The sequence below is a fragment of the Opisthocomus hoazin genome, chromosome 33 (genome assembly GCF_030867145.1).
Source record: "Opisthocomus hoazin isolate bOpiHoa1 chromosome 33, bOpiHoa1.hap1, whole genome shotgun sequence".
NCBI classification, from domain to species: Eukaryota; Metazoa; Chordata; class Aves; order Opisthocomiformes; family Opisthocomidae; genus Opisthocomus; species Opisthocomus hoazin.
Window position 1 is genome coordinate 1,745,028 of NC_134446.1, and position 139,390 is coordinate 1,884,417.

Below are 139,390 nucleotides of genomic sequence, written 5' to 3' on the forward strand. Positions count from 1 at the left end.
GGCAGATGAGGCTGAGCAACAGCTTTCCAGGCTAGCCCCTTCTGCCTGCCAGCTATCTGCAGACGTTCGCATTTCAAGAGCAGGGCTGCAAACGGAGCCTGGCACGGACACCAACTTTCCCAGGCTACGTTTGAAGTTTGAGGTGGCAAGACAAGCAAGCAGCCCCATTCTCTGTGCCTCTGTGCGAGCACTGCCATGGGCAGATGAGGCTGAGCAACAGCTTTCCAGGCTAGCCCCTTCTGCCTGCCAGCTATCTGCAGACGTTCGCATTTCAAGAGCAGGGCTGCAAACGGAGCCTGGCAGGGACACCAACTTTCAAAGGCTACGTTTGAAGTTTGAGGTGGCAAGACAAGCAAGCAGCCCCATTCTCTGTGCCTCTGTGCGAGCACTGCCATGGGCAGATGAGGCTGAGCAACAGCTTTCCAGGATAGCCTCTTCTGCCTGCCAGCTATCTGCAGACGTTCGCACTTTCGGAGCAGGGCTGCAAAAGGAGCCTGGCAGGGACACCACCATTCCCAGCATGCGTTTGAAGTTTCAAGTGGCAAGATAAGCAAGCAGCCCCATTCTCTGTGCCTCTATGCGAACAGTGCCATGGGCAGATGAGGCTGAGCAACAGCTTTCCAGGCTAGCCCCTTCTGGCTGCCAGCTATCTGCAGACGTTCGCATTTCAAGAGCAGGGCATCGAAAGGAGCCTAGCAGGTACACCATCTTTCCCAGGCTACTTTTGAAGTTTGAGGTGGCAAGACAAGCAAGCAGCCCCATTCTCTGTGCCTCTGTGCGAGCACTGCCATGGGCAGATGAGGCTGAGCAACAGCTTTCCAGGATAGCCCCTTCTGCCTGCCAGCTATCTGCAGACGTTCGCACTTTCGGAGCAGGGCTGCGAAAGGAGCCTGGCAGGGACACCACCATTCCCAGCATGCGTTTGAAGTTTCAAGTGGCAAGATAAGCAAGCAGCCCCATTCTCTGTGCCTCTATGCGAACAGTGCCATGGGCAGATGAGGCTGAGCAACAGCTTTCCAGGCTAGCCCCTTCTGGCTGCCAGCTATCTGCAGACGTTCGCATTTCAAGAGCAGAGCATCGAAAGGAGCCTAGCAGGTACACCATCTTTCCCAGGCTACTTTTGAAGTTTGAGGTGGCAAGACAAGCAAGCAGCCCCATTCTCTGTGCCTCTGTGCGAGCACTGCCATGGGCAGATGAGGCTGAGCAACAGCTTTCCAGGATAGCCCCTTCTGCCTGCCAGCTATCTGCAGACGTTCGCACTTTCGGAGCAGGGCTGCGAAAGGAGCCTGGCAGGGACACCACCATTCCCAGCATGCGTTTGAAGTTTCAAGTGGCAAGATAAGCAAGCAGCCCCATTCTCTGTGCCTCTATGCGAACAGTGCCATGGGCAGATGAGGCTGAGCAACAGCTTTCCAGGCTAGCCCCTTCTGGCTGCCAGCTATCTGCAGACGTTCGCATTTCAAGAGCAGGGCATCGAAAGGAGCCTAGCAGGTACACCATCTTTCCCAGGCTACTTTTGAAGTTTGAGGTGGCAAGACAAGCAAGCAGCCCCATTCTCTGTGCCTCTGTGCGAGCACTGCCATGGGCAGATGAGGCTGAGCAACAGCTTTCCAGGCTAGCCCCTTCTGCCTGCCAGCTATCTGCAGACGTTCGCATTTCAAGAGCAGGGCTGCAAACGGAGCCTGGCAGGGACACCAACTTTCCCAGGCTACGTTTGAAGTTTGAGGTGGCAAGACAAGCAAGCAGCCCCATTCTCTGTGCCTCTGTGCGAGCACTGCCATGGGCAGATGAGGCTGAGCAACAGCTTTCCAGGATAGCCTCTTCTGCCTGCCAGCTATCTGCAGACGTTCGCACTTTCGGAGCAGGGCTGCAAAAGGAGCCTGGCAGGGACACCACCATTCCCAGCATGCGTTTGAAGTTTCAAGTGGCAAGATAAGCAAGCAGCCCCATTCTCTGTGCCTCTATGCGAACAGTGCCATGGGCAGATGAGGCTGAGCAACAGCTTTCCAGGCTAGCCCCTTCTGGCTGCCAGCTATCTGCAGACGTTCGCATTTCAAGAGCAGGGCATCGAAAGGAGCCTAGCAGGTACACCATCTTTCCCAGGCTACGTTTGAAGTTTGAGGTGGCAAGACAAGCAAGCAGCCCCATTCTCTCTGCCACTGTGCGAGCACTGCCATGGGCAGATGAGGCTGAGCAACAGCTTTCCAGGATAGCCCCTTCTGCCTGCCAGCTATCTGCAGACGTTCGCACTTTCGGAGCAGGGCTGCAAAAGGAGCCTGGCAGGGACACCACCATTCCCAGCATGCGTTTGAAGTTTCAAGTGGCAAGATCAGCAAGCAGCCCCATTCTCTGTGCCTCTATGCGAACAGTGCCATGGGCAGATGAGGCTGAGCAACAGCTTTCCAGGATAGCCCCTTCTGGCTGCCAGCTATCTGCAGACGTTCGCATTTCAAGAGCAGGGCTGCGAAAGGAGCCTAGCAGGTACACTATCTTTCCCAGGCTACGTTTGAAGTTTGAGGTGGCAAGACAAGCAAGCAGCCCCATTCTCTGTGCCTCTGTGCGAGCACTGCCATGGGCAGATGAGGCTGAGCAACAGCTTTCCAGGATAGCCCCTTCTGCCTGCCAGCTATCTGCAGACGTTCGCACTTTCGGAGCAGGGCTGCGAAAGGAGCCTGGCAGGTACACCAACTTTCCCAGGCTACGTTTGAAGTTTGAGGTGGCAAGACAAGCAAGCAGCCCCATTCTCTGTGCCTCTGTGCGAGCACTGCCATGGGCAAATGAGGCTGAGCAACAGCTTTCCAGGCTAGCCCCTTCTGCCTGCCAGCTATCTGCAGACGTTCGCATTTCAAGAGCAGGGCTGCGAAAGCAGTCTAGCAGGTACACCATCTTTCCCAGGCTACGTTTGAAGTTTGAGGTGGCAAGACAAGCAAGCAGCCCCATTCTCTGTGCCTCTGTGCGAGCACTGCCATGGGCAGATGAGGCTGAGCAACAGCTTTCCAGGATAGCCTCTTCTGCCTGCCAGCTATCTGCAGACGTTCGCACTTTCGGAGCAGGGCTGCAAAAGGAGCCTGGCAGGGACACCACCATTCCCAGCATGCGTTTGAAGTTTCAAGTGGCAAGATAAGCAAGCAGCCCCATTCTCTGTGCCTCTATGCGAACAGTGCCATGGGCAGATGAGGCTGAGCAACAGCTTTCCAGGCTAGCCCCTTCTGGCTGCCAGCTATCTGCAGACGTTCGCATTTCAAGAGCAGGGCATCGAAAGGAGCCTAGCAGGTACACCATCTTTCCCAGGCTACTTTTGAAGTTTGAGGTGGCAAGACAAGCAAGCAGCCCCATTCTCTGTGCCTCTGTGCGAGCACTGCCATGGGCAGATGAGGCTGAGCAACAGCTTTCCAGGCTAGCCCCTTCTGCCTGCCAGCTATCTGCAGACGTTCGCATTTCAAGAGCAGGGCTGCAAACGGAGCCTGGCAGGGACACCAACTTTCCCAGGCTACGTTTGAAGTTTGAGGTGGCAAGACAAGCAAGCAGCCCCATTCTCTGTGCCTCTGTGCGAGCACTGCCATGGGCAGATGAGGCTGAGCAACAGCTTTCCAGGATAGCCTCTTCTGCCTGCCAGCTATCTGCAGACGTTCGCACTTTCGGAGCAGGGCTGCAAAAGGAGCCTGGCAGGGACACCACCATTCCCAGCATGCGTTTGAAGTTTCAAGTGGCAAGATAAGCAAGCAGCCCCATTCTCTGTGCCTCTATGCGAACAGTGCCATGGGCAGATGAGGCTGAGCAACAGCTTTCCAGGCTAGCCCCTTCTGGCTGCCAGCTATCTGCAGACGTTCGCATTTCAAGAGCAGGGCTGCGAAAGGAGCCTAGCAGGTACACCATCTTTCCCAGGCTACTTTTGAAGTTTGAGGTGGCAAGACAAGCAAGCAGCCCCATTCTCTGTGCCTCTGTGCGAGCACTGCCATGGGCAGATGAGGCTGAGCAACAGCTTTCCAGGCTAGCCCCTTCTGCCTGCCAGCTATCTGCAGACGTTCGCACTTTCGGAGCAGGGCTGCGAAAGGAGCCTGGCAGGGACACCAACTTTCCCAGGCTACGTTTGAAGTTTGACGTGGCAAGACAAGCAAGCAGCCCCATTCTCTGTGCCTCTGTGCGAGCACTGCCATGGGCAGATGAGGCTGAGCAACAGCTTTCCAGGCTAGCCCCTTCTGCCTGCCAGCTATCTGCAGACGTTCGCATTTCAAGAGCAGGGCTGCGAAAGCAGCCTAGCAGGTACACCATCTTTCCCAGGCTACGTTTGAAGTTTGAGGTGGCAAGACAAGCAAGCAGCCCCATTCTCTGTGCCTCTGTGCGAGCACTGCCATGGGCAGATGAGGCTGAGCAACAGCTTTCCAGGATAGCCCCTTCTGCCTGCCAGCTATCTGCAGACGTTCGCACTTTCGGAGCAGGGCTGCGAAAGGAGCCTGGCAGGGACACCAACTTTCCCAGCATGCGTTTGAAGTTTCAAGTGGCAAGACAAGCAAGCAGCCCCATTCTCTGTGCCTCTGTGCGAGCACTGCCATGGGCAGATGAGGCTGAGCAACAGCTTTCCAGGATAGCCCTTTCTGGCTGCCAGCTATCTGCAGACGTTCGCATTTCAAGAGCAGGACTGCGAAAGCAGCCTAGCAGGTACACCATCTTTCCCAGGCTACGTTTGAAGTTTGAGGTGGCAAGACAAGCAAGCAGCCCCATTCTCTGTGCCTCTGTGCGAGCACTGCCATGGGCAGATGAGGCTGAGCAACAGCTTTCCAGGCTAGCCCCTTCTGCCTGCCAGCTATCTGCAGACGTTCGCATTTCAAGAGCAGGGCTGCGAAAGCAGCCTAGCAGGTACACCATCTTTCCCAGGCTACGTTTGAAGTTTGAGGTGGCAAGACAAGCAAGCAGCCCCATTCTCTGTGCCTCTGTGCGAGCACTGCCATGGGCAGATGAGGCTGAGCAACAGCTTTCCAGGCTAGCCCCTTCTGGCTGCCAGCTATCTGCAGACGTTCGCACTTTCGGAGCAGGGCTGCGAAAGGAGCCTGGCAGGGACACCAACTTTCCAAGCATGCGTTTGAAGTTTGAGGTGGCAAGACAAGCAAGCAGCCCCATTCTCTGTGCCTCTGTGCGAGCACTGCCATGGGCAGATGAGGCTGAGCAACAGCTTTCCAGGATAGCCCCTTCTGCCTGCCAGCTATCTGCACACGTTCGCACTTTCGGAGCAGGGCTGCAAAAGGAGCCTGGCAGGGACACCAACTTTCCCAGGCTACGTTTGAAGTTTGAGGTGGCAAGACAAGCAAGCAGCCCCATTCTCTGTGCCTCTGTGCGAGCACTGCCATGGGCAGATGACGCTGAGCAACAGCTTTCCAGGATAGCCCCTTCTGCCTGCCAGCTATCTGCAGACGTTCGCACTTTCGGAGCAGGTCTGCAAAAGGAGCCTGGCAGGGACACCACCATTCCCAGCATGCGTTTGAAGTTTCAAGTGGCAAGATAAGCAAGCAGCCCCATTCTCTGTGCCTCTATGCGAACAGTGCCATGGGCAGATGAGGCTGAGCAACAGCTTTCCAGGCTAGCCCCTTCTGGCTGCCAGCTATCTGCAGACGTTCGCATTTCAAAAGCAGGGCTGCGAAAGGAGCCTAGCAGGTACACCATCTTTCCCAGGCTACTTTTGAAGTTTGAGGTGGCAAGACAAGCAAGCAGCCCCATTCTCTGTGCCTCTGTGCGAGCAGTGCCATGGGCAGATGAGGCTGAGCAACAGCTTTCCAGGATAGCCTCTTCTGCCTGCCAGCTATCTGCAGACGTTCGCACTTTCGGAGCAGGGCTGCAAAAGGAGCCTGGCAGGGACACCACCATTCCCAGCATGCGTTTGAAGTTTCAAGTGGCAAGATAAGCAAGCAGCCCCATTCTCTGTGCCTCTATGCGAACAGTGCCATGGGCAGATGAGGCTGAGCAACAGCTTTCCAGGCTAGCCCCTTCTGGCTGCCAGCTATCTGCAGACGTTCGCATTTCAAGAGCAGGGCATCGAAAGGAGCCTAGCAGGTACACCATCTTTCCCAGGCTACTTTTGAAGTTTGAGGTGGCAAGACAAGCAAGCAGCCCCATTCTCTGTGCCTCTGTGCGAGCACTGCCATGGGCAGATGAGGCTGAGCAACAGCTTTCCAGGCTAGCCCCTTCTGCCTGCCAGCTATCTGCAGACGTTCGCATTTCAAGAGCAGGGCTGCAAACGGAGCCTGGCAGGGACACCAACTTTCCCAGGCTACGTTTGAAGTTTGAGGTGGCAAGACAAGCAAGCAGCCCCATTCTCTGTGCCTCTGTGCGAGCACTGCCATGGGCAGATGAGGCTGAGCAACAGCTTTCCAGGATAGCCTCTTCTGCCTGCCAGCTATCTGCAGACGTTCGCACTTTCGGAGCAGGGCTGCAAAAGGAGCCTGGCAGGGACACCACCATTCCCAGCATGCGTTTGAAGTTTCAAGTGGCAAGATAAGCAAGCAGCCCCATTCTCTGTGCCTCTATGCGAACAGTGCCATGGGCAGATGAGGCTGAGCAACAGCTTTCCAGGCTAGCCCCTTCTGGCTGCCAGCTATCTGCAGACGTTCGCATTTCAAGAGCAGGGCATCGAAAGGAGCCTAGCAGGCACACCATCTTTCCCAGGCTACTTTTGAAGTTTGAGGTGGCAAGACAAGCAAGCAGCCCCATTCTCTGTGCCTCTGTGCGAGCACTGCCATGGGCAGATGAGGCTGAGCAACAGCTTTCCAGGATAGCCCCTTCTGGCTGCCAGCTATCTGCAGACGTTCGCACTTTCGGAGCAGGGCTGCGAAAGGAGCCTGGCAGGGACACCAACTTTCCCAGGCTACGTTTGAAGTTTCAAGTGGCAAGACAAGCAAGCAGCCCCATTCTCTGTGCCTCTGTGCGAGCACTGCCATGGGCAGATGAGGCTGAGCAACAGCTTTCCAGGATAGCCCCTTCTGCCTGCCAGCTATCTGCAGACGTTCGCACTTTCGGAGCAGGGCTGCAAAAGGAGCCTGGCAGGGACACCACCATTCCCAGGCTACGTTTGAAGTTTCAAGTGGCAAGATCAGCAAGCAGCCCCATTCTCTGTGCCTCTATGCGAACAGTGCCATGGGCAGATGAGGCTGAGCAACAGCTTTCCAGGATAGCCCCTTCTGGCTGCCAGCTATCTGCAGACGTTCGCATTTCAAGAGCAGAGCTGCGAAAGGAGCCTAGCAGGTACACTATCTTTCCCAGGCTACGTTTGAAGTTTGAGGTGGCAAGACAAGCAAGCAGCCCCATTCTCTGTGCCTCTGTGCGAGCACTGCCATGGGCAGATGAGGCTGAGCAACAGCTTTCCAGGATAGCCCCTTCTGCCTGCCAGCTATCTGCAGACGTTCGCACTTTCGGAGCAGGGCTGCGAAAGGAGCCTGGCAGGGACAACAACTTTCCCAGGCTACGTTTGAAGTTTGAGGTGGCAAGACAAGCAAGCAGCCCCATTCTCTGTGCCTCTGTGCGAGCACTGCCATGGGCAGATGAGGCTGAGCAACAGCTTTCCAGGCTAGCCCCTTCTGCCTGCCAGCTATCTGCAGACGTTCGCATTTCAAGAGCAGGGCTGCGAAAGCAGCCTAGCAGGTACACCATCTTTCCCAGGCTACGTTTGAAGTTTGAGGTGGCAAGACAAGCAAGCAGCCCCATTCTCTGTGCCTCTGTGCGAGCACTGCCATGGGCAGATGAGGCTGAGCAACAGCTTTCCAGGCTAGCCCCTTCTGGCTGCCAGCTATCTGCAGACGTTCGCACTTTCGGAGCAGGGCTGCGAAAGGAGCCTGGCAGGGACACCAACTTTCCCAGCATGCGTTTGAAGTTTGAGGTGGCAAGACAAGCAAGCAGCCCCATTCTCTGTGCCTCTGTGCGAGCACTGCCATGGGCAGATGAGGCTGAGCAACAGCTTTCCAGGATAGCCCTTTCTGGCTGCCAGCTATCTGCAGACGTTCGCATTTCAAGAGCAGGACTGCGAAAGCAGCCTAGCAGGTACACCATCTTTCCCAGGCTACGTTTGAAGTTTGAGGTGGCAAGACAAGCAAGCAGCCCCATTCTCTGTGCCTCTGTGCGAGCACTGCCATGGGCAGATGAGGCTGAGCAACAGCTTTCCAGGCTAGCCCCTTCTGCCTGCCAGCTATCTGCAGACGTTCGCATTTCAAGAGCAGGGCTGCGAAAGCCGCCTAGCAGGTACACCATCTTTCCCAGGCTACGTTTGAAGTTTGAGGTGGCAAGACAAGCAAGCAGCCCCATTCTCTGTGCCTCTGTGCGAGCACTGCCATGGGCAGATGAGGCTGAGCAACAGCTTTCCAGGCTAGCCCCTTCTGCCTGCCAGCTATCTGCAGACGTTCGCATTTCAAGAGCAGGGCTGCGAAAGCAGCCTAGCAGGGACACCACCATTCCCAGCATGCGTTTGAAGTTTCAAGTGGCAAGATAAGCAAGCAGCCCCATTCTCTGTGCCTCTATGCGAACAGTGCCATGGGCAGATGAGGCTGAGCAACAGCTTTCCAGGCTAGCCCCTTCTGGCTGCCAGCTATCTGCAGACGTTCGCATTTCAAGAGCAGGGCATCGAAAGGAGCCTAGCAGGTACACCATCTTTCCCAGGCTACTTTTGAAGTTTGAGGTGGCAAGACAAGCAAGCAGCCCCATTCTCTGTGCCTCTGTGCGAGCACTGCCATGGGCAGATGAGGCTGAGCAACAGCTTTCCAGGCTAGCCCCTTCTGCCTGCCAGCTATCTGCAGACGTTCGCATTTCAAGAGCAGGGCTGCAAACGGAGCCTGGCAGGGACACCAACTTTCCCAGGCTACGTTTGAAGTTTGAGGTGGCAAGACAAGCAAGCAGCCCCATTCTCTGTGCCTCTGTGCGAGCACTGCCATGGGCAGATGAGGCTGAGCAACAGCTTTCCAGGATAGCCTCTTCTGCCTGCCAGCTATCTGCAGACGTTCGCACTTTCGGAGCAGGGCTGCAAAAGGAGCCTGGCAGGGACACCACCATTCCCAGCATGCGTTTGAAGTTTCAAGTGGCAAGATAAGCAAGCAGCCCCATTCTCTGTGCCTCTATGCGAACAGTGCCATGGGCAGATGAGGCTGAGCAACAGCTTTCCAGGCTAGCCCCTTCTGGCTGCCAGCTATCTGCAGACGTTCGCATTTCAAGAGCAGGGCATCGAAAGGAGCCTAGCAGGTACACCATCTTTCCCAGGCTACTTTTGAAGTTTGAGGTGGCAAGACAAGCAAGCAGCCCCATTCTCTGTGCCTCTGTGCGAGCACTGCCATGGGCAGATGAGGCTGAGCAACAGCTTTCCAGGCTAGCCCCTTCTGCCTGCCAGCTATCTGCAGACGTTCGCACTTTCGGAGCAGGGCTGCGAAAGGAGCCTGGCAGGGACACCAACTTTCCCAGGCTACGTTTGAAGTTTGACGTGGCAAGACAAGCAAGCAGCCCCATTCTCTGTGCCTCTGTGCGAGCACTGCCATGGGCAGATGAGGCTGAGCAACAGCTTTCCAGGCTAGCCCCTTCTGCCTGCCAGCTATCTGCAGACGTTCGCATTTCAAGAGCAGGGCTGCGAAAGCAGCCTAGCAGGTACACCATCTTTCCCAGGCTACGTTTGAAGTTTGAGGTGGCAAGACAAGCAAGCAGCCCCATTCTCTGTGCCTCTGTGCGAGCACTGCCATGGGCAGATGAGGCTGAGCAACAGCTTTCCAGGCTAGCCCCTTCTGGCTGCCAGCTATCTGCAGACGTTCGCACTTTCGGAGCAGGGCTGCGAAAGGAGCCTGGCAGGGACACCAACTTTCCCAGCATGCGTTTGAAGTTTGAGGTGGCAAGACAAGCAAGCAGCCCCATTCTCTGTGCCTCTGTGCGAGCACTGCCATGGGCAGATGAGGCTGAGCAACAGCTTTCCAGGATAGCCCCTTCTGCCTGCCAGCTATCTGCACACGTTCGCACTTTCGGAGCAGGGCTGCAAAAGGAGCCTGGCAGGGACACCAACTTTCCCAGGCTACGTTTGAAGTTTGAGGTGGCAAGACAAGCAAGCAGCCCCATTCTCTGTGCCTCTGTGCGAGCACTGCCATGGGCAGATGACGCTGAGCAACAGCTTTCCAGGATAGCCTCTTCTGGCTGCCAGCTATCTGCAGACGTTCGCACTTTCGGAGCAGGTCTGCAAAAGGAGCCTGGCAGGGACACCACCATTCCCAGCATGCGTTTGAAGTTTCAAGTGGCAAGATAAGCAAGCAGCCCCATTCTCTGTGCCTCTATGCGAACAGTGCCATGGGCAGATGAGGCTGAGCAACAGCTTTCCAGGCTAGCCCCTTCTGGCTGCCAGCTATCTGCAGACGTTCGCATTTCAAAAGCAGGGCTGCGAAAGGAGCCTAGCAGGTACACCATCTTTCCCAGGCTACTTTTGAAGTTTGAGGTGGCAAGACAAGCAAGCAGCCCCATTCTCTGTGCCTCTGTGCGAGCACTGCCATGGGCAGATGAGGCTGAGCAACAGCTTTCCAGGATAGCCTCTTCTGCCTGCCAGCTATCTGCAGACGTTCGCACTTTCGGAGCAGGGCTGCAAAAGGAGCCTGGCAGGGACACCACCATTCCCAGCATGCGTTTGAAGTTTCAAGTGGCAAGATAAGCAAGCAGCCCCATTCTCTGTGCCTCTATGCGAACAGTGCCATGGGCAGATGAGGCTGAGCAACAGCTTTCCAGGCTAGCCCCTTCTGCCTGCCAGCTATCTGCAGACGTTCGCATTTCAAGAGCAGGGCTGCGAAAGGAGCCTAGCAGGTACACCATCTTTCCCAGGCTACTTTTGAAGTTTGAGGTGGCAAGACAAGCAAGCAGCCCCATTCTCTGTGCCTCTGTGCGAGCACTGCCATGGGCAGATGAGGCTGAGCAACAGCTTTCCAGGCTAGCCCCTTCTGCCTGCCAGCTATCTGCAGACGTTCGCATTTCAAGAGCAGGGCTGCAAACGGAGCCTGGCAGGGACACCAACTTTCCCAGGCTACGTTTGAAGTTTGAGGTGGCAAGACAAGCAAGCAGCCCCATTCTCTGTGCCTCTGTGCGAGCACTGCCATGGGCAGATGAGGCTGAGCAACAGCTTTCCAGGATAGCCTCTTCTGCCTGCCAGCTATCTGCAGACGTTCGCACTTTCGGAGCAGGGCTGTGATAGGAGCCTGGCAGGGACACCACCATTCCCAGCATGCGTTTGAAGTTTCAAGTGGCAAGATAAGCAAGCAGCCCCATTCTCTGTGCCTCTATGCGAACAGTGCCATGGGCAGATGAGGCTGAGCAACAGCTTTCCAGGCTAGCCCCTTCTGGCTGCCAGCTATCTGCAGACGTTCGCATTTCAAGAGCAGGGCATCGAAAGGAGCCTAGCAGGTACACCATCTTTCCCAGGCTACTTTTGAAGTTTGAGGTGGCAAGACAAGCAAGCAGCCCCATTCTCTGTGCCTCTGTGCGAGCACTGCCATGGGCAGATGAGGCTGAGCAACAGCTTTCCAGGATAGCCCCTTCTGGCTGCCAGCTATCTGCAGACGTTCGCACTTTCGGAGCAGGGCTGCGAAAGGAGCCTGGCAGGGACACCAACTTTCCCAGGCTACGTTTGAAGTTTCAAGTGGCAAGACAAGCAAGCAGCCCCATTCTCTGTGCCTCTGTGCGAGCACTGCCATGGGCAGATGAGGCTGAGCAACAGCTTTCCAGGATAGCCCCTTCTGGCTGCCAGCTATCTGCAGACGTTCGCATTTCAAAAGCAGGGCTGCGAAAGGAGCCTAGCAGGTACACCATCTTTCCCAGGCTACTTTTGAAGTTTGAGGTGGCAAGACAAGCAAGCAGCCCCATTCTCTGTGCCTCTGTGCGAGCACTGCCATGGGCAGATGAGGCTGAGCAACAGCTTTCCAGGATAGCCCCTTCTGGCTGCCAGCTATCTGCAGACGTTCGCACTTTCGGAGCAGGGCTGCGAAAGGAGCCTGGCAGGGACACCACCATTCCCAGCATGCGTTTGAAGTTTCAAGTGGCAAGATAAGCAAGCAGCCCCATTCTCTGTGCCTCTATGCGAACAGTGCCATGGGCAGATGAGGCTGAGCAACAGCTTTCCAGGCTAGCCCCTTCTGGCTGCCAGCTATCTGCAGACGTTCGCACTTTCGGAGCAGGGCTGCGAAAGGAGCCTTGCAGGTGCACTATCTTTCCCAGGCTACGTTTGAAGTTTGAGGTGGCAAGACAAGCAAGCAGCCCCATTCTCTATGCCTCTGTGCGAGCACTGCCATGGGCAGATGAGGCTGAGCAACAGCTTTCCAGGCTAGCCCCTTCTGGCTGCCAGCTATCTGCAGACGTTCGCATTTCAAAAGCAGGGCTGCGAAAGGAGCCTAGCAGGTACACCATCTTTCCCAGGCTACTTTTGAAGTTTGAGGTGGCAAGACAAGCAAGCAGCCCCATTCTCTGTGCCTCTGTGCGAGCACTGCCATGGGCAGATGAGGCTGAGCAACAGCTTTCCAGGATAGCCTCTTCTGCCTGCCAGCTATCTGCAGACGTTCGCACTTTCGGAGCAGGGCTGCAAAAGGAGCCTGGCAGGGACACCACCATTCCCAGCATGCGTTTGAAGTTTCAAGTGGCAAGATAAGCAAGCAGCCCCATTCTCTGTGCCTCTATGCGAACAGTGCCATGGGCAGATGAGGCTGAGCAACAGCTTTCCAGGCTAGCCCCTTCTGCCTGCCAGCTATCTGCAGACGTTCGCATTTCAAGAGCAGGGCTGCGAAAGGAGCCTAGCAGGTACACCATCTTTCCCAGGCTACTTTTGAAGTTTGAGGTGGCAAGACAAGCAAGCAGCCCCATTCTCTGTGCCTCTGTGCGAGCACTGCCATGGGCAGATGAGGCTGAGCAACAGCTTTCCAGGCTAGCCCCTTCTGCCTGCCAGCTATCTGCAGACGTTCGCATTTCAAGAGCAGGGCTGCAAACGGAGCCTGGCAGGGACACCAACTTTCCCAGGCTACGTTTGAAGTTTGAGGTGGCAAGACAAGCAAGCAGCCCCATTCTCTGTGCCTCTGTGCGAGCACTGCCATGGGCAGATGAGGCTGAGCAACAGCTTTCCAGGATAGCCTCTTCTGCCTGCCAGCTATCTGCAGACGTTCGCACTTTCGGAGCAGGGCTGTGATAGGAGCCTGGCAGGGACACCACCATTCCCAGCATGCGTTTGAAGTTTCAAGTGGCAAGATAAGCAAGCAGCCCCATTCTCTGTGCCTCTATGCGAACAGTGCCATGGGCAGATGAGGCTGAGCAACAGCTTTCCAGGCTAGCCCCTTCTGGCTGCCAGCTATCTGCAGACGTTCGCATTTCAAGAGCAGGGCATCGAAAGGAGCCTAGCAGGTACACCATCTTTCCCAGGCTACTTTTGAAGTTTGAGGTGGCAAGACAAGCAAGCAGCCCCATTCTCTGTGCCTCTGTGCGAGCACTGCCATGGGCAGATGAGGCTGAGCAACAGCTTTCCAGGATAGCCCCTTCTGGCTGCCAGCTATCTGCAGACGTTCGCACTTTCGGAGCAGGGCTGCGAAAGGAGCCTGGCAGGGACACCAACTTTCCCAGGCTACGTTTGAAGTTTCAAGTGGCAAGACAAGCAAGCAGCCCCATTCTCTGTGCCTCTGTGCGAGCACTGCCATGGGCAGATGAGGCTGAGCAACAGCTTTCCAGGATAGCCCCTTCTGCCTGCCAGCTATCTGCAGACGTTCGCACTTTCGGAGCAGGGCTGCAAAAGGAGCCTGGCAGGGACACCACCATTCCCAGGCTACGTTTGAAGTTTCAAGTGGCAAGATCAGCAAGCAGCCCCATTCTCTGTGCCTCTATGCGAACAGTGCCATGGGCAGATGAGGCTGAGCAACAGCTTTCCAGGATAGCCCCTTCTGGCTGCCAGCTATCTGCAGACGTTCGCATTTCAAGAGCAGAGCTGCGAAAGGAGCCTAGCAGGTACACTATCTTTCCCAGGCTACGTTTGAAGTTTGAGGTGGCAAGACAAGCAAGCAGCCCCATTCTCTGTGCCTCTGTGCGAGCACTGCCATGGGCAGATGAGGCTGAGCAACAGCTTTCCAGGATAGCCCCTTCTGCCTGCCAGCTATCTGCACACGTTCGCACTTTCGGAGCAGGGCTGCGAAAGGAGCCTGGCAGGGACAACAACTTTCCCAGGCTACGTTTGAAGTTTGAGGTGGCAAGACAAGCAAGCAGCCCCATTCTCTGTGCCTCTGTGCGAGCACTGCCATGGGCAGATGAGGCTGAGCAACAGCTTTCCAGGCTAGCCCCTTCTGCCTGCCAGCTATCTGCAGACGTTCGCATTTCAAGAGCAGGGCTGCGAAAGCAGCCTAGCAGGTACACCATCTTTCCCAGGCTACGTTTGAAGTTTGAGGTGGCAAGACAAGCAAGCAGCCCCATTCTCTGTGCCTCTGTGCGAGCACTGCCATGGGCAGATGAGGCTGAGCAACAGCTTTCCAGGCTAGCCCCTTCTGGCTGCCAGCTATCTGCAGACGTTCGCACTTTCGGAGCAGGGCTGCAAAAGGAGCCTGGCAGGGACACCAACTTTCCCAGCATGCGTTTGAAGTTTGAGGTGGCAAGACAAGCAAGCAGCCCCATTCTCTGTGCCTCTGTGCGAGCACTGCCATGGGCAGATGAGGCTGAGCAACAGCTTTCCAGGATAGCCCTTTCTGGCTGCCAGCTATCTGCAGACGTTCGCATTTCAAGAGCAGGACTGCGAAAGCAGCCTAGCAGGTACACCATCTTTCCCAGGCTACGTTTGAAGTTTGAGGTGGCAAGACAAGCAAGCAGCCCCATTCTCTGTGCCTCTGTGCGAGCACTGCCATGGGCAGATGAGGCTGAGCAACAGCTTTCCAGGCTAGCCCCTTCTGCCTGCCAGCTATCTGCAGACGTTCGCATTTCAAGAGCAGGGCTGCGAAAGCCGCCTAGCAGGTACACCATCTTTCCCAGGCTACGTTTGAAGTTTGAGGTGGCAAGACAAGCAAGCAGCCCCATTCTCTGTGCCTCTGTGCGAGCACTGCCATGGGCAGATGAGGCTGAGCAACAGCTTTCCAGGCTAGCCCCTTCTGGCTGCCAGCTATCTGCAGACGTTCGCACTTTCGGAGCAGGGCTGCGAAAGGAGCCTGGCAGGGACACCAACTTTCCCAGCATGCGTTTGAAGTTTGAGGTGGCAAGACAAGCAAGCAGCCCCATTCTCTGTGCCTCTGTGCGAGCACTGCCATGGGCAGATGAGGCTGAGCAACAGCTTTCCAGGATAGCCCCTTCTGCCTGCCAGCTATCTGCACACGTTCGCACTTTCGGAGCAGGGCTGCAAAAGGAGCCTGGCAGGGACACCAACTTTCCCAGGCTACGTTTGAAGTTTGAGGTGGCAAGACAAGCAAGCAGCCCCATTCTCTGTGCCTCTGTGCGAGCACTGCCATGGGCAGATGACGCTGAGCAACAGCTTTCCAGGATAGCCTCTTCTGCCTGCCAGCTATCTGCAGACGTTCGCACTTTCGGAGCAGGGCTGCAAAAGGAGCCTGGCAGGGACACCACCATTCCCAGCATGCGTTTGAAGTTTCAAGTGGCAAGATAAGCAAGCAGCCCCATTCTCTGTGCCTCTATGCGAACAGTGCCATGGGCAGATGAGGCTGAGCAACAGCTTTCCAGGCTAGCCCCTTCTGGCTGCCAGCTATCTGCAGACGTTCGCATTTCAAAAGCAGGGCTGCGAAAGGAGCCTAGCAGGTACACCATCTTTCCCAGGCTACTTTTGAAGTTTGAGGTGGCAAGACAAGCAAGCAGCCCCATTCTCTGTGCCTCTGTGCGAGCACTGCCATGGGCAGATGAGGCTGAGCAACAGCTTTCCAGGATAGCCCCTTCTGGCTGCCAGCTATCTGCAGACGTTCGCACTTTCGGAGCAGGGCTGCGAAAGGAGCCTGGCAGGGACACCACCATTCCCAGCATGCGTTTGAAGTTTCAAGTGGCAAGATAAGCAAGCAGCCCCATTCTCTGTGCCTCTATGCGAACAGTGCCATGGGCAGATGAGGCTGAGCAACAGCTTTCCAGGCTAGCCCCTTCTGGCTGCCAGCTATCTGCAGACGTTCGCACTTTCGGAGCAGGGCTGCGAAAGGAGCCTTGCAGGTGCACTATCTTTCCCAGGCTACGTTTGAAGTTTGAGGTGGCAAGACAAGCAAGCAGCCCCATTCTCTATGCCTCTGTGCGAGCACTGCCATGGGCAGATGAGGCTGAGCAACAGCTTTCCAGGATAGCCCCTTCTGGCTGCCAGCTATCTGCAGACGTTCGCACTTTCGGAGCAGGGCTGCGAAAGGGGCCTGGCAGGGACACCACCATTCCCAGCATGCGTTTGAAGTTTGAGGTGGCAAGACAAGCAAGCAGCCCCATTCTCTGTGCCTCTGTGCGAGCACTGCCATGGGCAGATGAGGCTGAGCAACAGCTTTCCAGGATAGCCCTTTCTGGCTGCCAGCTATCTGCAGACGTTCGCATTTCAAGAGCAGGACTGCGAAAGCAGCCTAGCAGGTACACCATCTTTCCCAGGCTACGTTTGAAGTTTGAGGTGGCAAGACAAGCAAGCAGCCCCATTCTCTGTGCCTCTGTGCGAGCACTGCCATGGGCAGATGAGGCTGAGCAACAGCTTTCCAGGCTAGCCCCTTCTGCCTGCCAGCTATCTGCAGACGTTCGCATTTCAAGAGCAGGGCTGCGAAAGCCGCCTAGCAGGTACACCATCTTTCCCAGGCTACGTTTGAAGTTTGAGGTGGCAAGACAAGCAAGCAGCCCCATTCTCTGTGCCTCTGTGCGAGCACTGCCATGGGCAGATGAGGCTGAGCAACAGCTTTCCAGGCTAGCCCCTTCTGGCTGCCAGCTATCTGCAGACGTTCGCACTTTCGGAGCAGGGCTGCGAAAGGAGCCTGGCAGGGACACCAACTTTCCCAGCATGCGTTTGAAGTTTGAGGTGGCAAGACAAGCAAGCAGCCCCATTCTCTGTGCCTCTGTGCGAGCACTGCCATGGGCAGATGAGGCTGAGCAACAGCTTTCCAGGATAGCCCTTTCTGGCTGCCAGCTATCTGCAGACGTTCGCATTTCAAGAGCAGGACTGCGAAAGCAGCCTAGCAGGTACACCATCTTTCCCAGGCTACGTTTGAAGTTTGAGGTGGCAAGACAAGCAAGCAGCCCCATTCTCTGTGCCTCTGTGCGAGCACTGCCATGGGCAGATGAGGCTGAGCAACAGCTTTCCAGGCTAGCCCCTTCTGCCTGCCAGCTATCTGCAGACGTTCGCATTTCAAGAGCAGGGCTGCGAAAGCCGCCTAGCAGGTACACCATCTTTCCCAGGCTACGTTTGAAGTTTGAGGTGGCAAGACAAGCAAGCAGCCCCATTCTCTGTGCCTCTGTGCGAGCACTGCCATGGGCAGATGAGGCTGAGCAACAGCTTTCCAGGCTAGCCCCTTCTGGCTGCCAGCTATCTGCAGACGTTCGCACTTTCGGAGCAGGGCTGCGAAAGGAGCCTGGCAGGGACACCAACTTTCCCAGCATGCATTTGAAGTTTGAGGTGGCAAGACAAGCAAGCAGCCCCATTCTCTGTGCCTCTGTGCGAGCACTGCCATGGGCAGATGAGGCTGAGCAACAGCTTTCCAGGATAGCCCCTTCTGCCTGCCAGCTATCTGCACACGTTCGCACTTTCGGAGCAGGGCTGCAAAAGGAGCCTGGCAGGGACACCAACTTTCCCAGGCTACGTTTGAAGTTTGAGGTGGCAAGACAAGCAAGCAGCCCCATTCTCTGTGCCTCTGTGCGAGCACTGCCATGGGCAGATGAGGCTGAGCAACAGCTTTCCAGGATAGCCTCTTCTGCCTGCCAGCTATCTGCAGACGTTCGCACTTTCGGAGCAGGGCTGCAAAAGGAGCCTGGCAGGGACACCACCATTCCCAGCATGCGTTTGAAGTTTGAAGTGGCAAGATAAGCAAGCAGCCCCATTCTCTGTGCCTCTATGCGAACAGTGCCATGGGCAGATGAGGCTGAGCAACAGCTTTCCAGGCTAGCCCCTTCTGGCTGCCAGCTATCTGCAGACGTTCGCATTTCAAAAGCAGGGCTGCGAAAGGAGCCTAGCAGGTACACCATCTTTCCCAGGCTACTTTTGAAGTTTGAGGTGGCAAGACAAGCAAGCAGCCCCATTCTCTGTGCCTCTGTGCGAGCACTGCCATGGGCAGATGAGGCTGAGCAACAGCTTTCCAGGATAGCCCCTTCTGGCTGCCAGCTATCTGCAGACGTTCGCACTTTCGGAGCAGGGCTGCGAAAGGAGCCTGGCAGGGACACCACCATTCCCAGCATGCGTTTGAAGTTTCAAGTGGCAAGATAAGCAAGCAGCCCCATTCTCTGTGCCTCTATGCGAACAGTGCCATGGGCAGATGAGGCTGAGCAACAGCTTTCCAGGCTAGCCCCTTCTGGCTGCCAGCTATCTGCAGACGTTCGCACTTTCGGAGCAGGGCTGCGAAAGGAGCCTAGCAGGTGCACTATCTTTCCCAGGCTACGTTTGAAGTTTGAGGTGGCAAGACAAGCAAGCAGCCCCATTCTCTATGCCTCTGTGCGAGCACTGCCATGGGCAGATGAGGCTGAGCAACAGCTTTCCAGGATAGCCCCTTCTGCCTGCCAGCTATCTGCAGACGTTCGCACTTTCGGAGCAGGGCTGCGAAAGGGGCCTGGCAGGGACACCAACTTTCCCAGGCTACGTTTGAAGTTTCAAGTGCAAGATAAGCAAGCAGCCCCATTCTCTGTGCCTCTATGCGAACAGTGCCATGGGCAGATGAGGCTGAGCAACAGCTTTCCAGGCTAGCCCCTTCTGCCTGCCAGCTATCTGCAGACGTTCGCATTTCAAGAGCAGGGCTGCGAAAGCAGCCTAGCAGGCACACCATCTTTCCCAGGCTACGTTTGAAGTTTGAGGTGGCAAGACAAGCAAGCAGCCCCATTCTCTGTGCCTCTGTGCGAGCACTGCCATGGGCAGATGAGGCTGAGCAACAGCTTTCCAGGCTAGCCCCTTCTGGCTGCCAGCTATCTGCAGACGTTCGCACTTTCGGAGCAGGGCTGCAAAAGGAGCCTGGCAGGGACACCAACTTTCCCAGGCTACGTTTGAAGTTTGAGGCGGCAAGACAAGCAAGCAGCCCCATTCTCTGTGCCTCTGTGCGAGCACTGCCATGGGCAGATGAGGCTGAGCAACAGCTTTCCAGGATAGCCGCTTCTGCCTGCCAGCTATCTGCAGACGTTCGCACTTTCGGAGCAGGGCTGCAAAAGGAGCCTGGCAGGGACACCACCATTAACAGCATGCGTTTGAAGTTTCAAGTGGCAAGATATGCAAGCAGCCCCATTCTCTGTGCCTCTATGCGAACAGTGCCATGGGCAGATGAGGCTGAGCAACAGCTTTCCAGGATAGCCCCTTCTGCCTGCCAGCTATCTGCAGACGTTCGCATTTCAAGAGCAGGGCTGCGAAAGGAGCCTAGCAGGTACACTATCTTTCCCAGGCTACGTTTGAAGTTTGAGGTGGCAAGACAAGCAAGCAGCCCCATTCTCTGTGCCTCTGTGCGAGCACTGCCATGGGCAGATGAGGCTGAGCAACAGCTTTCCAGGCTAGCCCCTTCTGGCTGCCAGCTATCTGCAGACGTTCGCACTTTCGGAGCAGGGCTGCGAAAGGAGCCTGGCAGGGACACCAACTTTCCCAGCATGCGTTTGAAGTTTGAGGTGGCAAGACAAGCAAGCAGCCCCATTCTCTGTGCCTCTGTGCGAGCACTGCCATGGACAGATGAGGCTGAGCAACAGCTTTCCAGGATAGCCCTTTCTGGCTGCCAGCTATCTGCAGACGTTCGCATTTCAAGAGCAGGACTGCGAAAGCAGCCTAGCAGGTACACCATCTTTCCCAGGCTACGTTTGAAGTTTGAGGTGGCAAGACAAGCAAGCAGCCCCATTCTCTGTGCCTCTGTGCGAGCACTGCCATGGGCAGATGAGGCTGAGCAACAGCTTTCCAGGCTAGCCCCTTCTGCCTGCCAGCTATCTGCAGATGTTCGCATTTCAAGAGCAGGGCTGCGAAAGCAGCCTAGCAGGTACACCATCTTTCCCAGGCTACGTTTGAAGTTTGAGGTGGCAAGACAAGCAAGCAGCCCCATTCTCTGTGCCTCTGTGCGAGCACTGCCATGGGCAGATGAGGCTGAGCAACAGCTTTCCAGGATAGCCCCTTCTGGCTGCCAGCTATCTGCAGACGTTCGCATTTCAAGAGCAGGGCATCGAAAGGAGCCTAGCAGGTACACCATCTTTCCCAGGCTACGTTTGAAGTTTGAGGTGGCAAGACAAGCAAGCAGCCCCATTCTCTGTGCCTCTGTGCGAGCACTGCCATGGGCAGATGAGGCTGAGCAACAGCTTTCCAGGCTAGCCCCTTCTGGCTGCCAGCTATCTGCAGACGTTCGCATTTCAAGAGCAGGGCTGCAAACGGAGCCTGGCAGGGACACCAACTTTCCCAGGCTACGTTTGAAGTTTGAGGTGGCAAGACAAGCAAGCAGCCCCATTCTCTGTGCCTCTGTGCGAGCACTGCCATGGGCAGATGAGGCTGAGCAACAGCTTTCCAGGATAGCCTCTTCTGCCTGCCAGCTATCTGCAGACGTTCGCACTTTCGGAGCAGGGCTGCAAAAGGAGCCTGGCAGGGACACCACCATTCCCAGCATGCGTTTGAAGTTTCAAGTGGCAAGATAAGCAAGCAGCCCCATTCTCTGTGCCTCTATGCGAACAGTGCCATGGGCAGATGAGGCTGAGCAACAGCTTTCCAGGCTAGCCCCTTCTGGCTGTCAGCTATCTGCAGACGTTCGCATTTCAAGAGCAGGGCATCGAAAGGAGCCTAGCAGGTACACCATCTTTCCCAGGCTACTTTTGAAGTTTGAGGTGGCAAGACAAGCAAGCAGCCCCATTCTCTGTGCCTCTGTGCGAGCACTGCCATGGGCAGATGAGGCTGAGCAACAGCTTTCCAGGCTAGCCCCTTCTGCCTGCCAGCTATCTGCAGACGTTCGCACTTTCGGAGCAGGGCTGCGAAAGGAGCCTTGCAGGGACACCAACTTTCCCAGGCTACGTTTGAAGTTTGACGTGGCAAGACAAGCAAGCAGCCCCATTCTCTGTGCCTCTGTGCGAGCACTGCCATGGGCAGATGAGGCTGAGCAACAGCTTTCCAGGATAGCCCCTTCTGCCTGCCAGCTATCTGCAGACGTTCGCACTTTCGGAGCAGGGCTGCAAAAGGAGCCTGGCAGGGACACCACCATTCCCAGGCTACGTTTGAAGTTTCAAGTGGCAAGATCAGCAAGCAGCCCCATTCTCTGTGCCTCTATGCGAACAGTGCCATGGGCAGATGAGGCTGAGCAACAGCTTTCCAGGATAGCCCCTTCTGGCTGCCAGCTATCTGCAGACGTTCGCATTTCAAGAGCAGGGCTGCGAAAGGAGCCTAGCAGGTACACTATATTTCCCAGGCTACGTTTGAAGTTTGAGGTGGCAAGACAAGCAAGCAGCCCCATTCTCTGTGCCTCTGTGCGAGCACTGCCATGGGCAGATGAGGCTGAGCAACAGCTTTCCAGGATAGCCCCTTCTGCCTGCCAGCTATCTGCAGACGTTCGCACTTTCGGAGCAGGGCTGCGAAAGGAGCCTGGCAGGGACACCAACTTTCCCAGCATGCGTTTGAAGTTTGAGGTGGCAAGACAAGCAAGCAGCCCCATTCTCTGTGCCTCTGTGCGAGCACTGCCATGGGCAGATGAGGCTGAGCAACAGCTTTCCAGGCTAGCCCCTTCTGCCTGCCAGCTATCTGCAGACGTTCGCATTTCAAGAGCAGGGCTGCGAAAGCAGCCTAGCAGGTACACCACCTTTCCCAGGCTACGTTTGAAGTTTGAGGTGGCAAGACAAGCAAGCAGCCCCATTCTCTGTGCCTCTGTGCGAGCACTGCCATGGGCAGATGAGGCTGAGCAACAGCTTTCCAGGCTAGCCCCTTCTGGCTGCCAGCTATCTGCAGACGTTCGCACTTTCGGAGCAGGGCTGCGAAAGGAGCCTGGCAGGGACACCAACTTTCCCAGCATGCGTTTGAAGTTTGAGGTGGCAAGACAAGCAAGCAGCCCCATTCTCTGTGCCTCTGTGCGAGCACTGCCATGGGCAGATGAGGCTGAGCAACAGCTTTCCAGGATAGCCCTTTCTGGCTGCCAGCTATCTGCAGACGTTCGCATTTCAAGAGCAGGACTGCGAAAGCAGCCTAGCAGGTACACCATCTTTCCCAGGCTACGTTTGAAGTTTGAGGTGGCAAGACAAGCAAGCAGCCCCATTCTCTGTGCCTCTGTGCGAGCACTGCCATGGGCAGATGAGGCTGAGCAACAGCTTTCCAGGCTAGCCCCTTCTGCCTGCCAGCTATCTGCAGATGTTCGCATTTCAAGAGCAGGGCTGCGAAAGCAGCCTAGCAGGTACACCATCTTTCCCAGGCTACGTTTGAAGTTTGAGGTGGCAAGACAAGCAAGCAGCCCCATTCTCTGTGCCTCTGTGCGAGCACTGCCATGGGCAGATGAGGCTGAGCAACAGCTTTCCAGGATAGCCCCTTCTGCCTGCCAGCTATCTGCAGACGTTCGCATTTCAAGAGCAGGGCATCGAAAGGAGCCTAGCAGGTACACCATCTTTCCCAGGCTACGTTTGAAGTTTGAGGTGGCAAGACAAGCAAGCAGCCCCATTCTCTGTGCCTCTGTGCGAGCACTGCCATGGGCAGATGAGGCTGAGCAACAGCTTTCCAGGCTAGCCCCTTCTGCCTGCCAGCTATCTGCAGACGTTCGCACTTTCGGAGCAGGGCTGCGAAAGGAGCCTGGCAGGGACACCAACTTTCCCAGGCTACGTTTGAAGTTTGAGGTGGCAAGACAAGCAAGCAGCCCCATTCTCTGTGCCTCTGTGCGAGCAGTGCCATGGGCAGATGAGGCTGAGCAACAGCTTTCCAGGATAGCCCCTTCTGCCTGCCAGCTATCTGCAGACGTTCGCACTTTCGGAGCAGGGCTGCAAAAGGAGCCTGGCAGGGACACCACCATTCCCAGCATGCGTTTGAAGTTTCAAGTGGCAAGATCAGCAAGCAGCCCCATTCTCTGTGCCTCTATGCGAACAGTGCCATGGGCAGATGAGGCTGAGCAACAGCTTTCCAGGATAGCCCCTTCTGGCTGCCAGCTATCTGCAGACGTTCGCATTTCAAGAGCAGAGCTGCGAAAGGAGCCTAGCAGGTACACTATATTTCCCAGGCTACGTTTGAAGTTTGAGGTGGCAAGACAAGCAAGCAGCCCCATTCTCTGTGCCTCTGTGCGAGCACTGCCATGGGCAGATGAGGCTGAGCAACAGCTTTCCAGGATAGCCCCTTCTGCCTGCCAGCTATCTGCAGACGTTCGCACTTTCGGAGCAGGGCTGCGAAAGGAGCCTGGCAGGGACACCAACTTTCCCAGGCTACGTTTGAAGTTTGAGGTGGCAAGACAAGCAAGCAGCCCCATTCTCTGTGCCTCTGTGCGAGCACTGCCATGGGCAGATGAGGCTGAGCAACAGCTTTCCAGGCTAGCCCCTTCTGGCTGCCAGCTATCTGCAGACGTTCGCACTTTCGGAGCAGGGCTGCGAAAGGAGCCTGGCAGGGACACCAACTTTCCCAGCATGCGTTTGAAGTTTGAGGTGGCAAGACAAGCAAGCAGCCCCATTCTCTGTGCCTCTGTGCGAGCACTGCCATGGGCAGATGAGGCTGAGCAACAGCTTTCCAGGATAGCCCTTTCTGGCTGCCAGCTATCTGCAGACGTTCGCATTTCAAGAGCAGGACTGCGAAAGCAGCCTAGCAGGTACACCATCTTTCCCAGGCTACGTTTGAAGTTTGAGGTGGCAAGACAAGCAAGCAGCCCCATTCTCTGTGCCTCTGTGCGAGCACTGCCATGGGCAGATGAGGCTGAGCAACAGCTTTCCAGGATAGCCCCTTCTGCCTGCCAGCTATCTGCAAATGTTCGCATTTCAAGAGCAGGGCTGCGAAAGCAGCCTAGCAGGTACACCATCTTTCCCAGGCTACGTTTGAAGTTTGAGGTGGCAAGACAAGCAAGCAGCCCCATTCTCTGTGCCTCTGTGCGAGCACTGCCATGGGCAGATGAGGCTGAGCAACAGCTTTCCAGGCTAGCCCTTTCTGGCTGCCAGCTATCTGCAGACGTTCGCACTTTCGGAGCAGGGCTGCGAAAGGAGCCTGGCAGGGACACCAACTTTCCCAGCATGCGTTTGAAGTTTGAGGTGGCAAGACAAGCAAGCAGCCCCATTCTCTGTGCCTCTGTGCGAGCACTGCCATGGGCAGATGAGGCTGAGCAACAGCTTTCCAGGATAGCCCCTTCTGCCTGCCAGCTATCTGCACACGTTCGCACTTTCGGAGCAGGGCTGCAAAAGGAGCCTGGCAGGGACACCAACTTTCCCAGGCTACGTTTGAAGTTTGAGGTGGCAAGACAAGCAAGCAGCCCCATTCTCTGTGCCTCTGTGCGAGCACTGCCATGGGCAGATGACGCTGAGCAACAGCTTTCCAGGATAGCCTCTTCTGCCTGCCAGCTATCTGCAGACGTTCGCACTTTCGGAGCAGGGCTGCAAAAGGAGCCTGGCAGGGACACCACCATTCCCAGCATGCGTTTGAAGTTTCAAGTGGCAAGATAAGCAAGCAGCCCCATTCTCTGTGCCTCTATGCGAACAGTGCCATGGGCAGATGAGGCTGAGCAACAGCTTTCCAGGCTAGCCCCTTCTGGCTGCCAGCTATATGCAGACGTTCGCATTTCAAAAGCAGGGCTGCGAAAGGAGCCTAGCAGGTACACCATCTTTCCCAGGCTACTTTTGAAGTTTGAGGTGGCAAGACAAGCAAGCAGCCCCATTCTCTGTGCCTCTGTGCGAGCACTGCCATGGGCAGATGAGGCTGAGCAACAGCTTTCCAGGATAGCCCCTTCTGGCTGCCAGCTATCTGCAGACGTTCGCACTTTCGGAGCAGGGCTGCGAAAGGAGCCTGGCAGGGACACCACCATTCCCAGCATGCGTTTGAAGTTTCAAGTGGCAAGATAAGCAAGCAGCCCCATTCTCTGTGCCTCTATGCGAACAGTGCCATGGGCAGATGAGGCTGAGCAACAGCTTTCCAGGCTAGCCCCTTCTGGCTGCCAGCTATCTGCAGACGTTCGCACTTTCGGAGCAGGGCTGCGAAAGGAGCCTAGCAGGTGCACTATCTTTCCCAGGCTACGTTTGAAGTTTGAGGTGGCAAGACAAGCAAGCAGCCCCATTCTCTGTGCCTCTGTGCGAGCACTGCCATGGGCAGATGAGGCTGAGCAACAGCTTTCCAGGATAGCCCCTTCTGCCTGCCAGCTATCTGCAGACGTTCGCACTTTCGGAGCAGGGCTGCGAAAGGGGCCTGGCAGGGACACCAACTTTCCCAGGCTACGTTTGAAGTTTCAAGTGCAAGATAAGCAAGCAGCCCCATTCTCTGTGCCTCTATGCGAACAGTGCCATGGGCAGATGAGGCTGAGCAACAGCTTTCCAGGCTAGCCCCTTCTGGCTGCCAGCTATCTGCAGACGTTCGCACTTTCGCAGCAGGGCTGCGAAAGGAGCCTGGCAGGGACACCAACTTTCCCAGGCTACGTTTGAAGTTTGAGGTGGCAAGACAAGCAAGCAGCCCCATTCTCTGTGCCTCTGTGCGAGCACTGCCATGGGCAGATGAGGCTGAGCAACAGCTTTCCAGGATAGCCCCTTCTGCCTGCCAGCTATCTGCAGACGTTCGCATTTCAAGAGCAGGGCTGCGAAAGCAGCCTAGCAGGTACACCATCTTTCCCAGGCTACGTTTGAAGTTTGAGGTGGCAAGACAAGCAAGCAGCCCCATTCTCTGTGCCTCTGTGCGAGCACTGCCATGGGCAGATGAGGCTGAGCAACAGCTTTCCAGGCTAGCCCCTTCTGGCTGCCAGCTATCTGCAGACGTTCGCACTTTCGGAGCAGGGCTGCAAAAGGAGCCTGGCAGGGACACCAACTTTCCCAGGCTACGTTTGAAGTTTGAGGTGGCAAGACAAGCAAGCAGCCCCATTCTCTGTGCCTCTGCGCGAGCACTGCCATGGGCAGATGAGGCTGAGCAACAGCTTTCCAGGATAGCCCCTTCTGCCTGCCAGCTATCTGCAGACGTTCGCACTTTCGGAGCAGGGCTGCAAAAGGAGCCTGGCAGGGACACCACCATTCCCAGCATGCGTTTGAAGTTTCAAGTGGCAAGATATGCAAGCAGCCCCATTCTCTGTGCCTCTATGCGAACAGTGCCATGGGCAGATGAGGCTGAGCAACAGCTTTCCAGGATAGCCCCTTCTGCCTGCCAGCTATCTGCACACGTTCGCATTTCAAGAGCAGGGCTGCGAAAGGAGCCTGGCAGGTACACCATCTTTCCAAGGCTACGTTTGAAGTTTGAGGTGGCAAGACAAGCAAGCAGCCCCATTCTCTGTGCCTCTGTGCGAGCACTGCCATGGGCAGATGAGGCTGAGCAACAGCTTTCCAGGATAGCCTCTTCTGCCTGCCAGCTATCTGCAGACGTTCGCACTTTCGCAGCAGGGCTGCAAAAGGAGCCTGGCAGGGACACCACCATTCCCAGCATGCGTTTGAAGTTTCAAGTGGCAAGATAAGCAAGCAGCCCCATTCTCTGTGCCTCCATGCGAACAGTGCCATGGGCAGATGAGGCTGAGCAACAGCTTTCCAGGCTAGCCCCTTCTGGCTGCCAGCTATCTGCAGACGTTCGCACTTTCGGAGCAGGGCTGCGAAAGGAGCCTGGCAGGGACACCAACTTTCCCAGGCTACGTTTGAAGTTTGAGGTGGCAAGACAAGCAAGCAGCCCCATTCTCTGTGCCTCTGTGCGAGCACTGCCATGGGCAGATGAGGCTGAGCATCAGCTTTCCAGGATAGCCCCTTCTGGCTGCCAGCTATCTGCAGACGTTCGCACTTTCGGAGCAGGGCTGCAAAAGGAGCCTGGCAGGGACACCACCATTCCCAGCATGCGTTTGAAGTTTCAAGTGGCAAGATAAGCAAGCAGCCCCATTCTCTGTGCCTCTATGCGAACAGTGCCATGGGCAGATGAGGCTGAGCAACAGCTTTCCAGGCTAGCCCCTTCTGGCTGCCAGCTATCTGCAGACGTTCGCATTTCAAAAGCAGGGCTGCGAAAGGAGCCTAGCAGGTACACCATCTTTCCCAGGCTACTTTTGAAGTTTGAGGTGGCAAGACAAGCAAGCAGCCCCATTCTCTGTGCCTCTGTGCGAGCACTGCCATGGGCAGATGAGGCTGAGCAACAGCTTTCCAGGATAGCCCCTTCTGGCTGCCAGCTATCTGCAGACGTTCGCACTTTCGGAGCAGGGCTGTGATAGGAGCATGGCAGGGACACCACCATTCCCAGCATGCGTTTGAAGTTTCAAGTGGCAAGATAAGCAAGCAGCCCCATTCTCTGTGCCTCTATGCGAACAGTGCCATGGGCAGATGAGGCTGAGCAACAGCTTTCCAGGCTAGCCCCTTCTGGCTGCCAGCTATCTGCAGACGTTCGCATTTCAAGAGCAGAGCTGCGAAAGGAGCCTAGCAGGTACACTATCTTTCCCAGGCTACGTTTGAAGTTTGAGGTGGCAAGACAAGCAAGCAGCCCCATTCTCTGTGCCTCTGTGCGAACAGTGCCATGGGCAGATGAGGCTGAGCAACAGCTTTCCAGGATAGCCCCTTCTGGCTGCCAGCTATCTGCAGACGTTCGCACTTTCGGAGCAGGGCTGCGAAAGGAGCCTGGCAGGAACACCAACTTTCCCAGGCTACGTTTGAAGTTTCAAGTGGCAAGATAAGCAAGCAGCCCCATTCTCTGTGCCTCTATGCGAACAGTGCCATGGGCAGATGAGGCTGAGCAACAGCTTTCCAGGCTAGCCCCTTCTGGCTGCCAGCTATCTGCAGACGTTCGCACTTTCGGAGCAGGGCTGCGAAAGGAGCCTGGCAGGGACACCAACTTTCCCAGGCTACGTTTGAAGTTTGAGGTGGCAAGACAAGCAAGCAGCCCGATTCTCTGTGCCTCTGTGCGAGCACTGCCATGGGCAGATGAGGCTGAGCAACAGCTTTCCAGGATAGCCCCTTCTGGCTGCCAGCTATCTGCAGATGTTCGCATTTCAAGAGCAGGGCTGCGAAAGCAGCCTAGCAGGTACACCATCTTTCCCAGGCTACGTTTGAAGTTTGAGGTGGCAAGACAAGCAAGCAGCCCCATTCTCTGTGCCTCTGTGCGAGCACTGCCATGGGCAGATGAGGCTGAGCAACAGCTTTCCAGGATAGCCCCTTCTGGCTGCCAGCTATCTGCAGACGTTCGCACTTTCGGAGCAGGGCTGCAAAAGGAGCCTGGCAGGGACACCAACTTTCCCAGGCTACGTTTGAAGTTTGAGGTGGCAAGACAAGCAAGCAGCCCCATTCTCTGTGCCTCTGTGCGAGCACTGCCATGGGCAGATGAGGCTGAGCAACAGCTTTCCAGGATAGCCTCTTCTGCCTGCCAGCTATCTGCAGACGTTCGCACTTTCGGAGCAGGGCTGTGATAGGAGCCTGGCAGGGACACCACCATTCCCAGCATGCGTTTGAAGTTTCAAGTGGCAAGATATGCAAGCAGCCCCATTCTCTGTGCCTCTATGCGAACAGTGCCATGGGCAGATGAGGCTGAGCAACAGCTTCCCAGGATAGCCCCTTCTGCCTGCCAGCTATCTGCACACGTTCGCATTTCAAGAGCAGGGCTGCGAAAGGAGCCTAGCAGGTACACCATCTTTCCCAGGCTACGTTTGAAGTTTGAGGTGGCAAGACAAGCAAGCAGCCCCATTCTCTGTGCCTCTGTGCGAGCACTGCCATGGGCAGATGACGCTGAGCAACAGCTTTCCAGGCTAGCCCCTTCTGCCTGCCAGCTATCTGCAGACGTTCGCACTTTCGGAGCAGGGCTGCAAAAGGAGCCTGGCAGTAACACCACCATTCCCAGCATGCGTTTGAAGTTTCAAGTGGCAAGATAAGCAAGCAGCCCCATTCTCTGTGCCTCTATGCGAACAGTGCCATGGGCAGATGAGGCTGAGCAACAGCTTTCCAGGCTAGCCCCTTCTGGCTGCCAGCTATCTACTGACGTTCGCACTTTCGGAGCAGGGCTGCGAAAGGAGCCTGGCATTGACACCAACTTTCCCAGGCTACGTTTGAAGTTTGAGGTGGCAAGACAAGCAAGCAGCCCCATTCTCTGTGCCTCTGTGCGAGCACTGCCATGGGCAGATGAGGCTGAGCAACAGCTTTCCAGGCTAGCCCCTTCTGGCTGCCAGCTATCTGCAGACGTTCGCATTTCAAGAGCAGGGCTGCGAAAGCAGCCTAGCAGGTACACCATCTTTCCCAGGCTACGTTTGAAGTTTGAGGTGGCAAGACAAGCAAGCAGCCCCATTCTCTGTGCCTCTGTGCGAGCACTGCCATGGGCAGATGAGGCTGAGCAACAGCTTTCCAGGCTAGCCCCTTCTGGCTGCCAGCTATCTGCAGACGTTCGCACTTTCGGAGCAGGGCTGCAAAAGGAGCCTGCCAGGGACACCAACTTTCCCAGGCTACGTTTGAAGTTTGAGGTGGCAAGACAAGCAAGCAGCCCCACTCTCTGTGCCTCTGTGCGAGCACTGCCATGGGCAGATGAGGCTGAGCAACAGCTTTCCAGGATAGCCTCTTCTGCCTGCCAGCTATCTGCAGACGTTCGCACTTTCGGAGCAGGGCTGCAAAAGGAGCCTGGCAGGGACACCACCATTCCCAGCATGCGTTTGAAGTTTCAAGTGGCAAGATATGCAAGCAGCCCCATTCTCTGTGCCTCTATGCGAACAGTGCCATGGGCAGATGAGGCTGAGCAACAGCTTCCCAGGATAGCCCCTTCTGCCTGCCAGCTATCTGCACACGTTCGCATTTCAAGAGCAGGGCTGCGAAAGGAGCCTGGCAGGTACACCATCTTTCCCAGGCTACGTTTGAAGTTTGAGGTGGCAAGACAAGCAAGCAGCCCCATTCTCTGTGCCTCTGTGCGAGCAGTGCCATGGGCAGATGACGCTGAGCAACAGCTTTCCAGGATAGCCCCTTCTGCCTGCCAGCTATCTGCAGACGTTCGCACTTTCGGAGCAGGGCTGCAAAAGGAGCCTGGCAGGGACACCAACTTTCCCAGGCTACGTTTGAAGTTTCAAGTGGCAAGACAAGCAAGCAGCCCCATTCTCTGTGCCTCTATGCGAACAGTGCCATGGGCAGATGAGGTTGAGCAACAGCTTTCCAGGCTAGCCCCTTCTGCCTGCCAGCTATCTGCAGACGTTCGCACTTTCGGAGCAGGGCTGCAAAAGGAGCCTGGCAGGGACACCACCATTCCCAGCATGCGTTTGAAGTTTCAAGTGGCAAGATAAGCAAGCAGCCCCATTCTCTGTGCCTCTATGCGAACAGTGCCATGGGCAGATGAGGCTGAGCAACAGCTTTCCAGGCTAGCCCCTTCTGGCTGCCAGCTATCTGCAGACGTTCGCAATTCAAGAGCAGGGCTGCGAAAGGAGCCTGGCAGGTACACCATCTTTCCCAGGATACGTTTGAAGTTTGAGGTGGAAGACAAGCAAGCAGTCCCATTCTCTGTGCCTCTGTGCGAGCACTGCCATGGGCAGATGAGGCTGAGCAACAGCTTTCCAGGCTAGCCCCTTCTGCCTGCCAGCTATCTGCAGACGTTCGCACTTTCGGAGCAGGGCTGCGAAAGGAGCCTGGCAGGGACACCAACATTCCCAGGCTACGTTTGAAGTTGGAGGTGGCAAGACAAGCAAGCAGCCCCATTCTCTGTGTCTCTGTTCGAGCCCTGCCATGGGCAGATGAGGCTGAGCAACAGCTTTCCAGGCTAGCCCCTTCTGGCTGCCAGCTATCTGCAGACGTTCGCATTTCAAGAGCAGGGCTGCGAAAGGAGCCTAGCAGGTACACCATCTTTCCCAGGCTACGTTTGAAGTTTGAGGTGGCAAGACAAGCAAGCAGCCCCATTCTCTGTGCCTCTGTGCGAGCACTGCCATGGGCAGATGAGGCTGAGCAACAGCTTTCCAGGATAGCCCCTTCTGCCTGCCAGCTATCTGCAGACGTTCGCACTTTCGGAGCAGGGCTGCAAAAGGAGCCTGGCAGGGACACCACCATTCCCAGCATGCGTTTGAAGTTTCAAGTGGCAAGATATGCAAGCAGCCCCATTCTCTGTGCCTCTATGCGAACAGTGCCATGGGCAGATGAGGCTGAGCAACAGCTTTCCAGGATAGCCCCTTCTGCCTGCCAGCTATCTGCACACGTTCGCATTTCAAGAGCAGGGCTGCGAAAGGAGCCTGGCAGGTACACCATCTTTCCAAGGCTACGTTTGAAGTTTGAGGTGGCAAGACAAGCAAGCAGCCCCATTCTCTGTGCCTCTGTGCGAGCACTGCCATGGGCAGATGAGGCTGAGCAACAGCTTTCCAGGATAGCCTCTTCTGCCTGCCAGCTATCTGCAGACGTTCGCACTTTCGCAGCAGGGCTGCAAAAGGAGCCTGGCAGGGACACCACCATTCCCAGCATGCGTTTGAAGTTTCAAGTGGCAAGATAAGCAAGCAGCCCCATTCTCTGTGCCTCCATGCGAACAGTGCCATGGGCAGATGAGGCTGAGCAACAGCTTTCCAGGCTAGCCCCTTCTGGCTGCCAGCTATCTGCAGACGTTCGCACTTTCGGAGCAGGGCTGCGAAAGGAGCCTGGCAGGGACACCAACTTTCCCAGGCTACGTTTGAAGTTTGAGGTGGCAAGACAAGCAAGCAGCCCCATTCTCTGTGCCTCTGTGCGAGCACTGCCATGGGCAGATGAGGCTGAGCATCAGCTTTCCAGGATAGCCCCTTCTGGCTGCCAGCTATCTGCAGACGTTCGCACTTTCGGAGCAGGGCTGCAAAAGGAGCCTGGCAGGGACACCACCATTCCCAGCATGCGTTTGAAGTTTCAAGTGGCAAGATAAGCAAGCAGCCCCATTCTCTGTGCCTCTATGCGAACAGTGCCATGGGCAGATGAGGCTGAGCAACAGCTTTCCAGGCTAGCCCCTTCTGGCTGCCAGCTATCTGCAGACGTTCGCATTTCAAAAGCAGGGCTGCGAAAGGAGCCTAGCAGGTACACCATCTTTCCCAGGCTACTTTTGAAGTTTGAGGTGGCAAGACAAGCAAGCAGCCCCATTCTCTGTGCCTCTGTGCGAGCACTGCCATGGGCAGATGAGGCTGAGCAACAGCTTTCCAGGATAGCCCCTTCTGGCTGCCAGCTATCTGCAGACGTTCGCACTTTCGGAGCAGGGCTGTGATAGGAGCATGGCAGGGACACCACCATTCCCAGCATGCGTTTGAAGTTTCAAGTGGCAAGATAAGCAAGCAGCCCCATTCTCTGTGCCTCTATGCGAACAGTGCCATGGGCAGATGAGGCTGAGCAACAGCTTTCCAGGCTAGCCCCTTCTGGCTGCCAGCTATCTGCAGACGTTCGCATTTCAAGAGCAGAGCTGCGAAAGGAGCCTAGCAGGTACACTATCTTTCCCAGGCTACGTTTGAAGTTTGAGGTGGCAAGACAAGCAAGCAGCCCCATTCTCTGTGCCTCTGTGCGAACAGTGCCATGGGCAGATGAGGCTGAGCAACAGCTTTCCAGGATAGCCCCTTCTGCCTGCCAGCTATCTGCAGACGTTCGCACTTTCGGAGCAGGGCTGCGAAAGGAGCCTGGCAGGAACACCAACTTTCCCAGGCTACGTTTGAAGTTTCAAGTGGCAAGATAAGCAAGCAGCCCCATTCTCTGTGCCTCTATGCGAACAGTGCCATGGGCAGATGAGGCTGAGCAACAGCTTTCCAGGCTAGCCCCTTCTGGCTGCCAGCTATCTGCAGACGTTCGCACTTTCGGAGCAGGGCTGCGAAAGGAGCCTGGCAGGGACACCAACTTTCCCAGGCTACGTTTGAAGTTTGAGGTGGCAAGACAAGCAAGCAGCCCGATTCTCTGTGCCTCTGTGCGAGCACTGCCATGGGCAGATGAGGCTGAGCAACAGCTTTCCAGGATAGCCCCTTCTGGCTGCCAGCTATCTGCAGATGTTCGCATTTCAAGAGCAGGGCTGCGAAAGCAGCCTAGCAGGGACACCAACTTTCCCAGGCTACGTTTGAAGTTTGAGGTGGCAAGACAAGCAAGCAGCCCCATTCTCTGTGCCTCTGTGCGAGCACTGCCATGGGCAGATGAGGCTGAGCAACAGCTTTCCAGGATAGCCTCTTCTGCCTGCCAGCTATCTGCAGACGTTCGCACTTTCGGAGCAGGGCTGTGATAGGAGCCTGGCAGGGACACCACCATTCCCAGCATGCGTTTGAAGTTTCAAGTGGCAAGATATGCAAGCAGCCCCATTCTCTGTGCCTCTATGCGAACAGTGCCATGGGCAGATGAGGCTGAGCAACAGCTTCCCAGGATAGCCCCTTCTGCCTGCCAGCTATCTGCACACGTTCGCATTTCAAGAGCAGGGCTGCGAAAGGAGCCTAGCAGGTACACCATCTTTCCCAGGCTACGTTTGAAGTTTGAGGTGGCAAGACAAGCAAGCAGCCCCATTCTCTGTGCCTCTGTGCGAGCACTGCCATGGGCAGATGACGCTGAGCAACAGCTTTCCAGGCTAGCCCCTTCTGCCTGCCAGCTATCTGCAGACGTTCGCACTTTCGGAGCAGGGCTGCAAAAGGAGCCTGGCAGTAACACCACCATTCCCAGCATGCGTTTGAAGTTTCAAGTGGCAAGATAAGCAAGCAGCCCCATTCTCTGTGCCTCTATGCGAACAGTGCCATGGGCAGATGAGGCTGAGCAACAGCTTTCCAGGCTAGCCCCTTCTGGCTGCCAGCTATCTACTGACGTTCGCACTTTCGGAGCAGGGCTGCGAAAGGAGCCTGGCATTGACACCAACTTTCCCAGGCTACGTTTGAAGTTTGAGGTGGCAAGACAAGCAAGCAGCCCCATTCTCTGTGCCTCTGTGCGAGCACTGCCATGGGCAGATGAGGCTGAGCAACAGCTTTCCAGGCTAGCCCCTTCTGGCTGCCAGCTATCTGCAGACGTTCGCATTTCAAGAGCAGGGCTGCGAAAGCAGCCTAGCAGGTACACCATCTTTCCCAGGCTACGTTTGAAGTTTGAGGTGGCAAGACAAGCAAGCAGCCCCATTCTCTGTGCCTCTGTGCGAGCACTGCCATGGGCAGATGAGGCTGAGCAACAGCTTTCCAGGCTAGCCCCTTCTGGCTGCCAGCTATCTGCAGACGTTCGCACTTTCGGAGCAGGGCTGCAAAAGGAGCCTGCCAGGGACACCAACTTTCCCAGGCTACGTTTGAAGTTTGAGGTGGCAAGACAAGCAAGCAGCCCCACTCTCTGTGCCTCTGTGCGAGCACTGCCATGGGCAGATGAGGCTGAGCAACAGCTTTCCAGGATAGCCTCTTCTGCCTGCCAGCTATCTGCAGACGTTCGCACTTTCGGAGCAGGGCTGCAAAAGGAGCCTGGCAGGGACACCACCATTCCCAGCATGCGTTTGAAGTTTCAAGTGGCAAGATATGCAAGCAGCCCCATTCTCTGTGCCTCTATGCGAACAGTGCCATGGGCAGATGAGGCTGAGCAACAGCTTCCCAGGATAGCCCCTTCTGCCTGCCAGCTATCTGCACACGTTCGCATTTCAAGAGCAGGGCTGCGAAAGGAGCCTGGCAGGTACACCATCTTTCCCAGGCTACGTTTGAAGTTTGAGGTGGCAAGACAAGCAAGCAGCCCCATTCTCTGTGCCTCTGTGCGAGCAGTGCCATGGGCAGATGACGCTGAGCAACAGCTTTCCAGGATAGCCCCTTCTGCCTGCCAGCTATCTGCAGACATTCGCACTTTCGGAGCAGGGCTGCAAAAGGAGCCTGGCAGGGACACCAACTTTCCCAGGCTACGTTTGAAGTTTCAAGTGGCAAGACAAGCAAGCAGCCCCATTCTCTGTGCCTCTATGCGAACAGTGCCATGGGCAGATGAGGTTGAGCAACAGCTTTCCAGGCTAGCCCCTTCTGCCTGCCAGCTATCTGCAGACGTTCGCACTTTCGGAGCAGGGCTGCAAAAGGAGCCTGGCAGGGACACCACCATTCCCAGCATGCGTTTGAAGTTTCAAGTGGCAAGATAAGCAAGCAGCCCCATTCTCTGTGCCTCTATGCGAACAGTGCCATGGGCAGATGAGGCTGAGCAACAGCTTTCCAGGCTAGCCCCTTCTGGCTGCCAGCTATCTGCAGACGTTCGCAATTCAAGAGCAGGGCTGCGAAAGGAGCCTGGCAGGTACACCATCTTTCCCAGGATACGTTTGAAGTTTGAGGTGGAAGACAAGCAAGCAGTCCCATTCTCTGTGCCTCTGTGCGAGCACTGCCATGGGCAGATGAGGCTGAGCAACAGCTTTCCAGGCTAGCCCCTTCTGCCTGCCAGCTATCTGCAGACGTTCGCACTTTCGGAGCAGGGCTGCGAAAGGAGCCTGGCAGGGACACCAACATTCCCAGGCTACGTTTGAAGTTGGAGGTGGCAAGACAAGCAAGCAGCCCCATTCTCTGTGTCTCTGTTCGAGCCCTGCCATGGGCAGATGAGGCTGAGCAACAGCTTTCCAGGCTAGCCCCTTCTGGCTGCCAGCTATCTGCAGACGTTCGCATTTCAAGAGCAGGGCTGCGAAAGGAGCCTAGCAGGTACACCATCTTTCCCAGGCTACGTTTGAAGTTTGAGGTGGCAAGACAAGCAAGCAGCCCCATTCTCTGTGCCTCTGTGCGAGCACTGCCATGGGCAGATGAGGCTGAGCAACAGCTTTCCAGGATAGCCCCTTCTGCCTGCCAGCTATCTGCAGACGTTCACATTTCAGGAGCAGGGCTGCGAAAGGAGCCTAGCAGGTACACCATCCTTCCCAGGCTACGTTTGAAGTTTGAGGTGGCAAGACAAGCAAGGAGCCTCATTCTCTGTGCCTCTGTGCAAGCAGTGCCATGGGCAGATGAGGCTGAGCAACAGCTTTCCAGGATAGCCCCTTCTGCCTGCCAGCTATCTGCAGATGTTCGCACATTCGGAGCAGGGCTGCAAAAGGAGCCTGGCAGGGACACCACCATTCCCAGCATGCGTTTGAAGTTTCAAGTGGCAAGATAAGCAAGCAGCCCCATTCTCTGTGCCTCTATGCGAACAGTGCCATGGGCAGATGAGGCTGAGCAACAGCTTTCCAGGCTAGCCCCTTCTGCCTGCCAGCTATCTGCAGACGTTCGCATTTCAAGAGCAAGGCTGCGAAAGGAGCCCAGCAGGTACACAATCTTTCCCAGGCTACGTTTGAAGTTTGAGGTGGCAAGACAAGCAAGCAGCCCCATTCTCTGTGCCTCTGTGCGAGCAGTGCCATGGGCAGATGACGCTGAGCAACAGCTTTCCAGGCTAGCCCCTTCTGGCTGCCAGCTATCTGCAGACGTTCGCACTTTCGGAGCAGGGCTGCGAAAGGAGCCTGGCAGGGACACCACCATTCCCAGCATGCGTTTGAAGTTTCAAGTGGCAAGATAAGCAAGCAGCCCCATTCTCTGTGCCTCTATGCGAACAGTGCCATGGGCAGATGAGGCGAAGCAACAGCTTTCCAGGATAGCCCCTTCTGCCTGCCAGCTATCTGCAGACGTTCGCACTTTCGGAGCAGGGCTGCAAAAGGAGCCTGGCAGGGACACCACCATTCCCAGCATGCGTTTGAAGTTTCAAGTGGCAAGATAAGCAAGCAGCCCCATTCTCTGTGCCTCTATGCGAACAGTGCCATGGGCAGATGAGGCTGAGCAACAGCTTTCCAGGCTAGCCCCTTCTGGCTGCCAGCTATCTGCAGACGTTCGCGCTTTCGGAGCAGGGCTGCGAAAGGAGCCTGGCAGGGACACCATCTTTCCCAGGCTACGTTTGAAGTTTGAGGTGGCAAGACAAGCAAGCAGCCCCATTCTCTGTGCCTCTGTGCGAGCACTGCCATGGGCAGATGAGGCTGAGCAATAGCTTTCCAGGATAGCCCCTTCTGGCTGCCAGCTATCTGCAGACGTTCGCACTTTCGGAGCAGGGCTGCGAAAGGAGCCTGGCAGGGACACCATCTTTCCCAGGCTACGTTTGAAGTTTGAGGTGGCAAGACAAGCAAGCAGCCCCATTCTCTGTGCCTCTGTGCGAGCACTGCCATGGGCAGATGACGCTGAGCAACAGCTTTCCAGGATAGCCCCTTCTGCCTGCCAGCTATCTGCAGACGTTCGCACTTTCGGAGCAGGGCTGCAAAAGGAGCCTGGCAGGGACACCACCATTCCCAGCATGCGTTTGAAGTTTCAAGTGGCAAGATAAGCAAGCAGCCCCATTCTCTGTGCCTCTATGCGAACAGTGCCATGGGCAGATGAGGCTGAGCAACAGCTTTCCAGGATAGCCCCTTCTGCCTGCCAGCTATCTTCAGACGTTCGCATTTCAAGAGCAGGGCTGCGAAAGGAGCCTAGCAGGTACACCATCTTTCCCAGGCTACGTTTGAAGTTTGAGGTGGCAAGACAAGCAAGCAGCCCCATTCTCTGTGCCTCTGTGCGAGCACTGCCATGGGCAGATGAGGCTGAGCAACAGCTTTCCAGGCTAGCCCCTTCTGCCTGCCAGCTATCTGCAGACGTTCGCATTTCAAGAGCAAGGCTGCGAAAGGAGCCCAGCAGGTACACCATCTTTCCCAGGCTACGTTTGAAGTTTCAAGTGGCAAGATAAGCAAGCAGCCCCATTCTCTGTGCCTCTATGCGAACAGTGCCATGGGCAGATGAGGCTGAGCAACAGCTTTCCAGGATAGCCCCTTCTGCCTGCCAGCTATCTGCAGACGTTCGCACTTTCGGAGCAGGGCTGCAAAAGGAGCCTGGCAGGGACACCAACGTTCCCAGGCTACGTTTGAAGTTTGAGGTGGCAAGACAAGCAAGCAGCCCCATTCTCTGTGCCTCTGTGCGAGCACTGCCATGGGCAGATGAGGCTGAGCAATAGCTTTCCAGGATAGCCCCTTCTGCCTGCCAGCTATCTGCAGACGTTCGCACTTTCGGAGCAGGGCTGTGATAGGAGCCTGGCAGGGACACCACCATTCCCAGCATGCGTTTGAAGTTTCAAGTGGCAAGATATGCAAGCAGCCCCATTCTCTGTGCCTCTATGCGAACAGTGCCATGGGCAGATGAGGCTGAGCAACAGCTTCCCAGGATAGCCCCTTCTGCCTGCCAGCTATCTGCACACGTTCGCATTTCAAGAGCAGGGCTGCGAAAGGAGCCTGGCAGGTACACCATCTTTCCCAGGCTACGTTTGAAGTTTGAGGTGGCAAGACAAGCAAGCAGCCCCATTCTCTGTGCCTCTGTGCGAGCACTGCCATGGGCAGATGACGCTGAGCAACAGCTTTCCAGGATAGCCCCTTCTGCCTGCCAGCTATCTGCAGACGTTCGCACTTTCGGAGCAGGGCTGCAAAAGGAGCCTGGCAGGAACACCACCATTCCCAGCATGCGTTTGAAGTTTCAAGTGGCAAGATAAGCAAGCAGCCCCATTCTCTGTGCCTCTATGCGAACAGTGCCATGGGCAGATGAGGCTGAGCAACAGCTTTCCAGGCTAGCCCCTTCTGGCTGCCAGCTATCTACTGACGTTCGCACTTTCGGAGCAGGGCTGCGAAAGGAGCCTGGCATTGACACCAACTTTCCGAGGCTACGTTTGAAGTTTGAGGTGGCAAGACAAGCAAGCAGCCCCATTCTCTGTGCCTCTGTGCGAGCACTGCCATGGGCAGATGAGGCTGAGCAACAGCTTTCCAGGATAGCCCCTTCTGCCTGCCAGCTATCTGCAGACGTTCGCATTTCAAGAGCAGGGCTGCGAAAGCAGCCTAGCAGGTACACCATCTTTCCCAGGCTACGTTTGAAGTTTGAGGTGGCAAGACAAGCAAGCAGCCCCATTCTCTGTGCCTCTGTGCGAGCACTGCCATGGGCAGATGAGGCTGAGCAACAGCTTTCCAGGATAGCCTCTTCTGCCTGCCAGCTATCTGCAGACGTTCGCACTTTCGGAGCAGGGCTGCAAAAGGAGCCTGGCAGGGACACCACCATTCCCAGCATGCGTTTGAAGTTTCAAGTGGCAAGATATGCAAGCAGCCCCATTCTCTGTGCCTCTATGCGAACAGTGCCATGGGCAGATGAGGCTGAGCAACAGCTTCCCAGGATAGCCCCTTCTGCCTGCCAGCTATCTGCACACGTTCGCATTTCAAGAGCAGGGCTGCGAAAGGAGCCTGGCAGGTACACCATCTTTCCCAGGCTACGTTTGAAGTTTGAGGTGGCAAGACAAGCAAGCAGCCCCATTCTCTGTGCCTCTGTGCGAGCAGTGCCATGGGCAGATGACGCTGAGCAACAGCTTTCCAGGATAGCCCCTTCTGCCTGCCAGCTATCTGCAGACGTTCGCACTTTCGGAGCAGGGCTGCAAAAGGAGCCTGGCAGGAACACCACCATTCCCAGCATGCGTTTGAAGTTTCAAGTGGCAAGATAAGCAAGCAGCCCCATTCTCTGTGCCTCTATGCGAACAGTGCCATGGGCAGATGACGCTGAGCAACAGCTTTCCAGGATAGCCCCTTCTGCCTGCCAGCTATCTGCAGACGTTCGCATTTCAAGAGCAGGGCTGCGAAAGGAGCCTGGCAGGTACACCATCTTTCCCAGGCTACGTTTGAAGTTTGAGGTGGCAAGACAAGCAAGCAGCCCCATTCTCTGTGCCTCTGTGCGAGCAGTGCCATGGGCAGATGACGCTGAGCAACAGCTTTCCAGGATAGCCCCTTCTGCCTGCCAGCTATCTGCAGACGTTCGCACTTTCGGAGCAGGGCTGCAAAAGGAGCCTGGCAGGAACACCACCATTCCCAGCATGCGTTTGAAGTTTCAAGTGGCAAGATAAGCAAGCAGCCCCATTCTCTGTGCCTCTATGCGAACAGTGCCATGGGCAGATGAGGCTGAGCAACAGCTTTCCAGGATAGCCCCTTCTGCCTGCCAGCTATCTGCAGACGTTCGCATTTCAAGAGCAGGGCTGCGAAAGGAGCCTGGCATTGACACCAACATTCCCAGGCTACGTTTGAAGTTTGAGGTGGCAAGACAAGCAAGCAGCCCCATTCTCTGTGCCTCTGTGCGAGCACTGCCATGGGCAGATGAGGCTGAGCAACAGCTTTCCAGGCTAGCCCCTTCTGGCTGCCAGCTATCTGCAGACGTTCACATTTCAAGAGCAGGGCTGCGAAAGGAGCCTAGCAGGTACACCATCCTTCCCAGGCTACGTTTGAAGTTTGAGGTGGCAAGACAAGCAAGGAGCCTCATTCTCTGTGCCTCTGTGCAAGCAGTGCCATGGGCAGATGAGGCTGAGCAGCAGCTTTCCAGGATAGCCCCTTCTGCCTGCCAGCTATCTGCAGATGTTCGCACATTCGGAGCAGGGCTGCAAAAGGAGCCTGGCAGGGACACCACCATTCCCAGCATGCGTTTGAAGTTTCAAGTGGCAAGATAAGCAAGCAGCCCCATTCTCTGTGCCTCTATGCGAACAGTGCCATGGGCAGATGAGGCTGAGCAACAGCTTTCCAGGCTAGCCCCTTCTGCCTGCCAGCTATCTGCAGACGTTCGCATTTCAAGAGCAAGGCTGCGAAAGGAGCCCAGCAGGTACACCATCTTTCCCAGGCTACGTTTGAAGTTTGAGGTGGCAAGACAAGCAAGCAGCCCCATTCTCTGTGCCTCTGTGCGAGCAGTGCCATGGGCAGATGACGCTGAGCAACAGCTTTCCAGGCTAGCCCCTTCTGGCTGCCAGCTATCTGCAGACGTTCGCACTTTCGGAGCAGGGCTGCGAAAGGAGCCTGGCAGGGACACCACCATTCCCAGCATGCGTTTGAAGTTTCAAGTGGCAAGATAAGCAAGCAGCCCCATTCTCTGTGCCTCTATGCGAACAGTGCCATGGGCAGATGAGGCTGAGCAACAGCTTTCCAGGCTAGCCCCTTCTGGCTGCCAGCTATCTGCAGACGTTCGCATTTCAAGAGCAGGGCTGCGAAAGGAGCCTAGCAGGTACACCATCTTTCCCAGGATACGTTTGAAGTTTGAGGTGGAAGACAAGCAAGCAGTCCCATTCTCTGTGCCTCTGTGCGAGCACTGCCATGGGCAGATGAGGCTGAGCAACAGCTTTCCAGGCTAGCCCCTTCTGCCTGCCAGCTATCTGCAGACGTTCGCACTTTCGGAGCAGGGCTGCGAAAGGAGCCTGGCAGGGACACCAACATTCCCAGGCTACGTTTGAAGTTGGAGGTGGCAAGACAAGCAAGCAGCCCCATTCTCTGTGTCTCTGTTCGAGCCCTGCCATGGGCAGATGAGGCTGAGCAACAGCTTTCCAGGCTAGCCCCTTCTGGCTGCCAGCTATCTGCAGACGTTCGCATTTCAAGAGCAGGGCTGCGAAAGGAGCCTAGCAGGTACACCATCTTTCCCAGGCTACGTTTGAAGTTTGAGGTGGCAAGACAAGCAAGCAGCCCCATTCTCTGTGCCTCTGTGCGAGCACTGCCATGGGCAGATGAGGCTGAGCAACAGCTTTCCAGGATAGCCCCTTCTGCCTGCCAGCTATCTGCAGACGTTCGCATTTCAGGAGCAGGGCTGCGAAAGGAGCCTAGCAGGTACACCATCCTTCCCAGGCTACGTTTGAAGTTTGAGGTGGCAAGACAAGCAAGGAGCCTCATTCTCTGTGCCTCTGTGCAAGCAGTGCCATGGGCAGATGAGGCTGAGCAGCAGCTTTCCAGGATAGCCCCTTCTGCCTGCCAGCTATCTGCAGATGTTCGCACATTCGGAGCAGGGCTGCAAAAGGAGCCTGGCAGGGACACCACCATTCCCAGCATGCGTTTGAAGTTTCAAGTGGCAAGATAAGCAAGCAGCCCCATTCTCTGTGCCTCTATGCGAACAGTGCCATGGGCAGATGAGGCTGAGCAACAGCTTTCCAGGCTAGCCCCTTCTGCCTGCCAGCTATCTGCAGACGTTCGCATTTCAAGAGCAAGGCTGCGAAAGGAGCCCAGCAGGTACACCATCTTTCCCAGGCTACGTTTGAAGTTTGAGGTGGCAAGACAAGCAAGCAGCCCCATTCTCTGTGCCTCTGTGCGAGCAGTGCCATGGGCAGATGACGCTGAGCAACAGCTTTCCAGGCTAGCCCCTTCTGGCTGCCAGCTATCTGCAGACGTTCGCACTTTCGGAGCAGGGCTGCGAAAGGAGCCTGGCAGGGACACCACCATTCCCAGCATGCGTTTGAAGTTTCAAGTGGCAAGATAAGCAAGCAGCCCCATTCTCTGTGCCTCTATGCGAACAGTGCCATGGGCAGATGAGGCTGAGCAACAGCTTTCCAGGCTAGCCCCTTCTGGCTGCCAGCTATCTGCAGACGTTCGCATTTCAAGAGCAGGGCTGCGAAAGGAGCCTAGCAGGTACACCATCTTTCCCAGGATACGTTTGAAGTTTGAGGTGGAAGACAAGCAAGCAGTCCCATTCTCTGTGCCTCTGTGCGAGCACTGCCATGGGCAGATGAGGCTGAGCAACAGCTTTCCAGGCTAGCCCCTTCTGCCTGCCAGCTATCTGCAGACGTTCGCACTTTCGGAGCAGGGCTGCGAAAGGAGCCTGGCAGGGACACCAACATTCCCAGGCTACGTTTGAAGTTGGAGGTGGCAAGACAAGCAAGCAGCCCCATTCTCTGTGTCTCTGTTCGAGCCCTGCCATGGGCAGATGAGGCTGAGCAACAGCTTTCCAGGCTAGCCCCTTCTGGCTGCCAGCTATCTGCAGACGTTCGCATTTCAAGAGCAGGGCTGCGAAAGGAGCCTAGCAGGTACACCATCTTTCCCAGGCTACGTTTGAAGTTTGAGGTGGCAAGACAAGCAAGCAGCCCCATTCTCTGTGCCTCTGTGCGAGCACTGCCATGGGCAGATGAGGCTGAGCAACAGCTTTCCAGGATAGCCCCTTCTGCCTGCCAGCTATCTGCAGACGTTCGCATTTCAGGAGCAGGGCTGCGAAAGGAGCCTAGCAGGTACACCATCCTTCCCAGGCTACGTTTGAAGTTTGAGGTGGCAAGACAAGCAAGGAGCCTCATTGTCTGTGCCTCTGTGCAAGCAGTGCCATGGGCAGATGAGGCTGAGCAGCAGCTTTCCAGGATAGCCCCTTCTGCCTGCCAGCTATCTGCAGATGTTCGCACATTCGGAGCAGGGCTGCAAAAGGAGCCTGGCAGGGACACCACCATTCCCAGCATGCGTTTGAAGTTTCAAGTGGCAAGATAAGCAAGCAGCCCCATTCTCTGTGCCTCTATGCGAACAGTGCCATGGGCAGATGAGGCTGAGCAACAGCTTTCCAGGCTAGCCCCTTCTGCCTGCCAGCTATCTGCAGACGTTCGCATTTCAAGAGCAAGGCTGCAAAAGGAGCCCAGCAGGTACACAATCTTTCCCAGGCTACGTTTGAAGTTTGAGGTGGCAAGACAAGCAAGCAGCCCCATTCTCTGTGCCTCTGTGCGAGCAGTGCCATGGGCAGATGACGCTGAGCAACAGCTTTCCAGGCTAGCCCCTTCTGGCTGCCAGCTATCTGCAGACGTTCGCACTTTCGGAGCAGGGCTGCGAAAGGAGCCTGGCAGGGACACCACCATTCCCAGCATGCGTTTGAAGTTTCAAGTGGCAAGATAAGCAAGCAGCCCCATTCTCTGTGCCTCTATGCGAACAGTGCCATGGGCAGATGAGGCGAAGCAACAGCTTTCCAGGATAGCCCCTTCTGCCTGCCAGCTATCTGCAGACGTTCGCACTTTCGGAGCAGGGCTGCAAAAGGAGCCTGGCAGGGACACCACCATTCCCAGCATGCGTTTGAAGTTTCAAGTGGCAAGATAAGCAAGCAGCCCCATTCTCTGTGCCTCTATGCGAACAGTGCCATGGGCAGATGAGGCTGAGCAACAGCTTTCCAGGCTAGCCCCTTCTGGCTGCCAGCTATCTGCAGACGTTCGCGCTTTCGGAGCAGGGCTGCGAAAGGAGCCTGGCAGGGACACCATCTTTCCCAGGCTACGTTTGAAGTTTGAGGTGGCAAGACAAGCAAGCAGCCCCATTCTCTGTGCCTCTGTGCGAGCACTGCCATGGGCAGATGAGGCTGAGCAATAGCTTTCCAGGATAGCCCCTTCTGCCTGCCAGCTATCTGCAGACGTTCGCACTTTCGGAGCAGGGCTGTGATAGGAGCCTGGCAGGGACACCACCATTCCCAGCATGCGTTTGAAGTTTCAAGTGGCAAGATAAGCAAGCAGCCCCATTCTCTGTGCCTCTATGCGAACAGTGCCATGTGCAGATGAGGCTGAGCAACAGCTTTCCAGGCTAGCCCCTTCTGCCTGCCAGCTATCTGCAGACGTTCGCATTTCAAGAGCAGGGCTGCGAAAGGAGCCTAGCAGGTACACCATCTTTCCCAGGCTACCTTTGAAGTTTGAGGTGGCAAGACAAGCAAGCAGCCCGATTCTCTGTGCCTCTGTGCGAGCACTGCCATGGGCAGATGAGGCTGAGCAACAGCTTTCCAGGATAGCCCCTTCTGGCTGCCAGCTATCTGCAGACGTTCGCACTTTCGGAGCAGGGCTGCGAAAGGAGCCTGGCAGGGACACCAACTTTCCCAGGCTACGTTTGAAGTTTGAGGTGGCAAGACAAGCAAGCAGCCCCATTCTCTGTGCCTCTGTGCGAGCACTGCCATGGGCAGATGAGGCTGAGCAACAGCTTTCCAGGCTAGCCCCTTCTGCCTGCCAGCTATCTGCAGACGTTCGCATTTCAAGAGCAGGGCTGCGAAAGGAGCCTAGCAGGTACACCATCTTTCCCAGGCTACGTTTGAAGTTTGAGGTGGCAAGACAAGCAAGCAGCCCCATTCTCTGTGCCTCTGTGCGAGCACTGCCATGGGCAGATGACGCTGAGCAACAGCTTTCCAGGATAGCCCCTTCTGCCTGCCAGCTATCTGCAGACGTTCGCACTTTCGGAGCAGGGCTGCAAAAGGAGCCTGGCAGGGACACCACCATTCCCAGCATGCGTTTGAAGTTTCAAGTGGCAAGATAAGCAAGCAGCCCCATTCTCTGTGCCTCTATGCGAACAGTGCCATGGGCAGATGAGGCTGAGCAACAGCTTTCCAGGCTAGCCCCTTCTGCCTGCCAGCTATCTGCAGACGTTCGCATTTCAAGAGCAGGGCTGCGAAAGGAGCCTAGCAGGTACACCATCTTTCCCAGGCTACGTTTGAAGTTTGAGGTGGCAAGACAAGCAAGCAGCCCCATTCTCTGTGCCTCTGTGCGAGCACTGCCATGGGCAGATGAGGCTGAGCAACAGCTTTCCAGGCTAGCCCCTTCTGCCTGCCAGCTATCTGCAGACGTTCGCATTTCAAGAGCAAGGCTGCGAAAGGAGCCCAGCAGGTACACCATCTTTCCCAGGCTACGTTTGAAGTTTCAAGTGGCAAGATAAGCAAGCAGCCCCATTCTCTGTGCCTCTGTGCGAGCAGTGCCATGGGCAGATGAGGCGGAGCAACAGCTTTCCAGGCTAGCCCCTTCTGCCTGCCAGCTATCTGCAGACGTTCGCACTTTCGGAGCAGGGCTGCGAAAGGAGCCTGGCAGGGACACCACCATTCCCAGCATGCGCTTGAAGTTTCAAGTGGCAAGATAAGCAAGCAGCCCCATTCTCTGTGCCTCTATGCGAACAGTGCCATGGGCAGATGAGGCTGAGCAACAGCTTTCCAGGATAGCCCCTTCTGCCTGCCAGCTATCTGCAGACGTTCGCACTTTCGGAGCAGGGCTGCAAAAGGAGCCTGGCAGGGACACCAACGTTCCCAGGCTACGTTTGAAGTTTGAGGTGGCAAGACAAGCAAGCAGCCCCATTCTCTGTGCCTCTGTGCGAGCACTGCCATGGGCAGATGAGGCTGAGCAATAGCTTTCCAGGATAGCCCCTTCTGCCTGCCAGCTATCTGCAGACGTTCGCACTTTCGGAGCAGGGCTGTGATAGGAGCCTGGCAGGGACACCACCATTCCCAGCATGCGTTTGAAGTTTCAAGTGGCAAGATAAGCAAGCAGCCCCATTCTCTGTGCCTCTATGCGAACAGTGCCATGGGCAGATGAGGCTGAGCAACAGCTTTCCAGGCTAGCCCCTTCTGGCTGCCAGCTATCTGCAGACGTTCGCATTTCAAGAGCAGGGCTGCGAAAGGAGCCTAGCAGGTACACCATCTTTCCCAGGCTACCTTTGAAGTTTGAGGTGGCAAGACAAGCAAGGAGCCCCATTCTCTGTGCCTCTGTGCGAGCACTGCCATGGGCAGATGAGGCTGAGCAACAGCTTTCCAGGATAGCCCCTTCTGCCTGCCAGCTATCTGCAGACGTTCGCACTTTCGGAGCAGGGCTGCAAAAGGAGCCTGGCAGGGACACCACCATTCCCAGCATGCGTTTGAAGTTTCAAGTGGCAAGATAAGCAAGCAGCCCCGTTCTCTGTGCCTCTATGCGAACAGTGCCATGGGCAGATGAGGCTGAGCAACAGCTTTCCAGGCTAGCCCCTTCTGGCTGCCAGCTATCTGCAGACGTTCGCATTTTAAGAGCAGGGCTGCGAAAGGAGCCTGGCAGGTACACCATCTTTCCCAGGCTACGTTTGAAGTTTGAGGTGGCAAGACAAGCAAGCAGCCCCATTCTCTGTGCCTCTGTGCGAGCACTGCCATGGGCAGATGAGGCTGAGCAACAGCTTTCCAGGCTAGCCCCTTCTGGCTGCCAGCTATCTGCAGACGTTCACATTTCAAGAGCAGGGCTGCGAAAGGAGCCTAGCAGGTACACCATCTTTCCCAGGCTACGTTTGAAGTTTCAGGTGGCAAGACAAGCAAGCAGCCCCATTCTCTGTGCCTCTATGCGAACAGTGCCATGGGCAGATGAGGCGGAGCAACAGCTTTCCAGGATAGCCCCTTCTGGCTGCCAGCTATCTGCAGATGTTCGCACTTTGGGAGCAGGGCTGCAAAAGGAGCCTGGCAGGGACACCACCATTCCCAGCATGCGTTTGAAGTTTCAAGTGGCAAGATAAGCAAGCAGCCCCATTCTCTGTGCCTCTATGCGAACAGTGCCATGGGCAGATGAGGCTGAGCAACAGCTTTCCAGGCTAGCCCCTTCTGGCTGCCAGCTATCTGCAGACGTTCGCATTTCAAGAGCAGGGCTGCGAAAGGAGCCTAGCAGGTACACCATCTTTCCCAGGCTACGTTTGAAGTTTGAGGTGGAAAGACAAGCAAGCAGCCCCATTCTCTGTGCCTCTGTGCGAGCACTGCCATGGGCAGATGAGGCTGAGCAACAGCTTTCCAGGATAGCCCCTTCTGCCTGCCAGCTATCTGCAGACGTTCGCACTTTCGGAGCAGGGCTGCAAAAGGAGCCTGGCAGGGACACCACCATTCCCAGCATGCGTTTGAAGTTTCAAGTGGCAAGATATGCAAGCAGCCCCATTCTCTGTGCCTCTATGCGAACAGTGCCATGGGCAGATGAGGCTGAGCAACAGCTTTCCAGGATAGCCCCTTCTGCCTGCCAGCTATCTGCAGACGTTCGCATTTCAAGAGCAGAGCTGCGAAAGGAGCCTAGCAGGTACACTATATTTCCCAGGCTACGTTTGAAGTTTGAGGTGGCAAGACAAGCAAGCAGCCCCATTCTCTGTGCCTCTGTGCGAGCAGTGCCATGGGCAGATGACGCTGAGCAACAGCTTTCCAGGATAGCCCCTTCTGCCTGCCAGCTATCTGCAGACGTTCGCACTTTCGGAGCAGGGCTGCAAAAGGAGCCTGGCAGGGACACCAACTTTCCCAGGCTACGTTTGAAGTTTCAAGTGGCAAGATAAGCAAGCAGCCCCATTCTCTGTGCCTCTATGCGAACAGTGCCATGGGCAGATGAGGCTGAGCAACAGCTTTCCAGGATAGCCCCTTCTGCCTGCCAGCTATCTGCAGACGGTCGCATTTCAAGAGCAGGGCTGCGAAAGGAGCCTGGCAGGTACACCATCTTTCCCAGGCTACGTTTGAAGTTTCAAGTGGCAAGATATGCAAGCAGCCCCATTCTCTGTGCCTCTGTGCGAGCAGTGCCATGGGCAGATGACGCTGAGCAACAGCTTTCCAGGATAGCCCCTTCTGCCTGCCAGCTATCTGCAGACGTTCGCACTTTCGGAGCAGGGCTGCAAAAGCAGCCTGGCAGGAACACCACCATTCCCAGCATGCGTTTGAAGTTTCAAGTGGCAAGATAAGCAAGCAGCCCCATTCTCTGTGCCTCTATGCGAACAGTGCCATGGGCAGATGAGGCTGAGCAACAGCTTTCCAGGATAGCCCCTTCTGCCTGCCAGCTATCTGCAGACGTTCGCACTTTCGGAGCAGGGCTGCAAAAGGAGCCTGGCAGGGACACCAACTTTCCCAGGCTACGTTTGAAGTTTGAGGTGGCAAGACAAGCAAGCAGCCCCATTCTCTGTGCCTCTGTGCGAGCACTGCCATGGGCAGATGAGGCTGAGCAATAGCTTTCCAGGATAGCCCCTTCTGCCTGCCAGCTATCTGCAGACGTTCGCACTTTCGGAGCAGGGCTGTGATAGGAGCCTGGCAGGGACACCACCATTCCCAGCATGCGTTTGAAGTTTCAAGTGGCAAGATAAGCAAGCAGCCCCATTCTCTGTGCCTCTATGCGAACAGTGCCATGGGCAGATGAGGCTGAGCAACAGCTTTCCAGGCTAGCCCCTTCTGGCTGCCAGCTATCTGCAGACGTTCGCATTTCAAGAGCAGGGCTGCGAAAGGAGCCTAGCAGGTACACCATCTTTCCCAGGCTACCTTTGAAGGTTGAGGTGGCAAGACAAGCAAGGAGCCCCATTCTCTGTGCCTCTGTGCGAGCACTGCCATGGGCAGATGAGGCTGAGCAACAGCTTTCCAGGATAGCCCCTTCTGGCTGCCAGCTATCTGCAGACGTTCGCACTTTCGGAGCAGGGCTGCAAAAGGAGCCTGGCAGGGACACCACCATTCCCAGCATGCGTTTGAAGTTTCAAGTGGCAAGATAAGCAAGCAGCCCCGTTCTCTGTGCCTCTATGCGAACAGTGCCATGGGCAGATGAGGCTGAGCAACAGCTTTCCAGGCTAGCCCCTTCTGGCTGCCAGCTATCTGCAGACGTTCGCATTTCAAGAGCAGGGCTGCGAAAGGAGCCTGGCAGGTACACCATCTTTCCCAGGCTACGTTTGAAGTTTGAGGTGGCAAGACAAGCAAGCAGCCCCATTCTCTGTGCCTCTGTGCGAGCACTGCCATGGGCAGATGAGGCTGAGCAACAGCTTTCCAGGATAGCCCCTTCTGCCTGCCAGCTATCTGCAGACGTTCGCATTTCAAGAGCAGGGCTGCGAAAGGAGCCTGGCAGGTACACCATCTTTCCCAGGCTACGTTTGAAGTTTGAGGTGGCAAGACAAGCAAGCAGCCCCATTCTCTGTTCCTCTGTGCGAGCAGTGCCATGGGCAGATGACGCTGAGCAACAGCTTTCCAGGATAGCCCCTTCTGCCTGCCAGCTATCTGCAGACGTTCGCACTTTCGGAGCAGGGCTGCAAAAGCAGCCTGGCAGGAACACCACCATTCCCAGCATGCGTTTGAAGTTTCAAGTGGCAAGATAAGCAAGCAGCCCCATTCTCTGTGCCTCTATGCGAACAGTGCCATGGGCAGATGAGGCTGAGCAACAGCTTTCCAGGATAGCCCCTTCTGCCTGCCAGCTATCTGCAGACGTTCGCATTTCAAGAGCAGGGCTGCGAAAGGAGCCTAGCAGGTACACCATCTTTCCCAGGCTACGTTTGAAGTTTGAGGTGGCAAGACAAGCAAGCAGCCCCATTCTCTGTGCCTCTGTGCGAGCAGTGCCATGGGCAGATGAGGCTGAGCAACAGCTTTCCAGGATAGCCCCTTCTGCCTGCCAGCTATCTGCAGACGTTCGCACTTTCGGAGCAGGGCTGCAAAAGGAGCCTGGCAGGGACACCACCATTCCCAGCATGCGTTTGAAGTTTCAAGTGGCAAGATAAGCAAGCAGCCCCATTCTCTGTGCCTCTATGCGAACAGTGCCATGGGCAGATGAGGCTGAGCAACAGCTTTCCAGGATAGCCCCTTCTGCCTGCCAGCTATCTGCAGACGTTCGCATTTCAAGAGCAGAGCTGCGAAAGGAGCCTAGCAGGTACACTATATTTCCCAGGCTACGTTTGAAGTTTGAGGTGGCAAGACAAGCAAGCAGCCCCATTCTCTGTGCCTCTGTGCGAGCAGTGCCATGGGCAGATGAGGCTGAGCAACAGCTTTCCAGGATAGCCCCTTCTGCCTGCCAGTTATCTGCAGACGTTCGCACTTTCGGAGCAGGGCTGCAAAAGGAGCCTGGCAGGGACACCAACTTTCCCAGGCTACGTTTGAAGTTTCAAGTGGCAAGATAAGCAAGCAGCCCCATTCTCTGTGCCTCTATGCGAACAGTGCCATGGGCAGATGAGGCTGAGCAACAGCTTTCCAGGATAGCCCCTTCTGCCTGCCAGCTATCTGCAGACGGTCGCATTTCAAGAGCAGGGCTGCGAAAGGAGCCTGGGAGGTACACCATCTTTCCCAGGCTACGTTTGAAGTTTCAAGTGGCAAGATATGCAAGCAGCCCCATTCTCTGTGCCTCTGTGCGAGCAGTGCCATGGGCAGATGAGGCTGAGCAACAGCTTTCCAGGATAGCCCCTTCTGCCTGCCAGCTATCTGCAGACGTTCGCACTTTCGGAGCAGGGCTGCAAAAGCAGCCTGGCAGGAACACCACCATTCCCAGCATGCGTTTGAAGTTTCAAGTGGCAAGATAAGCAAGCAGCCCCATTCTCTGTGCCTCTATGCGAACAGTGCCATGGGCAGATGAGGCTGAGCAACAGCTTTCCAGGCTAGCCCCTTCTGGCTGCCAGCTATCTGCAGACGTTCGCACTTTCGGAGCAGGGCTGCAAAAGGAGCCTGGCAGGGACACCAACTTTCCCAGGCTACGTTTGAAGTTTGAGGTGGCAAGACAAGCAAGCAGCCCCATTCTCTGTGCCTCTGTGCGAGCACTGCCATGGGCAGATGAGGCTGAGCAATAGCTTTCCAGGATAGCCCCTTCTGCCTGCCAGCTATCTGCAGACGTTCGCACTTTCGGAGCAGGGCTGTGATAGGAGCCTGGCAGGGACACCACCATTCCCAGCATGCGTTTGAAGTTTCAAGTGGCAAGATAAGCAAGCAGCCCCATTCTCTGTGCCTCTATGCGAACAGTGCCATGGGCAGATGAGGCTGAGCAACAGCTTTCCAGGCTAGCCCCTTCTGGCTGCCAGCTATCTGCAGACGTTCGCATTTCAAGAGCAGGGCTGCGAAAGGAGCCTAGCAGGTACACCATCTTTCCCAGGCTACCTTTGAAGGTTGAGGTGGCAAGACAAGCAAGGAGCCCCATTCTCTGTGCCTCTGTGCGAGCACTGCCATGGGCAGATGAGGCTGAGCAACAGCTTTCCAGGATAGCCCCTTCTGGCTGCCAGCTATCTGCAGACGTTCGCACTTTCGGAGCAGGGCTGCAAAAGGAGCCTGGCAGGGACACCACCATTCCCAGCATGCGTTTGAAGTTTCAAGTGGCAAGATAAGCAAGCAGCCCCGTTCTCTGTGCCTCTATGCGAACAGTGCCATGGGCAGATGAGGCTGAGCAACAGCTTTCCAGGCTAGCCCCTTCTGGCTGCCAGCTATCTGCAGACGTTCGCATTTCAAGAGCAGGGCTGCGAAAGGAGCCTGGCAGGTACACCATCTTTCCCAGGCTACGTTTGAAGTTTGAGGTGGCAAGACAAGCAAGCAGCCCCATTCTCTGTGCCTCTGTGCGAGCACTGCCATGGGCAGATGAGGCTGAGCAACAGCTTTCCAGGATAGCCCCTTCTGCCTGCCAGCTATCTGCACACGTTCGCATTTCAAGAGCAGGGCTGCGAAAGGAGCCTGGCAGGTACACCATCTTTCCCAGGCTACGTTTGAAGTTTGAGGTGGCAAGACAAGCAAGCAGCCCCATTCTCTGTGCCTCTGTGCGAGCAGTGCCATGGGCAGATGACGCTGAGCAACAGCTTTCCAGGATAGCCCCTTCTGCCTGCCAGCTATCTGCAGACGTTCGCACTTTCGGAGCAGGGCTGCAAAAGCAGCCTGGCAGGAACACCACCATTCCCAGCATGCGTTTGAAGTTTCAAGTGGCAAGATAAGCAAGCAGCCCCATTCTCTGTGCCTCTATGAGAACAGTGCCATGGGCAGATGAGGCTGAGCAACAGCTTTCCAGGATAGCCCCTTCTGCCTGCCAGCTATCTGCAGACGTTCGCATTTCAAGAGCAGGGCTGCGAAAGGAGCCTGGCAGGTACACCATCTTTCCCAGGCTACGTTTGAAGTTTGAGGTGGCAAGACAAGCAAGCAGCCCCATTCTCTGTGCCTCTGTGCGAGCAGTGCCATGGGCAGATGACGCTGAGCAACAGCTTTCCAGGATAGCCCCTTCTGCCTGCCAGCTATCTGCAGACGTTCGCACTTTCGGAGCAGGGCTGCAAAAGCAGCCTGGCAGGGACACCACCATTCCCAGCATGCGTTTGAAGTTTCAAGTGGCAAGATAAGCAAGCAGCCCCATTCTCTGTGCCTCTATGCGAACAGTGCCATGGGCAGATGAGGCTGAGCAACAGCTTTCCAGGCTAGCCCCTTCTGGCTGCCAGCTATCTGCAGACGTTCGCATTTCAAGACAAGGGCTGCGAAAGGAGCCTAGCAGGTACACTATCTTTCCCAGGCTACGTTTGAAGTTTGAGGTGGCAAGACAAGCAAGCAGCCCCATTCTCTGTGCCTCTGTGCGAGCAGTGCCATGGGCAGATGAGGCTGAGCAACAGCTTTCCAGGATAGCCCCTTCTGCCTGCCAGCTATCTGCAGACGTTCGCACTTTCGGAGCAGGGCTGCAAAAGGAGCCTGGCAGGGACACCACCATTCCCAGCATGCATTTGAAGTTTCAAGTGGCAAGATAAGCAAGCAGCCCCATTCTCTGTGCCTCTGTGCGAACAGTGCCATGGGCAGATGAGGCTGAGCAACAGCTTTCCAGGCTAGCCCCTTCTGGCTGCCAGCTATCTGCAGACGTTCGCACTTTCAGAGCAGGGCTGCGAAAGGAGCCTGGCAGGGACACCAACTTTCCGAGGCTACGTTTGAAGTTTGAGGTGGCAAGACAAGCAAGCAGCCCCATTCTCTGTGCCTCTGTGCGAGCACTGCCATGGGCAGATGAGGCTGAGCAACAGCTTTCCAGGCTAGCCCCTTCTGCCTGCCAGCTATCTGCAGACGTTCGCATTTCAAGAGCAGGGCTGCGAAAGGAGCCTGGCAGGTACACCATCTTTCCCAGGCTACGTTTGAAGTTTCAAGTGGCAAGATATGCAAGCAGCCCCATTCTCTGTGCCTCTATGCGAACAGTGCCATGGGCAGATGAGGCTGAGCAACAGCTTTCCAGGCTAGCCCCTTCTGCCTGCCAGCTATCTGCAGACGTTCGCATTTCAAGAGCAGGGCTGCGAAAGGAGCCTGGCAGGTACACCATCTTTCCCAGGCTACGTTTGAAGTTTGAGGTGGCAAGACAAGCAAGCAGCCCCATTCTCTGTGCCTCTGTGCGAGCAGTGCCATGGGCAGATGACGCTGAGCAACAGCTTTCCAGGATAGCCCCTTCTGCCTGCCAGCTATCTGCAGACGTTCGCACTTTCGGAGCAGGGCTGCAAAAGCAGCCTGGCAGGAACACCACCATTCCCAGCATGCGTTTGAAGTTTCAAGTGGCAAGATAAGCAAGCAGCCCCATTCTCTGTGCCTCTATGCGAACAGTGCCATGGGCAGATGAGGCTGAGCAACAGCTTTCCAGGATAGCCCCTTCTGCCTGCCAGCTATCTGCAGACGTTCGCATTTCAAGAGCAGAGCTGCGAAAGGAGCCTAGCAGGTACACTATATTTCCCAGGCTACGTTTGAAGTTTGAGGTGGCAAGACAAGCAAGCAGCCCCATTCTCTGTGCCTCTGTGCGAGCAGTGCCATGGGCAGATGAGGCTGAGCAACAGCTTTCCAGGATAGCCCCTTCTGCCTGCCAGCTATCTGCAGACGTTCGCACTTTCGGAGCAGGGCTGCAAAAGGAGCCTGGCAGCGACACCAACTTTCCCAGGCTACGTTTGAAGTTTCAAGTGGCAAGATAAGCAAGCAGCCCCATTCTCTGTGCCTCTATGCGAACAGTGCCATGGGCAGATGAGGCTGAGCAACAGCTTTCCAGGATAGCCCCTTCTGCCTGCCAGCTATCTGCAGACGTTCGCATTTCAAGAGCAGGGCTGCGAAAGGAGCCTGGCAGGTACACCATCTTTCCCAGGCTACGTTTGAAGTTTCAAGTGGCAAGATATGCAAGCAGCCCCATTCTCTGTGCCTCTATGCGAACAGTGCCATGGGCAGATGAGGCTGAGCAACAGCTTTCCAGGATAGCCCCTTCTGCCTGCCAGCTATCTGCAGACGTTCGCATTTCAAGAGCAGGGCTGCGAAAGGAGCCTGGCAGGTACACCATCTTTCCCAGGCTACGTTTGAAGTTTGAGGTGGCAAGACAAGCAAGCAGCCCCATTCTCTGTGCCTCTGTGCGAGCAGTGCCATGGGCAGATGACGCTGAGCAACAGCTTTCCAGGATAGCCCCTTCTGCCTGCCAGCTATCTGCAGACGTTCGCACTTTCGGAGCAGGGCTGCAAAAGCAGCCTGGCAGGAACACCACCATTCCCAGCATGCGTTTGAAGTTTCAAGTGGCAAGATAAGCAAGCAGCCCCATTCTCTGTGCCTCTATGCGAACAGTGCCATGGGCAGATGAGGCTGAGCAACAGCTTTCCAGGATAGCCCCTTCTGCCTGCCAGCTATCTGCAGACGTTCGCATTTCAAGAGCAGGGCTGCGAAAGGAGCCTGGCAGGTACACCATCTTTCCCAGGCTACGTTTGAAGTTTGAGGTGGCAAGACAAGCAAGCAGCCCCATTCTCTGTGCCTCTGTGCGAGCACTGCCATGGGCAGATGAGGCTGAGCAACAGCTTTCCAGGATAGCCCCTTCTGCCTGCCAGCTATCTGCAGACGTTCGCACTTTCGGAGCAGGGCTGCAAAAGCAGCCTGGCAGGAACACCACCATTCCCAGCATGCGTTTGAAGTTTCAAGTGGCAAGATAAGCAAGCAGCCCCATTCTCTGTGCCTCTATGCGAACAGTGCCATGGGCAGATGAGGCTGAGCAACAGCTTTCCAGGCTAGCCCCTTCTGCCTGCCAGCTATCTGCAGACGTTCGCATTTCAAGAGCAGGGCTGCGAAAGGAGCCTAGCAGGTACACTATCTTTCCCAGGCTACGTTTGAAGTTTGAGGTGGCAAGACAAGCAAGCAGCCCCATTCTCTGTGCCTCTGTGCGAGCACTGCCATGGGCAGATGAGGCTGAGCAACAGCTTTCCAGGATAGCCCCTTCTGCCTGCCAGCTATCTGCAGACGTTCGCACTTTCGGAGCAGGGCTGCAAAAGGAGCCTGGCAGGGACACCACCATTCCCAGCATGCATTTGAAGTTTCAAGTGGCAAGATAAGCAAGCAGCCCCATTCTCTGTGCCTCTGTGCGAACAGTGCCATGGGCAGATGAGGCTGAGCAACAGCTTTCCAGGCTAGCCCCTTCTGGCTGCCAGCTATCTGCAGACGTTCGCACTTTCAGAGCAGGGCTGCGAAAGGAGCCTGGCAGGGACACCAACTTTCCGAGGCTACGTTTGAAGTTTGAGGTGGCAAGACAAGCAAGCAGCCCCATTCTCTGTGCCTCTGTGCGAGCACTGCCATGGGCAGATGAGGCTGAGCAACAGCTTTCCAGGCTAGCCCCTTCTGGCTGCCAGCTATCTGCAGACGTTCGCATTTCAAGAGCAGGGCTGCGAAAGGAGCCTGGCAGGTACACCATCTTTCCCAGGCTACGTTTGAAGTTTCAAGTGGCAAGATATGCAAGCAGCCCCATTCTCTGTGCCTCTATGCGAACAGTGCCATGGGCAGATGAGGCTGAGCAACAGCTTTCCAGGATAGCCCCTTCTGCCTGCCAGCTATCTGCAGACGTTCGCATTTCAAGAGCAGGGCTGCGAAAGGAGCCTGGCAGGTACACCATCTTTCCCAGGCTACGTTTGAAGTTTGAGGTGGCAAGACAAGCAAGCAGCCCCATTCTCTGTGCCTCTGTGCGAGCAGTGCCATGGGCAGATGAGGCTGAGCAACAGCTTTCCAGGCTAGCCCCTTCTGCCTGCCAGCTATCTGCAGACGTTCGCACTTTCGGAGCAGGGCTGCAAAAGCAGCCTGGCAGGAACACCACCATTCCCAGCATGCGTTTGAAGTTTCAAGTGGCAAGATAAGCAAGCAGCCCCATTCTCTGTGCCTCTATGCGAACAGTGCCATGGGCAGATGAGGCTGAGCAACAGCTTTCCAGGATAGCCCCTTCTGCCTGCCAGCTATCTGCAGACGTTCGCATTTCAAGAGCAGGGCTGCGAAAGGAGCCTGGCAGGTACACCATCTTTCCCAGGCTACGTTTGAAGTTTGAGGTGGCAAGACAAGCAAGCAGCCCCATTTTCTGTGCCTCTGTGCGAGCAGTGCCATGGGCAGATGACGCTGAGCAACAGCTTTCCAGGATAGCCCCTTCTGCCTGCCAGCTATCTGCAGACGTTCGCACTTTCGGAGCAGGGCTGCAAAAGCAGCCTGGCAGGATCACCACCATTCCCAGCATGCGTTTGAAGTTTCAAGTGGCAAGATAAGCAAGCAGCCCCATTCTCTGTGCCTCTATGCGAACAGTGCCATGGGCAGATGAGGCTGAGCAACAGCTTTCCAGGCTAGCCCCTTCTGGCTGCCAGCTATCTGCAGACGTTCGCATTTCAAGACAAGGGCTGCGAAAGGAGCCTAGCAGGTACACTATCTTTCCCAGGCTACGTTTGAAGTTTGAGGTGGCAAGACAAGCAAGCAGCCCCATTCTCTGTGCCTCTGTGCGAGCACTGCCATGGGCAGATGAGGCTGAGCAACAGCTTTCCAGGCTAGCCCCTTCTGCCTGCCAGCTATCTGCAGACGTTCGCATTTCAAGAGCAGGGCTGCGAAAGGAGCCTGGCAGGTACACCATCTTTCCCAGGCTACGTTTGAAGTTTCAAGTGGCAAGATATGCAAGCAGCCCCATTCTCTGTGCCTCTATGCGAACAGTGCCATGGGCAGATGAGGCTGAGCAACAGCTTTCCAGGCTAGCCCCTTCTGCCTGCCAGCTATCTGCAGACGTTCGCATTTCAAGACAAGGGCTGCGAAAGGAGCCTGGCAGGTACACCATCTTTCCCAGGCTACGTTTGAAGTTTGAGGTGGCAAGACAAGCAAGCAGCCCCATTCTCTGTGCCTCTGTGCGAGCAGTGCCATGGGCAGATGACGCTGAGCAACAGCTTTCCAGGATAGCCCCTTCTGCCTGCCAGCTATCTGCAGACGTTCGCACTTTCGGAGCAGGGCTGCAAAAGCAGCCTGGCAGGAACACCACCATTCCCAGCATGCGTTTGAAGTTTCAAGTGGCAAGATAAGCAAGCAGCCCCATTCTCTGTGCCTCTATGCGAACAGTGCCATGGGCAGATGAGGCTGAGCAACAGCTTTCCAGGATAGCCCCTTCTGCCTGCCAGCTATCTGCAGACGTTCGCATTTCAAGAGCAGAGCTGCGAAAGGAGCCTAGCAGGTACACTATATTTCCCAGGCTACGTTTGAAGTTTGAGGTGGCAAGACAAGCAAGCAGCCCCATTCTCTGTGCCTCTGTGCGAGCAGTGCCATGGGCAGATGAGGCTGAGCAACAGCTTTCCAGGATAGCCCCTTCTGCCTGCCAGCTATCTGCAGACGTTCGCACTTTCGGAGCAGGGCTGCAAAAGGAGCCTGGCAGGGACACCAACTTTCCCAGGCTACGTTTGAAGTTTCAAGTGGCAAGATAAGCAAGCAGCCCCATTCTCTGTGCCTCTATGCAAACAGTGCCATGGGCAGATGAGGCTGAGCAACAGCTTTCCAGGATAGCCCCTTCTGCCTGCCAGCTATCTGCAGACGTTCGCATTTCAAGAGCAGGGCTGCGAAAGGAGCCTGGCAGGTACACCATCTTTCCCAGGCTACGTTTGAAGTTTCAAGTGGCAAGATATGCAAGCAGCCCCATTCTCTGTGCCTCTATGCGAACAGTGCCATGGGCAGATGAGGCTGAGCAACAGCTTTCCACGATAGCCCCTTCTGCCTGCCAGCTATCTGCAGACGTTCGCACTTTCGGAGCAGGGCTGCAAAAGCAGCCTGGCAGGAACACCACCATTCCCAGCATGCGTTTGAAGTTTCAAGTGGCAAGATAAGCAAGCAGCCCCATTCTCTGTGCCTCTATGCGAACAGTGCCATGGGCAGATGAGGCTGAGCAACAGCTTTCCAGGATAGTCCCTTCTGCCTGCCAGCTATCTGCAGACGTTCGCATTTCAAGAGCAGGGCTGCGAAAGGAGCCTGGCAGGTACACCATCTTTCCCAGGCTACGTTTGAAGTTTGAGGTGGCAAGACAAGCAAGCAGCCCCATTCTCTGTGCCTCTGTGCGAGCAGTGCCATGGGCAGATGACGCTGAGCAACAGCTTTCCAGGATAGCCCCTTCTGCCTGCCAGCTATCTGCAGACGTTCGCACTTTCGGAGCAGGGCTGCAAAAGCAGCCTGGCAGGAACACCACCATTCCCAGCATGCGTTTGAAGTTTCAAGTGGCAAGATAAGCAAGCAGCCCCATTCTCTGTGCCTCTATGCGAACAGTGCCATGGGCAGATGAGGCTGAGCAACAGCTTTCCAGGATAGCCCCTTCTGCCTGCCAGCTATCTGCAGACGTTCGCACTTTCGGAGCAGGGCTGCGAAAAGAGCCTGGCAGGGACACCAACTTTCCCAGGCTACGTTTGAAGTGTGAGGTGGCAAGACAAGCAAGCAGCCCCATTCTCTGTGCCTCTGTGCGAGCAGTGCCATGGGCAGATGACGCTGAGCAACAGCTTTCCAGGATAGCCCCTTCTGCCTGCCAGCTATCTGCAGACGTTCGCACTTTCGGAGCAGGGCTGCAAAAGCAGCCTGGCAGGAACACCACCATTCCCAGCATGCGTTTGAAGTTTCAAGTGGCAAGATAAGCAAGCAGCCCCATTCTCTGTGCCTCTATGCGAACAGTGCCATGGGCAGATGAGGCTGAGCAACAGCTTTCCAGGATAGCCCCTTCTGCCTGCCAGCTATCTGCAGACGTTCGCATTTCAAGAGCAGGGCTGCGAAAGGAGCCTGGCAGGTACACCATCTTTCCCAGGCTACGTTTGAAGTTTGAGGTGGCAAGACAAGCAAGCAGCCCCATTCTCTGTGCCTCTGTGCGAGCAGTGCCATGGGCAGATGACGCTGAGCAACAGCTTTCCAGGATAGCCCCTTCTGCCTGCCAGCTATCTGCAGACGTTCGCACTTTCGGAGCAGGGCTGCAAAAGCAGCCTGGCAGGAACACCACCATTCCCAGCATGCGTTTGAAGTTTCAAGTGGCAAGATAAGCAAGCAGCCCCATTCTCTGTGCCTCTATGCGAACAGTGCCATGGGCAGATGAGGCTGAGCAACAGCTTTCCAGGCTAGCCCCTTCTGGCTGCCAGCTATCTGCAGACGTTCGCATTTCAAGAGCAGGGCTGCGAAAGGAGCCTGGCAGGTACACCATCTTTCCCAGGCTACGTTTGAAGTTTGAGGTGGCAAGACAAGCAAGCAGCCCCATTCTCTGTGCCTCTGTGCGAGCAGTGCCATGGGCAGATGACGCTGAGCAACAGCTTTCCAGGATAGCCCCTTCTGCCTGCCAGCTATCTGCAGACGTTCGCACTTTCGGAGCAGGGCTGCAAAAGCAGTCTGGCAGGAACACCACCATTCCCAGCATGCGTTTGAAGTTTCAAGTGGCAAGATAAGCAAGCAGCCCCATTCTCTGTGCCTCTATGCGAACAGTGCCATGGGCAGATGAGGCTGAGCAACAGCTTTCCAGGATAGCCCCTTCTGCCTGCCAGCTATCTGCAGACGTTCGCACTTTCGGAGCAGGGCTGCAAAAGGAGCCTGGCAGGGACACCAACTTTCCCAGGCTACGTTTGAAGTTTGAGGTGGCAAGACAAGCAAGCAGCCCCATTCTCTGTGCCTCTGTGCGAGCACTGCCATGGGCAGATGAGGCTGAGCAATAGCTTTCCAGGATAGCCCCTTCTGCCTGCCAGCTATCTGCAGACGTTCGCACTTTCGGAGCAGGGCTGTGATAGGAGCCTGGCAGGGACACCACCATTCCCAGCATGCGTTTGAAGTTTCAAGTGGCAAGATAAGCAAGCAGCCCCATTCTCTGTGCCTCTATGCGAACAGTGCCATGGGCAGATGAGGCTGAGCAACAGCTTTCCAGGCTAGCCCCTTCTGGCTGCCAGCTATCTGCAGACGTTCGCATTTCAAGAGCAGGGCTGCGAAAGGAGCCTAGCAGGTACACCATCTTTCCCATTCTACCTTTGAAGTTTGAGGTGGCAAGACAAGCAAGGAGCCCCATTCTCTGTGCCTCTGTGCGAGCACTGCCATGGGCAGATGAGGCTGAGCAACAGCTTTCCAGGATAGCCCCTTCTGGCTGCCAGCTATCTGCAGACGTTCGCACTTTCGGAGCAGGGCTGCAAAAGGAGCCTGGCAGGGACACCACCATTCCCAGCATGCGTTTGAAGTTTCAAGTGGCAAGATAAGCAAGCAGCCCCGTTCTCTGTGCCTCTATGCGAACAGTGCCATGGGCAGATGAGGCTGAGCAACAGCTTTCCAGGCTAGCCCCTTCTGCCTGCCAGCTATCTGCAGACGTTCGCATTTCAAGAGCAGGGCTGCGAAAGGAGCCTGGCAGGTACACCATCTTTCCCAGGCTACGTTTGAAGTTTGAGGTGGCAAGACAAGCAAGCAGCCCCATTCTCTGTGCCTCTGTGCGAGCACTGCCATGGGCAGATGAGGCTGAGCAACAGCTTTCCAGGATAGCCCCTTCTGGCTGCCAGCTATCTGCAGACGTTCACATTTCAAGAGCAGGGCTGCGAAAGGAGCCTAGCAGGTACACCATCTTTCCCAGGCTACGTTTGAAGTTTGAGGTGGCAAGACAAGCAAGGAGCCTCATTCTCTGTGCCTCTGTGTAAGCAGTGCCATGGGCAGATGAGGCTGAGCAACAGCTTTCCAGGCTAGCACCTTCTGGCTGCCAGCTATCTGCAGACGTTCGCACTTTCGGAGCAGGGCTGCGAAAGGAGCCTGGCAGGGACACCATCTTTCCCAGGCTACGTTTGAAGTTTCAGGTGGCAAGACAAGCAAGCAGCCCCATTCTCTGTGCCTCTATGCGAACAGTGCCATGGGCAGATGAGGCGGAGCAACAGCTTTCCAGGCTAGCCCCTTCTGGCTGCCAGCTATCTGCAGATGTTCGCACTTTGGGAGCAGGGCTGCAAAAGGAGCCTGGCAGGGACACCACCATTCCCAGCATGCGTTTGAAGTTTCAAGTGGCAAGATAAGCAAGCAGCCCCATTCTCTGTGCCTCTATGCGAACAGTGCCATGGGCAGATGAGGCTGAGCAACAGCTTTCCAGGCTAGCCCCTTCTGGCTGCCAGCTATCTGCAGACGTTCGCATTTCAAGAGCAGGGCATCGAAAGGAGCCTAGCAGGTACACCATCTTTCCCAGGCTACGTTTGAAGTTTGAGGTGGCAAGACAAGCAAGCAGCCCCATTCTCTGTGCCTCTGTGCGAGCACTGCCATGGGCAGATGAGGCTGAGCAACAGCTTTCCAGGATAGCCCCTTCTGCCTGCCAGCTATCTGCAGACGTTCGCACTTTCGGAGCAGGGCTGCAAAAGGAGCCTGGCAGGGACACCACCATTCCCAGCATGCGTTTGAAGTTTCAAGTGGCAAGATAAGCAAGCAGCCCCATTCTCTGTGCCTCTATGCGAACAGTGCCATGGGCAGATGAGGCTGAGCAACAGCTTTCCAGGATAGCCCCTTCTGCCTGCCAGCTATCTGCAGACGTTCGCATTTCAAGAGCAGGGCTGCGAAAGGAGTCTGGCAGGTACACCATCTTTCCCAGGCTACGTTTGAAGTTTCAAGTGGCAAGATATGCAAGCAGCCCCATTCTCTGTGCCTCTATGCGAACAGTGCCATGGGTAGATGAGGCTGAGCAACAGCTTTCCAGGATAGCCCCTTCTGCCTGCCAGCTATCTGCAGACGTTCGCATTTCAAGAGCAGGGCTGCGAAAGGAGCCTGGCAGGTACACCATCTTTCCCAGGCTACGTTTGAAGTTTGAGGTGGCAAGACAAGCAAGCAGCCCCATTCTCTGTGCCTCTGTGCGAGCAGTGCCATGGGCAGATGACGCTGAGCAACAGCTTTCCAGGATAGCCCCTTCTGCCTGCCAGCTATCTGCAGACGTTCGCACTTTCGGAGCAGGGCTGCAAAAGCATCCTGGCAGGAACACCACCATTCCCAGCATGCGTTTGAAGTTTCAAGTGGCAAGATAAGCAAGCAGCCCCATTCTCTGTGCCTCTATGCGAACAGTGCCATGGGCAGATGAGGCTGAGCAACAGCTTTCCAGGATAGCCCCTTCTGCCTGCCAGCTATCTGCAGACGTTCGCATTTCAAGAGCAGGGCTGCGAAAGGAGCCTGGCAGGTACACCATCTTTCCCAGGCTACGTTTGAAGTTTGAGGTGGCAAGACAAGCAAGCAGCCCCATTCTCTGTGCCTCTGTGCGAGCAGTGCCATGGGCAGATGACGCTGAGCAACAGCTTTCCAGGATAGCCCCTTCTGCCTGCCAGCTATCTGCAGACGTTCGCACTTTCGGAGCAGGGCTGCAAAAGCAGCCTGGCAGGAACACCACCATTCCCAGCATGCGTTTGAAGTTTCAAGTGGCAAGATAAGCAAGCAGCCCCATTCTCTGTGCCTCTATGCGAACAGTGCCATGGGCAGATGAGGCTGAGCAACAGCTTTCCAGGATAGCCCCTTCTGCCTGCCAGCTATCTGCAGACGTTTGCATTTCAAGACAAGGGCTGCGAAAGGACCCTAGCAGGTACACTATCTTTCCCAGGCTACGTTTGAAGTTTGAGGTGGCAAGACAAGCAAGCAGCCCCATTCTCTGTGCCTCTGTGCGAACAGTGCCATGGGCAGATGAGGCTGAGCAACAGCTTTCCAGGCTAGCCCCTTCTGCCTGCCAGCTATCTGCAGACGTTCGCACTTTCGGAGCAGAGCTGCGAAAGGAGCCTGGCAGGTACACCATCTTTCCCAGGCTACGTTTGAAGTTTCAAGTGGCAAGATAAGCAAGCAGCCCCATTCTCTGTGCCTCTATGCGAACAGTGCCATGGGCAGATGAGGCTGAGCAACAGCTTTCCAGGCTAGCCCCTTCTGGCTGCCAGCTATCTGCAGACGTTTGCATTTCAAGACAAGGGCTGCGAAAGGAGCCTAGCAGGTACACTATCTTTCCCAGGCTACGTTTGAAGTTTGAGGTGGCAAGACAAGCAAGCAGCCCCATTCTCTGTGCCTCTGTGCGAACAGTGCCATGGGCAGATGAGGCTGAGCAACAGCTTTCCAGGCTAGCCCCTTCTGGCTGCCAGCTATCTGCAGACGTTCGCACTTTCGGAGCAGAGCTGCGAAAGGAGCCTGGCAGGTACACCATCTTTCCCAGGCTACGTTTGAAGTTTCAAGTGGCAAGATATGCAAGCAGCCCCATTCTCTGTGCCTCTATGCGAACAGTGCCATGGGCAGATGAGGCTGAGCAACAGCTTTCCAGGCTAGCCCCTTCTGCCTGCCAGCTATCTGCAGACGTTCGCATTTCAAGAGCAGGGCTGCGAAAGGAGCCTAGCAGGTACACCATCTTTCCCAGGCTACGTTTGAAGTTTGAGGTGGCAAGACAAGCAAGCAGCCCCATTCTCTGTGCCTCTGTGCGAGCACTGCCATGGGCAGATGAGGCTGAGCAACAGCTTTCCAGGATAGCCCCTTCTGCCTGCCAGCTATCTGCAGACGTTCGCACTTTCGGAGCAGGGCTGCAAAAGGAGCCTGGCAGGGACACCACCATTCCCAGCATGCGTTTGAAGTTTCAAGTGGCAAGATAAGCAAGCAGCCCCATTCTCTGTGCCTCTATGCGAACAGTGCCATGGGCAGATGAGGCTGAGCAACAGCTTTCCAGGATAGCCCCTTCTGCCTGCCAGCTATCTGCAGACGTTCGCATTTCAAGAGCAGAGCTGCGAAAGGAGCCTAGCAGGTACACTATATTTCCCAGGCTACGTTTGAAGTTTGAGGTGGCAAGACAAGCAAGCAGCCCCATTCTCTGTGCCTCTGTGCGAGCAGTGCCATGGGCAGATGAGGCTGAGCAACAGCTTTCCAGGATAGCCCCTTCTGCCTGCCAGCTATCTGCAGACGTTCGCACTTTCGGAGCAGGGCTGCAAAAGGAGCCTGGCAGGGACACCAACTTTCCCAGGCTACGTTTGAAGTTTCAAGTGGCAAGATAAGCAAGCAGCCCCATTCTCTGTGCCTCTATGCGAACAGTGCCATGGGCAGATGAGGCTGAGCAACAGCTTTCCAGGATAGCCCCTTCTGCCTGCCAGCTATCTGCAGACGTTCGCATTTCAAGAGCAGGGCTGCGAAAGGAGTCTGGCAGGTACACCATCTTTCCCAGGCTACGTTTGAAGTTTCAAGTGGCAAGATATGCAAGCAGCCCCATTCTCTGTGCCTCTGTGCGAACAGTGCCATGGGCAGATGAGGCTGAGCAACAGCTTTCCAGGATAGCCCCTTCTGCCTGCCAGCTATCTGCAGACGTTCGCATTTCAAGAGCAGGGCTGCGAAAGGAGCCTGGCAGGTACACCATCTTTCCCAGGCTACGTTTGAAGTTTGAGGTGGCAAGACAAGCAAGCAGCCCCATTCTCTGTGCCTCTGTGCGAGCAGTGCCATGGGCAGATGACGCTGAGCAACAGCTTTCCAGGATAGCCCCTTCTGCCTGCCAGCTATCTGCAGACGTTCGCACTTTCGGAGCAGGGCTGCAAAAGCAGCCTGGCAGGAACACCACCATTCCCAGCATGCGTTTGAAGTTTCAAGTGGCAAGATAAGCAAGCAGCCCCATTCTCTGTGCCTCTATGCGAACAGTGCCATGGGCAGATGAGGCTGAGCAACAGCTTTCCAGGATAGCCCCTTCTGCCTGCCAGCTATCTGCAGACGTTCGCATTTCAAGAGCAGGGCTGCGAAAGGAGCCTGGCAGGTACACCATCTTTCCCAGGCTACGTTTGAAGTTTGAGGTGGCAAGACAAGCAAGCAGCCCCATTCTCTGTGCCTCTGTGCGAACAGTGCCATGGGCAGATGAGGCTGAGCAACAGCTTTCCAGGATAGCCCCTTCTGCCTGCCAGCTATCTGCAGACGTTCGCATTTCAAGAGCAGGGCTGCGAAAGGAGTCTGGCAGGTACACCATCTTTCCCAGGCTACGTTTGAAGTTTCAAGTGGCAAGATATGCAAGCAGCCCCATTCTCTGTGCCTCTGTGCGAACAGTGCCATGGGCAGATGAGGCTGAGCAACAGCTTTCCAGGATAGCCCCTTCTGCCTGCCAGCTATCTGCAGACGTTCGCATTTCAAGAGCAGGGCTGCGAAAGGAGCCTGGCAGGTACACCATCTTTCCCAGGCTACGTTTGAAGTTTGAGGTGGCAAGACAAGCAAGCAGCCCCATTCTCTGTGCCTCTGTGCGAGCAGTGCCATGGGCAGATGACGCTGAGCAACAGCTTTCCAGGATAGCCCCTTCTGCCTGCCAGCTATCTGCAGACGTTCGCACTTTCGGAGCAGGGCTGCAAAAGCAGCCTGGCAGGAACACCACCATTCCCAGCATGCGTTTGAAGTTTCAAGTGGCAAGATAAGCAAGCAGCCCCATTCTCTGTGCCTCTATGCGAACAGTGCCATGGGCAGATGAGGCTGAGCAACAGCTTTCCAGGATAGCCCCTTCTGCCTGCCAGCTATCTGCAGACGTTCGCATTTCAAGAGCAGGGCTGCGAAAGGAGCCTGGCAGGTACACCATCTTTCCCAGGCTACGTTTGAAGTTTGAGGTGGCAAGACAAGCAAGCAGCCCCATTCTCTGTGCCTCTGTGCGAGCAGTGCCATGGGCAGATGACGCTGAGCAACAGCTTTCCAGGATAGCCCCTTCTGCCTGCCAGCTATCTGCAGACGTTCGCACTTTCGGAGCAGGGCTGCAAAAGCAGCCTGGCAGGAACACCACCATTCCCAGCATGCGTTTGAAGTTTCAAGTGGCAAGATAAGCAAGCAGCCCCATTCTCTGTGCCTCTATGCGAACAGTGCCATGGGCAGATGAGGCTGAGCAACAGCTTTCCAGGATAGCCCCTTCTGCCTGCCAGCTATCTGCAGACGTTTGCATTTCAAGACAAGGGCTGCGAAAGGAGCCTAGCAGGTACACTATCTTTCCCAGGCTACGTTTGAAGTTTGAGGTGGCAAGACAAGCAAGCAGCCCCATTCTCTGTGCCTCTGTGCGAACAGTGCCATGGGCAGATGAGGCTGAGCAACAGCTTTCCAGGCTAGCCCCTTCTGGCTGCCAGCTATCTGCAGACGTTCGCACTTTCGGAGCAAAGCTGCGAAAGGAGCCTGGCAGGTACACCATCTTTCCCAGGCTACGTTTGAAGTTTCAAGTGGCAAGATAAGCAAGCAGCCCCATTCTCTGTGCCTCTATGCGAACAGTGCCATGGGCAGATGAGGCTGAGCAACAGCTTTCCAGGCTAGCCCCTTCTGGCTGCCAGCTATCTGCAGACGTTTGCATTTCAAGACAAGGGCTGCGAAAGGAGCCTAGCAGGTACACTATCTTTCCCAGGCTACGTTTGAAGTTTGAGGTGGCAAGACAAGCAAGCAGCCCCATTCTCTGTGCCTCTGTGCGAACAGTGCCATGGGCAGATGAGGCTGAGCAACAGCTTTCCAGGCTAGCCCCTTCTGGCTGCCAGCTATCTGCAGACGTTCGCACTTTCGGAGCAGAGCTGCGAAAGGAGCCTGGCAGGTACACCATCTTTCCCAGGCTACGTTTGAAGTTTCAAGTGGCAAGATATGCAAGCAGCCCCATTCTCTGTGCCTCTATGCGAACAGTGCCATGGGCAGATGAGGCTGAGCAACAGCTTTCCAGGCTAGCCCCTTCTGCCTGCCAGCTATCTGCAGACGTTCGCATTTCAAGAGCAGGGCTGCGAAAGGAGCCTGGCAGGTACACCATCTTTCCCAGGCTACGTTTGAAGTTTGAGGTGGCAAGACAAGCAAGCAGCCCCATTCTCTGTGCCTCTGTGCGAGCAGTGCCATGGGCAGATGACGCTGAGCAACAGCTTTCCAGGATAGCCCCTTCTGCCTGCCAGCTATCTGCAGACGTTCGCACTTTCGGAGCAGGGCTGCAAAAGCAGCCTGGCAGGAACACCACCATTCCCAGCATGCGTTTGAAGTTTCAAGTGGCAAGATAAGCAAGCAGCCCCATTCTCTGTGCCTCTATGCGAACAGTGCCATGGGCAGATGAGGCTGAGCAACAGCTTTCCAGGATAGCCCCTTCTGCCTGCCAGCTATCTGCAGACGTTCGCATTTCAAGAGCAGAGCTGCGAAAGGAGCCTAGCAGGTACACTATATTTCCCAGGCTACGTTTGAAGTTTCAGGTGGCAAGACAAGCAAGCAGCCCCATTCTCTGTGCCTCTGTGCGAGCAGTGCCATGGGCAGATGAGGCTGAGCAACAGCTTTCCAGGATAGCCCCTTCTGCCTGCCAGCTATCTGCAGACGTTCGCACTTTCGGAGCAGGGCTGCAAAAGGAGCCTGGCAGGGACACCAACTTTCCCAGGCTACGTTTGAAGTTTCAAGTGGCAAGATAAGCAAGCAGCCCCATTCTCTGTGCCTCTATGCGAACAGTGCCATGGGCAGATGAGGCTGAGCAACAGCTTTCCAGGATAGCCCCTTCTGCCTGCCAGCTATCTGCAGACGTTCGCATTTCAAGAGCAGGGCTGCGAAAGGAGCCTGGCAGGTACACCATCTTTCCCAGGCTACGTTTGAAGTTTCAAGTGGCAAGATATGCAAGCAGCCCCATTCTCTGTGCCTCTATGCGAACAGTGCCATGGGCAGATGAGGCTGAGCAACAGCTTTCCAGGATAGTCCCTTCTGCCTGCCAGCTATCTGCAGACGTTCGCATTTCAAGAGCAGGGCTGCGAAAGGAGCCTGGCAGGTACACCATCTTTCCCAGGCTACGTTTGAAGTTTGAGGTGGCAAGACAAGCAAGCAGCCCCATTCTCTGTGCCTCTGTGCGAGCAGTGCCATGGGCAGATGAGGCTGAGCAACAGCTTTCCAGGATAGCCCCTTCTGCCTGCCAGCTATCTGCAGACGTTCGCACTTTCGGAGCAGGGCTGCAAAAGCAGCCTGGCAGGAACACCACCATTCCCAGCATGCGTTTGAAGTTTCAAGTGGCAAGATAAGCAAGCAGCCCCATTCTCTGTGCCTCTATGCGAACAGTGCCATGGGCAGATGAGGCTGAGCAACAGCTTTCCAGGCTAGCCCCTTCTGGCTGCCAGCTATCTGCAGACGTTCGCATTTCAAGAGCAGGGCGGCGAAAGGAGCCTGGCAGGTACACCATCTTTCCCAGGCTACGTTTGAAGTTTGAGGTGGCAAGACAAGCAAGCAGCCCCATTCTCTGTGCCTCTGTGCGAGCAGTGCCATGGGCAGATGACGCTGAGCAACAGCTTTCCAGGATAGCCCCTTCTGCCTGCCAGCTATCTGCAGACGTTCGCACTTTCGGAGCAGGGCTGCAAAAGCAGCCTGGCAGGAACACCACCATTCCCAGCATGCGTTTGAAGTTTCAAGTGGCAAGATAAGCAAGCAGCCCCATTCTCTGTGCCTCTATGCGAACAGTGCCATGGGCAGATGAGGCTGAGCAACAGCTTTCCAGGCTAGCCCCTTCTGCCTGCCAGCTATCTGCAGACGTTCGCACTTTCGGAGCAGGGCTGCAAAAGGAGCCTGGCAGGGACACCAACTTTCCCAGGCTACGTTTGAAGTTTCAGGTGGCAAGACAAGCAAGCAGCCCCATTCTCTGTGCCTCTGTGCGAGCAGTGCCATGGGCAGATGACGCTGAGCAACAGCTTTCCAGGATAGCCCCTTCTGCCTGCCAGCTATCTGCAGACGTTCGCACTTTCGGAGCAGGGCTGCAAAAGCAGCCTGGCAGGAACACCATCATTCCCAGCATGCGTTTGAAGTTTCAAGTGGCAAGATAAGCAAGCAGCCCCATTCTCTGTGCCTCTATGCGAACAGTGCCATGGGCAGATGAGGCTGAGCAACAGCTTTCCAGGATAGCCCCTTCTGCCTGCCAGCTATCTGCAGACGTTCGCATTTCAAGAGCAGGGCTGCGAAAGGAGCCTGGCAGGTACACCATCTTTCCCAGGCTACGTTTGAAGTTTGAGGTGGCAAGACAAGCAAGCAGCCCCATTCTCTGTGCCTCTGTGCGAGCAGTGCCATGGGCAGATGACGCTGAGCAACAGCTTTCCAGGATAGCCCCTTCTGCCTGCCAGCTATCTGCAGACGTTCGCACTTTCGGAGCAGGGCTGCAAAAGCAGCCTGGCAGGAACACCACCATTCCCAGCATGCGTTTGAAGTTTCAAGTGGCAAGATAAGCAAGCAGCCCCATTCTCTGTGCCTCTATGCGAACAGTGCCATGGGCAGATGAGGCTGAGCAACAGCTTTCCAGGCTAGCCCCTTCTGGCTGCCAGCTATCTGCAGACGTTCGCATTTCAAGAGCAGGGCTGCGAAAGGATCCTGGCAGGTACACCATCTTTCCCAGGCTACGTTTGAAGTTTGAGGTGGCAAGACAAGCAAGCAGCCCCATTCTCTGTGCCTCTGTGCGAGCAGTGCCATGGGCAGATGACGCTGAGCAACAGCTTTCCAGGATAGCCCCTTCTGCCTGCCAGCTATCTGCAGACGTTCGCACTTTCGGAGCAGGGCTGCAAAAGCAGCCTGGCAGGAACACCACCATTCCCAGCATGCGTTTGAAGTTTCAAGTGGCAAGATAAGCAAGCAGCCCCATTCTCTGTGCCTCTATGCGAACAGTGCCATGGGCAGATGAGGCTGAGCAACAGCTTTCCAGGATAGCCCCTTCTGCCTGCCAGCTATCTGCAGACGTTCGCACTTTCGGAGCAGGGCTGCAAAAGGAGCCTGGCAGGGACACCAACTTTCCCAGGCTACGTTTGAAGTTTGAGGTGGCAAGACAAGCAAGCAGCCCCATTCTCTGTGCCTCTGTGCGAGCACTGCCATGGGCAGATGAGGCTGAGCAATAGCTTTCCAGGATAGCCCCTTCTGCCTGCCAGCTATCTGCAGACGCTCGCACTTTCGGAGCAGGGCTGTGATAGGAGCCTGGCAGGGACACCACCATTCCCAGCATGCGTTTGAAGTTTCAAGTGGCAAGATAAGCAAGCAGCCCCATTCTCTGTGCCTCTATGCGAACAGTGCCATGGGCAGATGAGGCTGAGCAACAGCTTTCCAGGCTAGCCCCTTCTGGCTGCCAGCTATCTGCAGACGTTCGCATTTCAAGAGCAGGGCTGCGAAAGGAGCCTAGCAGGTACACCATCTTTCCCATTCTACCTTTGAAGTTTGAGGTGGCAAGACAAGCAAGGAGCCCCATTCTCTGTGCCTCTGTGCGAGCACTGCCATGGGCAGATGAGGCTGAGCAACAGCTTTCCAGGATAGCCCCTTCTGGCTGCCAGCTATCTGCAGACGTTCGCACTTTCGGAGCAGGGCTGCAAAAGGAGCCTGGCAGGGACACCACCATTCCCAGCATGCGTTTGAAGTTTCAAGTGGCAAGATAAGCAAGCAGCCCCGTTCTCTGTGCCTCTATGCGAACAGTGCCATGGGCAGATGAGGCTGAGCAACAGCTTTCCAGGCTAGCCCCTTCTGGCTGCCAGCTATCTGCAGACGTTCGCATTTCAAGAGCAGGGCTGCGAAAGGAGCCTGGCAGGTACACCATCTTTCCCAGGCTACGTTTGAAGTTTGAGGTGGCAAGACAAGCAAGCAGCCCCATTCTCTGTGCCTCTGTGCGAGCACTGCCATGGGCAGATGAGGCTGAGCAACAGCTTTCCAGGATAGCCCCTTCTGGCTGCCAGGTATCTGCAGACGTTCACATTTCAAGAGCAGGGCTGCGAAAGGAGCCTAGCAGGTACACCATCTTTCCCAGGCTACGTTTGAAGTTTGAGGTGGCAAGACAATCAAGGAGCCTCATTCTCTGTGCCTCTGTGTAAGCAGTGCCATGGGCAGATGAGGCTGAGCAACAGCTTTCCAGGCTAGCACCTTCTGGCTGCCAGCTATCTGCAGACGTTCGCACTTTCGGAGCAGGGCTGCGAAAGGAGCCTGGCAGGGACACCATCTTTCCCAGGCTACGTTTGAAGTTTCAAGTGGCAAGACAAGCAAGCAGCCCCATTCTCTGTGCCTCTATGCGAACAGTGCCATGGGCAGATGAGGCGGAGCAACAGCTTTCCAGGCTAGCCCCTTCTGGCTGCCAGCTATCTGCAGATGTTCGCACTTTGGGAGCAGGGCTGCAAAAGGAGCCTGGCAGGGACACCACCATTCCCAGCATGCGTTTGAAGTTTCAAGTGGCAAGATAAGCAAGCAGCCCCATTCTCTGTGCCTCTATGCGAACAGTGCCATGGGCAGATGAGGCTGAGCAACAGCTTTCCAGGCTAGCCCCTTCTGGCTGCCAGCTATCTGCAGACGTTCGCATTTCAAGAGCAGGGCATCGAAAGGAGCCTAGCAGGTACACCATCTTTCCCAGGCTACGTTTGAAGTTTGAGGTGGCAAGACAAGCAAGCAGCCCCATTCTCTGTGCCTCTGTGCGAGCACTGCCATGGGCAGATGAGGCTGAGCAACAGCTTTCCAGGATAGCCCCTTCTGGCTGCCAGCTATCTGCAGACGTTCGCACTTTCGGAGCAGGGCTGCAAAAGGAGCCTGGCAGGGACACCACCATTCCCAGCATGCGTTTGAAGTTTCAAGTGGCAAGATAAGCAAGCAGCCCCATTCTCTGTGCCTCTATGCGAACAGTGCCATGGGCAGATGAGGCTGAGCAACAGCTTTCCAGGATAGCCCCTTCTGCCTGCCAGCTATCTGCAGACGTTCGCATTTCAAGAGCAGAGCTGCGAAAGGAGCCTAGCAGGTACACTATATTTCCCAGGCTACGTTTGAAGTTTGAGGTGGCAAGACAAGCAAGCAGCCCCATTCTCTGTGCCTCTGTGCGAGCAGTGCCATGGGCAGATGAGGCTGAGCAACAGCTTTCCAGGATAGCCCCTTCTGCCTGCCAGCTATCTGCAGACGTTCGCACTTTCGGAGCAGGGCTGCAAAAGGAGCCTGGCAGGGACACCAACTTTCCCAGGCTACGTTTGAAGTTTCAAGTGGCAAGATAAGCAAGCAGCCCCATTCTCTGTGCCTCTATGCGAACAGTGCCATGGGCAGATGAGGCTGAGCAACAGCTTTCCAGGATAGCCCCTTCTGCCTGCCAGCTATCTGCAGACGTTCGCATTTCAAGAGCAGGGCTGCGAAAGGAGCCTGGCAGGTACACCATCTTTCCCAGGCTACGTTTGAAGTTTGAGGTGGCAAGACAAGCAAGCAGCCCCATTCTCTGTGCCTCTGTGCGAGCAGTGCCATGGGCAGATGACGCTGAGCAACAGCTTTCCAGGATAGCCCCTTCTGCCTGCCAGCTATCTGCAGACGTTCGCACTTTCGGAGCAGGGCTGCAAAAGCAGCCTGGCAGGAACACCACCATTCCCAGCATGCGTTTGAAGTTTCAAGTGGCAAGATAAGCAAGCAGCCCCATTCTCTGTGCCTCTATGCGAACAGTGCCATGGGCAGATGAGGCTGAGCAACAGCTTTCCAGGCTAGCCCCTTCTGGCTGCCAGCTATCTGCAGACGTTTGCATTTCAAGACAAGGGCTGCGAAAGGAGCCTAGCAGGTACACTGTCTTTCCCAGGCTACGTTTGAAGTTTGAGGTGGCAAGACAAGCAAGCAGCCCCATTCTCTGTGCCTCTGTGCGAGCACTGCCATGGGCAGATGAGGCTGAGCAACAGCTTTCCAGGATAGCCCCTTCTGCCTGCCAGCTATCTGCAGACGTTCGCACTTTCGGAGCAGGGCTGCAAAAGGAGCCTGGCAGGGACACCACCATTCCCAGCATGCATTTGAAGTTTCAAGTGGCAAGATAAGCAAGCAGCCCCATTCTCTGTGCCTCTGTGCGAACAGTGCCATGGGCAGATGAGGCTGAGCAACAGCTTTCCAGGCTAGCCCCTTCTGGCTGCCAGCTATCTGCAGACGTTCGCACTTTCGGAGCAGGGCTGCGAAAGGAGCCTGGCAGGGACACCAACTTTCCGAGGCTACGTTTGAAGTTTGAGGTGGCAAGACAAGCAAGCAGCCCCATTCTCTGTGCCTCTGTGCGAGCACTGCCATGGGCAGATGAGGCTGAGCAACAGCTTTCCAGGCTAGCCCCTTCTGCCTGCCAGCTATCTGCAGACGTTCGCATTTCAAGAGCAGGGCTGCGAAAGGAGCCTGGCAGGTACACCATCTTTCCCAGGCTACGTTTGAAGTTTCAAGTGGCAAGATATGCAAGCAGCCCCATTCTCTGTGCCTCTATGCGAACAGTGCCATGGGCAGATGAGGCTGAGCAACAGCTTTCCAGGCTAGCCCCTTCTGCCTGCCAGCTATCTGCAGACGTTCGCATTTCAAGAGCAGGGCTGCGAAAGGAGCCTGGCAGGTACACCATCTTTCCCAGGCTACGTTTGAAGTTTGAGGTGGCAAGACAAGCAAGCAGCCCCATTCTCTGTGCCTCTGTGCGAGCAGTGCCATGGGCAGATGACGCTGAGCAACAGCTTTCCAGGATAGCCCCTTCTGCCTGCCAGCTATCTGCAGACGTTCGCACTTTCGGAGCAGGGCTGCAAAAGCAGCCTGGCAGGAACACCACCATTCCCAGCATGCGTTTGAAGTTTCAAGTGGCAAGATAAGCAAGCAGCCCCATTCTCTGTGCCTCTATGCGAACAGTGCCATGGGCAGATGAGGCTGAGCAACAGCTTTCCAGGATAGCCCCTTCTGCCTGCCAGCTATCTGCAGACGTTCGCATTTCAAGAGCAGGGCTGCGAAAGGAGCCTGGCAGGGACACCAACTTTCCCAGGCTACGTTTGAAGTTTGAGGTGGCAAGACAAGCAAGCAGCCCCATTCTCTGTGCCTCTGTGCGAGCAGTGCCATGGGCAGATGAGGCTGAGCAACAGCTTTCCAGGATAGCCCCTTCTGGCTGCCAGCTATCTGCAGACGTTCGCACTTTCGGAGCAGGGCTGCGAAAGGAGCCTGGCAGGGACACCAACTTTCCCAGGCTACGTTTGAAGTTTCAAGTGGCAAGATAAGCAAGCAGCCCCATTCTCTGTGCCTCTATGCGAACAGTGCCATGGGCAGATGAGGCTGAGCAACAGCTTTCCAGGATAGCCCCTTCTGCCTGCCAGCTATCTGCAGACGTTCGCATTTCAAGAGCAGGGCTGCGAAAGGAGCCTGGCAGGTACACCATCTTTCCCAGGCTACGTTTGAAGTTTCAAGTGGCAAGATATGCAAGCAGCCCCATTCTCTGTGCCTCTATGCGAACAGTGCCATGGGCAGATGAGGCTGAGCAACAGCTTTCCAGGATAGCCCCTTCTGCCTGCCAGCTATCTGCAGACGTTCGCATTTCAAGAGCAGGGCTGCGAAAGGAGCCTGGCAGGTACACCATCTTTCCCAGGCTATGTTTGAAGTTTGAGGTGGCAAGACAAGCAAGCAGCCCCATTCTCTGTGCCTCTGTGCGAGCAGTGCCATGGGCAGATGACGCTGAGCAACAGCTTTCCAGGATAGCCCCTTCTGCCTGCCAGCTATCTGCAGACGTTCGCACTTTCGGAGCAGGGCTGCAAAAGCAGCCTGGCAGGAACACCACCATTCCCAGCATGCGTTTGAAGTTTCAAGTGGCAAGATAAGCAAGCAGCCCCATTCTCTGTGCCTCTATGCGAACAGTGCCATGGGCAGATGAGGCTGAGCAACAGCTTTCCAGGATAGCCCCTTCTGCCTGCCAGCTATCTGCAGACGTTCGCATTTCAAGAGCAGGGCTGCGAAAGGAGCCTGGCAGGTACACCATCTTTCCCAGGCTACGTTTGAAGTTTGAGGTGGCAAGACAAGCAAGCAGCCCCATTCTCTGTGCCTCTGTGCGAGCAGTGCCATGGGCAGATGACGCTGAGCAACAGCTTTCCAGGATAGCCCCTTCTGCCTGCCAGCTATCTGCAGACGTTCGCACTTTCGGAGCAGGGCTGCAAAAGCAGCCTGGCAGGAACACCACCATTCCCAGCATGCGTTTGAAGTTTCAAGTGGCAAGATAAGCAAGCAGCCCCATTCTCTGTGCCTCTATGCGAACAGTGCCATGGGCAGATGAGGCTGAGCAACAGCTTTCCAGGATAGCCCCTTCTGGCTGCCAGCTATCTGCAGACGTTCGCATTTCAAGACAAGGGCTGCGAAAGGAGCCTAGCAGGTACACTATCTTTCCCAAGCTACGTTTGAAGTTTGAGGTGGCAAGACAAGCAAGCAGCCCCATTCTCTGTGCCTCTGTGCGAGCAGTGCCATGGGCAGATGAGGCTGAGCAACAGCTTTCCAGGCTAGCCCCTTCTGCCTGCCAGCTATCTGCAGACGTTCGCACTTTCGGAGCAGGGCTGCAAAAGGAGCCTGGCAGGGACACCACCATTCCCAGCATGCATTTGAAGTTTCAAGTGGCAAGATAAGCAAGCAGCCCCATTCTCTGTGCCTCTGTGCGAGCAGTGCCATGGGCAGATGAGGCTGAGCAACAGCTTTCCAGGCTAGCCCCTTCTGGCTGCCAGCTATCTGCAGACGTTCGCACTTTCGGAGCAGGGCTGCGAAAGGAGCCTGGCAGGGACACCAACTTTCCGAGGCTACGTTTGAAGTTTGAGGTGGCAAGACAAGCAAGCAGCCCCATTCTCTGTGCCTCTGTGCGAGCACTGCCATGGGCAGATGAGGCTGAGCAACAGCTTCCCAGGCTAGCCCCTTCTGCCTGCCAGCTATCTGCAGACGTTCGCATTTCAAGAGCAGGGCTGCGAAAGGAGCCTGGCAGGTACACCATCTTTCCCAGGCTACGTTTGAAGTTTCAAGTGGCAAGATATGCAAGCAGCCCCATTCTCTGTGCCTCTATGCGAACAGTGCCATGGGCAGATGAGGCTGAGCAACAGCTTTCCAGGATAGCCCCTTCTGCCTGCCAGCTATCTGCAGACGTTCGCATTTCAAGAGCAGGGCTGCGAAAGGAGCCTGGCAGGTACACCATCTTTCCCAGGCTACGTTTGAAGTTTGAGGTGGCAAGACAAGCAAGCAGCCCCATTCTCTGTGCCTCTGTGCGAGCAGTGCCATGGGCAGATGACGCTGAGCAACAGCTTTCCAGGATAGCCCCTTCTGCCTGCCAGCTATCTGCAGACGTTCGCACTTTCGGAGCAGGGCTGCAAAAGCAGCCTGGCAGGAACACCACCATTCCCAGCATGCGTTTGAAGTTTCAAGTGGCAAGATAAGCAAGCAGCCCCATTCTCTGTGCCTCTATGCGAACAGTGCCATGGGCAGATGAGGCTGAGCAACAGCTTTCCAGGCTAGCCCCTTCTGCCTGCCAGCTATCTGCAGACGTTCGCATTTCAAGAGCAGGGCTGCGAAAGGAGCCTGGCAGGTACACCATCTTTCCCAAGCTACGTTTGAAGTTTGAGGTGGCAAGACAAGCAAGCAGCCCCATTCTCTGTGCCTCTGTGCGAGCAGTGCCATGGGCAGATGACGCTGAGCAACAGCTTTCCAGGATAGCCCCTTCTGCCTGCCAGCTATCTGCAGACGTTCGCACTTTCGGAGCAGGGCTGCAAAAGCAGCCTGGCAGGAACACCACCATTCCCAGCATGCGTTTGAAGTTTCAAGTGGCAAGATAAGCAAGCAGCCCCATTCTCTGTGCCTCTATGCGAACAGTGCCATGGGCAGATGAGGCTGAGCAACAGCTTTCCAGGCTAGCCCCTTCTGGCTGCCAGCTATCTGCAGACGTTCGCATTTCAAGAGCAGGGCTGCGAAAGGAGCCTGGCAGGGACACCAACTTTCCGAGGCTACGTTTGAAGTTTGAGGTGGCAAGACAAGCAAGCAGCCCCATTCTCTGTGCCTCTGTGCGAGCACTGCCATGGGCAGATGAGGCTGAGCAACAGCTTTCCAGGATAGCCCCTTCTGCCTGCCAGCTATCTGCAGACTTTCGCATTTCAAGAGCAGGGCTGCGAAAGGAGCCTGGCAGGTACACCATCTTTCCCAGGCTACGTTTGAAGTTTCAAGTGGCAAGATATGCAAGCAGCCCCATTCTCTGTGCCTCTATGCGAACAGTGCCATGGGCAGATGAGGCTGAGCAACAGCTTTCCAGGCTAGCCCCTTCTGCCTGCCAGCTATCTGCAGACGTTCGCATTTCAAGAGCAGGGCTGCGAAAGGAGCCTGGCAGGTACACCAACTTTCCCAGGCTATGTTTGAAGTTTGAGGTGGCAAGACAAGCAAGCAGCCCCATTCTCTGTGCCTCTGTGCGAGCAGTGCCATGGGCAGATGACGCTGAGCAACAGCTTTCCAGGATAGCCCCTTCTGCCTGCCAGCTATCTGCAGACGTTCGCACTTTCGGAGCAGGGCTGCAAAAGCAGCCTGGCAGGAACACCACCATTCCCAGCATGCGTTTGAAGTTTCAAGTGGCAAGATAAGCAAGCAGCCCCATTCTCTGTGCCTCTATGCGAACAGTGCCATGGGCAGATGAGGCTGAGCAACAGCTTTCCAGGATAGCCCCTTCTGCCTGCCAGCTATCTGCAGACGTTCGCAATTCAAGAGCAGGGCTGCGAAAGGAGCCTGGCAGGTACACCATCTTTCCCAGGCTACGTTTGAAGTTTGAGGTGGCAAGACAAGCAAGCAGCCCCATTCTCTGTGCCTCTGTGCGAGCAGTGCCATGGGCAGATGACGCTGAGCAACAGCTTTCCAGGATAGCCCCTTCTGCCTGCCAGCTATCTGCAGACGTTCGCACTTTCGGAGCAGGGCTGCAAAAGCAGCCTGGCAGGAACACCACCATTCCCAGCATGCGTTTGAAGTTTCAAGTGGCAAGATAAGCAAGCAGCCCCATTCTCTGTGCCTCTATGCGAACAGTGCCATGGGCAGATGAGGCTGAGCAACAGCTTTCCAGGATAGCCCCTTCTGCCTGCCAGCTATCTGCAGACGTTCGCATTTCAAGAGCAGGGCTGCGAAAGGAGCCTGGCAGGTACACCATCTTTCCCAGGCTACGTTTGAAGTTTGAGGTGGCAAGACAAGCAAGCAGCCCCATTCTCTGTGCCTCTGTGCGAGCAGTGCCATGGGCAGATGACGCTGAGCAACAGCTTTCCAGGATAGCCCCTTCTGCCTGCCAGCTATCTGCAGACGTTCGCACTTTCGGAGCAGGGCTGCAAAAGCAGCCTGGCAGGAACACCACCATTCCCAGCATGCGTTTGAAGTTTCAAGTGGCAAGATAAGCAAGCAGCCCCATTCTCTGTGCCTCTATGCGAACAGTGCCATGGGCAGATGAGGCTGAGCAACAGCTTTCCAGGATAGCCCCTTCTGCCTGCCAGCTATCTGCAGACGTTCGCATTTCAAGAGCAGAGCTGCGAAAGGAGCCTAGCAGGTACACTATATTTCCCAGGCTACGTTTGAAGTTTCAGGTGGCAAGACAAGCAAGCAGCCCCATTCTCTGTGCCTCTGTGCGAGCAGTGCCATGGGCAGATGAGGCTGAGCAACAGCTTTCCAGGATAGCCCCTTCTGCCTGCCAGCTATCTGCAGACGTTCGCACTTTCGGAGCAGGGCTGCAAAAGGAGCCTGGCAGGGACACCAACTTTCCCAGGCTACGTTTGAAGTTTCAAGTGGCAAGATAAGCAAGCAGCCCCATTCTCTGTGCCTCTATGCGAACAGTGCCATGGGCAGATGAGGCTGAGCAACAGCTTTCCAGGATAGCCCCTTCTGCCTGCCAGCTATCTGCAGACGTTCGCATTTCAAGAGCAGGGCTGCGAAAGGAGCCTGGCAGGTACACCATCTTTCCCAGGCTACGTTTGAAGTTTCAAGTGGCAAGATATGCAAGCAGCCCCATTCTCTGTGCCTCTATGCGAACAGTGCCATGGGCAGATGAGGCTGAGCAACAGCTTTCCAGGATAGCCCCTTCTGCCTGCCAGCTATCTGCAGACGTTCGCATTTCAAGAGCAGGGCTGCGAAAGGAGCCTGGCAGGTACACCATCTTTCCCAGGCTACGTTTGAAGTTTGAGGTGGCAAGACAAGCAAGCAGCCCCATTCTCTTTGCCTCTGTGCGAGCAGTGCCATGGGCAGATGACGCTGAGCAACAGCTTTCCAGGATAGCCCCTTCTGCCTGCCAGCTATCTGCAGACGTTCGCACTTTCGGAGCAGGGCTGCAAAAGCAGCCTGGCAGGAACACCACCATTCCCAGCATGCGTTTGAAGTTTCAAGTGGCAAGATAAGCAAGCAGCCCCATTCTCTGTGCCTCTATGCGAACAGTGCCATGGGCAGATGAGGCTGAGCAACAGCTTTCCAGGATAGCCCCTTCTGCCTGCCAGCTATCTGCAGACGTTCGCATTTCAAGAGCAGGGCTGCGAAAGGAGCCTGGCAGGTACACCATCTTTCCCAGGCTACGTTTGAAGTTTGAGGTGGCAAGACAAGCAAGCAGCCCCATTCTCTGTGCCTCTGTGCGAGCAGTGCCATGGGCAGATGACGCTGAGCAACAGCTTTCCAGGATAGCCCCTTCTGCCTGCCAGCTATCTGCAGACGTTCGCACTTTCGGAGCAGGGCTGCAAAAGCAGCCTGGCAGGAACACCACCATTCCCAGCATGCGTTTGAAGTTTCAAGTGGCAAGATAAGCAAGCAGCCCCATTCTCTGTGCCTCTATGCGAACAGTGCCATGGGCAGATGAGGCTGAGCAACAGCTTTCCAGGATAGCCCCTTCTGCCTGCCAGCTATCTGCAGACGTTCGCATTTCAAGAGCAGGGCGGCGAAAGGAGCCTAGCAGGTACACTATCTTTCCCAGGCTACGTTTGAAGTTTGAGGTGGCAAGACAAGCAAGCAGCCCCATTCTCTGTGCCTCTGTGCGAGCAGTGCCATGGGCAGATGAGGCTGAGCAACAGCTTTCCAGGATAGCCCCTTCTGCCTGCCAGCTATCTGCAGACGTTCGCACTTTCGGAGCAGGGCTGTAAAAGGAGCCTGGCAGGGACACCACCATTCCCAGCATGCGTTTGAAGTTTCAAGTGGCAAGATAAGCAAGCAGCCCCATTCTCTGTGCCTCTGTGCGAACAGTGCCATGGGCAGATGAGGCTGAGCAACAGCTTTCCAGGCTAGCCCCTTCTGGCTGCCAGCTATCTGCAGACGTTCGCACTTTCGGAGCAGGGCTGCGAAAGGAGCCTGGCAGGGACACCAACTTTCCGAGGCTACGTTTGAAGTTTGAGGTGGCAAGACAAGCAAGCAGCCCCATTCTCTGTGCCTCTGTGCGAGCACTGCCATGGGCAGATGAGGCTGAGCAACAGCTTCCCAGGCTAGCCCCTTCTGCCTGCCAGCTATCTGCAGACGTTCGCATTTCAAGAGCAGGGCTGCGAAAGGAGCCTGGCAGGTACACCATCTTTCCCAGGCTACGTTTGAAGTTTCAAGTGGCAAGATATGCAAGCAGCCCCATTCTCTGTGCCTCTATGCGAACAGTGCCATGGGCAGATGAGGCTGAGCAACAGCTTTCCAGGATAGCCCCTTCTGCCTGCCAGCTATCTGCAGACGTTCGCATTTCAAGAGCAGGGCTGCGAAAGGAGCCTGGCAGGTACACCATCTTTCCCAGGCTACGTTTGAAGTTTGAGGTGGCAAGACAAGCAAGCAGCCCCATTCTCTGTGCCTCTGTGCGAGCAGTGCCATGGGCAGATGACGCTGAGCAACAGCTTTCCAGGATAGCCCCTTCTGCCTGCCAGCTATCTGCAGACGTTCGCACTTTCGGAGCAGGGCTGCAAAAGCAGCCTGGCAGGAACACCACCATTCCCAGCATGCGTTTGAAGTTTCAAGTGGCAAGATAAGCAAGCAGCCCCATTCTCTGTGCCTCTATGCGAACAGTGCCATGGGCAGATGAGGCTGAGCAACAGCTTTCCAGGATAGCCCCTTCTGCCTGCCAGCTATCTGCAGACGTTCGCATTTCAAGAGCAGGGCTGCGAAAGGAGCCTGGCAGGTACACCATCTTTCCCAGGCTACGTTTGAAGTTTGAGGTGGCAAGACAAGCAAGCAGCCCCATTCTCTGTGCCTCTGTGCGAGCAGTGCCATGGGCAGATGACGCTGAGCAACAGCTTTCCAGGATAGCCCCTTCTGCCTGCCAGCTATCTGCAGACGTTCGCACTTTCGGAGCAGGGCTGCAAAAGCAGCCTGGCAGGAACACCACCATTCCCAGCATGCGTTTGAAGTTTCAAGTGGCAAGATAAGCAAGCAGCCCCATTCTCTGTGCCTCTATGCGAACAGTGCCATGGGCAGATGAGGCTGAGCAACAGCTTTCCAGGCTAGCCCCTTCTGGCTGCCAGCTATCTGCAGACGTTCGCATTTCAAGAGCAGGGCTGCGAAAGGAGCCTGGCAGGGACACCAACTTTCCGAGGCTACGTTTGAAGTTTGAGGTGGCAAGACAAGCAAGCAGCCCCATTCTCTGTGCCTCTGTGCGAGCACTGCCATGGGCAGATGAGGCTGAGCAACAGCTTTCCAGGATAGCCCCTTCTGCCTGCCAGCTATCTGCAGACTTTCGCATTTCAAGAGCAGGGCTGCGAAAGGAGCCTGGCAGGTACACCATCTTTCCCAGGCTACGTTTGAAGTTTCAAGTGGCAAGATATGCAAGCAGCCCCATTCTCTGTGCCTCTATGCGAACAGTGCCATGGGCAGATGAGGCTGAGCAACAGCTTTCCAGGCTAGCCCCTTCTGCCTGCCAGCTATCTGCAGACGTTCGCATTTCAAGAGCAGGGCTGCGAAAGGAGCCTGGCAGGGACACCAACTTTCCCAGGATATGTTTGAAGTTTGAGGTGGCAAGACAAGCAAGCAGCCCCATTCTCTGTGCCTCTGTGCGAGCAGTGCCATGGGCAGATGACGCTGAGCAACAGCTTTCCAGGATAGCCCCTTCTGCCTGCCAGCTATCTGCAGACGTTCGCACTTTCGGAGCAGGGCTGCAAAAGCAGCCTGGCAGGAACACCACCATTCCCAGCATGCGTTTGAAGTTTCAAGTGGCAAGATAAGCAAGCAGCCCCATTCTCTGTGCCTCTATGCGAACAGTGCCATGGGCAGATGAGGCTGAGCAACAGCTTTCCAGGATAGCCCCTTCTGCCTGCCAGCTATCTGCAGACGTTCGCATTTCAAGAGCAGGGCTGCGAAAGGAGCCTGGCAGGTACACCATCTTTCCCAGGCTACGTTTGAAGTTTGAGGTGGCAAGACAAGCAAGCAGCCCCATTCTCTGTGCCTCTGTGCGAGCAGTGCCATGGGCAGATGACGCTGAGCAACAGCTTTCCAGGATAGCCCCTTCTGCCTGCCAGCTATCTGCAGACGTTCGCACTTTCGGAGCAGGGCTGCAAAAGCAGCCTGGCAGGAACACCACCATTCCCAGCATGCGTTTGAAGTTTCAAGTGGCAAGATAAGCAAGCAGCCCCATTCTCTGTGCCTCTATGCGAACAGTGCCATGGGCAGATGAGGCTGAGCAACAGCTTTCCAGGATAGCCCCTTCTGCCTGCCAGCTATCTGCAGACGTTCGCATTTCAAGAGCAGAGCTGCGAAAGGAGCCTAGCAGGTACACTATATTTCCCAGGCTACGTTTGAAGTTTGAGGTGGCAAGACAAGCAAGCAGCCCCAGTCTCTGTGCCTCTATGCGAACAGTGCCATGGGCAGATGAGGCTGAGCAACAGCTTTCCAGGATAGCCCCTTCTGGCTGCCAGCTATCTGCAGACGTTCGCACTTTCGGAGCAGGGCTGCGAAAGGAGCCTGGCAGGGACACCAACTTTCCGAGGCTACGTTTGAAGTTTGAGGTGGCAAGACAAGCAAGCAGCCCCATTCTCTGTGCCTCTGTGCGAGCACTGCCATGGGCAGATGAGGCTGAGCAACAGCTTTCCAGGCTAGCCCCTTCTGCCTGCCAGCTATCTGCAGACGTTCGCATTTCAAGAGCAGGGCTGCGAAAGGAGCCTGGCAGGTACACCATCTTTCCCAGGCTACGTTTGAAGTTTCAAGTGGCAAGATATGCAAGCAGCCCCATTCTCTGTGCCTCTGTGCGAGCAGTGCCATGGGCAGATGACGCTGAGCAACAGCTTTCCAGGATAGCCCCTTCTGCCTGCCAGCTATCTGCAGACGTTCGCACTTTCGGAGCAGGGCTGCAAAAGCAGCCTGGCAGGAACACCACCATTCCCAGCATGCGTTTGAAGTTTCAAGTGGCAAGATAAGCAAGCAGCCCCATTCTCTGTGCCTCTATGCGAACAGTGCCATGGGCAGATGAGGCTGAGCAACAGCTTTCCAGGATAGCCCCTTCTGCCTGCCAGCTATCTGCAGACGTTCGCATTTCAAGAGCAGGGCTGCGAAAGGAGCCTGGCAGGGACACCAACTTTCCCAGGCTATGTTTGAAGTTTGAGGTGGCAAGACAAGCAAGCAGCCCCATTCTCTGTGCCTCTGTGCGAGCAGTGCCATGGGCAGATGACGCTGAGCAACAGCTTTCCAGGATAGCCCCTTCTGCCTGCCAGCTATCTGCAGACGTTCGCACTTTCGGAGCAGGGCTGCAAAAGCAGCCTGGCAGGAACACCACCATTCCCAGCATGCGTTTGAAGTTTCAAGTGGCAAGATAAGCAAGCAGCCCCATTCTCTGTGCCTCTATGCGAACAGTGCCATGGGCAGATGAGGCTGAGCAACAGCTTTCCAGGCTAGCCCCTTCTGGCTGCCAGCTATCTGCAGACGTTCGCATTTCAAGACAAGGGCTGCGAAAGGAGCCTAGCAGGTACACTATCTTTCCCAGGCTACGTTTGAAGTTTGAGGTGGCAAGACAAGCAAGCAGCCCCATTCTCTGTGCCTCTGTGCGAGCACTGCCATGGGCAGATGAGGCTGAGCAACAGCTTTCCAGGATAGCCCCTTCTGCCTGCCAGCTATCTGCAGACGTTCGCACTTTCGGAGCAGGGCTGCAAAAGGAGCCTGGCAGGGACACCACCATTCCCAGCATGCATTTGAAGTTTCAAGTGGCAAGATAAGCAAGCAGCCCCATTCTCTGTGCCTCTGTGCGAACAGTGCCATGGGCAGATGAGGCTGAGCAACAGCTTTCCAGGCTAGCCCCTTCTGGCTGCCAGCTATCTGCAGACGTTCGCACTTTCGGAGCAGGGCTGCGAAAGGAGCCTGGCAGGGACACCAACTTTCCGAGGCTACGTTTGAAGTTGGAGGTGGCAAGACAAGCAAGCAGCCCCATTCTCTGTGCCTCTGTGCGAGCACTGCCATGGGCAGATGAGGCTGAGCAACAGCTTTCCAGGCTAGCCCTTTCTGCCTGCCGGCTATCTGCAGACGTTCGCATTTCAAGAGCAGGGCTGCGAAAGGAGCCTGGCAGGTACACCATCTTTCCCAGGCTACGTTTGAAGTTTCAAGTGGCAAGATATGCAAGCAGCCCCATTCTCTGTCCCTCTATGCGAACAGTGCCATGGGCAGATGAGGCTGAGCAACAGCTTTCCAGGCTAGCCCCTTCTGCCTGCCAGCTATCTGCAGATGTTCGCATTTCAAGAGCAGGGCTGCGAAAGGAGCCTGGCAGGTACACCATCTTTCCCAGGCTACGTTTGAAGTTTGAGGTGGCAAGACAAGCAAGCAGCCCCATTCTCTGTGCCTCTGTGCGAGCACTGCCATGGGCAGATGAGGCTGAGCAACAGCTTTCCAGGCTAGCCCCTTCTGCCTGCCAGCTATCTGCAGACGTTCGCACTTTCGGAGCAGGGCTGCAAAAGGAGCCTGGCAGGGACACCAACTTTCCCAGGCTACGTTTGAAGTTTGAGGTGGCAAGACAAGCAAGCAGCCCCATTCTCTGTGCCTCTGTGCGAGCAGTGCCATGGGCAGATGACGCTGAGCAACAGCTTTCCAGGATAGCCCCTTCTGCCTGCCAGCTATCTGCAGACGTTCGCACTTTCGGAGCAGGGCTGCAAAAGGAGCCTGGCAGGGACACCACCATTCCCAGCATGCGTTTGAAGTTTCAAGTGGCAAGATAAGCAAGCAGCCCCATTCTCTGTGCCTCTGTGCGAGCACTGCCATGGGCAGATGAGGCTGAGCAACAGCTTTCCAGGCTAGCCCCTTCTGGCTGCCAGCTATCTGCAGACGTTCGCACTTTCGGAGCAGGGCTGCAAAAGGAGCCTGGCAGGGACACCACCATTCCCAGCATGCGTTTGAAGTTTCAAGTGGCAAGATAAGCAAGCAGCCCCATTCTCTGTGCCTCTATGCGAACAGTGCCATGGGCAGATGACGCTGAGCAACAGCTTTCCAGGATAGCCCCTTCTGCCTGCCAGCTATCTGCAGACGTTCGCATTTCAAGAGCAGAGCTGCGAAAGGAGCCTAGCAGGTACACTATATTTCCCAGGCTACGTTTGAAGTTTGAGGTGGCAAGACAAGCAAGCAGCCCCATTCTCTGTGCCTCTGTGCGAGCAGTGCCATGGGCAGATGAGGCTGAGCAACAGCTTTCCAGGATAGCCCCTTCTGCCTGCCAGCTATCTGCAGACGTTCGCCCTTTCGGAGCAGGGCTGCAAAAGCAGCCTGGCAGGAACACCACCATTCCCAGCATGCGTTTGAAGTTTCAAGTGGCAAGATAAGCAAGCAGCCCCATTCTCTGTGCCTCTATGCGAACAGTGCCATGGGCAGATGAGGCTGAGCAACAGCTTTCCAGGATAGCCCCTTCTGCCTGCCAGCTATCTGCAGACGTTCGCATTTCAAGAGCAGGGCTGCGAAAGGAGCCTGGCAGGTACACCATCTTTCCCAGGCTACGTTTGAAGTTTGAGGTGGCAAGATATGCAAGCAGCCCCATTCTCTGTGCCTCTATGCGAACAGTGCCATGGGCAGATGAGGCTGAGCAACAGCTTTCCAGGATAGCCCCTTCTGCCTGCCAGCTATCTGCAGACGTTCGCACTTTCGGAGCAGGGCTGCAAAAGCAGCCTGGCAGGAACACCACCATTCCCAGCATGCGTTTGAAGTTTCAAGTGGCAAGATAAGCAAGCAGCCCCATTCTCTGTGCCTCTATGCGAACAGTGCCATGGGCAGATGAGGCTGAGCAACAGCTTTCCAGGCTAGCCCCTTCTGGCTGCCAGCTATCTGCAGACGTTCGCATTTCAAGACAAGGGCTGCGAAAGGAGCCTAGCAGGTACACTATCTTTCCCAGGCTACGTTTGAAGTTTGAGGTGGCAAGACAAGCAAGCAGCCCCATTCTCTGTGCCTCTGTGCGAGCAGTGCCATGGGCAGATGAGGCTGAGCAACAGCTTTCCAGGATAGCCCCTTCTGCCTGCCAGCTATCTGCAGACGTTCGCACTTTCGGAGCAGGGCTGCAAAAGGAGCCTGGCAGGGACACCACCATTCCCAGCATGCATTTGAAGTTTCCAGTGGCAAGATAAGCAAGCAGCCCCATTCTCTGTGCCTCTATGCGAACAGTGCCATGGGCAGATGAGGCTGAGCAACAGCTTTCCAGGATAGCCCCTTCTGGCTGCCAGCTATCTGCAGACGTTCGCATTTCAAGAGCAGGGCTGCGAAAGGAGCCTGGCAGGTACACCATCTTTCCCAGGCTACGTTTGAAGTTTCAAGTGGCAAGATATGCAAGCAGCCCCATTCTCTGTCCCTCTATGCGAACAGTGCCATGGGCAGATGAGGCTGAGCAACAGCTTTCCAGGCTAGCCCCTTCTGCCTGCCAGCTATCTGCAGATGTTCGCATTTCAAGAGCAGGGCTGCGAAAGGAGCCTGGCAGGTACACCATCTTTCCCAGGCTACGTTTGAAGTTTGAGGTGGCAAGACAAGCAAGCAGCCCCATTCTCTGTGCCTCTGTGCGAGCACTGCCATGGGCAGATGAGGCTGAGCAACAGCTTTCCAGGCTAGCCCCTTCTGCCTGCCAGCTATCTGCAGACGTTCGCACTTTCGGAGCAGGGCTGCGAAAGGAGCCTGGCAGGGACACCAACTTTCCCAGGCTACGTTTGAAGTTTGAGGTGGCAAGACAAGCAAGCAGCCCCATTCTCTGTGCCTCTGTGCGAGCAGTGCCATGGGCAGATGACGCTGAGCAACAGCTTTCCAGGATAGCCCCTTCTGCCTGCCAGCTATCTGCAGACGTTCGCACTTTCGGAGCAGGGCTGCAAAAGGAGCCTGGCAGGGACACCACCATTCCCAGCATGCGTTTGAAGTTTCAAGTGGCAAGATAAGCAAGCAGCCCCATTCTCTGTGCCTCTGTGCGAGCACTGCCATGGGCAGATGAGGCTGAGCAACAGCTTTCCAGGCTAGCCCCTTCTGGCTGCCAGCTATCTGCAGACGTTCGCACTTTCGGAGCAGGGCTGCAAAAGGAGCCTGGCAGGGACACCACCATTCCCAGCATGCGTTTGAAGTTTCAAGTGGCAAGATAAGCAAGCAGCCCCATTCTCTGTGCCTCTATGCGAACAGTGCCATGGGCAGATGAGGCTGAGCAACAGCTTTCCAGGATAGCCCCTTCTGCCTGCCAGCTATCTGCAGACGTTCGCATTTCAAGAGCAGAGCTGCGAAAGGAGCCTAGCAGGTACACTATATTTCCCAGGCTACCTTTGAAGTTTGAGGTGGCAAGACAAGCAAGCAGCCCCATTCTCTGTGCCTCTGTGCGAGCAGTGCCATGGGCAGATGAGGCTGAGCAACAGCTTTCCAGGATAGCCCCTTCTGCCTGCCAGCTATCTGCAGACGTTCGCCCTTTCGGAGCAGGGCTGCAAAAGCAGCCTGGCAGGAACACCACCATTCCCAGCATGCGTTTGAAGTTTCAAGTGGCAAGATAAGCAAGCAGCCCCATTCTCTGTGCCTCTATGCGAACAGTGCCATGGGCAGATGAGGCTGAGCAACAGCTTTCCAGGATAGCCCCTTCTGCCTGCCAGCTATCTGCAGACGTTCGCATTTCAAGAGCAGGGCTGCGAAAGGAGCCTGGCAGGTACACCATCTTTCCCAGGCTACGTTTGAAGTTTGAGGTGGCAAGATATGCAAGCAGCCCCATTCTCTGTGCCTCTATGCGAACAGTGCCATGGGCAGATGAGGCTGAGCAACAGCTTTCCAGGATAGCCCCTTCTGCCTGCCAGCTATCTGCAGACGTTCGCATTTCAAGAGCAGGGCTGCGAAAGGAGCCTGGCAGGTACACCATCTTTCCCAGGCTACGTTTGAAGTTTGAGGTGGCAAGACAAGCAAGCAGCCCCATTCTCTGTGCCTCTGTGCGAGCAGTGCCATGGGCAGATGACGCTGAGCAACAGCTTTCCAGGATAGCCCCTTCTGCCTGCCAGCTATCTGCAGACATTCGCACTTTCGGAGCAGGGCTGCAAAAGCAGCCTGGCAGGAACACCACCATTCCCAGCATGCGTTTGAAGTTTCAAGTGGCAAGATAAGCAAGTAGCCCCATTCTCTGTGCCTCTATGCGAACAGTGCCATGGGCAGATGAGGCTGAGCAACAGCTTTCCAGGATAGCCCCTTCTGCCTGCCAGCTATCTGCAGACGTTCGCATTTCAAGAGCAGGGCTGCGAAAGGAGCCTGGCAGGTACACCATCTTTCCCAGGCTACGTTTGAAGTTTGAGGTGGCAAGACAAGCAAGCAGCCCCATTCTCTGTGCCTCTGTGCGAGCAGTGCCATGGGCAGATGACGCTGAGCAACAGCTTTCCAGGATAGCCCCTTCTGCCTGCCAGCTATCTGCAGACGTTCGCACTTTCGGAGCAGGGCTGCAAAAGCAGCCTGGCAGGAACACCACCATTCCCAGCATGCGTTTGAAGTTTCAAGTGGCAAGATAAGCAAGCAGCCCCATTCTCTGTGCCTCTATGCGAACAGTGCCATGGGCAGATGAGGCTGAGCAACAGCTTTCCAGGCTAGCCCCTTCTGGCTGCCAGCTATCTGCAGACGTTCGCATTTCAAGACAAGGGCTGCGAAAGGAGCCTAGCAGGTACACTATCTTTCCCAGGCTACGTTTGAAGTTTGAGGTGGCAAGACAAGCAAGCAGCCCCATTCTCTGTGCCTCTGTGCGAGCAGTGCCATGGGCAGATGAGGCTGAGCAACAGCTTTCCAGGATAGCCCCTTCTGCCTGCCAGCTATCTGCAGACGTTCGCACTTTCGGAGCAGGGCTGCAAAAGGAGCCTGGCAGGGACACCACCATTCCCAGCATGCATTTGAAGTTTCCAGTGGCAAGATAAGCAAGCAGCCCCATTCTCTGTGCCTCTGTGCGAACAGTGCCATGGGCAGATGAGGCTGAGCAACAGCTTTCCAGGCTAGCCCCTTCTGGCTGCCAGCTATCTGCAGACGTTCGCACTTTCGGAGCAGGGCTGCGAAAGGAGCCTGGCAGGGACACCAACTTTCCGAGGTTACGTTTGAAGTTTGAGGTGGCAAGACAAGCAAGCAGCCCCATTCTCTGTGCCTCTATGCGAGCACTGCCATGGGCAGATGAGGCTGAGCAACAGCTTTCCAGGCTAGCCCCTTCTGCCTGCCAGCTATCTGCAGACGTTCGCATTTCAAGAGCAGGGCTGCGAAAGGAGCCTGGCAGGTACACCATCTTTCCCAGGCTACGTTTGAAGTTTCAAGTGGCAAGATATGCAAGCAGCCCCATTCTCTGTGCCTCTATGCGAACAGTGCCATGGGCAGATGAGGCTGAGCAACAGCTTTCCAGGCTAGCCCCTTCTGCCTGCCAGCTATCTGCAGACGTTCGCATTTCAAGAGCAGGGCTGCGAAAGGAGCCTGGCAGGGACACCATCTTTCCCAGGCTACGTTTGAAGTTTGAGGTGGCAAGACAAGCAAGCAGCCCCATTCTCTGTGCCTCTGTGCGAGCAGTGCCATGGGCAGATGACGCTGAGCAACAGCTTTCCAGGATAGCCCCTTCTGCCTGCCAGCTATCTGCAGACGTTCGCACTTTCGGAGCAGGGCTGCAAAAGCAGCCTGGCAGGAACACCACCATTCCCAGCATGCGTTTGAAGTTTCAAGTGGCAAGATAAGCAAGCAGCCCCATTCTCTGTGCCTCTATGCGAACAGTGCCATGGGCAGATGAGGCTGAGCAACAGCTTTCCAGGATAGCCCCTTCTGCCTGCCAGCTATCTGCAGACGTTCGCATTTCAAGAGCAGGGCTGCGAAAGGAGCCTGGCAGGGACACCAACTTTCCCAGGCTATGTTTGAAGTTTGAGGTGGCAAGACAAGCAAGCAGCCCCATTCTCTGTGCCTCTGTGCGAGCAGTGCCATGGGCAGATGACGCTGAGCAACAGCTTTCCAGGATAGCCCCTTCTGCCTGCCAGCTATCTGCAGACGTTCGCACTTTCGGAGCAGGGCTGCAAAAGCAGCCTGGCAGGAACACCACCATTCCCAGCATGCGTTTGAAGTTTCAAGTGGCAAGATAAGCAAGCAGCCCCATTCTCTGTGCCTCTATGCGAACAGTGCCATGGGCAGATGAGGCTGAGCAGCAGCTTTCCAGGATAGCCCCTTCTGCCTGCCAGCTATCTGCAGACGTTCGCATTTCAAGAGCAGGGCTGCGAAAGGAGCCTGGCAGGTACACCATCTTTCCCAGGCTACGTTTGAAGTTTGAGGTGGCAAGACAAGCAAGCAGCCCCATTCTCTGTGCCTCTGTGCGAGCAGTGCCATGGGCAGATGACGCTGAGCAACAGCTTTCCAGGATAGCCCCTTCTGCCTGCCAGCTATCTGCAGACGTTCGCACTTTCGGAGCAGGGCTGCAAAAGGAGCCTGGCAGGGACACCACCATTCCCAGCATGCATTTGAAGTTTCAAGTGGCAAGATAAGCAAGCAGCCCCATTCTCTGTGCCTCTGTGCGAACAGTGCCATGGGCAGATGAGGCTGAGCAACAGCTTTCCAGGCTAGCCCCTTCTGGCTGCCAGCTATCTGCAGACGTTCGCACTTTCGGAGCAGGGCTGCGAAAGGAGCCTGGCAGGGACACCAACTTTCCGAGGCTACGTTTGAAGTTTGAGGTGGCAAGACAAGCAAGCAGCCCCATTCTCTGTGCCTCTGTGCGAGCACTGCCATGGGCAGATGAGGCTGAGCAACAGCTTTCCAGGCTAGCCCCTTCTGCCTGCCAGCTATCTGCAGACGTTCGCATTTCAAGAGCAGGGCTGCGAAAGGAGCCTGGCAGGTACACCATCTTTCCCAGGCTACGTTTGAAGTTTCAAGTGGCAAGATATGCAAGCAGCCCCATTCTCTGTGCCTCTATGCGAACAGTGCCATGGGCAGATGAGGCTGAGCAACAGCTTTCCAGGCTAGCCCCTTCTGCCTGTCAGCTATCTGCAGACGTTCGCATTTCAAGAGCAGGGCTGCGAAAGGAGCCTGGCAGGTACACCATCTTTCCCAGGCTACGTTTGAAGTTTGAGGTGGCAAGACAAGCAAGCAGCCCCATTCTCTGTGCCTCTGTGCGAGCAGAGCCATGGGCAGATGACGCTGAGCAACAGCTTTCCAGGATAGCCCCTTCTGCCTGCCAGCTATCTGCAGACGTTCGCACTTTCGGAGCAGGGCTGCAAAAGCAGCCTGGCAGGAACACCACCATTCCCAGCATGCGTTTGAAGTTTCAAGTGGCAAGATAAGCAAGCAGCCCCATTCTCTGTGCCTCTATGCGAACAGTGCCATGGGCAGATGAGGCTGAGCAACAGCTTTCCAGGATAGCCCCTTCTGCCTGCCAGCTATCTGCAGACGTTCGCATTTCAAGAGCAGGGCTGCGAAAGGAGCCTGGCAGGGACACCAACTTTCCCAGGCTATGTTTGAAGTTTGAGGTGGCAAGACAAGCAAGCAGCCCCATTCTCTGTGCCTCTGTGCGAGCAGTGCCATGGGCAGATGACGCTGAGCAACAGCTTTCCAGGATAGCCCCTTCTGCCTGCCAGCTATCTGCAGACGTTCGCACTTTCGGAGCAGGGCTGCAAAAGCAGCCTGGCAGGAACACCACCATTCCCAGCATGCGTTTGAAGTTTCAAGTGGCAAGATAAGCAAGCAGCCCCATTCTCTGTGCCTCTATGCGAACAGTGCCATGGGCAGATGAGGCTGAGCAACAGCTTTCCAGGATAGCCCCTTCTGCCTGCCAGCTATCTGCAGACGTTCGCATTTCAAGAGCAGGGCTGCGAAAGGAGCCTGGCAGGTACACCATCTTTCCCAGGCTACGTTTGAAGTTTGAGGTGGCAAGACAAGCAAGCAGCCCCGTTCTCTGTGCCTCTGTGCGAGCAGTGCCATGGGCAGATGACGCTGAGCAACAGCTTTCCAGGATAGCCCCTTCTGCCTGCCAGCTATCTGCAGACGTTCGCACTTTCGGAGCAGGGCTGCAAAAGCAGCCTGGCAGGAACACCACCATTCCCAGCATGCGTTTGAAGTTTCAAGTGGCAAGATAAGCAAGCAGCCCCATTCTCTGTGCCTCTATGCGAACAGTGCCATGGGCAGATGAGGCTGAGCAACAACTTTCCAGGCTAGCCCCTTCTGGCTGCCAGCTATCTGCAGACGTTCGCATTTCAAGACAAGGGCTGCGAAAGGAGCCTAGCAGGTACACTATCTTTCCCAGGCTACGTTTGAAGTTTGAGGTGGCAAGACAAGCAAGCAGCCCCATTCTCTGTGCCTCTGTGCGAGCAGTGCCATGGGCAGATGAGGCTGAGCAACAGCTTTCCAGGATAGCCCCTTCTGCCTGCCAGCTATCTGCAGACGTTCGCACTTTCGGAGCAGGGCTGCAAAAGGAGCCTGGCAGGGACACCACCATTCCCAGCATGCATTTGAAGTTTCAAGTGGCAAGATAAGCAAGCAGCCCCATTCTCTGTGCCTCTGTGCGAACAGTGTCATGGGCAGATGAGGCTGAGCAACAGCTTTCCAGGCTAGCACCTTCTGGCTGCCAGCTATCTGCAGACGTTCGCACTTTCGGAGCAGGGCTGCAAAAGGAGCCTGGCAGGGACACCAACTTTCCGAGGCTACGTTTGAAGTTTGAGGTGGCAAGACAAGCAAGCAGCCCCATTCTCTGTGCCTCTGTGCGAGCACTGCCATGGGCAGATGAGGCTGAGCAACAGCTTTCCAGGCTAGCCCCTTCTGCCTGCCAGCTATCTGCAGACGTTCGCATTTCAAGAGCAGGGCTGCGAAAGGAGCCTGGCAGGTACACCATCTTTCCCAGGCTACGTTTGAAGTTTCAAGTGGCAAGATATGCAAGCAGCCCCATTCTCTGTGCCTCTATGCGAACAGTGCCATGGGCAGATGAGGCTGAGCAACAGCTTTCCAGGCTAGCCCCTTCTGCCTGCCAGCTATCTGCAGACGTTCGCATTTCAAGAGCAGGGCTGCGAAAGGAGCCTGGCAGGTACACCATCTTTCCCAGGCTACGTTTGAAGTTTGAGGTGGCAAGACAAGCAAGCAGCCCCATTCTCTGTGCCTCTGTGCGAGCAGTGCCATGGGCAGATGACGCTGAGCAACAGCTTTCCAGGATAGCCCCTTCTGCCTGCCAGCTATCTGCAGACGTTCGCACTTTCGGAGCAGGGCTGCAAAAGCAGCCTGGCAGGAACACCACCATTCCCAGCATGCGTTTGAAGTTTCAAGTGGCAAGATAAGCAAGCAGCCCCATTCTCTGTGCCTCTATGCGAACAGTGCCATGGGCAGATGAGGCTGAGCAACAGCTTTCCAGGATAGCCCCTTCTGCCTGCCAGCTATCTGCAGACGTTCGCATTTCAAGACAAGGGCTGCGAAAGGAGCCTGGCAGGGACACCAACTTTCCCAGGCTATGTTTGAAGTTTGAGGTGGCAAGACAAGCAAGCAGCCCCATTCTCTGTGCCTCTGTGCGAGCAGTGCCATGGGCAGATGAGGCTGAGCAACAGCTTTCCAGGATAGCCCCTTCTGCCTGCCAGCTATCTGCAGACGTTCGCACTTTCGGAGCAGGGCTGCAAAAGCAGCCTGGCAGGAACACCACCATTCCCAGCATGCGTTTGAAGTTTCAAGTGGCAAGATAAGCAAGCAGCCCCATTCTCTGTGCCTCTATGCGAACAGTGCCATGGGCAGATGAGGCTGAGCAACAGCTTTCCAGGATAGCCCCTTCTGCCTGCCAGCTATCTGCAGACGTTCGCATTTCAAGAGCAGGGCTGCGAAAGGAGCCTGGCAGGTACACCATCTTTCCCAGGCTACGTTTGAAGTTTGAGGTGGCAAGACAAGCAAGCAGCCCCGTTCTCTGTGCCTCTGTGCGAGCAGTGCCATGGGCAGATGAGGCTGAGCAACAGCTTTCCAGGATAGCCCCTTCTGCCTGCCAGCTATCTGCAGACGTTCGCACTTTCGGAGCAGGGCTGCAAAAGCAGCCTGGCAGGAACACCACCATTCCCAGCATGCGTTTGAAGTTTCAAGTGGCAAGATAAGCAAGCAGCCCCATTCTCTGTGCCTCTATGCGAACAGTGCCATGGGCAGATGAGGCTGAGCAACAGCTTTCCAGGCTAGCCCCTTCTGGCTGCCAGCTATCTGCAGACGTTCGCATTTCAAGACAAGGGCTGCGAAAGGAGCCTAGCAGGTACACTATCTTTCCCAGGCTACGTTTGAAGTTTGAGGTGGCAAGACAAGCAAGCAGCCCCATTCTCTGTGCCTCTGTGCGAGCAGTGCCATGGGCAGATGAGGCTGAGCAACAGCTTTCCAGGATAGCCCCTTCTGCCTGCCAGCTATCTGCAGACGTTCGCACTTTCGGAGCAGGGCTGCAAAAGGAGCCTGGCAGGGACACCACCATTCCCAGCATGCATTTGAAGTTTCCAGTGGCAAGATAAGCAAGCAGCCCCATTCTCTGTGCCTCTGTGCGAACAGTGCCATGGGCAGATGAGGCTGAGCAACAGCTTTCCAGGCTAGCCCCTTCTGGCTGCCAGCTATCTGCAGACGTTCGCACTTTCGGAGCAGGGCTGCGAAAGGAGCCTGGCAGGGACACCAACTTTCCGAGGCTACGTTTGAAGTTTGAGGTGGCAAGACAAGCAAGCAGCCCCATTCTCTGTGCCTCTGTGCGAGCACTGCCATGGGCAGATGAGGCTGAGCAACAGCTTTCCAGGCTAGCCCCTTCTGCCTGCCAGCTATCTGCAGACGTTCGCATTTCAAGAGCAGGGCTGCGAAAGGAGCCTGGCAGGTACACCATCTTTCCCAGGCTACGTTTGAAGTTTCAAGTGGCAAGATATGCAAGCAGCCCCATTCTCTGTGCCTCTATGCGAACAGTGCCATGGGCAGATGAGGCTGAGCAACAGCTTTCCAGGCTAGCCCCTTCTGCCTGCCAGCTATCTGCAGACGTTCGCATTTCAAGAGCAGGGCTGCGAAAGGAGCCTGGCAGGTACACCATCTTTCCCAGGCTACGTTTGAAGTTTGAGGTGGCAAGACAAGCAAGCAGCCCCATTCTCTGTGCCTCTGTGCGAGCAGTGCCATGGGCAGATGACGCTGAGCAACAGCTTTCCAGGATAGCCCCTTCTGCCTGCCAGCTATCTGCAGACGTTCGCACTTTCGGAGCAGGGCTGCAAAAGCAGCCTGGCAGGAACACCACCATTCCCAGCATGCGTTTGAAGTTTCAAGTGGCAAGATAAGCAAGCAGCCCCATTCTCTGTGCCTCTATGCGAACAGTGCCATGGGCAGATGAGGCTGAGCAACAGCTTTCCAGGATAGCCCCTTCTGCCTGCCAGCTATCTGCAGACGTTCGCATTTCAAGACAAGGGCTGCGAAAGGAGCCTGGCAGGGACACCAACTTTCCCAGGCTATGTTTGAAGTTTGAGGTGGCAAGACAAGCAAGCAGCCCCATTCTCTGTGCCTCTGTGCGAGCAGTGCCATGGGCAGATGAGGCTGAGCAACAGCTTTCCAGGATAGCCCCTTCTGCCTGCCAGCTATCTGCAGACGTTCGCACTTTCGGAGCAGGGCTGCAAAAGCAGCCTGGCAGGAACACCACCATTCCCAGCATGCGTTTGAAGTTTCAAGTGGCAAGATAAGCAAGCAGCCCCATTCTCTGTGCCTCTATGCGAACAGTGCCATGGGCAGATGAGGCTGAGCAACAGCTTTCCAGGATAGCCCCTTCTGCCTGCCAGCTATCTGCAGACGTTCGCATTTCAAGAGCAGGGCTGCGAAAGGAGCCTGGCAGGTACACCATCTTTCCCAGGCTACGTTTGAAGTTTGAGGTGGCAAGACAAGCAAGCAGCCCCGTTCTCTGTGCCTCTGTGCGAGCAGTGCCATGGGCAGATGAGGCTGAGCAACAGCTTTCCAGGATAGCCCCTTCTGCCTGCCAGCTATCTGCAGACGTTCGCACTTTCGGAGCAGGGCTGCAAAAGCAGCCTGGCAGGAACACCACCATTCCCAGCATGCGTTTGAAGTTTCAAGTGGCAAGATAAGCAAGCAGCCCCATTCTCTGTGCCTCTATGCGAACAGTGCCATGGGCAGATGAGGCTGAGCAACAGCTTTCCAGGCTAGCCCCTTCTGGCTGCCAGCTATCTGCAGACGTTCGCATTTCAAGACAAGGGCTGCGAAAGGAGCCTAGCAGGTACACTATCTTTCCCAGGCTACGTTTGAAGTTTGAGGTGGCAAGACAAGCAAGCAGCCCCATTCTCTGTGCCTCTGTGCGAGCAGTGCCATGGGCAGATGAGGCTGAGCAACAGCTTTCCAGGATAGCCCCTTCTGCCTGCCAGCTATCTGCAGACGTTCGCACTTTCGGAGCAGGGCTGCAAAAGGAGCCTGGCAGGGACACCACCATTCCCAGCATGCATTTGAAGTTTCCAGTGGCAAGATAAGCAAGCAGCCCCATTCTCTGTGCCTCTGTGCGAACAGTGCCATGGGCAGATGAGGCTGAGCAACAGCTTTCCAGGCTAGCCCCTTCTGGCTGCCAGCTATCTGCAGACGTTCGCACTTTCGGAGCAGGGCTGCGAAAGGAGCCTGGCAGGGACACCAACTTTCCGAGGCTACGTTTGAAGTTTGAGGTGGCAAGACAAGCAAGCAGCCCCATTCTCTGTGCCTCTGTGCGAGCACTGCCATGGGCAGATGAGGCTGAGCAACAGCTTTCCAGGCTAGCCCCTTCTGCCTGCCAGCTATCTGCAGACGTTCGCATTTCAAGAGCAGGGCTGCGAAAGGAGCCTGGCAGGTACACCATCTTTCCCAGGCTACGTTTGAAGTTTCAAGTGGCAAGATATGCAAGCAGCCCCATTCTCTGTGCCTCTATGCGAACAGTGCCATGGGCAGATGAGGCTGAGCAACAGCTTTCCAGGCTAGCCCCTTCTGCCTGCCAGCTATCTGCAGACGTTCGCATTTCAAGAGCAGGGCTGCGAAAGGAGCCTGGCAGGTACACCATCTTTCCCAGGCTACGTTTGAAGTTTGAGGTGGCAAGACAAGCAAGCAGCCCCATTCTCTGTGCCTCTGTGTGAGCAGTGCCATGGGCAGATGACGCTGAGCAACAGCTTTCCAGGATAGCCCCTTCTGCCTGCCAGCTATCTGCAGACGTTCGCACTTTCGGAGCAGGGCTGCAAAAGCAGCCTGGCAGGAACACCACCATTCCCAGCATGCGTTTGAAGTTTCAAGTGGCAAGATAAGCAAGCAGCCCCATTCTCTGTGCCTCTATGCGAACAGTGCCATGGGCAGATGAGGCTGAGCAACAGCTTTCCAGGATAGCCCCTTCTGCCTGCCAGCTATCTGCAGACGTTCGCATTTCAAGAGCAGGGCTGCGAAAGGAGCCTGGCAGGGACACCAACTTTCCCAGGCTATGTTTGAAGTTTGAGGTGGCAAGACAAGCAAGCAGCCCCATTCTCTGTGCCTCTGTGCGAGCAGTGCCATGGGCAGATGACGCTGAGCAACAGCTTTCCAGGATAGCCCCTTCTGCCTGCCAGCTATCTGCAGACGTTCGCACTTTCGGAGCAGGGCTGCAAAAGGAGCCTGGCAGGAACACCACCATTCCCAGCATGCATTTGAAGTTTCAAGTGGCAAGATAAGCAAGCAGCCCCATTCTCTGTGCCTCTGTGCGAACAGTGCCATGGGCAGATGAGGCTGAGCAACAGCTTTCCAGGCTAGCCCCTTGTGGCTGCCAGCTATCTGCAGACGTTCGCACTTTCGGAGCAGGGCTGCGAAAGGAGCCTGGCAGGGACACCAACTTTCTGAGGCTACGTTTGAAGTTTGAGGTGGCAAGACAAGCAAGCAGCCCCATTCTCTGTGCCTCTGTGCGAGCACTGCCATGGGCAGATGAGGCTGAGCAACAGCTTTCCAGGCTAGCCCCTTCTGCCTGCCAGCTATCTGCAGACGTTCGCATTTCAAGAGCAGGGCTGCGAAAGGAGCCTGGCAGGTACACCATCTTTCCCAGGCTACGTTTGAAATTTCAAGTGGCAAGATATGCAAGCAGCCCCATTCTCTGTGCCTCTATGCGAACAGTGCCATGGGCAGATGAGGCTGAGCAACAGCTTTCCAGGCTAGCCCCTTCTGCCTGCCAGCTATCTGCAGACGTTCGCATTTCAAGAGCAGGGCTGCGAAAGGAGCCTGGCAGGTACACCATCTTTCCCAGGCTACGTTTGAAGTTTGAGGTGGCAAGACAAGCAAGCAGCCCCATTCTCTGTGCCTCTGTGCGAGCAGTGCCATGGGCAGATGAGGCTGAGCAACAGCTTTCCAGGATAGCCCCTTCTGGCTGCCAGCTATCTGCAGACGTTCGCACTTTCGGAGCAGGGCTGCAAAAGCAGCCTGGCAGGAACACCACCATTCCCAGCATGCGTTTGAAGTTTCAAGTGGCAAGATAAGCAAGCAGCCCCATTCTCTGTGCCTCTATGCGAACAGTGCCATGGGCAGATGAGGCTGAGCAACAGCTTTCCAGGATAGCCCCTTCTGCCTGCCAGCTATCTGCAGACGTTCGCATTTCAAGAGCAGGGCTGCGAAAGGAGCCTGGCAGGGACACCAACTTTCCCAGGCTACGTTTGAAGTTTAAGGTGGCAAGACAAGCAAGCAGCCCCATTCTCTGTGCCTCTGTGCGAGCACTGCCATGGGCAGATGAGGCTGAGCAACAGCTTTCCAGGCTAGCCCCTTCTGCCTGCCAGCTATCTGCAGACGTTCGCACTTTCGGAGCAGGGCTGCAAAAGGAGCCTGGCAGGGACACCACCATTCCCAGCATGCATTTGAAGTTTCAAGTGGCAAGATAAGCAAGCAGCCCCATTCTCTGTGCCTCTGTGCGAACAGTGCCATGGGCAGATGAGGCTGAGCAACAGCTTTCCAGGCTAGCCCCTTCTGGCTGCCAGCTATCTGCAGATGTTCGCACTTTCGGAGCAGGGCTGCGAAAGGAGCCTGGCAGGGACACCAACTTTCCGAGGCTACGTTTGAAGTTTGAGGTGGCAAGACAAGCAAGCAGCCCCATTCTCTGTGCCTCTGTGCGAGCAGTGCCATGGGCAGATGAGGCTGAGCAACAGCTTTCCAGGCTAGCCCCTTCTGCCTGCCAGCTATCTGCAGACGTTCGCATTTCAAGAGCAGGGCTGCGAAAGGAGCCTAGCAGGTACACCATCTTTCCCAGGCTACGTTTGAAGTTTGAGGTGGCAAGACAAGCAAGCAGCCCCATTCTCTGTGCCTCTATGCGAACAGTGCCATGGGCAGATGAGGCTGAGCAACAGCTTTCCAGGATAGCCCCTTCTGGCTGCCAGCTATCTGCAGACGTTCGCACTTTCGGAGCAGGGCTGCAAAAGAAGCCTGGCTGGGACACCACCATTCCCAGCATGCATTTGAAGTTTCAAGTGGCAAGATAAGCAAGCAGCCCCATTCTCTGTGCCTCTGTGCGAACAGTGCCATGGGCAGATGAGGCTGAGCAACAGCTTTCCAGGCTAGCCCCTTCTGGCTGCCAGCTATCTGCAGACGTTCGCACTTTCGGAGCAGGGCTGCGAAAGGAGCCTGGCAGGGACACCAACTTTCCGAGGCTACGTTTGAAGTTTGAGGTGGCAAGACAAGCAAGCAGCCCCATTCTCTGTGCCTCTGTGCGAGCACTGCCATGGGCAGATGAGGCTGAGCAACAGCTTTCCAGGCTAGCCCCTTCTGCCTGCCAGCTATCTGCAGACGTTCGCATTTCAAGAGCAGGGCTGCGAAAGGAGCCTGGCAGGGACACCATCTTTCCCAGGCTACGTTTGAAGTTTGAGGTGGCAAGACAAGCAAGCAGCCCCATTCTCTGTGCCTCTGTGCGAGCACTGCCATGGGCAGATGAGGCTGAGCAACAGCTTTCCAGGCTAGCCCCTTCTGCCTGCCAGCTATCTGCAGACGTTCGCACTTTCGGAGCAGGGCTGCGAAAGGAGCCTGGCAGGGACACCAACTTTCCCAGGCTACGTTTGAAGTTTGAGGTGGCAAGACAAGCAAGCAGCCCCATTCTCTGTGCCTCTGTGCGAGCACTGCCATGGGCAGATGAGGCTGAGCAACAGCTTTCCAGGATAGCCCCTTCTGCCTGCCAGCTATCTGCAGACGTTCGCACTTTCGGAGCAGGGCTGCAAAAGGAGCCTGGCAGGGACACCACCATTCCCAGCATGCGTTTGAAGTTTCAAGTGGCAAGATAAGCAAGCAGCCCCATTCTCTGTGCCTCTGTGCGAGCACTGCCATGGGCAGATGAGGCGGAGCAACAGCTTTCCAGGATAGCCCCTTCTGCCTGCCAGCTATCTGCAGACGTTCGCCCTTTCGGAGCAGGGCTGCAAAAGCAGCCTGGCAGGTACACCATCTTTCCCAGGCTACGTTTGAAGTTTCAAGTGGTAAGATAAGCAAGCAGCCCCATTCTCTGTGCCTCTATGCGAACAGTGCCATGGGCAGATGAGGCTGAGCAACAGCTTTCCAGGCTAGCCCCTTCTGGCTGCCAGCTATCTGCAGACGTTCGCATTTCAAGACAAGGGCTGCGAAAGGAGCCTAGCAGGTACACTATCTTTCCCAGGCTACGTTTGAAGTTTGAGGTGGCAAGACAAGCAAGCAGCCCCATTCTCTGTGCCTCTGTGCGAGCAGTGCCATGGGCAGATGAGGCTGAGCAACAGCTTTCCAGGATAGCCCCTTCTGCCTGCCAGCTATCTGCAGACGTTCGCACTTTCGGAGCAGGGCTGCAAAAGGAGCCTGGCAGGGACACCACCATTCCCAGCATGCATTTGAAGTTTCAAGTGGCAAGATAAGCAAGCAGCCCCATTCTCTGTGCCTCTGTGCGAACAGTGCCATGGGCAGATGAGGCTGAGCAACAGCTTTCCAGGCTAGCCCCTTCTGGCTGCCAGCTATCTGCAGACGTTCGCACTTTCGGAGCAGGGCTGCGAAAGGAGCCTGGCAGGGACACCAACTTTCCGAGGCTACGTTTGAAGTTTGAGGTGGCAAGACAAGCAAGCAGCCCCATTCTCTGTGCCTCTGTGCGAGCACTGCCATGGGCAGATGAGGCTGAGCAACAGCTTTCCAGGATAGCCCCTTCTGCCTGCCAGCTATCTGCAGACGTTCGCATTTCAAGAGCAGGGCTGCGAAAGGAGCCTGGCAGGTACACCATCTTTCCCAGGCTACGTTTGAAGTTTGAGGTGGCAAGACAAGCAAGCAGCCCCATTCTCTGTGCCTCTGTGCGAGCAGTGCCATGGGCAGATGAGGCTGAGCAACAGCTTTCCAGGATAGCCCCTTCTGCCTGCCAGCTATCTGCAGACGTTCGCACTTTCGGAGCAGGGCTGCAAAAGCAGCCTGGCAGGAACACCACCATTCCCAGCATGCGTTTGAAGTTTCAAGTGGCAAGATAAGCAAGCAGCCCCATTCTCTGTGCCTCTATGCGAACAGTGCCATGGGCAGATGAGGCTGAGCAACAGCTTTCCAGGATAGCCCCTTCTGCCTGCCAGCTATCTGCAGAAGTTCGCATTTCAAGAGCAGGGCTGCGAAAGGAGCCTGGCAGGGACACCAACTTTCCCAGGCTATGTTTGAAGTTTGAGGTGGCAAGACAAGCAAGCAGCCCCATTCTCTGTGCCTCTGTGCGAGCAGTGCCATGGGCAGATGACGCTGAGCAACAGCTTTCCAGGATAGCCCCTTCTGCCTGCCAGCTATCTGCAGACGTTCGCACTTTCGGAGCAGGGCTGCAAAAGCAGCCTGGCAGGAACACCACCATTCCCAGCATGCGTTTGAAGTTTCCAGTGGCAAGATAAGCAAGCAGCCCCATTCTCTGTGCCTCTATGCGAACAGTGCCATGGGCAGATGAGGCTGAGCAACAGCTTTCCAGGATAGCCCCTTCTGCCTGCCAGCTATCTGCAGACGTTCGCATTTCAAGAGCAGGGCTGCGAAAGGAGCCTGGCAGGTACACCATCTTTCCCAGGCTACGTTTGAAGTTTGAGGTGGCAAGACAAGCAAGCAGCCCCATTCTCTGTGCCTCTGTGCGAGCACTGCCATGGGCAGATGACGCTGAGCAACAGCTTTCCAGGATAGCCCCTTCTGCCTGCCAGCTATCTGCAGACGTTCGCACTTTCGGAGCAGGGCTGCAAAAGCAGCCTGGCAGGAATACCACCATTCCCAGCATGCGTTTGAAGTTTCAAGTGGCAAGATAAGCAAGCAGCCCCATTCTCTGTGCCTCTATGCGAACAGTGCCATGGGCAGATGAGGCTGAGCAACAGCTTTCCAGGCTAGCCCCTTCTGGCTGCCAGCTATCAGCAGACGTTCGCATTTCAAGACAAGGGCTGCGAAAGGAGCCTAGCAGGTACACTATCTTTCCCAGGCTACGTTTGAAGTTTGAGGTGGCAAGACAAGCAAGCAGCCCCATTCTCTGTGCCTCTGTGCGAGCAGTGCCATGGGCAGATGAGGCTGAGCAACAGCTTTCCAGGATAGCCCCTTCTGCCTGCCAGCTATCTGCAGACGTTCGCACTTTCGGAGCAGGGCTGCAAAAGGAGCCTGGCAGGGACACCACCATTCCCAGCATGCATTTGAAGTTTCAAGTGGCAAGATAAGCAAGCAGCCCCATTCTCTGTGCCTCTGTGCGAACAGTGCCATGGGCAGATGAGGCTGAGCAACAGCTTTCCAGGCTAGCCCCTTCTGGCTGCCAGCTATCTGCAGACGTTCGCACTTTCGGAGCAGGGCTGCAAAAGCAGCCTGGCAGGGACACCAACTTTCCGAGGCTACGTTTGAAGTTTGAGGTGGCAAGACAAGCAAGCAGCCCCATTCTCTGTGCCTCTGTGCGAGCACTGCCATGGGCAGATGAGGCTGAGCAACAGCTTTCCAGGCTAGCCCCTTCTGCCTGCCAGCTATCTGCAGACGTTCGCATTTCAAGAGCAGGGCTGCGAAAGGAGCCTGGCAGGTACACCATCTTTCCCAGGCTACGTTTGAAGTTTCAAGTGGCAAGATATGCAAGCAGCCCCATTCTCTGTGCCTCTATGCGAACAGTGCCATGGGCAGATGAGGCTGAGCAACAGCTTTCCAGGCTAGCCCCTTCTGCCTGCCAGCTATCTGCAGACGTTCGCATTTCAAGAGCAGGGCTGCGAAAGGAGCCTGGCAGGTACACCATCTTTCCCAGGCTACGTTTGAAGTTTGAGGTGGCAAGACAAGCAAGCAGCCCCATTCTCTGTGCCTCTGTGCGAGCAGTGCCATGGGCAGATGACGCTGAGCAACAGCTTTCCAGGATAGCCCCTTCTGCCTGCCAGCTATCTGCAGACGTTCGCATTTCAAGAGCAGGGCTGCGAAAGGAGCCTGGCAGGGACACCAACTTTCCCAGGCTATGTTTGAAGTTTGAGGTGGCAAGACAAGCAAGCAGCCCCATTCTCTGTGCCTCTGTGCGAGCAGTGCCATGGGCAGATGAGGCTGAGCAACAGCTTTCCAGGATAGCCCCTTCTGCCTGCCAGCTATCTGCAGACGTTCGCACTTTCGGAGCAGGGCTGCAAAAGCAGCCTGGCAGGAACACCACCATTCCCAGCATGCGTTTGAAGTTTCAAGTGGCAAGATAAGCAAGCAGCCCCATTCTCTGTGCCTCTATGCGAACAGTGCCATGGGCAGATGAGGCTGAGCAACAGCTTTCCAGGATAGCCCCTTCTGCCTGCCAGCTATCTGCAGACGTTCGCATTTCAAGAGCAGGGCTGCGAAAGGAGCCTGGCAGGTACACCATCTTTCCCAGGCTACGTTTGAAGTTTGAGGTGGCAAGACAAGCAAGCAGCCCCATTCTCTGTGCCTCTGTGCGAGCACTGCCATGGGCAGATGACGCTGAGCAACAGCTTTCCAGGATAGCCCCTTCTGCCTGCCAGCTATCTGCAGACGTTCGCACTTTCGGAGCAGGGCTGCAAAAGCAGCCTGGCAGGAATACCACCATTCCCAGCATGCGTTTGAAGTTTGAGGTGGCAAGATAAGCAAGCAGCCCCATTCTCTGTGCCTCTATGCGAACAGTGCCATGGGCAGATGAGGCTGAGCAACAGCTTTCCAGGCTAGCCCCTTCTGGCTGCCAGCTATCTGCAGACGTTCGCATTTCAAGACAAGGGCTGCGAAAGGAGCCTAGCAGGTACACTATCTTTCCCAGGCTACGTTTGAAGTTTGAGGTGGCAAGACAAGCAAGCAGCCCCATTCTCTGTGCCTCTGTGCGAGCAGTGCCATGGGCAGATGAGGCTGAGCAACAGCTTTCCAGGATAGCCCCTTCTGCCTGCCAGCTATCTGCAGACGTTCGCACTTTCGGAGCAGGGCTGCAAAAGGAGCCTGGCAGGGACACCACCATTCCCAGCATGCATTTGAAGTTTCAAGTGGCAAGATAAGCAAGCAGCCCCATTCTCTGTGCCTCTGTGCGAACAGTGCCATGGGCAGATGAGGCTGAGCAACAGCTTTCCAGGCTAGCCCCTTCTGGCTGCCAGCTATCTGCAGACGTTCGCACTTTCGGAGCAGGGCTGCGAAAGGAGCCTGGCAGGGACACCAACTTTCCGAGGCTACGTTTGAAGTTTGAGGTGGCAAGACAAGCAAGCAGCCCCATTCTCTGTGCCTCTGTGCGAGCACTGCCATGGGCAGATGAGGCTGAGCAACAGCTTTCCAGGCTAGCCCCTTCTGCCTGCCAGCTATCTGCAGACGTTCGCATTTCAAGAGCAGGGCTGCGAAAGGAGCCTGGCAGGTACACCATCTTTCCCAGGCTACGTTTGAAGTTTCAAGTGGCAAGATATGCAAGCAGCCCCATTCTCTGTGCCTCTATGCGAACAGTGCCATGGGCAGATGAGGCTGAGCAACAGCTTTCCAGGCTAGCCCCTTCTGCCTGCCAGCTATCTGCAGACGTTCCCATTTCAAGAGCAGGGCTGCGAAAGGAGCCTGGCAGGTACACCATCTTTCCCAGGCTACGTTTGAAGTTTGAGGTGGCAAGACAAGCAAGCAGCCCCGTTCTCTGTGCCTCTGTGCGAGCAGTGCCATGGGCAGATGACGCTGAGCAACAGCTTTCCAGGATAGCCCCTTCTGCCTGCCAGCTATCTGCAGACGTTCGCATTTCAAGAGCAGGGCTGCGAAAGGAGCCTGGCAGGGACACCAACTTTCCCAGGCTACGTTTGAAGTTTGAGGTGGCAAGACAAGCAAGCAGCCCCATTCTCTGTGCCTCTGTGCGAGCAGTGCCATGGGCAGATGAGGCTGAGCAACAGCTTTCCAGGATAGCCCCTTCTGCCTGCCAGCTATCTGCAGACGTTCGCACTTTCGGAGCAGGGCTGCAAAAGGAGCCTGGCAGGGACACCACCATTCCCAGCATGCATTTGAAGTTTCAAGTGGCAAGATAAGCAAGCAGCCCCATTCTCTGTGCCTCTGTGAGAACAGTGCCATGGGCAGATGAGGCGGAGCAACAGCTTTCCAGGATAGCCCCTTCTGGCTGCCAGCTATCTGCAGATGTTCGCACTTTCGGAGCAGGGCTGCGAAAGGAGCCTGGCAGGGACACTAACTTTCCGAGGCTACGTTTGAAGTTTGAGGTGGCAAGACAAGCAAGCAGCCCCATTCTCTGTGCCTCTGTGCGAGCAGTGCCATGGGCAGATGAGGCTGAGCAACAGCTTTCCAGGCTAGCCCCTTCTGCCTGCCAGCTATCTGCAGACGTTCGCATTTCAAGAGCAGGGCTGCGAAAGGAGCCTAGCAGGTACACCATCTTTCCCAGGCTACGTTTGAAGTTTGAGGTGGCAAGACAAGCAAGCAGCCCCATTCTCTGTGCCTCTGTGCGAGGACTGCCATGGGCAGATGAGGCTGAGCAACAGCTTTCCAGGATAGCCCCTTCTGCCTGCCAGCTATCTGCAGACGTTCGCACTTTCGGATCAGGGCTGCAAAAGAAGCCTTTCTGGGACACCACCATTCCCAGCATGCATTTGAAGTTTCAAGTGGCAAGATAAGCAAGCAGCCCCATTCTCTGTGCCTCTGTGCGAACAGTGCCATGGGCAGATGAGGCTGAGCAACAGCTTTCCAGGCTAGCCCCTTCTGGCTGCCAGCTATCTGCAGACGTTCGCACTTTCGGAGCAGGGCTGCGAAAGGAGCCTGGCAGGGACACCAACTTTCCGAGGCTACGTTTGAAGTTTGAGGTGGCAAGACAAGCAAGCAGCCCCATTCTCTGTGCCTCTGTGCGAGCAGTGCCATGGGCAGATGAGGCTGAGCAACAGCTTTCCAGGCTAGCCCCTTCTGCCTGCCAGCTATCTGCAGACGTTCGCATTTCAAGAGCAGGGCTGCGAAAGGAGCCTAGCAGGTACACCATCTTTCCCAGGCTACGTTTGAAGTTTGAGGTGGCAAGACAAGCAAGCAGCCCCATTCTCTGTGCCTCTGTGCGAGCACTGCCATGGGCAGATGAGGCTGAGCAACAGCTTTCCAGGCTAGCCCCTTCTGCCTGCCAGCTATCTGCAGACGTTCGCACTTTCGGAGCAGGGCTGCGAAAGGAGCCTGGCAGGGACACCAACTTTCCCAGGCTACGTTTGAAGTTTGAGGTGGCAAGACAAGCAAGCAGCCCCATTCTCTGTGCCTCTGTGCGAGCACTGCCATGGGCAGATGAGGCTGAGCAACAGCTTTCCAGGATAGCCCCTTCTGCCTGCCAGCTATCTGCAGACGTTCGCACTTTCGGAGCAGGGCTGCAAAAGGAGCCTGGCAGGGACACCACCATTCCCAGCATGCGTTTGAAGTTTCAAGTGGCAAGATAAGCAAGCAGCCCCATTCTCTGTGCCTCTGTGCGAGCACTGCCATGGGCAGATGAGGCTGAGCAACAGCTTTCCAGGCTAGCCCCTTCTGGCTGCCAGCTATCTGCAGACGTTCGCACTTTCGGAGCAGGGCTGCAAAAGGAGCCTGGCAGGGACACCACCATTCCCAGCATGCGTTTGAAGTTTCAAGTGGCAAGATAAGCAAGCAGCCCCATTCTCTGTGCCTCTATGCGAACAGTGCCATGGGCAGATGAGGCGGAGCAACAGCTTTCCAGGATAGCCCCTTCTGGCTGCCAGCTATCTGCAGACGTTCGCATTTCAAGAGCAGGGCTGCGAAAGGAGCCTGGCAGGTACACCATCTTTCCCAGGCTACGTTTGAAGTTTGAGGTGGCAAGACAAGAAAGCAGCCCCATTCTCTGTGCCTCTGTGCGAGCACTGCCATGGGCAGATGACGCTGAGCAACAGCTTTCCAGGATAGCCCCTTCTGCCTGCCAGCTATCTGCAGACGTTCGCACTTTCGGAGCAGGGCTGCAAAAGGAGCCTGGCAGGGACACCAACTTTCCCAGGCTACGTTTGAAGTTTGAGGTGGCAAGACAAGCAAGCAGCCCCATTCTCTGTGCCTCTGTGCGAGCACTGCCATGGGCAGATGAGGCTGAGCAACAGCTTTCCAGGATAGCCTCTTCTGCCTGCCAGCTATCTGCAGACGTTCGCATTTCAAGAGCAGGGCTGCGAAAGGAGCCTGGCAGGTACACCATCTTTCCCAGGCTACGTTTGAAGTTTCAAGTGGCAAGATAAGCAAGCAGCCCCATTCTCTGTGCCTCTATGCGAACAGTGCCATGGGCAGATGAGGCTGAGCAACAGCTTTCCAGGATAGCCCCTTCTGCCTGCCAGCTATCTGCAGACGTTCGCATTTCAAGAGCAGGGCTGCGAAAGGAGCCTGGCAGGTACACCATCTTTCCCAGGCTACGTTTCAAGTTTGAGGTGGCAAGACAAGCAAGCAGCCCCATTCTCTGTGCCTCTGTGCGAGCAGTGCCATGGGCAGATGACGCTGAGCAACAGCTTTCCAGGATAGCCCCTTCTGCCTGCCAGCTATCTGCAGACGTTCGCACTTTCGGAGCAGGGCTGCAAAAGCAGCCTGGCAGGAACACCACCATTCCCAGCATGCGTTTGAAGTTTCAAGTGGCAAGATAAGCTAGCAGCCCCATTCTCTGTGCCTCTATGCGAACAGTGCCATGGGCAGATGAGGCTGAGCAACAGCTTTCCAGGATAGCCCCTTCTGCCTGCCAGCTATCTGCAGACGTTCGCATTTCAAGAGCAGGGCTGCGAAAGGAGCCTAGCAGGTACACCATCTTTCCCAGGCTACGTTTGAAGTTTGAGGTGGCAAGACAAGCAAGCAGCCCCATTCTCTGTGCCTCTGTGCGAGCACTGCCATGGGCAGATGAGGCTGAGCAACAGCTTTCCAGGCTAGCCCCTTCTGCCTGCCAGCTATCTGCAGACGTTCGCACTTTCGGAGCAGGGCTGCGAAAGGAGCCTGGCAGGGACACCAACTTTCCCAGGCTACGTTTGAAGTTTGAGGTGGCAAGACAAGCAAGCAGCCCCATTCTCTGTGCCTCTGTGCGAGCACTGCCATGGGCAGATGAGGCTGAGCAACAGCTTTCCAGGATAGCCTCTTCTGGCTGCCAGCTATCTGCAGACGTTCGCACTTTCGGAGCAGGGCTGCAAAAGGAGCCTGGCAGGGACACCACCATTCCCAGCATGCGTTTGAAGTTTCAAGTGGCAAGATAAGCAAGCAGCCCCATTCTCTGTGCCTCTGTGCGAGCACTGCCATGGGCAGATGAGGCTGAGCAACAGCTTTCCAGGCTAGCCCCTTCTGGCTGCCAGCTATCTGCAGACGTTCGCACTTTCGGAGCAGGGCTGCAAAAGGAGCCTGGCAGGGACACCACCATTCCCAGCATGCGTTTGAAGTTTCAAGTGGCAAGATAAGCAAGCAGCCCCATTCTCTGTGCCTCTGTGCGAGCAGTGCCATGGGCAGATGAGGCTGAGCAACAGCTTTCCAGGCTAGCCCCTTCTGCCTGTCAGCTATCTGCAGACGTTCGCACTTTCGGAGCAGGGCTGCGAAAGGAGCCTGGCTGGGAGACGAACTTTCCCAGGCTACGTTTGAAGTTTGAGGTGGCAAGACAAGCAAGCAGCCCCATTCTCTGTGCCTCTGTGCGAGCACTGCCATGGGCAGATGAGGCTGAGCAACAGCTTTCCAGGATAGCCCCTTCTGGCTGCCAGCTATCTGCAGACGTTCGCACTTTCGGAGCAGGGCTGCAAAAGGAGCCTGGCAGGGACACTATCATTCCCAGCATGCGTTTGAAGTTTCAAGTGGCAAGATAAGCAAGCAGCCCCATTCTCTGTGCCTCTGTGCGAGCACTGCCATGGGCAGATGAGGCTGAGCAACAGCTTTCCAGGCTAGCCCCTTCTGGCTGCCAGCTATCTGCAGACGTTCGCACTTTCGGAGCAGGGCTGCAAAAGGAGCCTGGCAGGGACACCAACTTTCCCAGCATGCGTTTGAAGTTTCAAGTGGCAAGATAAGCAAGCAGCCCCATTCTCTGTGCCTCTATGCGAACAGTGCCATGGGCAGATGAGGCTGAGCAACAGCTTTCCAGGATAGCCCCTTCTGCCTGCCAGCTATCTGCAGACGTTCGCATTTCAAGAGCAGGGCTGCGAAAGGAGCCTGGCAGGTACACCATCTTTCCCAGGCTACGTTTGAAGTTTGAGGTGGCAAGACAAGCAAGCAGCCCCATTCTCTGTGCCTCTGTGCGAGCACTGCCATGGGCAGATGAGGCTGAGCAACAGCTTTCCAGGCTAGCCCCTTCTGGCTGCCAGCTATCTGCAGACGTTCGCACTTTCGGAGCAGGGCTGCAAAAGGAGCCTGGCAGGGACACCAACTTTCCCAGGCTACGTTTGAAGTTTGAGGTGGCAAGACAAGCAAGCAGCCCCATTCTCTGTGCCTCTGTGCGAGCACTGCCATGGGCAGATGAGGCTGAGCAACAGCTTTCCAGGCTAGCCCCTTCTGCCTGCCAGCTATCTGCAGACGTTCGCACTTTCGGAGCAGGGCTGCAAAAGCAGCCTGGCAGGAACACCACCATTCCCAGCATGCTTTTGAAGTTTCAAGTGGCAAGATAAGCAAGCAGCCCCATTCTCTGTGCCTCTATGCGAACAGTGCCATGGGCAGATGAGGCTGAGCAACAGCTTTCCAGGATAGCCCCTTCTGCCTGCCAGCTATCTGCAGACGTTCGCACTTTCGGAGCAGGGCTGCGAAAGGAGCCTGGCAGGGACACCAACTTTCCCAGGCTACGTTTGAAGTTTGAGGTGGCAAGACAAGCAAGGAGCCTCATTCTCTGTGCCTCTGTGCAAGCAGTGCCATGGGCAGATGAGGCTGAGCAACAGCTTTCCAGGCTAGCACCTTCTGGCTGCCAGCTATCTGCAGACGTTCGCACTTTCGGAGCAGGGCTGCGAAAGGAGCCTGGCAGGGACACCATCTTTCCCAGGCTACGTTTGAAGTTTCAGGTGGCAAGACAAGCAAGCAGCCCCATTCTCTGTGCCTCTATGCGAACAGTGCCATGGGCAGATGAGGCGGAGCAACAGCTTTCCAGGCTAGCCCCTTCTGGCTGCCAGCTATCTGCAGATGTTCGCACTTTGGGAGCAGGGCTGCAAAAGGAGCCTGGCAGGGACACCACCATTCCCAGCATGCGTTTGAAGTTTCAAGTGGCAAGATAAGCAAGCAGCCCCATTCTCTGTGCCTCTATGCGAACAGTGCCATGGGCAGATGAGGCTGAGCAACAGCTTTCCAGGATAGCCCCTTCTGCCTGCCAGCTATCTGCAGACGTTCGCATTTCAAGAGCAGAGCTGCGAAAGGAGCCTAGCAGGTACACTATATTTCCCAGGCTACGTTTGAAGTTTGAGGTGGCAAGACAAGCAAGCAGCCCCATTCTCTGTGCCTCTGTGCGAGCAGTGCCATGGGCAGATGAGGCTGAGCAACAGCTTTCCAGGCTAGCCCCTTCTGCCTGCCAGCTATCTGCAGACGTTCGCATTTCAAGAGCAGGGCTGCGAAAGGAGCCTGGCAGGTACACCATCTTTCCCAGGCTACGTTTGAAGTTTCAAGTGGCAAGATATGCAAGCAGCCCCATTCTCTGTGCCTCTATGCGAACAGTGCCATGGGCAGATGAGGCTGAGCAACAGCTTTCCAGGCTAGCCCCTTCTGCCTGCCAGCTATCTGCAGACGTTCGCATTTCAAGAGCAGGGCTGCGAAAGGAGCCTGGCAGGTACACCATCTTTCCCAGGCTACGTTTGAAGTTTGAGGTGGCAAGACAAGCAAGCAGCCCCATTCTCTGTGCCTCTGTGCGAGCAGTGCCATGGGCAGATGACGCTGAGCAACAGCTTTCCAGGATAGCCCCTTCTGCCTGCCAGCTATCTGCAGACGTTCGCACTTTCGGAGCAGGGCTGCAAAAGCAGCCTGGCAGGAACACCACCATTCCCAGCATGCGTTTGAAGTTTCAAGTGGCAAGATAAGCAAGCAGCCCCATTCTCTGTGCCTCTATGCGAACAGTGCCATGGGCAGATGAGGCTGAGCAACAGCTTTCCAGGCTAGCCCCTTCTGCCTGCCAGCTATCTGCAGACGTTCGCATTTCAAGAGCAGGGCTGCGAAAGGAGCCTAGCAGGTACACCATCTTTCCCAGGCTACGTTTGAAGTTTGAGGTGGCAAGACAAGCAAGCAGCCCCATTCTCTGTGCCTCTGTGCGAGCACTGCCATGGGCAGATGAGGCTGAGCAACAGCTTTCCAGGCTAGTCCCTTCTGGCTGCCAGCTATCTGCAGACGTTCGCACTTTCGGAGCAGGGCTGCAAAAGAAGCCTGGCTGGGACACCACCATTCCCAGCATGCATTTGAAGTTTCAAGTGGCAAGATAAGCAAGCAGCCCCATTCTCTGTGCCTCTGTGCGAACAGTGCCATGGGCACATGAGGCTGAGCAACAGCTTTCCAGGCTAGCCCCTTCTGGCTGCCAGCTATCTGCAGACGTTCGCACTTTCGGAGCAGGGCTGTGATAGGAGCCTGGCAGGGACACCAACTTTCCGAGGCTACGTTTGAAGTTTGAGGTGGCAAGACAAGCAAGCAGCCCCATTCTCTGTGCCTCTGTGCGAGCACTGCCATGGGCAGATGAGGCTGAGCAACAGCTTTCCAGGCTAGCCCCTTCTGCCTGCCAGCTATCTGCAGACGTTCGCATTTCAAGAGCAGGGCTGCGAAAGGAGCCTAGCAGGTACACCATCTTTCCCAGGCTACGTTTGAAGTTTGAGGTGGCAAGACAAGCAAGCAGCCCCATTCTCTGTGCCTCTGTGCGAGCACTGCCATGGGCAGATGAGGCTGAGCAACAGCTTTCCAGGCTAGCCCCTTCTGCCTGCCAGCTATCTGCAGACGTTCGCACTTTCGGAGCAGGGCTGCGAAAGGAGCCTGGCAGGGACACCAACTTTCCCAGGCTACGTTTGAAGTTTGAGGTGGCAAGACAAGCAAGCAGCCCCATTCTCTGTGCCTCTGTGCGAGCACTGCCATGGGCAGATGAGGCTGAGCAACAGCTTTCCAGGATAGCCCCTTCTGGCTGCCAGCTATCTGCAGACGTTCGCACTTTCGGAGCAGGGCTGCAAAAGGAGCCTGGCAGGGACACCACCATTCCCAGCATGCGTTTGAAGTTTCAAGTGGCAAGATAAGCAAGCAGCCCCATTCTCTGTGCCTCTGTGCGAGCACTGCCATGGGCAGATGAGGCTGAGCAACAGCTTTCCAGGCTAGCCCCTTCTGGCTGCCAGCTATCTGCAGACGTTCGCACTTTCGGAGCAGGGCTGCAAAAGGAGCCTGGCAGGGACACCACCATTCCCAGCATGCGTTTGAAGTTTCAAGTGGCAAGATAAGCAAGCAGCCCCATTCTCTGTGCCTCTATGCGAACAGTGCCATGGGCAGATGAGGCTGAGCAACAGCTTTCCAGGATAGCCCCTTCTGCCTGCCAGCTATCTGCAGACGTTCGCATTTCAAGAGCAGGGCTGCAAAAGGAGCCTGGCAGGGACACCACCATTCCCAGCATGCGTTTGAAGTTTCAAGTGGCAAGATATGCAAGCAGCCCCATTCTCTGTGCCTCTATGCGAACAGTGCCATGGGCAGATGAGGCTGAGCAACAGCTTTCCAGGCTAGCCCCTTCTGGCTGCCAGCTATCTGCAGACGTTCGCATTTCAAGAGCAGGGCTGCGAAAGGAGCCTGGCAGGGACACCATCTTTCCCAGGCTACGTTTGAAGTTTGAGGTGGCAAGACAAGCAAGCAGCCCCATTCTCTGTGCCTCTGTGCGAGCAGTGCCATGGGCAGATGACGCTGAGCAACAGCTTTCCAGGCTAGCCCCTTCTGCCTGCCAGCTATCTGCAGATGTTCGCACTTTCGGAGCAGGGCTGCAAAAGGAGCCTAGCAGGTACACCATCTTTCCCAGGCTACGTTTGAAGTTTGAGGTGGCAAGACAAGCAAGCAGCCCCATTCTCTGTGCCTCTGTGCGAGCACTGCCATGGGCAGATGAGGCTGAGCAACAGCTTTCCAGGCTAGCCCCTTCTGCCTGCCAGCTATCTGCAGACGTTCGCACTTTCGGAGCAGGGCTGCGAAAGGAGCCTGGCTGGGAGACGAACTTTCCCAGGCTACGTTTGAAGTTTGAGGTGGCAAGACAAGCAAGCAGCCCCATTCTCTGTGCCTCTGTGCGAGCACTGCCATGGGCAGATGAGGCTGAGCAACAGCTTTCCAGGATAGCCCCTTCTGGCTGCCAGCTATCTGCAGACGTTCGCACTTTCGGAGCAGGGCTGCAAAAGGAGCCTGGCAGGGACACTATCATTCCCAGCATGCGTTTGAAGTTTCAAGTGGCAAGATAAGCAAGCAGCCCCATTCTCTGTGCCTCTGTGCGAGCACTGCCATGGGCAGATGAGGCTGAGCAACAGCTTTCCAGGCTAGCCCCTTCTGGCTGCCAGTTATCTGCAGACGTTCGCACTTTCGGAGCAGGGCTGCAAAAGGAGCCTGGCAGGGACACGAACTTTCCCAGCATGCGTTTGAAGTTTCAAGTGGCAAGATATGCAAGCAGCCCCATTCTCTGTGCCTCTATGCGAACAGTGCCATGGGCAGATGAGGCTGAGCAACAGCTTTCCAGGATAGCCCCTTCTGCCTGCCAGCTATCTGCAGACGTTCGCATTTCAAGAGCAGGGCTGCGAAAGGAGCCTAGCAGGTACACCATCTTTCCCAGGCTACGTTTGAAGTTTGAGGTGGCAAGACAAGCAAGCAGCCCCATTCTCTGTGCCTCTGTGCGAGCACTGCCATGGGCAGATGAGGCTGAGCAACAGCTTTCCAGGCTAGCCCCTTCTGCCTGCCAGCTATCTGCAGACGTTCGCACTTTCGGAGCAGGGCTGCGAAAGGAGCCTGGCAGGGACACCAACTTTCCCAGGCTACGTTTGAAGTTTGAGGTGGCAAGACAAGCAAGCAGCCCCATTCTCTGTGCCTCTGTGCGAGCACTGCCATGGGCAGATGAGGCTGAGCAACAGCTTTCCAGGATAGCCCCTTCTGGCTGCCAGCTATCTGCAGACGTTCGCACTTTCGGAGCAGGGCTGCAAAAGGAGCCTGGCAGGGACACCACCATTCCCAGCATGCGTTTGAAGTTTCAAGTGGCAAGAGAAGCAAGCAGCCCCATTCTCTGTGCCTCTGTGCGAGCACTGCCATGGGCAGATGAGGCTGAGCAACAGCTTTCCAGGCTAGCCCCTTCTGGCTGCCAGCTATCTGCAGACGTTCGCACTTTCGGAGCAGGGCTGCAAAAGGAGCCTGGCAGGGACACCACCATTCCCAGCATGCGTTTGAAGTTTCAAGTGGCAAGATAAGCAAGCAGCCCCATTCTCTGTGCCTCTATGCGAACAGTGCCATGGGCAGATGAGGCTGAGCAACAGCTTTCCAGGATAGCCCCTTCTGCCTGCCAGCTATCTGCAGACGTTCGCATTTCAAGAGCAGGGCTGCGAAAGGAGCCTGGCAGGTACACCATCTTTCCCAGGCTACGTTTGAAGTTTGAGGTGGCAAGACAAGCAAGCAGCCCCATTCTCTGTGCCTCTGTGCGAGCACTGCCATGGGCAGATGACGCTGAGCAACAGCTTTCCAGGATAGCCCCTTCTGCCTGCCAGCTATCTGCAGACGTTCGCACTTTCGGAGCAGGGCTGCAAAAGCAGCCTGGCAGGAACACCACCATTCCCAGCATGCGTTTGAAGTTTCAAGTGGCAAGATAAGCAAGCAGCCCCATTCTCTGTGCCTCTATGCGAACAGTGCCATGGGCAGATGAGGCTGAGCAACAGCTTTCCAGGATAGCCCCTTCTGCCTGCCAGCTATCTGCAGACGTTCGCATTTCAAGAGCAGGGCTGCGAAAGGAGCCTGGCAGGTACACCATCTTTCCCAGGCTACGTTTGAAGTTTGAGGTGGCAAGACAAGCAAGCAGCCCCATTCTCTGTGCCTCTGTGCGAGCAGTGCCATGGGCAGATGACGCTGAGCAACAGCTTTCCAGGATAGCCCCTTCTGCCTGCCAGCTATCTGCAGACGTTCGCACTTTCGGAGCAGGGCTGCAAAAGCAGCCTGGCAGGAACACCACCATTCCCAGCATGCGTTTGAAGTTTCAAGTGGCAAGATAAGCAAGCAGCCCCATTCTCTGTGCCTCTATGCGAACAGTGCCATGGGCAGATGAGGCTGAGCAACAGCTTTCCAGGCTAGCCCCTTCTGGCTGCCAGCTATCTGCAGACGTTCGCATTTCAAGAGCAGGGCTGCGAAAGGAGCCTAGCAGGTACACTATCTTTCCCAGGCTACGTTTGAAGTTTGAGGTGGCAAGACAAGCAAGCAGCCCCATTCTCTGTGCCTCTGTGCGAGCAGTGCCATGGGCAGATGAGGCTGAGCAACAGCTTTCCAGGATAGCCCCTTCTGCCTGCCAGCTATCTGCAGACGTTCGCACTTTGGGAGCAGGGCTGCAAAAGGAGCCTGGCAGGGACACCACCATTCCCAGCATGCGCTTGAAGTTTCAAGTGGCAAGATAAGCAAGCAGCCCCATTCTCTGTGCCTCTGTGCGAACACTGCCATGGGCAGATGAGGCTGAGCAACAGCTTTCCAGGCTAGCCCCTTCTGGCTGCCAGCTATCTGCAGACGTTCGCACTTTCGGAGCAGGGCTGCGAAAGGAGCCTGGCAGGGACACCAACTTTCCGAGGCTACGTTTGAAGTTTGAGGTGGCAAGACAAGCAAGCAGCCCCATTCTCTGTGCCTCTGTGCGAGCACTGCCATGGGCAGATGAGGCTGAGCAACAGCTTTCCAGGCTAGCCCCTTCTGCCTGCCAGCTATCTGCAGACGTTCGCATTTAAAGAGCAGGGCTGCGAAAGGAGCCTAGCAGGTACACCATCTTTCCCAGGCTACGTTTGAAGTTTGAGGTGGCAAGACAAGCAAGCAGCCCCATTCTCTGTGCCTCTGTGCGAGCACTGCCATGGGCAGATGAGGCTGAGCAACAGCTTTCCAGGATAGCCCCTTCTGGCTGCCAGCTATCTGCAGACGTTCGCACTTTCAGAGCAGGGCTGCGAAAGGAGCCTGGCAGGGACACCAACTTTCCCAGGCTACGTTTGAAGTTTGAGGTGGCAAGACAAGCAAGCAGCCCCATTCTCTGTGCCTCTGTGCGAGCACTGCCATGGGCAGATGAGGCTGAGCAACAGCTTTCCAGGATAGCCCCTTCTGGCTGCCAGCTATCTGCAGAAGTTCGCACTTTCGGAGCAGGGCTGCAAAAGGAGCCTGGCAGGGACACCACCATTCCCAGCATGCGTTTGAAGTTTCAAGTGGCAAGATAAGCAAGCAGCCCCATTCTCTGTGCCTCTGTGCGAACAGTGCCATGGGCAGATGAGGCTGAGCAACAGCTTTCCAGGATAGCCCCTTCTGCCTGCCAGCTATCTGCAGACGTTCGCACTTTCGGAGCAGGGCTGCAAAAGGAGCCTGGCAGGGACACCACCATTCCCAGCATGCGTTTGAAGTTTCAAGTGGCAAAATAAGCAAGCAGCCCCATTCTCTGTGCCTCTATGCGAACAGTGCCATGGGCAGATGAGGCTGAGCAACAGCTTTCCAGGATAGCCCCTTCTGCCTGCCAGCTATCTGCAGACGTTCGCATTTCAAGAGCAGGGCTGCAAAAGGAGCCTGGCAGGGACACCACCATTCCCAGCATGCGTTTGAAGTTTCAAGTGGCAAGATATGCAAGCAGCCCCATTCTCTGTGCCTCTATGCGAACAGTGCCATGGGCAGATGAGGCTGAGCAACAGCTTTCCAGGATAGCCCCTTCTGCCTGCCAGCTATCTGCAGACGTTCGCATTTCAAGAGCAGGGCTGCGAAAGGAGCCTGGCAGGGACACCATCTTTCCCAGGCTACGTTTGAAGTTTGAGGTGGCAAGACAAGCAAGCAGCCCCATTCTCTGTGCCTCTGTGCGAGCAGTGCCATGGGCAGATGACGCTGAGCAACAGCTTTCCAGGCTAGCCCCTTCTGCCTGCCAGCTATCTGCAGACGTTCGCACTTTCGGAGCAGGGCTGCAAAAGGAGCCTAGCAGGTACACCATCTTTCCCAGGCTACGTTTGAAGTTTGAGGTGGCAAGACAAGCAAGCAGCCCCATTCTCTGTGCCTCTGTGCGAGCACTGCCATGGGCAGATGAGGCTGAGCAACAGCTTTCCAGGATAGCCCCTTCTGCCTGCCAGCTATCTGCAGACGTTCGCATTTCAAGAGCAGGGCTGCGAAAGGAGCCTGGCAGGGACACCATCTTTCCCAGGCTACGTTTGAAGTTTGAGGTGGCAAGACAAGCAAGCAGCCCCATTCTCTGTGCCTCTGTGCGAGCAGTGCCATGGGCAGATGACGCTGAGCAACAGCTTTCCAGGCTAGCCCCTTCTGCCTGCCAGCTATCTGCAGACGTTCGCACTTTCGGAGCAGGGCTGCAAAAGGAGCCTAGCAGGTACACCATCTTTCCCAGGCTACGTTTGAAGTTTGAGGTGGCAAGACAAGCAAGCAGCCCCATTCTCTGTGCCTCTGTGCGAGCACTGCCATGGGCAGATGAGGCTGAGCAACAGCTTTCCAGGCTAGCCCCTTCTGCCTGCCAGCTATCTGCAGACGTTCGCACTTTCGGAGCAGGGCTGCGAAAGGAGCCTGGCTGGGAGACGAACTTTCCCAGGCTACGTTTGAAGTTTGAGGTGGCAAGACAAGCAAGCAGCCCCATTCTCTGTGCCTCTGTGCGAGCACTGCCATGGGCAGATGAGGCTGAGCAACAGCTTTCCAGGATAGCCCCTTCTGGCTGCCAGCTATCTGCAGACGTTCGCACTTTCGGAGCAGGGCTGCAAAAGGAGCCTGGCAGGGACACTATCATTCCCAGCATGCGTTTGTAGTTTCAAGTGGCAAGATAAGCAAGCAGCCCCATTCTCTGTGCCTCTGTGCGAGCACTGCCATGGGCAGATGAGGCTGAGCAACAGCTTTCCAGGATAGCCCCTTCTGCCTGCCAGCTATCTGCAGACGTTCGCATTTCAAGAGCAGGGCTGCGAAAGGAGCCTGGCAGGTACACCATCTTTCCCAGGCTACGTTTGAAGTTTGAGGTGGCAAGACAAGCAAGCAGCCCCATTCTCTGTGCCTCTGTGCGAGCACTGCCATGGGCAGATGAGGCTGAGCAACAGCTTTCCAGGCTAGCCCCTTCTGCCTGCCAGCTATCTGCAGACGTTCGCACTTTCGGAGCAGGGCTGCAAAAGCAGCCTGGCAGGGACACCAACTTTCCCAGGCTACGTTTGAAGTTTGAGGTGGCAAGATAAGCAAGCAGCCCCATTCTCTGTGCCTCTGTGCGAGCACTGCCATGGGCAGATGAGGCTGAGCAACAGCTTTCCAGGATAGCCCCTTCTGGCTGCCAGCTATCTGCAGACGTTCGCACTTTCGGAGCAGGGCTGCAAAAGCAGCCTGGCAGGAACACCACCATTCCCAGCATGCGTTTGAAGTTTCAAGTGGCAAGATAAGCAAGCAGCCCCATTCTCTGTGCCTCTATGCGAACAGTGCCATGGGCAGATGAGGCTGAGCAACAGCTTTCCAGGATAGCCCCTTCTGCCTGCCAGCTATCTGCAGACGTTCGCACTTTCGGAGCAGGGCTGCAAAAGGAGCCTGGCAGGGACACCACCATTCCCAGGCTACGTTTGAAGTTTCAAGTGGCAAGATAAGCAAGCAGCCCCATTCTCTGTGCCTCTATGCGAACAGTGCCATGGGCAGATGAGGCTGAGCAACAGCTTTCCAGGCTAGCCCCTTCTGGCTGCCAGCTATCTGCAGACGTTCGCATTTCAAAGGCAGGGCTGCGAAAGGAGCCTAGCAGGTACACTATCTTTCCCAGGCTACGTTTGAAGTTTGAGGTGGCAAGACAAGCAAGCAGCCCCATTCTCTGTGCCTCTGTGCGAGCAGTGCCATGGGCAGATGAGGCTGAGCAACAGCTTTCCAGGATAGCCCCTTCTGGCTGCCAGCTATCTGCAGACGTTCGCACTTTCGGAGCAGGGCTGCAAAAGGAGCCTGGCAGGGACACCACCATTCCCAGCATGCGTTTTAAGTTTCAAGTGGCAAGATATGCAAGCAGCCCCATTCTCTGTGCCTCTGTGCGAACAGTGCCATGGGCAGATGAGGCTGAGCAACAGCTTTCCAGGCTAGCCCCTTCTGGCTGCCAGCTATCAGCAGACGTTCGCACTTTCGGAGCAGGGCTGCGAAAGGAGCCTGGCAGGGACACCAACTTTCCCAGGCTACGTTTGAAGTTTGAGGTGGCAAGACAAGCAAGCAGCCCCATTCTCTGTGCCTCTGTGCGAGCACTGCCATGGGCAGATGAGGCTGAGCAACAGCTTTCCAGGATAGCCCCTTCTGCCTGCCAGCTATCTGCAGACGTTCGCACTTTCGGAGCAGGGCTGCAAAAGGAGCCTGGCAGGGACACCACCATTCCCAGGCTACGTTTGAATTTTCAAGTGGCAAGATAAGCAAGCAGCCCCATTCTCTGTGCCTCTATGCGAACAGCGCCATGGGCAGATGAGGCTGAGCAACAGCTTTCCAGGATAGCCCCTTCTGCCTGCCAGCTATCTGCAGACGTTCGCATTTCAAGAGCAGGGCTGCAAAGGGAGCCTGGCAGGGACACCAACTTTCCCAGGCTACGTTTGAAGTTTCAAGTGGCAAGATATGCAAGCAGCCCCATTCTCTGTGCCTCTATGCGAACAGTGCCATGGGCAGATGAGGCTGAGCAACAGCTTTCCAGGATAGCCCCTTCTGCCTGCCAGCTATCTGCAGACGTTCGCATTTCAAGAGCAGGACTGCGAAAGGAGCCTGGCAGGGACACCATCTTTCCCAGGCTACGTTTGAAGTTTGAGGTGGCAAGACAAGCAAGCAGCCCCATTCTCTGTGCCTCTGTGCGAGCAGTGCCATGGGCAGATGACGCTGAGCAACAGCTTTCCAGGCTAGCCCCTTCTGCCTGCCAGCTATCTGCAGACGTTCGCACTTTCGGAGCAGGGCTGCAAAAGGAGCCTGGCAGGCACACCATCTTTCCCAGGCTACGTTTGAAGTTTGAGGTGGCAAGACAAGCAAGCAGCCCCATTCTCTGTGCCTCTGTGCGAGCACTGCCATGGGCAGATGAGGCTGAGCAACAGCTTTCCAGGCTAGCCCCTTCTGCCTGCCAGCTATCTGCAGACGTTCGCACTTTCGGAGCAGGGCTGCGAAAGGAGCCTGGCTGGGAGACGAACTTTCCCAGGCTACGTTTGAAGTTTGAGGTGGCAAGACAAGCAAGCAGCCCCATTCTCTGTGCCTCTGTGCGAGCAGTGCCATGGGCAGATGAGGCTGAGCAACAGCTTTCCAGGCTAGCCCCTTCTGGCTGCCAGCTATCTGCAGACGTTCGCACTTTCGGAGCAGGGCTGCAAAAGGAGCCTGGCAGGGACACTATCATTCCCAGCATGCGTTTGAAGTTTCAAGTGGCAAGATAAGCAAGCAGCCCCATTCTCTGTGCCTCTGTGCGAGCACTGCCATGGGCAGATGAGGCTGAGCAACAGCTTTCCAGGCTAGCCCCTTCCGGCTGCCAGTTATCTGCAGACGTTCGCACTTTCGGAGCAGGGCTGCAAAAGGAGCCTGGCAGGGACACCAACTTTCCCAGCATGCGTTTGAAGTTTCAAGTGGCAAGATATGCAAGCAGCCCCATTCTCTGTGCCTCTATGCGAACAGTGCCATGGGCAGATGAGGCTGAGCAACAGCTTTCCAGGATAGCCCCTTCTGCCTGCCAGCTATCTGCAGACGTTCGCATTTCAAGAGCAGGGCTGCGAAAGGAGCCTGGCAGGTACACCATCTTTCCCAGGCTACGTTTGAAGTTTGAGGTGGCAAGACAAGCAAGCAGCCCCATTCTCTGTGCCTCTGTGCGAGCACTGCCATGGGCAGATGAGGCTGAGCAACAGCTTTCCAGGCTAGCCCCTTCTGCCTGCCAGCTATCTGCAGACGTTCGCACTTTCGGAGCAGGGCTGCAAAAGGAGCCTGGCAGGGACACCAACTTTCCCAGGCTACGTTTGAAGTTTGAGGTGGCAAGACAAGCAAGCAGCCCCATTCTCTGTGCCTCTGTGCGAGCACTGCCATGGGCAGATGAGGCTGAGCAACAGCTTTCCAGGATAGCCCCTTCTGCCTGCCAGCTATCTGCAGACGTTCGCACTTTCGGAGCAGGGCTGCAAAAGCAGCCTGGCAGGAACACCACCATTCCCAGCATGCGTTTGAAGTTTCAAGTGGCAAGATAAGCAAGCAGCCCCATTCTCTGTGCCTCTGTGCGAGCACTGCCATGGGCAGATGAGGCTGAGCAACAGCTTTCCAGGCTAGCCCCTTCTGCCTGCCAGCTATCAGCAGACGTTCGCACTTTCGGAGCAGGGCTGCAAAAGGAGCCTGGCAGGGACACCAACTTTCCCAGGCTACGTTTGAAGTTTGAGGTGGCAAGACAAGCAAGCAGCCCCATTCTCTGTGCCTCTGTGCGAGCACTGCCATGGGCAGATGAGGCTGAGCAACAGCTTTCCAGGATAGCCCCTTCTGCCTGCCAGCTATCTGCAGACGTTCGCACTTTCGGAGCAGGGCTGCAAAAGGAGCCTGGCAGGGACACCACCATTCCCAGCATGCGTTTGAAGTTTCAAGTGGCAAGATAAGCAAGCAGCCCCATTCTCTGTGCCTCTATGCGAACAGTGCCATGGGCAGATGAGGCTGAGCAACAGCTTTCCAGGCTAGCCCCTTCTGGCTGCCAGCTATCTGCAGACGTTCGCATTTCAAGAGCAGGGCTGCGAAAGGAGCCTAGCAGGTACACCATCTTTCCCAGGCTACGTTTGAAGTTTGAGGTGGCAAGACAAGCAAGCAGCCCCATTCTCTGTGCCTCTGTGCGAGCACTGCCATGGGCAGATGAGGCTGAGCAACAGCTTTCCAGGATAGCCCCTTCTGCCTGCCAGCTATCTGCAGACGTTCGCACTTTCGGAGCAGGGCTGCAAAAGGAGCCTGGCAGGGACATCACCATTCCCAGCATGCGCTTGAAGTTTCAAGTGGCAAGATAAGCAAGCAGCCCCATTCTCTGTGCCTCTATGCGAACAGTGCCACGGGCAGATGAGGCTGAGCAACAGCTTTCCAGGCTAGCCCCTTCTGGCTGCCAGCTATCTGCAGACGTTCGCATTTCAAAGGCAGGGCTGCGAAAGGAGCCTAGCAGGTACACTATCTTTCCCAGGCTACGTTTGAAGTTTGAGGTGGCAAGACAAGCAAGCAGCCCCATTCTCTGTGCCTCTATGCGAACAGTGCCATGGGCAGATGAGGCTGAGCAACAGCTTTCCAGGATAGCCCCTTCTGGCTGCCAGCTATCTGCAGACGTTCGCACTTTCGGAGCAGGGCTGCAAAAGGAGCCTGGCAGGGACACCACCATTCCCAGCATGCGTTTGAAGTTTCAAGTGGCAAGATAAGCAAGCAGCCCCATTCTCTGTGCCTCTGTGCGAACAGTGCCATGGGCAGATGAGGCTGAGCAACAGCTTTCCAGGCTAGCCCCTTCTGGCTGCCAGCTATCAGCAGACGTTCGCACTTTCGGAGCAGGGCTGCGAAAGGAGACTGGCAGGGACACCAACTTTCCCAGGCTACGTTTGAAGTTTGAGGTGGCAAGACAAGCAAGCAGCCCCATTCTCTGTGCCTCTGTGCGAGCACTGCCATGGGCAGATGAGGCTGAGCAACAGCTTTCCAGGATAGCCCCTTCTGGCTGCCAGCTATCTGCAGACGTTCGCACTTTCGGAGCAGGGCTGCGAAAGGAGCCTGTCAGGGACACCACCATTCCCAGCATGCGCTTGAAGTTTCAAGTGGCAAGATAAGCAAGCAGCCCCATTCTCTGTGCCTCTGTGCGAGCACTGCCATGGGCAGATGAGGCTGAGCAACAGCTTTCCAGGATAGCCCCTTCTGCCTGCCAGCTATCTGCAGACGTTCGCATTTCAAGAGCAGGGCTGCGAAAGGAGCCTAGCAGGTACACCATCTTTCCCAGGCTACGTTTGAAGTTTGAGGTGGCAAGACAAGAAAGCAGCCCCATTCTCTGTGCCTCTGTGCGAGCACTGCCATGGGCAGATGAGGCTGAGCAACAGCTTTCCAGGCTAGCCCCTTCTGGCTGCCAGCTATCTGCAGACGTTCGCACTTTCGGAGCAGGGCTGCGAAAGGAGCCTGGCAGGGACACCAACTTTCCCAGGCTACGTTTGAAGTTTGAGGTGGCAAGACAAGCAAGCAGCCCCATTCTCTGTGCCTCTGTGCGAGCACTGCCATGGGCAGATGAGGCTGAGCAACAGCTTTCCAGGATAGCCCCTTCTGGCTGCCAGCTATCTGCAGACGTTCGCACTTTCGGAGCAGGGCTGCAAAAGGAGCCTGGCAGGGACACCACCATTCCCAGCATGCGTTTGAAGTTTCAAGTGGCAAGATAAGCAAGCAGCCCCATTCTCTGTGCCTCTGTGCGAGCACTGCCATGGGCAGATGAGGCTGAGCAACAGCTTTCCAGGCTAGCCCCTTCTGGCTGCCAGCTATCTGCAGACGTTCGCACTTTCGGAGCAGGGCTGCAAAAGGAGCCTGGCAGGGACACCAAATTTCCCAGGCTACGTTTGAAGTTTGAGGTGGCAAGACAAGCAAGCAGCCCCATTCTCTGTGCCTCTGTGCGAGCACTGCCATGGGCAGATGAGGCTGAGCAACAGCTTTCCAGGATAGCCCCTTCTGCCTGCCAGCTATCTGCAGACGTTCGCACTTTCGGAGCAGGGCTGCAAAAGGAGCCTGGCAGGGACACCACCATTCCCAGGCTACGTTTGAAGTTTCAAGTGGCAAGATAAGCAAGCAGCCCCATTCTCTGTGCCTCTATGCGAACAGTGCCATGGGCAGATGAGGCTGAGCAACAGCTTTCCAGGCTAGCCCCTTCTGGCTGCCAGCTATCTGCAGACGTTCGCATTTCAAGAGCAGGGCTGCAAAAGCAGCCTAGCAGGTACACTATCTTTCCCAGGCTACGTTTGAAGTTTGAGGTGGCAAGACAAGCAAGCAGCCCCATTCTCTGTGCCTCTGTGCGAGCACTGCCATGGGCAGATGAGGCTGAGCAACAGCTTTCCAGGATAGCCCCTTCTGCCTGCCAGCTATCTGCAGACGTTCGTACTTTCGGAGCAGGGCTGCAAAAGGAGCCTGGCAGGGACACCACCATTCCCAGCATGCGCTTGAAGTTTCAAGTGGCAAGATAAGCAAGCAGCCCCATTCTCTCTGCCTCTGTGCGAGCACTGCCATGGGCAGATGAGGCTGAGCAACAGCTTTCCAGGATAGCCCTTTCTGGCTGCCAGCTATCTGCAGACGTTCGCATTTCAAGAGCAGGGCTGCGAAAGCAGCCTAGCAGGTACACCATCTTTCCCAGGCTACGTTTGAAGTTTGAGGTGGCAAGACAAGCAAGCAGCCCAATTCTCTGTGCCTCTGTGCGAGCACTGCCATGGGCAGATGAGGCTGAGCAACAGCTTTCCAGGCTAGCCCCTTCTGGCTGCCAGCTATCTGCAGACGTTCGCACTTTCGGAGCAGGGCTGCAAAAGGAGCCTGGCAGGGACACCAACTTTCCCAGGCTACGTTTGAAGTTTGAGGTGGCAAGACAAGCAAGCAGCCCCATTCTCTGTGCCTCTGTGCGAGCACTGCCATGGGCAGATGAGGCTGAGCAACAGCTTTCCAGGATAGCCTCTTCTGCCTGCCAGCTATCTGCAGACGTTCGCACTTTCGGACCAGGGCTGCAAAAGGAGCCTGGCAGGGACACCACCATTCCCAGCATGCGTTTGAAGTTTCAAGTGGCAAGATAAGCAAGCAGCCCCATTCTCTGTGCCTCTATGCGAACAGTGCCATGGGCAGATGAGGCTGAGCAACAGCTTTCCAGGCTAGCCCCTTCTGCCTGCCAGCTATCTGCAGACGTTCGCATTTCAAGAGCAGGGCTGCGAAAGGAGCCTAGCAGGTACACAATCTTTCCCAGGCTACTTTTGAAGTTTGAGGTGGCAAGACAAGCAAGCAGCCCCATTCTCTGTGCCTCTGTGCGAGCACTGCCATGGGCAGATGAGGCTGAGCAACAGCTTTCCAGGATAGCCCCTTCTGGCTGCCAGCTATCTGCAGACGTTCGCACTTTCGGAGCAGGGCTGCAAAAGGAGCCTGACAGGGACACCACCATTCCTAGGCTACGTTTGAAGTTTCAAGTGGCAAGATAAGCAAGCAGCCCCATTCTCTGTGCCTCTATGCGAACAGTGCCATGGGCAGATGAGGCTGAGCAACAGCTTTCCAGGCTAGCCCCTTCTGGCTGCCAGCTATCTGCAGACGTTCGCACTTTCGGAGCAGGGCTGCGAAAGGAGCCTGGCAGGGACACCAACTTTCCCAGGCTACGTTTGAAGTTTGAGGTGGCAAGACAAGCAAGCAGCCCCATTCTCTGTACCTCTGTGCGAGCACTGCCATGGGCAGATGAGGCTGAGCAACAGCTTTCCAGGATAGCCCCTTCTGGCTGCCAGCTATCTGCAGACGTTTGCACTTTCGTAGCAGGGCTGTGATAGGAGCCTGGCAGGGACACCACCATTCCCAGCATGCGTTTGAAGTTTCAAGTGGCAAGATAAGCAAGCAGCCCCATTCTCTGTGCCTCTATGCGAACAGTGCCATGGGCAGATGAGGCTGAGCAACAGCTTTCCAGGATAGCCCCTTCTGCCTGCCAGCTATCTGCAGACGTTCGCATTTCAAGAGCAGGGCTGCAAAAGGAGCCTGGCAGGGACACCACCATTCCCAGCATGCGTTTGAAGTTTCAAGTGGCAAGATATGCAAGCAGCCCCATTCTCTGTGCCTCTATGCGAACAGTGCCATGGGCAGATGAGGCTGAGCAACAGCTTTCCAGGCTAGCCCCTTCTGCCTGCCAGCTATCTGCAGACGTTCGCATTTCAAGAGCAGGGCTGCGAAAGGAGCCTGGCAGGGACACCATCTTTCCCAGGCTACGTTTGAAGTTTGAGGTGGCAAGACAAGCAAGCAGCCCCATTCTCTGTGCCTCTGTGCGAGCAGTGCCATGGGCAGATGACGCTGAGCAACAGCTTTCCAGGCTAGCCCCTTCTGCCTGCCAGCTATCTGCAGACGTTCGCACTTTCGGAGCAGGGCTGCAAAAGGAGCCTAGCAGGTGCACCATCTTTCCCAGGCTACGTTTGAAGTTTGAGGTGGCAAGACAAGCAAGCAGCCCCATTCTCTGTGCCTCTGTGCGAGCACTGCCATGGGCAGATGAGGCTGAGCAACAGCTTTCCAGGCTAGCCCCTTCTGCCTGCCAGCTATCTGCAGACGTTCGCACTTTCGGAGCAGGGCTGCGAAAGGAGCCTGGCTGGGAGACGAACTTTCCCAGGCTACGTTTGAAGTTTGAGGTGGCAAGACAAGCAAGCAGCCCCATTCTCTGTGCCTCTGTGCGAGCACTGCCATGGGCAGATGAGGCTGAGCAACAGCTTTCCAGGATAGCCCCTTCTGGCTGCCAGCTATCTGCAGACGTTCGCACTTTCGGAGCAGGGCTGCAAAAGGAGCCTGGCAGGGACACTATCATTCCCAGCATGCGTTTGTAGTTTCAAGTGGCAAGATAAGCAAGCAGCCCCATTCTCTGTGCCTCTGTGCGAGCACTGCCATGGGCAGATGAGGCTGAGCAACAGCTTTCCAGGCTAGCCCCTTCTGGCTGCCAGTTATCTGCAGACGTTCGCACTTTCGGAGCAGGGCTGCAAAAGGAGCCTGGCAGGGACACCAACTTTCCCAGCATGCGTTTGAAGTTTCAAGTGGCAAGATATGCAAGCAGCCCCATTCTCTGTGCCTCTATGCGAACAGTGCCATGGGCAGATGAGGCTGAGCAACAGCTTTCCAGGATAGCCCCTTCTGCCTGCCAGCTATCTGCAGACGTTCGCATTTCAAGAGCAGGGCTGCGAAAGGAGCCTGGCAGGTACACCATCTTTCCCAGGCTACGTTTGAAGTTTGAGGTGGCAAGACAAGCAAGCAGCCCCATTCTCTGTGCCTCTGTGCGAGCACTGCCATGGGCAGATGAGGCTGAGCAACAGCTTTCCAGGATAGCCCCTTCTGCCTGCCAGCTATCTGCAGACGTTCGCACTTTCGGAGCAGGGCTGCAAAAGGAGCCTGGCAGGTACACCAACTTTCCCAGGCTACGTTTGAAGTTTGAGGTGGCAAGATAAGCAAGCAGCCCCATTCTCTGTGCCTCTGTGCGAGCAGTGCCATGGGCAGATGAGGCTGAGCAACAGCTTTCCAGGATAGCCCCTTCTGGCTGCCAGCTATCTGCAGACGTTCGCACTTTCGGAGCAGGGCTGCAAAAGCAGCCTGGCAGGAACACCACCATTCCCAGCATGCGTTTGAAGTTTCAAGTGGCAAGATAAGCAAGCAGCCCCATTCTCTGTGCCTCTATGCGAACAGTGCCATGGGCAGATGAGGCTGAGCAACAGCTTTCCAGGATAGCCCCTTCTGGCTGCCAGCTATCTGCAGACGTTCGCACTTTCGGAGCAGGGCTGCGAAAGGAGCCTGGCAGGGACACCAACTTTCCCAGGCTACGTTTGAAGTTTGAGGTGGCAAGACAAGCAAGCAGCCCCATTCTCTGTGCCTCTGTGCGAGCACTGCCATGGGCAGATGAGGCTGAGCAACAGCTTTCCAGGATAGCCCCTTCTGCCTGCCAGCTATCTGCAGACGTTCGCACTTTCGGAGCAGGGCTGCAAAAGGAGCCTGGCAGGGACACCACCATTCCCAGGCTACGTTTGAAGTTTCAAGTGGCAAGATAAGCAAGCAGCCCCATTCTCTGTGCCTCTATGCGAACAGTGCCATGGGCAGATGAGGCTGAGCAACAGCTTTCCAGGCTAGCCCCTTCTGGCTGCCAGCTATCTGCAGACGTTCGCATTTCAAAGGCAGGGATGCGAAAGGAGCCTAGCAGGTACACTATCTTTCCCAGGCTACGTTTGAAGTTTGAGGTGGCAAGACAAGCAAGCAGCCCCATTCTCTGTGCCTCTGTGCGAGCAGTGCCATGGGCAGATGAGGCTGAGCAACAGCTTTCCAGGATAGCCCCTTCTGCCTGCCAGCTATCTGCAGACGTTCGCACTTTCGGAGCAGGGCTGCAAAAGGAGCCTGGCAGGGACACCACCATTCCCAGCATGCGTTTGAAGTTTCAAGTGGCAAGATAAGCAAGCAGCCCCATTCTCTGTGCCTCTGTGTGAACAGTGCCATGGGCAGATGAGGCTGAGCAACAGCTTTCCAGGCTAGCCCCTTCTGGCTGCCAGCTATCAGCAGACGTTCGCACTTTCGGAGCAGGGCTGCGAAAGGAGCCTGGCAGGGACACCAACTTTCCCAGGCTACGTTTGAAGTTTGAGGTGGCAAGACAAGCAAGCAGCCCCATTCTCTGTGCCTCTGTGCGAGCACTGCCATGGGCAGATGAGGCTGAGCAACAGCTTTCCAGGATAGCCCCTTCTGCCTGCCAGCTATCTGCAGACGTTCGCACTTTCGGAGCAGGGCTGCAAAAGGAGCCTGGCAGGGACACCACCATTCCCAGGCTACGTTTGAAGTTTCAAGTGGCAAGATAAGCAAGCAGCCCCATTCTCTGTGCCTCTATGCGAACAGTGCCATGGGCAGATGAGGCTGAGCAACAGCTTTCCAGGATAGCCCCTTCTGCCTGCCAGCTATCTGCAGACGTTCGCATTTCAAGAGCAGGGCTGCAAAAGGAGCCTGGCAGGGACACCAACTTTCCCAGGCTACGTTTGAAGTTTCAAGTGGCAAGATATGCAAGCAGCCCCATTCTCTGTGCCTCTATGCGAACAGTGCCATGGGCAGATGAGGCTGAGCAACAGCTTTCCAGGATAGCCCCTTCTGCCTGCCAGCTATCTGCAGACGTTCGCATTTCAAGAGCAGGACTGCGAAAGGAGCCTGGCAGGGACACCACCATTCCCAGGCTACGTTTGAAGTTTGAGGTGGCAAGACAAGCAAGCAGCCCCATTCTCTGTGCCTCTGTGCGAGCAGTGCCATGGGCAGATGACGCTGAGCAACAGCTTTCCAGGCTAGCCCCTTCTGGCTGCCAGCTATCTGCAGACGTTCGCACTTTCGGAGCAGGGCTGCAAAAGGAGCCTAGCAGGTACACCATCTTTCCCAGGCTACGTTTGAAGTTTGAGGTGGCAAGACAAGCAAGCAGCCCCATTCTCTGTGCCTCTGTGCGAGCACTGCCATGGGCAGATGAGGCTGAGCAACAGCTTTCCAGGCTAGCCCCTTCTGCCTGCCAGCTATCTGCAGACGTTCGCACTTTCGGAGCAGGGCTGCGAAAGGAGCCTGGCTGGGACACTATCATTCCCAGCATGCGTTTGAAGTTTCAAGTGGCAAGATAAGCAAGCAGCCCCATTCTCTGTGCCTCTGTGCGAGCACTGCCATGGGCAGATGAGGCTGAGCAACAGCTTTCCAGGCTAGCCCCTTCTGGCTGCCAGCTATCTGCAGACGTTCGCACTTTCGGAGCAGGGCTGCAAAAGGAGCCTGGCAGGGACACCAACTTTCCCAGCATGCGTTTGAAGTTTCAAGTGGTAAGATATGCAAGCAGCCCCATTCTCTGTGCCTCTATGCGAACAGTGCCATGGGCAGATGAGGCTGAGCAACAGCTTTGCAGGATAGCCCCTTCTGCCTGCCAGCTATCTGCAGACGTTCGCATTTCAAGAGCAGGGCTATTAAAGGAGCCTGGCAGGTACACCATCTTTCCCAGGCTACGTTTGAAGTTTGAGGTGGCAAGACAAGCAAGCAGCCCCATTCTCTGTGCCTCTGTGCGAGCACTGCCATGGGCAGATGACGCTGAGCAACAGCTTTCCAGGCTAGCCCCTTCTGCCTGCCAGCTATCTGCAGACGTTCGCACTTTCGGAGCAGGGCTGCAAAAGGAGCCTGGCAGGGACACCAACTTTCCCAGGCTACGTTTGAAGTTTGAGGTGGCAAGAAAAGCAAGCAGCCCCATTCTCTGTGCCTCTGTGCGAGCACTGCCATGGGCAGATGAGGCTGAGCAACAGCTTTCCAGGATAGCCCCTTCTGCCTGCCAGCTATCTGCAGACGTTCGCACTTTCGGAGCAGGGCTGCAAAAGCAGCCTGGCAGGAACACCACCATTCCCAGCATGCGTTTGAAGTTTCAAGTGGCAAGATAAGCAAGCAGCCCCATTCTCTGTGCCTCTATGCGAACAGTGCCATGGGCAGATGAGGCTGAGCAACAGCTTTCCAGGATAGCCCCTTCTGCCTGCCAGCTATCTGCAGACGTTCGCACTTTCGGAGCAGGGCTGCGAAAGGAGCCTGGCTGGGACACTATCATTCCCAGCATGCGTTTGAAGTTTGAGGTGGCAAGATAAGCAAGCAGCCCCATTCTCTGTGCCTCTGTGCGAGCACTGCCATGGGCAGATGAGGCTGAGCAACAGCTTTCCAGGCTAGCCCCTTCTGGCTGCCAGTTATCTGCAGACGTTCGCACTTTCGGAGCAGGGCTGCAAAAGGAGCCTGGCAGGGACACCAACTTTCCCAGCATGCGTTTGAAGTTTCAAGTGGCAAGATAAGCAAGCAGCCCCATTCTCTGTGCCTCTATGCGAACAGTGCCATGGGCAGATGAGGCTGAGCAACAGCTTTCCAGGATAGCCCCTTCTGCCTGCCAGCTATCTGCAGACGTTCGCATTTCAAGAGCAGGGCTGCGAAAGGAGCCTGGCAGGTACACCATCTTTCCCAGGCTACGTTTGAAGTTTGAGGTGGCAAGACAAGCAAGCAGCCCCATTCTCTGTGCCTCTGTGCGAGCACTGCCATGGGCAGATGAGGCTGAGCAACAGCTTTCCAGGCTAGCCCCTTCTGCCTGCCAGCTATCTGCAGACGTTCGCACTTTCGGAGCAGGGCTGCAAAAGGAGCCTGGCAGGGACACCAACTTTCCCAGGCTACGTTTGAAGTTTGAGGTGGCAAGAAAAGCAAGCAGCCCCATTCTCTGTGCCTCTGTGCGAGCACTGCCATGGGCAGATGAGGCTGAGCAACAGCTTTCCAGGATAGCCCCTTCTGCCTGCCAGCTATCTGCAGACGTTCGCACTTTCGGAGCAGGGCTGCAAAAGCAGCCTGGCAGGAACACCACCATTCCCAGCATGCGTTTGAAGTTTCAAGTGGCAAGATAAGCAAGCAGCCCCATTCTCTGTGCCTCTATGCGAACAGTGCCATGGGCAGATGAGGCTGAGCAACAGCTTTCCAGGATAGCCCCTTCTGGCTGCCAGCTATCTGCAGACGTTCGCACTTTCGGAGCAGGGCTGCGAAAGGAGCCTGGCAGGGACACCAACTTTCCCAGGCTACGTTTGAAGTTTGAGGTGGCAAGACAAGCAAGCAGCCCCATTCTCTGTGCCTCTGTGCGAGCACTGCCATGGGCAGATGAGGCTGAGCAACAGCTTTCCAGGATAGCCCCTTCTGCCTGCCAGCTATCTGCAGACGTTCGCACTTTCGGAGCAGGGCTGCAAAAGGAGCCTGGCAGGGACACCACCATTCCCAGCATGCGTTTGAAGTTTCAAGTGGCAAGATAAGCAAGCAGCCCCATTCTCTGTGCCTCTGTGCGAGCACTGCCATGGGCAGATGAGGCTGAGCAACAGCTTTCCAGGCTAGCCCCTTCTGGCTGCCAGTTATCTGCAGACGTTCGCACTTTCGGAGCAGGGCTGCAAAAGGAGCCTGGCAGGGACACCAACTTTCCCAGCATGCGTTTGAAGTTTCAAGTGGCAAGATATGCAAGCAGCCCCATTCTCTGTGCCTCTATGCGAACAGTGCCATGGGCAGATGAGGCTGAGCAACAGCTTTCCAGGATAGCCCCTTCTGCCTGCCAGCTATCTGCAGACGTTCGCATTTCAAGAGCAGGGCTGCGAAAGGAGCCTGGCAGGTACACCATCTTTCCCAGGCTACGTTTGAAGTTTGAGGTGGCAAGACAAGCAAGCAGCCCCATTCTCTGTGCCTCTGTGCGAGCACTGCCATGGGCAGATGAGGCTGAGCAACAGCTTTCCAGGCTAGCCCCTTCTGCCTGCCAGCTATCTGCAGACGTTCGCACTTTCGGAGCAGGGCTGCAAAAGGAGCCTGGCAGGGACACCAACTTTCCCAGGCTACGTTTGAAGTTTGAGGTGGCAAGAAAAGCAAGCAGCCCCATTCTCTGTGCCTCTGTGCGAGCACTGCCATGGGCAGATGAGGCTGAGCAACAGCTTTCCAGGATAGCCCCTTCTGCCTGCCAGCTATCTGCAGACGTTCGCACTTTCGGAGCAGGGCTGCAAAAGCAGCCTGGCAGGAACAACACCATTCCCAGCATGCGTTTGAAGTTTCAAGTGGCAAGATAAGCAAGCAGCCCCATTCTCTGTGCCTCTATGCGAACAGTGCCATGGGCAGATGAGGCTGAGCAACAGCTTTCCAGGATAGCCCCTTCTGGCTGCCAGCTATCTGCAGACGTTCGCACTTTCGGAGCAGGGCTGCGAAAGGAGCCTGGCAGGGACACCAACTTTCCCAGGCTACGTTTGAAGTTTGAGGTGGCAAGACAAGCAAGCAGCCCCATTCTCTGTGCCTCTGTGCGAGCACTGCCATGGGCAGATGAGGCTGAGCAACAGCTTTCCAGGATAGCCCCTTCTGCCTGCCAGCTATCTGCAGACGTTCGCACTTTCGGAGCAGGGCTGCAAAAGGAGCCTGGCAGGGACACCACCATTCCCAGCATGCGTTTGAAGTTTCAAGTGGCAAGATAAGCAAGCAGCCCCATTCTCTGTGCCTCTATGCGAACAGTGCCATGGGCAGATGAGGCTGAGCAACAGCTTTCCAGGCTAGCCCCTTCTGGCTGCCAGCTATCTGCAGACGTTCGCATTTCAAAGGCAGGGCTGCGAAAGGAGCCTAGCAGGTACACTATCTTTCCCAGGCTACGTTTGAAGTTTGAGGTGGCAAGACAAGCAAGCAGCCCCATTCTCTGTGCCTCTGTGCGAGCACTGCCATGGGCAGATGAGGCTGAGCAACAGCTTTCCAGGATAGCCCCTTCTGCCTGCCAGCTATCTGCAGACGTTCGCACTTTCGGAGCAGGGCTGCAAAAGGAGCCTGGCAGGGACACCACCATTCCCAGCATGCGTTTGAAGTTTCAAGTGGCAAGATAAGCAAGCAGCCCCATTCTCTGTGCCTCTGTGCGAACAGTGCCATGGGCAGATGAGGCTGAGCAACAGCTTTCCAGGCTAGCCCCTTCTGGCTGCCAGCTATCAGCAGACGTTCGCACTTTCGGAGCAGGGCTGCGAAAGGAGCCTGGCAGGGACACCAACTTTCCCAGGCTACGTTTGAAGTTTGAGGTGGCAAGACAAGCAAGCAGCCCCATTCTCTGTGCCTCTGTGCGAGCACTGCCATGGGCAGATGAGGCTGAGCAACAGCTTTCCAGGATAGCCCCTTCTGCCTGCCAGCTATCTGCAGACGTTCGCATTTCAAGACAAGGGCTGCGAAAGGAGCCTAGCAGGTACACTATCTTTCCCAGGCTACGTTTGAAGTTTGAGGTGGCAAGACAAGCAAGCAGCCCCATTCTCTGTGCCTCTGTGCGAGCAGTGCCATGGGCAGATGACGCTGAGCAACAGCTTTCCAGGATAGCCCCTTCTGGCTGCCAGCTATCTGCAGACGTTCGCACTTTCGGAGCAGGGCTGCGAAAGGAGCCTGGCAGGGACACCAACTTTCCCAGGCTACGTTTGAAGTTTGAGGTGGCAAGACAAGCAAGCAGCCCCATTCTCTGTGCCTCTGTGCGAGCACTGCCATGGGCAGATGAGGCTGAGCAACAGCTTTCCAGGCTAGCCCCTTCTGCCTGCCAGCTATCTGCAGACGTTCGCACTTTCGGAGCAGGGCTGCGAAAGGAGCCTGGCAGGGACACCAACTTTCCCAGGCTACGTTTGAAGTTTGAGGTGGCAAGACAAGCAAGCAGTCCCATTCTCTGTGCCTCTGTGCGAGCACTGCCATGGGCAGATGAGGCTGAGCAACAGCTTTCCAGGATAGCCCCTTCTGGCTGCCAGCTATCTGCAGACGTTCGCACTTTCGGAGCAGGGCTGCAAAAGGAGCCTGGCAGGGACACCACCATTCCCAGCACGCGTTTGAAGTTTCAAGTGGCAAGATAAGCAAGCAGCCCCATTCTCTGTGCCTCTATGCGAACAGTGCCATGGGCAGATGAGGCTGAGCAATAGCTTTCCAGGATAGCCCCTTCTGCCTGCCAGCTATCTGCAGACATTCGCATTTCAAGAGCAGGGCTGCGAAAGGAGCCTAGCAGGTACACCATCTTTCCCAGGCTACGTTTGAAGTTTGAGGTGGCAAGACAAGCAAGCAGCCCCATTCTCTGTGCCTCTGTGCGAGCACTGCCATGGGCAGATGAGGCTGAGCAACAGCTTTCCACGCTAGCCCCTTCTGCCTGCCAGCTATCTGCAGACGTTCGCACTTTCGGAGCAGGGCTGCAAAAGGAGCCTGGCAGGGACATCACCATTCCCAGCATGCGCTTGAAGTTTCAAGTGGCAAGATAAGCAAGCAGCCCCATTCTCTGTGCCTCTATGCGAACAGTGCCATGGGCAGATGAGGCTGAGCAACAGCTTTCCAGGCTAGCCCCTTCTGGCTGCCAGCTATCTGCAGACGTTCGCATTTCAAAGGCAGGGCTGCGAAAGGAGCCTAGCAGGTACACTATCTTTCCCAGGCTACGTTTGAAGTTTGAGGTGGCAAGACAAGCAAGCAGCCCCATTCTCTGTGCCTCTGTGCGAGCACTGCCATGGGCAGATGAGGCTGAGCAACAGCTTTCCAGGATAGCCCCTTCTGCCTGCCAGCTATCTGCAGACGTTCGCACTTTCGGAGCAGGGCTGCAAAAGGAGCCTGGCAGGGACACCACCATTCCCAGCATGCGTTTGAAGTTTCAAGTGGCAAGATAAGCAAGCAGCCCCATTCTCTGTGCCTCTGTGCGAACAGTGCCATGGGCAGATGAGGCTGAGCAACAGCTTTCCAGGCTAGCCCCTTCTGGCTGCCAGATATCAGCAGACGTTCGCACTTTCGGAGCAGGGCTGCGAAAGGAGACTGGCAGGGACACCAACTTTCCCAGGCTACGTTTGAAGTTTGAGGTGGCAAGACAAGCAAGCAGCCCCATTCTCTGTGCCTCTGTGCGAGCACTGCCATGGGCAGATGAGGCTGAGCAACAGCTTTCCAGGATAGCCCCTTCTGGCTGCCAGCTATCTGCAGACGTTCGCACTTTCGGAGCAGGGCTGCGAAAGGAGCCTGTCAGGGACACCACCATTCCCAGCATGCGCTTGAAGTTTCAAGTGGTAAGATAAGCAAGCAGCCCCATTCTCTGTGCCTCTGTGCGAGCACTGCCATGGGCAGATGAGGCTGAGCAACAGCTTTCCAGGATAGCCCCTTCTGCCTGCCAGCTATCTGCAGACGTTCGCATTTCAAGAGCAGGGCTGCGAAAGGAGCCTAGCAGGTACACCATCTTTCCCAGGCTACGTTTGAAGTTTGAGGTGGCAAGACAAGAAAGCAGCCCCATTCTCTGTGCCTCTGTGCGAGCACTGCCATGGGCAGATGAGGCTGAGCAACAGCTTTCCAGGCTAGCCCCTTCTGGCTGCCAGCTATCTGCAGACGTTCGCACTTTCGGAGCAGGGCTGCGAAAGGAGCCTGGCAGGGACACCAACTTTCCCAGGCTACGTTTGAAGTTTGAGGTGGCAAGACAAGCAAGCAGCCCCATTCTCTGTGCCTCTGTGCGAGCACTGCCATGGGCAGATGAGGCTGAGCAACAGCTTTCCAGGATAGCCCCTTCTGGCTGCCAGCTATCTGCAGACGTTCGCACTTTCGGAGCAGGGCTGCAAAAGGAGCCTGGCAGGGACACCACCATTCCCAGCATGCGTTTGAAGTTTCAAGTGGCAAGATAAGCAAGCAGCCCCATTCTCTGTGCCTCTGTGCGAGCACTGCCATGGGCAGATGAGGCTGAGCAACAGCTTTCCAGGCTAGCCCCTTCTGGCTGCCAGCTATCTGCAGACGTTCGCACTTTCGGAGCAGGGCTGCAAAAGGAGCCTGGCAGGGACACCAACTTTCCCAGGCTACGTTTGAAGTTTGAGGTGGCAAGACAAGCAAGCAGCCCCATTCTCTGTGCCTCTGTGCGAGCACTGCCATGGGCAGATGAGGCTGAGCAACAGCTTTCCAGGATAGCCCCTTCTGCCTGCCAGCTATCTGCAGACGTTCGCACTTTCGGAGCAGGGCTGCAAAAGGAGCCTGGCAGGGACACCACCATTCCCAGGCTACGTTTGAAGTTTCAAGTGGCAAGATAAGCAAGCAGCCCCATTCTCTGTGCCTCTGTGCGAGCACTGCCATGGGCAGATGAGGCTGAGCAACAGCTTTCCAGGATAGCCCCTTCTGCCTGCCAGCTATCTGCAGACGTTCGCATTTCAAGAGCAGGGCTGCGAAAGGAGCCTAGCAGGTACACCATCTTTCCCAGGCTACGTTTGAAGTTTGAGGTGGCAAGACAAGAAAGCAGCCCCATTCTCTGTGCCTCTGTGCGAGCACTGCCATGGGCAGATGAGGCTGAGCAACAGCTTTCCAGGATAGCCCCTTCTGCCTGCCAGCTATCTGCAGACGTTCGCACTTTCGGAGCAGGGCTGCGAAAGGAGCCTGGCAGGGACACCAACTTTCCCAGGCTACGTTTGAAGTTTGAGGTGGCAAGACAAGCAAGCAGCCCCATTCTCTGTGCCTCTGTGCGAGCACTGCCATGGGCAGATGAGGCTGAGCAACAGCTTTCCAGGATAGCCCCTTCTGGCTGCCAGCTATCTGCAGACGTTCGCACTTTCGGAGCAGGGCTGCAAAAGGAGCCTGGCAGGGACACCACCATTCCCAGCATGCGTTTGAAGTTTCAAGTGGCAAGATAAGCAAGCAGCCCCATTCTCTGTGCCTCTGTGCGAGCACTGCCATGGGCAGATGAGGCTGAGCAACAGCTTTCCAGGCTAGCCCCTTCTGGCTGCCAGCTATCTGCAGACGTTCGCACTTTCGGAGCAGGGCTGCAAAAGGAGCCTGGCAGGGACACCAACTTTCCCAGGCTACGTTTGAAGTTTGAGGTGGCAAGACAAGCAAGCAGCCCCATTCTCTGTGCCTCTGTGCGAGCACTGCCATGGGCAGATGAGGCTGAGCAACAGCTTTCCAGGATAGCCCCTTCTGCCTGCCAGCTATCTGCAGACGTTCGCACTTTCGGAGCAGGGCTGCAAAAGGAGCCTGGCAGGGACACCACCATTCCCAGGCTACGTTTGAAGTTTCAAGTGGCAAGATAAGCAAGCAGCCCCATTCTCTGTGCCTCTATGCGAACAGTGCCATGGGCAGATGAGGCTGAGCAACAGCTTTCCAGGCTAGCCCCTTCTGGCTGCCAGCTATCTGCAGACGTTCGCATTTCAAGAGCAGGGCTGCAAAAGCAGCCTAGCAGGTACACTATCTTTCCCAGGCTACGTTTGAAGTTTGAGGTGGCAAGACAAGCAAGCAGCCCCATTCTCTGTGCCTCTGTGCGAGCACTGCCATGGGCAGATGAGGCTGAGCAACAGCTTTCCAGGATAGCCCCTTCTGCCTGCCAGCTATCTGCAGACGTTCGTACTTTCGCAGCAGGGCTGCAAAAGGAGCCTGGCAGGGACACCACCATTCCCAGCATGCGCTTGAAGTTTCAAGTGGCAAGATAAGCAAGCAGCCCCATTCTCTCTGCCTCTGTGCGAGCACTGCCATGGGCAGATGAGGCTGAGCAACAGCTTTCCAGGATAGCCCTTTCTGGCTGCCAGCTATCTGCAGACGTTCGCATTTCAAGAGCAGGGCTGCGAAAGCAGCCTAGCAGGTACACCATCTTTCCCAGGCTACGTTTGAAGTTTGAGGTGGCAAGACAAGCAAGCAGCCCAATTCTCTGTGCCTCTGTGCGAGCACTGCCATGGGCAGATGAGGCTGAGCAACAGCTTTCCAGGCTAGCCCCTTCTGGCTGCCAGCTATCTGCAGACGTTCGCACTTTCGGAGCAGGGCTGCAAAAGGAGCCTGGCAGGGACACCAACTTTCCCAGGCTACGTTTGAAGTTTGAGGTGGCAAGACAAGCAAGCAGCCCCATTCTCTGTGCCTCTGTGCGAGCACTGCCATGGGCAGATGAGGCTGAGCAACAGCTTTCCAGGATAGCCTCTTCTGCCTGCCAGCTATCTGCAGACGTTCTCACTTTCGGAGCAGGGCTGCAAAAGGAGCCTGGCAGGGACACCACCATTCCCAGCATGCGTTTGAAGTTTCAAGTGGCAAGATAAGCAAGCAGCCCCATTCTCTGTGCCTCTATGCGAACAGTGCCATGGGCAGATGAGGCTGAGCAACAGCTTTCCAGGATAGCCCCTTCTGCCTGCCAGCTATCTGCAGACGTTCGCATTTCAAGAGCAGGGCTGCGAAAGGAGCCTAGCAGGTACACAATCTTTCCCAGGCTACTTTTGAAGTTTGAGGTGGCAAGACAAGCAAGCAGCCCCATTCTCTGTGCCTCTGTGCGAGCACTGCCATGGGCA